We start from the raw sequence: 144,179 nt of genomic DNA, 5'->3' as shown, positions 1-144,179 counted from the left end.
CGCGGTCGGGATCTTCAGCCACGGGAGGCTTCAGCCACCACAGGCGTCACCCGCGCTCGCCTCAAAAGACGCCCGGCTTCTCTTCGCGCCTTCGAGGACGCCGGTCTCGGGGCCTCCTCATTGGTCCGGACCTAGCCAACCAGCGCGCGCCCTGTTGGCCCGCCCCTCGAGGCCCAACCAATGGGGTCGAGGGCCTCTGGTTTGCTGCCAGGCGGGTGCCGGGGGGGCTCTGTGCAGTTGGCCAGCTGGCTGTGGATGGGAGCAGGTGACCTCAAGGTGACAGTGCTGCTTTCAGGCCCCTCCTCCTACCTTCTCCTGTCCCGCCTCCCCTTTCCAATTAGAGTCTCAGCCCCGAGTCTGAGCGAGCCACCGTTTCCCATCTATAAAGGGGGTGGGCCGAGGGGCGTTTGGTTTCCTGGGTGGTGAGAATGAAACTTCAGGATGGTGGGCCTGGGCTTGGGGAACAGGCTGGGCTTGGTTCTGCTCTCTCAGCCCCCAGCCCTGAACTCGGAGGTAATTCAAAGAAGAAGGAATAGCAGTGGCCAGTAGACACTCCAGAAGATGCTCACCATCACCGATCCTGGAGATACGAACTAAAACCACGAAGTGGTTTTCACACACAGCTTTGCAACCTTCGAAGAGCTCAACTGCTCTGAGGGTGGGGGAGGTTAGGAGCAAAGCCCTGTGGCGGTGGTGCAAAGGAGCCACTGGGGAGGCTAATTTGGCAGAATCCATGAAAAGCAACTTATACAGCACGGAGTATGGGGCTGGCACTCTTCTAAGAGTGCCTAACTAGTGATGCGCCCTCACGACCTTCCTAGGACCATGTTGCCAGCAATTGCGGGCCTCTTAGAGCTGAGGAAACAGGTGCTGAGAGGTTCAGCCACTGGCCCAAGGTCCCTGGGCTCGTCGGGATCGGTGGCAGGATTGAAACTGGGCAGTCTGGCTCCAGAGTCTTGGCTTGGAGCCGAAGATCTTAAACCGAACGAGACGCTTATTCTCTCTGTCTGGTCCATCTTCTGGAGAGGCACGATGGTCCCCGTGTGTACAAGGACACACGCACAAGGATTTTGCTGATGGAGAAAACTGGGAACACTCCAGGTTCCCCTCAGTAAGGAGTCGGATGAATGCCACGTGGTGTGAGCGCCCTGTGGAGTAAAGCCTGGCGGTGCAAAGGAATGCATCAGACCCTGTTCACAGATTTCAGAACCCTCCTCCTGACTGTATACTGCAAGTTGGAGAAGGCTAGAGTTGGATACACATTTGTGTATTAAAACACACACTCACATGCCCGTTGATCTTACCTAATATTGGAGAAATCATATGGGTGTATGCACATGTATGTGTTCATGGTCTGAAGGGCACACTACCAATGCACACCAGTGGTGGTGGCGGTGGGTGTGGACCACCAGGTGTCTCTCAATTTTTCCTCCTGCTGGTGTTTCCTAGCTTCCCTGAGCTGAGCAGTGCTCATATCTGGGGAGTGAGAAACATCCCTTGGTTTCTATAAGGTCCTTGGGTGTTAGAATTTCCCTTGTCTGCTAACCCAACCCCTACTCCAACAGCCCTCCATTCCCTCCATACCTTCCTGCCCTTCCCATTCACACTCCTCTGTCTTCAGTCACCTCTCCCTCCTGAGGTGATCTTGAATAGATTATTGCACTCCCATATTCATCACACCATTATTCACAATAGCCAAGAGGTGAAAACAACCTAAATATCTATCAACAGATGAATGGATAAAAGGTGATACATATAATATGCTTATATATGTATATAACACATGTATATATAAACAGAATATTGTATAGCCTTTAAAAAGAAGGAAATCTTGCTGTATGCTAGAGTAGATGAACTTTCAGGATATTATGCTAAGTGAAGTAAGCCAGTCACAACAGACAAATACTGCATGATTTCAATTATATGTGGTATAAAGTAGTCATACTCTTAGAAACAAGAAGTTGTATCTGGTTGTCAAGGGCTTGTGGGAGGAGGACATAGACAGTTGTTGTTCAATGAGTATAGAGTTTCTGTCATACAGGTTTATAAAATTCCAGAGATCTAATTTAGACAATGTTCTTATAGTTAACAAAACTGTACACTAAAAAAAAATGTTAATAAGCTGTGTTTCATGCTGTGTGTTTTTTGCCACAATCAAAATAAATTAAAAAAAAAATGCCCTGGGAGTTCCCCTCGTGGCGCAGTGGTTAACGAATCCGACTAGGAACCATGAGGTTGCGGGTTCGGTCCCTGCCCTTGCTCAGTGGGTTAACGATCCGGTGTTGCCGTGAGCTGTGGTGTAGGTCGCAGACGCGGCTCGGATCCCGCGTTGCTGTGGCTCTGGCGTAGGCCGGTGGCTACAGCTCCGATTCAACCCCTAGCCTGGGAACCTCCATATGCCGCGGGAGTGGCCCAAGAAATAGCAACAACAACAACAACAACAACAACAACAACAACAACAACAACAACAACAAAAAGACAAAAGACAAAAAAAAAAATGCCCTGATGGAGGGAATATGGTGAAGTAGTAGAACATGAGGTTCAACTACTCCTACAAATACACTGAAAAATGCATCTACATGTGGAAATATTCACACAGAAAATTTGCTAAAAACTGACAAAGGAGAGTTTCATAATCCTCTATAAGGATTATGATAGAGCAAGAAAAACTTCATGAAACCAGATAGGACGAAAGAAAGAAGAAAAAGATGCAAAAGGAAACGAGATTGGACCTGTTCCCCTAAGAGGGAGCTGGAAAGTAGAAAAGCTCCTGCACCCTGGGGAGATTCCCCCATCAGTGAGATCAGCCGGGTCAGAGGAGGAACTTTAGCGTAATGGAGACGAACACAGCAATCAGCGTAGAGCAGTTAAAACAGAAACTGTCCTCCACAAATGATCAGTGCTATGGGCAACCATATGCAAGTGCCAGCAGGTCTCGGGAACTAAAACTCATTCACTGATGAGCTCTAACAGTTTTCTGGTAATGGTTTTAGGATTTTCTAGGTATAGTATCATGTCATCTGCAAACAGTGATAGTTTTACTTCTCTTCCAATTTGGATTCCTTTCTTTTCTGATGCCATGGCTAGGACTTCCAAAACTATGTTGACTAACATTGGTGAAAGTGGACATCCCTGTCTTCTTCCTGGTCTTAGTGGAAATGCTTTCAGTTTTTCACTGTTGAGAATGATGTTAACTTGTGGGTTTGTCACAAACAGCTTTTATTATATTGAGGTAGTTCCCCTCTATACCCACTCTCTTGAGAGTTTTTATCAGGAATGAGTGTTGAATTTTTGTCAAAAGCTTTATCTGCATTTATTGAAATGATTGTATAGTTTTCATTTTTCAGTTTGATGATGTGGTGTATCACATTGATAGATTTGCAGATACTGAAGAGTCCTTGAATCCCTGGGATAAATCCTACTTTATCATGGTGTATAATCTTTTTAATATATACTTGTATGCATTTTGTTAATATTTTCTTGAGGATTTTTGCATCTATGTTTGTCAGTGGTATCTTTGGTTTTGGTATCAGAGTGATGGTGGCTTCATAGAACGAGCTTGAGAGTGTTCCTTCCTCTGCAATTTCTTGGAAAAGTTTCAGAAGAAAAGGTGTTAACTCTTCTCTGAATGTTTGATAGAATTCAGCTGTGAAGCCATCAGATCCTGGACTTCTGTTTTTTGGAAGTTTTTTTTTTTAAATCACATTTTCAATTTCAGTGCTTGTGATTCATCTATTCATATTTTTTATTTCTTCCTGTTTCAGTCTTGGTAGGTTGTACCTTTGTAAGGATCTGTCCATTTCTTCTAGGTTGTCCATTTTATTGGCATACAATTGCTCAGTTGCTCATTGTAGTCTCTCATGATCCTTTGTATTTCTGTGGTGTGAATTGTAACTTTTTCTTTATTTAGGGCTACACATGAAGCATATGGAAATTCCCAGGCTAGGGCTTGAATCAGAGCTGCAGCTACCGGCCTACACCACAGCCACAGCAACTCAGGATCCAAGCCATGTCTGCGACCTGCACCACAGTTCATGGCAACACCAGATACTTAACCCACTGAGTGAGGCCAGGGATCAAAACCGCAACCTCATGGATACTAATCAGGTTTGTTATCACTGAGCCACAATGGGAACTCCTCATTTTCATTTCTTTTTTATTTATTTATATTTTATTTTTATTTATTTATTTATTTTTGCTTTTTAGGGCCACACCCATGGCATATGGAGGTTCCCAAGCTAGGGGTCAAATCAGAGCTACAGCTGCTGGCCTACACCACAGCCACAGCAACACAGGATCTGAGCCACATCTGTGACCTACACCACAGCTCATGGCAATGCCAGATCCTTAACCCACTGAGGGAGGCCAGGGATTGAACCCACAACCTCATGGTTCCTAGTCAGATTCATTTCTGCTGTGCCATGACGGGAACTCCTTCATTTCTAATTTTATTGATTTGAACCTTTTCTCTTTTTTCCTTGATGAGTCTGGCTAAAGGTTTATCAGTTTTGTTGATCTTTTCAAATAACCAATTTTTGGTTTCATTGATCTTCTCTATTGTTTTCTTTTTCTCTATGTTATTAATTTCTGCTCTCATCTTTATGATTTCTTTCCTTCTACTAATTTTGAGGTTTGTCTGTTTGTCCTTCTTTAGATGTTTAAGGTGCAAGGTTAGGTTGTTTATTTGAGTTTTTTTTTCTTCTTTCCTGAGATAAGATTGTATTGCTATAAACTTCCCTCTCAGAACTGATTTTGCTGTGTGCCATAGGTTTTGGATTGTTGTACCTTCATTGTCATTTGTCTCTAAGTATCTTTTAATTTCCTCTTTGATTTCTTCAATGATCCATTGGTTGTTTAGTGGCATATTGTTTAGTTTCCAGGAGTTTGTGTTTTTTGCTGTTTTTTTTTTTTTTTCTTGTGGTTGATTTCTAGTCTCATAGCATTGTGTTCAGAGAAAATGCTTGAAATAATTTCAATTTTTAAAAACTTACCAAGGTTTGTTCTGTGACCCAAGATGTGATCCATCCTGGAGAATGTTCCATGTGAGAGGTATATTCTGCTGCTTTGGGGCAAAAAGTTCTATAGATGTCAGTTAAGTCTATTTGGTCTACTGTATCATTTAAGGCCTAGTGTTTTCTTGTTGATTTTCTATCTGGATGATCTGTCCATTGCTGTAAATGGGGTGTTAAAGTCCCTCACTATTATTGTGTTCCAATTAATTTCTCCTTTTATGGCTTTTAGTTGCATATATATTTACGATTGCTATATATTCACCTTGGATAGATCCTTTAATCATTATGTAATGTCCTTTGTCTCTTGTGACCTTCTTTATTTTAAAATTTACTTTCTCTGATATGAGTATCAGTACTCCTGCTTTTCTATAATTTCCATTTTCATGGAATATTTTCTTCCATCCCCTCACTTTAAGTCTGTATGTGTCCATAGATCTGAAGTGGGTCTCTTGTAAGTAGCATTCATATGGGTCTGGTTTTTTTTTTTATCTATGTCTTTTAATTGGAGCACTTAATCCATTTACATTCAATGTAATTATGGATAAGTATGTACTTATTGTCATTTTCTTAACCATCTTTATGTGTTCAAAATTGTTTCTGGTTTCTGGTTCCTGGTCTCTTAATTTCAAATGCATTTTCAATGTTCTACATTTGTCCTCTCTTTTTCTCATGCTTGCTTGTTTTGATATCGTATTTGTCAATGGGTGATTTCCTACTTTCATATTATCTTTGCCTTTACCAGTGAGCTTTTTCATTTGTAATATTCTTGTTTCTAATTGTGGCTTTTCCTTTTCTGCTTAGAGAAAGAAGTTCCTTAAGTAGTTGATGTAGAGCTGGTTTGGAGGTGCTGAATTCTCTTAGCTTTTGCTTGTCTGTAAAGCTTTCGATCTCTCCATCAAGTCTGAATGAAAGCTTTGCTGGGTAGAGTATTCTTGGTTCTAGGTTCCTTCTATTCATCATCTCAAATATACCTTGCCACTCTCTTCTGGCCTGTAGAGTTTCTGCTGAAAATCAGCTGTTATCCTTATGGGGGTTCGTTTATATGTAATTTGTTACTTTTCCCTTGTAGCTTTAAAATTTTTTTGTATTTAATTTTTGTCAGTTTGATTAGTATGTCTTGCTGTGTTTCTCCTTGGGTATTTTTTTTCTTTTTTATATAATTTAAAAAATTTTTTTCATTATACCTGGTTTACTGTGTTCTGTCAGTTTTCTGTTGTACAGCATAGTGACCCAGTCACACATACATGTATACATTCTTTTCTCTCACATTATCATGCTCCATCATAAGTGCCTAGATATAGTCCCCAGTGCTACACAGCAGGGCCTCATTGCTTATCCATTCCAAAGGCAATAGTCTGTATCTATTAACCATAAGCACCTCATCCATCCCACTCCCTCCCCCTCCCCCTTGGCAACCACAAATCTGTTCTCCAAGTCCATGTTTTCTTTTCTGTGGAAAGGTTCTTTTGTGCCATATATTACATTCCAGATATAAACGATATCATATGGTATTTGTCGTTCTCTTTCTGACTTACTTCACTCTAGTTCCATCCATGTTGCTGCCAATGGCATTATTTTGTTCCTTTTTATGGCCAAGTAGTATTCCATTATGTAAATATACCATGTCTTCTTAATCCATACATCTGTCAATGGACATTTAGGTTGTTTCCATGTCTTGGCTATTGTGAATAGTGCTGCAGTGAACATACAGGTGCATGTATCTTTTTCAAGGAAAGTTTTGTCTGGATATATGCCCAAGAGTGGGATTGCTGGGTCATATGGTAGTTCTATATATAGTTTTCTAAGGTACCTCCCTGCTGTTATCCATAGTGGTTGTACCAGCTTACTTTCCCATCAACAGTGGAGGAGGGTTCCCTTTTCTCCACACCCCCTCCAGCATTTGTTATTTGTGGACTTATTAATGATGGCCATTCTGACTGGTGTGAGGTGGTATCTCATGGTAGTTTTGATTTGCATGTCTCTAATAATCAGGGATGTTGAGCATTTTTTCATGTGCTTGTTGGCCATCTGTATGTCTTCCCATTCAGGTCTTTTGCCCATTTTTCAATTGGGTTGTTGACTTTTTTGCTATTGAGTTGTATAAGTTGCTTGTATATTTTAGAGATTAGGCCCTTGTCAGTTGCATCGTTTGAAACTATTTTCTCCCATTCTGTAAGTTGTCTTTTTGGTTTCCTTTGCCATGCCAAAGCTTGTCAGTTTGATTAGGTCCCATTGGTTTATTTTTGCTTTTATTTCTGTTGCTTTGGGAGACTGAGAAAATATTTGTAATGTTGATGTCAGGGAATGTTTTGCCTATGTTCTCTTCCAGGAGTTTGATGGTGTCTTGTCTTACATTTAAGTCTTTCAGCCATTTTGAGTTTATTTTGGTGCATGGTGTGAGGGTGTGTTCTAGTTTCATCGATTTGCATGTAGCTGTCCAGGTTTCCCAGCAATACTTGCTGAAAAGACTGTCTTTTTCCCATTTTACGTTCTTGTCTGCTTTGTCAAGGATTAATTGACCATAGGTGTCTGGGTTTATTTCTGGGTTCTCTATTCTATTCCACTGGTCTGTATGTCTCTTTTGGTGCCAGTACCATACTGTCTTGATGACTGTAGCTTTGTAATATTGCCTGAAGTCTGGGTGAGTTATGCCTCCTGCTTGGTTTTTGTTCCTTAGGTTTGCTTTGGTAATTCTGGGTCTTTTGTGGTTCCGTATAAATTTTTCGATTGTTTGTTCTAGTTCTGTGAAAAATGTCATGCGTAATTTGATAGGAATTGCATTGAATCTGTAGATTGCTTTAGGTAGTATGGCCTTTTTTACAATATTAATTTTTCCAATTCCTTGGGTTTATTTTGTATGGAATTCTCTGTGCTTCCTCAACTTGAATGAGTGTTTCCTTTCCCATATTAGGGAAATTTTTGGCTATAATTTCTTCAAATATTTTCTCTGGCCTTTCTCTCTTCTTCTGGAACCCCTATGATGCAAATGTTGGTACGTTTATGTTGTCCCAAAGGTCTCTTAGACTCTCCTCAGTTTTTTTCGTTCTTTTTTCTTTATTCTCTTCTGTGGCAGTGATTTCCACCACTCTGTCTTCCACTTCACTTCTTCATTCTTCTGCCTCCATTAACCTGCTTTTGGTTCCTTTTAGAGTATTGTGCTATTCATCTTAGCCTTTAAATGCTCTGGCTCTTTGTTGAAAATTTCCTTTAAGTTCTCAATCTGCATCTCCATTATTTTTCTTGGATCATCTTTACAATTATCACTCTGAATTTTTTTTTCTGCTTTTTAGGGCCACACCTGCAGCATATGGAAGTTCCAAGGCTAGGGGTGGAATCGGAGCTGTAGCCACTCTCTTTGCTTGGCCACTCTAGGGATCTCTTCCGAAAGCCCCAGTGGCAGGGGGCTTCTCACTAACTGTTGGTAACAGACTCTCTGTAGCTGCAGGAGGTGTGTTTCTGGTGGTCCCTTCCTCAACCTGGCTGCTGGTAGGGGTGCTCTCTGTAGCCACTGAGGGTCAGAATTTGGATTAATGGGCCTCCCACTTTTGCCTGGGTGTGGAACGAGTGCCACAGACATGGGTTTTTGCAGGGCTGCTGGTAGGGGCCCTGTAGCTTGTGCTTTTCTCCAACCAGGCATCCCACAGCTCCAGCAGGGAGCATGCACGGGAGGCCCTCTCTTGGCCTTTTTTGGTGCAGATTGGGTGCCACAAGTGCGAGCCCCTGCAGGAGCTTATGCTTTTCTTGGTCAGACTGTTTACAGCTCCCATGGGGAACAGGTGCTGACTGTCCTCTTGGCTCTTTTGGAACTGGCCCACCAGTGGGAGCCCCTGCAGAGCCACTGAGTGGAGCCATGGTGCTTGTGTTTTCCCTGGTCAGGCTCTCATGGGTAATGTGCATCGCTGCCAGCCACTCTTCTGGAGCAGGTCAGGTGCCGCTAGCACAGGAGCCACTGGCAGGGGTCAGAAGCTTGTGTTATTCCCCCAGGCAGTTATTCCACCTGCTCCAAGGACTCTGCAGACTTAAGGGTGGGGCTGCTTTCCAGCTGTGGTTCCCCATGCTGAAGCAGGTGGTGTCCTGCAGCTCGAGAAAGTGTGCATGTGCAGGGAACAAGGCTGTAGTGGTGGATCCCATCCCTTCCTTCCAGCACCCCCAAACAATGGTGTCTAGCCTCTAGGCCTGACTGGGTTGCCTCTGCTTACACGCCCTTAATTGTGGTTTCCCTATACTCTACTCTCTTGATTCTGTCTCTGCACAGCCAACCCTGCTTTTTTCCCATGTAGCCAGCCCAGCCCTCTCTTCGAGTCTGATCTCTAAGGCCAGAGTTTTAGTTCCCGAGACCTGCTGGCACCTGCATATGGTTGCCCATAGCACTGATCATTTGTGGAGGACAGTTTCTGTTTTAACTGCTCTACGCTGATTGCTGTGTTCGTCTCCATTACGCTAAAGTTCCTCCTCTGACCCGGCTGATCTCACTGATGGGGGAATCTCCCCAGGGTGCAGGAGCTTTTCTACTTTCCAGCTCCCTCTTAGGGGAACAGGTCCAATCTCGTTTCCTTTTGCATCTTTTTCTTCTTTCTTTCGTCCTATCTGGTTTCATGAAGTTTTTCTTGCTCTATCATAATCCTTATAGAGGATTATGAAACTCTCCTTTGTCAGTTTTTAGCAAATTTTCTGTGTGAATATTTCCACATGTAGATGCATTTTTCAGTGTATTTGTAGGAGTAGTTGAACCTCATGTTCTACTACTTCACCATATTCCCTCCATCAGGGCATTTTTTTTTTTGTCTTTTGTCTTTTTGTTGTTGTTGTTGTTGTTGTTGTTGTTGTTGTTGTTGTTGCTATTTCTTGGGCCACTCCCGCGGCATATGGAGGTTCCCAGGCTAGGGGTTGAATCGGAGCTGTAGCCACCGGCCTACGCCAGAGCCACAGCAACGCGGGATCCGAGCCGCGTCTGCGACCTACACCACAGCTCACGGCAACACCGGATCGTTAACCCACTGAGCAAGGGCAGGGACCGAACCCGCAACCTCATGGTTCCTAGTCGGATTCGTTAACCACTGCGCCACGAGGGGAACTCCCAGGGCATTTTTTTTTTAATTTATTTTGATTGTGGCAAAAAACACACAGCATGAAACACAGCTTATTAACATTTTTTTTTAGTGTACAGTTTTGTTAACTATAAGAACATTGTCTAAATTAGATCTCTGGAATTTTATAAACCTGTATGACAGAAACTCTATACTCATTGAACAACAACTGTCTATGTCCTCCTCCCACAAGCCCTTGACAACCAGATACAACTTCTTGTTTCTAAGAGTATGACTACTTTATACCACATATAATTGAAATCATGCAGTATTTGTCTGTTGTGACTGGCTTACTTCACTTAGCATAATATCCTGAAAGTTCATCTACTCTAGCATACAGCAAGATTTCCTTCTTTTTAAAGGCTATACAATATTCTGTTTATATATACATGTGTTATATACATATATAAGCATATTATATGTATCACCTTTTATCCATTCATCTGTTGATAGATATTTAGGTTGTTTTCACCTCTTGGCTATTGTGAATAATGGTGTGATGAATATGGGAGTGCAATAATCTATTCAAGATCACCTCAGGAGGGAGAGGTGACTGAAGACAGAGGAGTGTGAATGGGAAGGGCAGGAAGGTATGGAGGGAATGGAGGGCTGTTGGAGTAGGGGTTGGGTTAGCAGACAAGGGAAATTCTAACACCCAAGGACCTTATAGAAACCAAGGGATGTTTCTCACTCCCCAGATATGAGCACTGCTCAGCTCAGGGAAGCTAGGAAACACCAGCAGGAGGAAAAATTGAGAGACACCTGGTGGTCCACACCCACCGCCACCACCACTGGTGTGCATTGGTAGTGTGCCCTTCAGACCATGAACACATACATGTGCATACACCCATATGATTTCTCCAATATTAGGTAAGATCAACGGGCATGTGAGTGTGTGTTTTAATACACAAATGTGTATCCAACTCTAGCCTTCTCCAACTTGCAGTATACAGTCAGGAGGAGGGTTCTGAAATCTGTGAACAGGGTCTGATGCATTCCTTTGCACCGCCAGGCTTTACTCCACAGGGCGCTCACACCACGTGGCATTCATCCGACTCCTTACTGAGGGGAACCTGGAGTGTTCCCAGTTTTCTCCATCAGCAAAATCCTTGTGCGTGTGTCCTTGTACACACGGGGACCATCGTGCCTCTCCAGAAGATGGACCAGACAGAGAGAATAAGCGTCTCGTTCGGTTTAAGATCTTCGGCTCCAAGCCAAGACTCTGGAGCCAGACTGCCCAGTTTCAATCCTGCCACCGATCCCGACGAGCCCAGGGACCTTGGGCCAGTGGCTGAACCTCTCAGCACCTGTTTCCTCAGCTCTAAGAGGCCCGCAATTGCTGGCAACATGGTCCTAGGAAGGTCGTGAGGGCGCATCACTAGTTAGGCACTCTTAGAAGAGTGCCAGCCCCATACTCCGTGCTGTATAAGTTGCTTTTCATGGATTCTGCCAAATTAGCCTCCCCAGTGGCTCCTTTGCACCACCGCCACAGGGCTTTGCTCCTAACCTCCCCCACCCTCAGAGCAGTTGAGCTCTTCGAAGGTTGCAAAGCTGTGTGTGAAAACCACTTCGTGGTTTTAGTTCGTATCTCCAGGATCGGTGATGGTGAGCATCTTCTGGAGTGTCTACTGGCCACTGCTATTCCTTCTTCTTTGAATTACCTCCGAGTTCAGGGCTGGGGGCTGAGAGAGCAGAACCAAGCCCAGCCTGTTCCCCAAGCCCAGGCCCACCATCCTGAAGTTTCATTCTCACCACCCAGGAAACCAAACGCCCCTCGGCCCACCCCCTTTATAGATGGGAAACGGTGGCTCGCTCAGACTCGGGGCTGAGACTCTAATTGGAAAGGGGAGGCGGGACAGGAGAAGGTAGGAGGAGGGGCCTGAAAGCAGCACTGTCACCTTGAGGTCACCTGCTCCCATCCACAGCCAGCTGGCCAACTGCACAGAGCCCCCCCGGCACCCGCCTGGCAGCAAACCAGAGGCCCTCGACCCCATTGGTTGGGCCTCGAGGGGCGGGCCAACAGGGCGCGCGCTGGTTGGCTAGGTCCGGACCAATGAGGAGGCCCCGAGACCGGCGTCCTCGAAGGCGCGAAGAGAAGCCGGGCGTCTTTTGAGGCGAGCGCGGGTGACGCCTGTGGTGGCTGAAGCCTCCCGTGGCTGAAGATCCCGACCGCGACCGTTACCCCGACCGCGACGCGACGCGGCGGTGACTGCTCCGGGGCGACCGATCATCGCCCCGAAACCGGGGCCGCCTAAGTCCGACATGAGCTCCCCGGATGAGGTGTCTGTTTGGGGAGCGGGTTTCGGCCCGGAGGGTGGGGAGCCGGCTGGCGTCCGCCCCGCGGGCCCCGGAGCCCAGCGGGGACCAGGCCCAGGCCCCGACGCGGGGCCACCACAGAGCGGCGAGGGCGAGGGCGGGGGCGGCTTCCGGGACCCCAAGGGCTTCGAGTCAGAGACGGAGGAGCTGGAGGCGGGAGGGCTGGTGCTCTGGGGCCGCGAAGGCCGACCTGGCTCCCCGGCCGACGACAAGGGCGTCGCCCTGGATCTGGCCAACGAGTCTGCGGCGGCCATCCTGCGGCAGCTGGCCGACCTGGACGTGCTGGGCGTCCGCAGATCCCCGTCCCCCGAGAGCTGCGCCCCCGCCGCCGCCGCCGAAGTGTCAGCGGTGTGGGCCGGCCTCGAGGCGGGTGCCGGCAGTGGAGGCGCGTCCGCCCAGGGCTGTGGAGAAGCGCAGCAGGCTCTGGCCCGCTGTCTCCACCTCGGTGGGCCCGAGGCGGGCTGGGCCTGGCCGAACCGGAAGAGAGGCACTAAGAGTAGGTTGCCCTTGGCTGCCAGTCGCCAGCGGCCCCCCGCGGAAGGCCCGGTCGGGCTGCCTTCCGACCCCGAGTCCTCCGACGAGTTCGGTGAGATACAGCTGATGAGGGTGAGCATTTACCCCAGGGGAGGAGGCCAGGCCCAGCCCTGCAGCCCCGAGGCTCCCGGGTTCACACTCCCGCACTTCCAAGTCAGGGAGAATTTCCTCCACGTGCCAGGCGCTTTCCTGGCCCCTGCTCTGCGAGGGTTCACTTCGGTTGTGGAAAGGCAGGGCGTTGGAGAGCCGGACATCTCTTCCCCTAAGAAAATGCAAAGCATCCTCTGGGGGAAGGAGGGAAGCAGGCCCAGCTACCCGGGGGCTGCTGTGGCTGCGGCTGCGGTGGCGGCGGCGGCTGCGGCGGCGGCGGCTGCTGCTGCGGGCGGCCTGCCCAGGGCCACTCCTAGGAAGAAGGGGGCCCAGGAGAAGAAATCCCTCGGGGGAGCCTCCGCCCTCGCCCTGGGGAGAACCTTCCCTCCCTGGGGGCAGCGAGTCTCGGCAGCTCCCCTGGAACCGGCCACCTTCCCCCCGATCGCTGGTGTTCCGCTGCTTGGGAGGTCCAGGAAGTATTCCTTGGTCCCTTCGGGAACCAAGCAGTCCAAGCACGCGGGCGCTGGGAAGAAACCCGCCGCCAGGAGGGCAAGGGAGTCCGAGCTGGTGGTGGCTGGAGAAGATAACGACCCAGACGGAGACCAGGTCCCAAGGGGCCAAGTGAGTAGGCCATGCTCCGACCCTGCCCCGACCCTCCCCGCCGCCCCCAGGCCGCTCTTCCTCTTTCCCTCTGCTCCCTCTGTCTATCCCTCGGGGGTCTTCAGCGGGCACCCCTGGGTCATTGGGTCATTAGGATGCCAGATGGGGGTCGTCCGACTAGGGACACACATGAAGGGAGCACTTTGAGTGAGCAGGGCACGGCTCTGCACCCTGGGCCCATGTCCCACCTCCTGCCCCAGGCAGGGGCTGGGATGGAAGAAGGAGGGGCTCGGAGCTGAACTGGATCTGGGGACACCTTCAGCATTTGGCCTGCAAAGCTTCAGTGTTTGGACTCAAGGGCCTCCTGATTCCTGCTTCCTAGCTGTTCCCCAAGCCTTCCTGGAGGGGGCGTGGGCCTTCTCAGTGCCCCACACTTGTCCCCAGCTCAGCCCTGCCTGCCGGCCTGGGGCTGACTGAGGGAGAAGGTGCGAATGGGATCAGCCTCTCTCCATTCCCTGCCTCAGCCCAGCCCCGAAACACACGTGCCCACACAGGCACACAGAGCCATGGACACGCAGGCCCCCTCAGTCCAAATGGGTGAGAGAGTTTTGTTTCAGCTTCCAACACACAGGCCAGGGCCATCTTGTCCGTACCTGCATCATGGGTATCCCAGCAGCGGCGACCTCAGCACCAGAGCCCCCCACGTTCCAGGAGACTCAGAGCCCTCGGCCCTGAACCAGGTAGCCGTCATGGCCAGAGGGCCTGCACCCTCAGGTGAGTCTGGTGGGTGTGAAACGCTGGGAAGGGAGAGGAGAGGAGGAGAGAGACCTCGGCTCTGTCTCCGCTGGGAGCTCAGCCTTGCCCCCAGTCCGCTTCTCCCACAGGAGACAGGGCTTCGACAGGGCTGGCCTTGAGCCACATCATCCTCTGGGTGGGGTTTGCACCGCAAGGGGGGCTGGTGGCAGTGCCCCAAACAGCTGCTTGCGGCAGAATGGTCTTTTCTGTTCAGTCCCTTTCGCCCACAGCGCTCTCCCAGGTGCTGGCGGTGGCCGCAGCTCCGGAAGGGTTGGACCCAGGGCCACTGTCTTTAGACACCACGGTCTGGTCGGGGCGGGGGTGGGGGTTGGGTGGGGGGAAGAAACAGCTGCCCCTGGGGAACAGGGGAGCGGGCAAGCCCAGGGGGAAGGTTGGAGCTGCCGGGCAGAGCAGGGGCAGCTTGTTGCCCCCAGAGGGTGGTGCTGCCTCACCTCCCCTTAGGCCCCGCTGGACCCTTCCCTCCCCCCGCCGCCCCCACTGGGAGCCTGGCAAGCTGGATTGTGTGTCCTTTCCCTCTCAGGTGACCTGGAACCCCTTGACCATCCCCCAAGACATGAAAGGCAGCAGCAGCCGCCAGGGGCACAGGGCTGTCCTCGGGTAATGCCAGAGGGCTCCTGGAAATGCAGGCCCCAACTAGATGGTGGGATCTGGGTCCGGGTTACACGGACATATGTGGGGACCCCTCCCCGCTCCCATCCACATCCCAGGGAGCGGCGTGCCCCCTTTCCACGGAGGAGCTCTTGCCGGTCCTAGCCGCCTGGCCTTGGGATGTAGGGTCCGAGGGGCAGGGGAAGGAGTGAGGAGGCCAGAGTGTACTAATCCTTTCTCTTCCTCTGGTGTCTGTGGGCCTAGTGCCTCCTGCTACAGAGAGAAATCGACGACCTGAAGGAGCAGCTTGGTATGAGGAACCAGGGACAGAGGGCGGTGTCCTAGTGCAGAACCTGGGTGGGGCGGTGGGGTGGGGGTGGGCCGCAGGTGCAGGAGGCCCTGCAGAGACCAACATTCCTGGGGGGAGGAGAACCTAGAGGCCTGGCCCTGGAGCCCGCTGTGCATGTACAACTAGGTATGTGTGCAAAGAGCAGGGGCGGGGGGGGGGGGGGAGAACTGCAAGGACACTTTGCAAACCAGAGTAAGTCCTGGAGAACAACTTCTGTTAGGATGTTGAGAGATGCCCCGTTGATTTTTCCCTGTGGCTGCTGCTCGGTATGGCCTCTAAGGTTCTTCCTTGACTGTTTGTGTGTGTGACAAGTTCTGAGTGGTTCTGGCATGCCCCAAAGGTTGAGAGCTGCTGGCACATTTTGTTTCCCTTTAGGAAACATTTCCACATGTCATTCGGGTGGTGGGGGAGTGCTCAGGCCCAGGGCTCTTTGCATCAGGACTAGAGGGGGTTTCAGATTGCAGGGCTAGGAAGTTGCCCACGGGGACCTGGGTGGGCTTCTCCATCCGTATGTCTGGAGCGCCTGCTTATGCCTCTCCCCATTGCAGCCGCCATGCGGTACCTGGCTGACATGTTCCAGACCCTTTGAAGTGAGTGTTACACACACCATACCCCTTCCCACAGCCCTGGCTGTGGAGCGGGACTGTGGAGCGGGACTGTGGGCCGGCCCTGGCTTGAGGCTCTTCCCTGACTCTGCTGTTTCACAGGTTGAGCCCTGCATCTTCATGCAAGAGGAGCGGCTGGTGCCTTTGGGGCCCGGGAGGTGCTGTGGCCAAGCTCGGTCCCTCTTGTTCTGCCTCAGCCAGAGCTTCCTCTCCCTCTTGTTTTGCCCCTCCCCTGCCTCAGTGTCATGGCAGTTTCAAATTAAAGTCGTTTCAGTTAAGGTACATCTCGTAGCCTGTCCTCTCTTGGGGCTGGGGTGGGTGGGGCGGGGAGAAGTCGTGGGTCGTGGAAGACCGGGGGCTGCTCCATGGCAGAGCCTTTTCCAGAACTGTCCCCTCTGGCATCCTGTGGTGCGCCTTCTCCCTGTGGGGAGTCCAGGGCAACCTTTGCCACCATCCCTGCAACCTGGCCCGCTGCGTGCCCCGGGTCTGAGTTCTGTGTGGGGCTCTGCCTGGCCACGTCGGCGCAGTCGTCCCTTTCCCTTGCAGGCCCTCTTCCGGTTCTCTCCAAACCCCTCCCCCTTTGGGGGTCTGTTGGTTCCCATTCATCGCTGCCATCCATCCTCCCCATCAGCAGGAATGCACGGCCCCCTTCCAGAGTGCCAATCGCCCCACCTTCCCTCCCTGGGATCACTGTCCTGCTGCCCCCATCCACCCTGCTTTGCTCTGAGCACCTTTGATCCCTCCCCTGGGTCGGCAGCCTTCCCTGAAGGTGTACTTCAACAGGCGCAGAGACTGTGGTCCAGACTCTGTAAGCCCGTCAATGAGCAAAAGCAAGGGTCCGATCTCCTTTGTTCAGGAGACCTTGTTAAATCCCCAGTGCATAGGAAGGGGTTGATGCAGAAGTCACCAAACCCCAGGACAGGGCTTGGGACTCTCCAAATGTTGCGGTCACTGGAGAAGACTCTGGATCCTACTCTGTGATCCTGTGATGTCTGACAGCTGATTTGGTCATGGATGGAATGAGAATGGGACACTGGCTCCTCAGAAGAGCTCATCTTGGAAGCAGGGGATCTCTGTAGGAGACCGCCCAACATGAGCTACCCAGGATGGGGCAAGATGGGCGCAGTGAGGATGGGAAGTAAGGTGTGACCGCATCTGGACACTAGGGTGCACTTGGGTCCACCCTTTCCCCATAATCTCAGGCTGGTGCCCTTCCAGGCTGAGTGGTGTGAGCTCAGGTGACCCTATCACCACGTGGGGGGTGGGACAGGTCACAGACTTCAGGGTCAGAAAGGAATATCCTTGGGGCTTAATCCTTCCACTCAACCCCCTCCCTGGAGAAGGCAGGCATGATTTTAGGGCATAGCTTTTATTCTGAATCTGAGCCAGTGGTTGTTGCTTGGCAGGGTGACACGTGACACTAAATTTTTTAGATACCTTCCAGCTGGGGGTTTTGCCCACCGAGACATGCAGGCACCTGGTACCCGGGGAGGAGTCTAGCACGAGCCCTGCCCCAAGGGGCAGGGGGCTGTGTTCAGCAGGGTGACCAAGTGGAGAAGCTCATTGAAGGGGACATGGGAGGGTGTGACCACGACCCTTGGTGACGCGTTTTACCAGCCTGCCTTCCGTCCTCTGTGCACACAGTCTCTCTGACCAACCACTTCATAAAAATGTTGCTGAAAACAGGTACATGATAGGCCATGGCTTGGTCCTGAGCCTTCCAGTTCCAGCGGCACTAAGTGGCAGGTCGGGCATGGGTTAAAGAAACACATCTTTACCTGGGGCCCCGGGGGTAGGAGGAGGTTGGAACTCCGCCCTTATTGGCTGCAAGCCCCTTCTCCAGGCCCGCAGGCAGTGGCAGTTGGCCGGCAGAGCCCTAGACCCCATCCTGCCTGGTTCTGCTACCTGTCCCACTCCTGAGCAGATGCCCCTCCCACCCCACCAGCACCAGCCCCGGGACCTGCCAATAGCTCTCCCTGGACTTGGGAGGGGAGACTGGCACAAACAAGGAAGGTAGGAGGAGATGAACCCTGGAGATGGAGCTGGCGGTGGTGGGCAGAGTAATCGTGCCCAAGGATGTCCATGTCCTAATCCCTGCAGTTGGCTAATATGTTACCTTGCATGGCAACAGGAGGCTTCGCTTGCACATGCAATAAAGGCTGCTTCTCAGCTGACTTAATGTGAGGAGGCTCTCACCTACATTGGTCAGGTCTGGCCAGGCACACTGACGCTGCCAGCGTTGCCATGTGCACTTATGAAGTGTGCTGGGTGCCCCTGTGCTTGTGCAGTGTTGAAGTCCTGATAAGTACCCCCTCATAAACAGGAGGACAGGCCGGTAGTTTTGGACTCTCCTTTTGTTCCAAGCCAATTCCGCCTCCCTAGGCTTTTGAGGTAACCACTGTCCTGACTTTTCCAATAATCATTCATTTTTTTTTAGAGGCTTACCTTGCTCTTTAATAAAATAACTCTTCCAGGGAGTTCCCATCGTGGCTCAGCAGAAATTAATCTGACTAGCATCCATGAGGACACGGGTTTGTTCCCTGGCCTTGCTCAGTGGGTTAATGATCCGGCGTTGCCTTGAGCTGTGGTGTAGGTCGCAGACGTGACTCGGATCCTGCATTGCTATGGCTGTGGTGTAGGCCAGCTGCTTCAGCTTTGATTCGGCCCCTAGCCTGGAACCTCCATATGCCGCGGATGCAGCCCTAAAAAATTAAAATAAAATAAATAAAATAACTCTTCCAAAGTTATAAAAGATAAATTGCATTGAATTAAATATAAACACACTATACGTATACACATTATATAGAGCACAGGCCTTCAATACAACAAATAAATACGAACAGATCACTCCACGTAACTATATCCACGTGATGGAAAGTACACTGCACATCCAGAAGTTCTCGTGTCCCTTTCTTTGAAGGAACCCAAATGGATAAGTCTCCATACTGTCTAAATTCATTTGTTTCACATTCTTGAGAAGGCCAGTATACAGGGAGATAAAACAGATTGGCGGTTGCCAAGGTCTGGGGATTGAGAAGAGTGGCTAAACTGCCGAAGAGCAGGAAGCAATTTTGGTGGTGATGAAAATGTTTTTTATTTTGATCATGATAGAGGTTCCTTAACAGAATGTGTTTATAAGGACTTATGGACCATGTGTGTTAATTACATCTCAATAATCCCATGTTATTAAAAAATTGAAAAAAGTACACTTGGAATGGATATTGATACTTAATATTTATTTTTTTCTAAACATGAGGATCATAATTTTCTCCTATAATCTGTTAATATGGAATATTATATTACCTTATTTTCTTAAATCAAGTGTGTATTCCTGTGATGAATCCAGCCTGGCATATTACGTATTTTCCTTTTTATATCTTGTAGGATTTTTTTTTTTGTCTTTTTTGCCATTTCTTGGGCCGCTCCCGCGGCATATGGAGGGTCCCAGGCTAGGGGTCCAATCGGAGCTGTAGCCACCGGCCTACGCCAGAGCCACAGCAACGCGGGATCCGAGCCGCGTCTGCGACCTACACCACAGCTCACGGCAACGCCGGATCGTTAACCCACTGAGCAAGGGCAGGGACCGAACCCGCAACCTCATGGTTCCTAGTCGGATTCGTTAACCACTGCGCCACAACGGGAACTCCTGGTTTTTTTTTTTTGAGGATTTTGATTGCTAATATTCTTTCTCTGATTCTTGCTTCTATGCCATGAACATGTGGATTGACCTATGATTCTCCTTCCTCAAACTGTCCTTGATAGGATTTTGTATCAAGGTTATTCCATCCTCAGAAAATGAGTAGGGGAGTATCCCACCTTTTCTATTTTTTCTAAGATTTTGTGTCAAATTGAAATTATTTATGCCTAAGATGTTTGTCAGGATTCAGTTGGGAAGCCTGGAGGTTTTTGTTAAAAGTGTTTTGACTACTGGAACACTTCTTTATGGTTATCGAACAATTCAGGTTGGCTATTCCTTCTTGAATCGGTTTTGGCAAGTTATTTTTTTTTCCATTTTAATGATTTTTATTTTTTTCCATTATAGCTAGTTTACAGTGTCCTGTCGATTTTCTACTGTACAGCATGGTGACCCAGTCACACATACACATATACATTCCTTTTTCTCACATTATCATGCTCCATCATAAGTGACTAGATATAGTTCCCAATGCTATACAGCAGGATCTCATTGCTTATCCATTCCAAAGGCAAAAGTTTGCATCTATTAGCCCCACATTCCCAGTCCATCCTGCTCCCTCCCCCTCCCCCTCCCCCTTGGCAACCACAGGTCTGTTCTCCATGTCCATGATTTTCTTTTCTGTGGAAAGGTTCATTTGTGCCATATATTAGATTCCAGATATAAGCGACATCATATGGTATTTGTCGTTCTCTTTCTGACTTACTTCACTCAGGATGAGAGCCTCTAGTTCCATCTATGTTGCTGCCAATGGCATTATTTTGTTCTTTTTTATGGCCAAGTAGTATTTCATTGCATATATATACCACATCTTCTTAATCCATGCATCTGTCGATGGACATTTAGGTTGTTTCCATGTCTTGGCTATTGTGAATAGTGCTGCAATGAACATACAGGTGCATGTATCTTTTTCAAGGAAAGTTTTGTCTGGATATATGCCCAAGAGTGGGATTGCTGGGTCATATGGTAGTTCTATGCATAGTTTTCTAAGGTACCTCCCTGCTGTTCTCCATAGTGTACCAGCTTACTTTCCCACCAACAGTGGAGGAGGGTTCCCTTTTCTCCACACCCCCTCCAGTGTTTGTTATTTGTGGACTTACTAATGATGGCCATTCTGACTGGTGTGAGATAGTACCTCATAGTAGTTTTGATTTGCATTTCTCCAATAATTAGTGATGTTGAGCATTTTTTTCATGTGCTTGCTGGCCATCTGTATATCTTCCTTGGAGAAATGTCTATTCAGGTCTTCTGCCTATTTTTCAATTGGGTTGTTGACTTTTTTGCTATTGAGTTGTATAAGTTGTTTGTATATTTTAGAGATTAAGCCCTTGTCAGTTGCATCATTTGAAACTATGTTCTCCCATTTATTTTTTCTATAAAATTTTCTCCTTTCCCTCAGCTTTCAAATTGCTTGAAATAAAATGGACCATAATATCCTTTTTTTCCCCAAATTTTATTTTTGAAAACATCTCTCCTATAGATAGCAGTTGCAAGAAAATTGCACGATACACCCATAAATCCTTCACCTGGACTGAGTCATTAACATTTTGTCACATTTGCCATATTCTCTGTCTCTCTCTGTTTTGCTGAATCATTGAAGTTACTTTAAGACATTGCAGTGTATCTTCCCTAAATATTTCAGCATGTATCTCTTAAGAAAACAATTGGTCTGCTACAAAATCTTTTTTTTTTAACTTTACATTCGTACCATATGGAAGTTCCCAGGCCAGGGGTTGAATCCAAGCTGCAGCTATGGCAACTCTGGACCTTTAATCCACTGCACCAGGCCAGGGCCAGGGATCGAGCCCGTGCCTCAGCAGCAACCAGAGCTGCTACAATCAGATTCTTAATCCCCCTGCCACAACAGGAATTCCTACAAAATCTTAATGCAGTTATCACACTCAGAAAATTTAACTTTAAGACAATTATCTACCATGTGATCCTCACTCAAAATGCCTATATTGGTTGTTTTTTGTTTTTCTTTGCTTTCCATAGCCACACCTGTGGTGCATGGAAGTTCTCCAGCTAGGGGTCGAATTAGAATCTGCAACTGCCAGACTACAACACAACCACAACAATGCCAGATCCAAGATGCATCTGTGACCTACACCACAGCTTGCAGCAACACTGGATCCTTAACCCTCTGAGCGAGGCCAGGGATTGAACCAGCATCCTCACAGACACTATGTTGGGTTCTTAACCCACTGAGCCTCGACAGGAACTCCCCAATATTGTTTTTGTACCTGGTTTTTTAATTGGATCCTGCTGCTCACCACTTACAAAATCAAAACTCACAAGTGTTGGTAGAAAGGAAAGATGCCTTTAATCAGAATGCTGGCAATCTGGAGAGATGGTGGACTCAGGCTTCCCCAAAAAACCACATCTGAAGATTCTCCTCAGTCATGAAAGCTTTTAAAAGGAAACAGGGCCATAATCTCAGTTAATTGTTGAGATAAGGGGTCAGAGTCGTCACCATCCCCCACTGTGTGCAGGCTCATCGATTTCTTATGATCTTCCTCTTTTTTTTTTTTTTTTTTTTGCTTTTTAGGGCTGCACCCGCAGCATATGGAGGTTCCCAGGCTAGGGATCTAATGGGAGCTGTTGCTGCCGGCCTACACCACAGCCACAGCGATGCCAGATCCAAGCCTCGTCTTCGACCTATGCCAGATCCTTGACCCACTGAGCGAGGCCAGGGATCGAACCCGCAACCTCATGGTTCCTAGTCGTATTCGTTTCCACTGTGCCACTACAGGAACTCCCTGATCTTCCCCTTGACACTATTTTGTTTGGGAGATTACTGAAGGGGAAGCTAAGAAAGAGATCTAGTCACCTGTTAATTATTTGTTCTTCATTTCTATTTCTTTAATCTACGGAAAGAACCGACAAGTTAGGCAAGGTATTGTATGATTAAAAGATTTGAAAGATGTTCTTGGGCCAGAGATGAGTAGAGCATGGGGGTGCCTGGTTTAAAAGTTAGTTACAATATAGTTTTGCTAAAGTGACAAGAGAAGCTTCCTGCTGAGGGTGGTTTCCTGCCAAGAGCTACTTGCAATTTCTAAAATAAATCTTGTTTCCAAATAAAGGTCATGCAGTGCATTTGGTTGTCAAGTGTCTTTAGTGTTTTTAAACTGTAAGAATTTCCCAGACTTTTTTTGGTCTTGCACAACATTGACGTTATTTAAGATCCAATACAGAGGTTTTTCAGAAAGCTTCTCAAGTTAGATTTGTCTGATCACTGCTTCCTGATTTCATTCAGGTTAAACATTTGGGCAGGAATATCACATAGATGGTGTCCTGTCCTTCTCATTTCATGGCATCAGGATATTCTCCTATTTCTTCCAGTTTTATTGAGATATATTTGACATACGGCACTATATAAATTTAAGATGTACAGCATAATGATTTGACATACAAACATAAGGAAATGATTACCATAGTAAGTTTAGCAAACATCCATCATCTCACACAGTTACAAAATTAAAGAAACAAAACATTTTTATTGTGATGAGAACTCTTAGGATTTACTCTCTTAACCAGTTTCATGTATAATATAGAGCAGTGTTAATTATATTTATCATGTTGTGATATTTTTTCCTTTCATCATTTTCATGTTTTCTTGTCATGGTCTTTGCTTCTTTGCTTAGAGAAGTCCCTTTAACATTCCCCATAAAGCTAAACTCTTTCAGCTTTTACCTGTTTGTAAAACCTTTGACCTCTCCATCAAATTTGTTTTTGTTTTTGTTTTTTTGTCTTTTCGCCATTTCTTGGGCCGCTCCCCGAGGCATATGGAGGTTCCCAGGCTAGGGGTCGAATCGGAGCTGTAGCTGCTGGCCTACCCCAGAGCCACAGCAATGCGGGATCCAAGCCGTGTCTGCAGCCTACACCACAGCTCATGGCAACACCGGATCCTTAATCCACTGAGCAAGGCCAGGGATCGAACCCGCAACCTCATGGTTCCTAGTCGGATTCGTTAACCACTGAGCCACAACAGGAACTCTTCTCCATCAAATTTGAATGAGAGTCTTGCCAGCAGAGTATTCTTATTTGTAAGTTTTCCTCTTTCAACACTTTAAATGTATCAAGCCACTCCCTTCTGGACTGCAGAGTTTATGCTGAAAAGTGAGCTGATAGCCTGATATATTCCCTTGTATGTTATTTGTTGCTTTTCCTTGTTGCTTTTAATATTATATATTTATCTTTAATTTTGGCCATTTTAATTACAATATGTTTTGGTGTGGTCCTCTTTCTGTTTGGGACTCTGCACTTCCTAGACTTGGATGTCCATTTCCTTTTCCAGATTAGGGAAGTGTTCAGATATTATTTCTTCAAATATACTCTCTGTCCCTTTCTCCCCATCTTCTCTTTCTGGGAGCCCTAGAATGCAAATGTCAGTATGCTTGATGTTGTCTCAGAGTTCTCTTAAACTATTCTCATTTCCTTTTTTTTTTCTTTTTTCTGTTCAGCTTCAGTGATTTCCACTACCCTGTTTTCCAGCTTATTATATCCATTTCTCTGTATCATTTAACCTATCATTGAAGCGTATTTTTCATTTCATTTGTTGTATTCTTTATTTCTGTTTGATTGTTTTTTATGCCTTCTAAATTTCTGTTAAAAACTTCTAACTTCTCACTCTGTTCTCCAGTCTTCTCCTGAGTTCTTTGACCATCTTTATGAACATTACCTTGAACTCTCTATTGGGTAGATTGCCTACCTCTGCCTCAATTAGTTCGTATTCTGGGATTTTAATCTTGTTCCTTTGTTTTGAAAATGTACCTATGTCATTTTGAACATGTTCTTCTGTCTCCTCATTTTGCCTAATTTGCTGTTTTTATTCCTATGTATGTGGTAGGTTGGTTGTGTTTCCCGACCTTGGAGAAGTAGCCTTTTGTAGGAGACGTCCTGCATGTCCCAGCAATGCACTCCTCTCTGTTCACCAGATCTATATATTCTAGGAGTGCCCTCTATGTGAGTTGCATGGGTCCTTCTGTTGTGATGGGCTGACTGCAGTCTGGTAGGTGTGGCTGACCCAAGTCTGGTTGATTGCCGGGCCCTGCCTTGTGAGGAGGCTGCCAGCCACTGGTGGGCAAGGTTGGGTTACATAATTGCTGGCTGAGGGGCCCCAGGATTATTACTGCCCCACTGGTGGGTAGAGCCAGGTTCTTAAGTGCTGGGTCCAGGATGTCTCAAAGCTGATGTTCACCTACTGGTGAGTGGGGCTGGATCATGGGGCAGCAGGCTGAGGCATCCACCTTGTCTTGGAGCTAGTCTGGGCCTGCTGGTGCACAAAGCCAGGTTACAGGGTCTCTGGCTACCGGGGCTGTCCTGGGACTAGTGTTGGCAAAACGCTGTTGTTGGGGGCCAGGTCCTGGGCCCTCTGTTGGACAGGGCTGAGTCTCAGGGAGCTGTGGACTCAGGAAGACTTTAGTCACTGGGCCTGGTGGGTAGGGCTATGTTCCTGCCCAGCTAGCTACTTGGCCTGAGCCAAGTACTAGAGCCTAAAGGCTGGTGGGTGGATCTGGCTACTGGTGCTAATAGGCAAGAGGGAGGATTCCAAAATGGTGTTTTCCACCACCAGTGTTCTCATGGTGGAATGTGCTCCAAAAAAGGCTGCCTCCAGTGTCTATGTCCACAAAGTAAGTTTCGGTTGCCTTCTGCCTCTCTAGGAGTCTCTCCAAGATCAGCAAATGAGTCTGACCTAAGCTCCTTTCAAATGACTGCTTCTGCCCTGAGTCCTGAGGCATGTGAGATTTTATGTGTGACCTTTAAGAATGGAGTCTCTATTTCTCACAGCCCTCTGGATCTCCCAGAAGTAAGCCCCCCTGGCCTTCAGAGCAAAATATTCTGGGGATCATCTTCCTGAGGCAGGACCCTCAGACATGGGAGCCTAATGTGGGGCTCAGAACCCTCACTCCTTGGGGAAAACCTCTGCAACTGCAATTATCCTCCCACTTGTGGGTTGCCTACCTGGGGGATATAAGTTTTAACTATATTGCATCTCTGTTCCTCTTACTCATCTATTTCATTTGGTTTCATATACAGCATGTGGAAGTTCCCAGGCCAGGTATCAAACCTGTGCTACAGCAGTGACAACTCCGAATCTTTAACTGCTAGGCCACCAAAGACTCTCTAAAGTCTCTATAAAGTCAATTCTTCATATTTTCATTGTGGAAGATCTTTTCTGCTAGTCTTCCAGTCTTTCTCATCAATGGTTGCTCTGTAAATAGTTGTAATTTTGGTGTGCCCATGGGAAGAGGTGAGCTCAGGGTCTTCCTACTCCACCATATGGCCACTCCCCACTGACATCAGGATAGTCTTGACTTCAGTTTGTCTCACAACTGGTGATGTTCACTTTGATGGTTTGTTCAGGGCACTGCTCCAAATGACTCCATTATTGTATTAATATGTCCTCTTTGGATAGTAAACAATTTCCATGCCACTACTTTGACACTATGAATATATGGTTGCAACACTAATTCATATCATTTAAAGATGCATATATAGGGTATAGAACCTTGAGGAAAAAAAGGAGGGAGGGGGTTTACAAAAGTTAGAATGTGGATATTCTCTTCAGAGAAGAAATGAGGCTAAGACAGGGAAATTTCAGGAGCCTTGAGGAATACTGACAGTATCCTTTCCTGCAACTTGGTATGTACAGTTGATAATCATTTATGACACTCTGCATATATATTGTGACTTCTTCTCTATGTTATCTTTCACCCAAACAGAGAAAAAAATAACGCTAAGAGAAATAACATCCCAGTATATTCTAACCAGAAGTAGAACCAAAATTGTTTCCTTTATTTATAACATATCTCACTGAGATTAGTAATCTTATTTCATTTATGTTAATAGCCTTATTTTCAAGAAGCCTTATTTCTACCAAAAATACTAAGAATGATGCTTATGTAATTACAATATCAATCTCAATTTTAATAAATATTCCATATATGTGTAGTACCTTTTCATTCAGAATTGTGAATTTGTGCTGAAATCCACAGAAGCGTTGCCCTATGGTTACAGTTTCTCCCCTCCCCATCCACTTCCTCTCAGAGGTGGAGGACCAAGAACCTAAGAAAAAGAAGTCAAGGCAAAAAATCCAGAGCAATGTGCCTGCCTTGTAATACACTGATTTGACCAGCCGAGGGCAGTATCGTTTAAGGCTATTTGTTGGAAAGTAAGGGCCAGAAGCCATGCTTTTGGAGTTCCTCCTGTTCTTTGTGATTAGCCTATTCATTCCTGGGAATGGAGGAGTTATTTGTGCCAGTAAAGGTGGTGGTGGTGGTGGTGCTTTTGATGGGTTGCATCTCCCTTGCCTGCTTGACACTTCTTTCTTAACGTCAACCTTCACCCCTACTTCCCCAGCAGCAACTCTTTTCTTCCTCTTTCTCCTGACAGAAACTGATGTGCTAGACTGGGCGTGCTCCCCTCCCCCACCCCTCCACCCTCCCCTACACACCCCCACCCCACCCCCCTCCCACCAGGCAAAGAAGCAGCAAGCGGGTGTGAGCAGCCCTTCAAGCCCTTCCTTTGTTATTTGTGGGGAGCTAACCTAGAATTTTCCTGAAATGTTAGCCTCCACTCCACAATGAGTTCCCCCTGCTTTGGTTTCTAGTCTTGCGTTTCCCCCAGGGTGGCCCAAGTAAAGGCTCCACACTGGTTTGTGGCATTGACGGGGTCAGTAAGAAGCATGGCATGTTTTTTCATCTCACTGACTGATGAAACAAAAATGATCCTCTGGGACCACCTCCTCTGCCTAAAGATAAATAGCATTTTCCATTATAATATTGCTCCATCCACTAACCTCATTGTTTAGAAATTCTGCTATCATAACTCACCGCCCTTACCTACAGATGAGCCTGAAGCAGAAATTAAGGAAACATTGATGGTGAAACTTTACTTTAAATGACTAAGTATTTAAAGGGTCTTCTTGATTTCTTGTTATGGGTTTTTCTTCTCTTTACATTTGCTTTATTGCTAATTCTATTATATCATTCGAAGACATTTTGAAAAAAATTATTTTGCCCATAATTCCAGGACCCAAATGCCTAAACTGATTTTTCCCCCACAGTTCCTCCCCCAGAATCACAGAAGAACAATGTTAAAAGTTCTCATGGGGAAATCTAATAGGGCTATTCCTCAGCAGCATACAAGTGAGGAATCTGAGACTAGAGGGACAGTGCTGTGTCAAGGCCACCAGACAGTTCAAAGCTATACCTCTTCAGCTCCCACTTTGTCCTTTGTCAGGACAGAAGCCCCTCCATCTCCCCACACTCGGGCATCTTGTGGATGTACATCAAAGTTGGTGCAGTTCTTCCCAACCTTCTGACGAGTTTGAAGCACTGAAATCTCTCCCATGTTCTGTCAGTTACAGCTAGAGCCTTGTTAACCCAGATGTGCATCCCAGGTGAAGAAGTGACTGCCCCCTTCACTGTGTCCACAGGATCTGTGGTGTGTTGGGGTCATCCTGGATTGTTGACCTCCCAGGCCAAACAGAAGGCACAGTAAGGTAGGACAAGCACTAAATGAGGAATCAGGAGACCTGGCTCTCTCCTAACCTGCTGAAAATCACTTCCCCTTTCTGAACCTCCATTTCTCCATCTGTGAAAAGAGGAAGGTGGCCTAGAACAGTGGTTCTCAAACCTGGAGTCCAAGAACGTCCTGAAATTGTGTGCAAAGTCGTGGGAGGCAATGTGTCCAATGTCTCCTCGGGCGGGTATACAGAGCTTTCATCAAATTCTCAAAGGAGTCCTGTTATAGACTGAATTGTGTTGCCCCGAAATTCCCATCTTAAAGCCCTGACCCTCCATGTGTCTGAATTTGGAGATGGGGCCTTTAAGAAGGTAATTAAGGTTAAAGGAGGTTATAAGTGTGGGGCCCTAATCCAATAGGAATGATATCCTCATAAGAGGAAGAGACACTAGCTCTCGCTCTCTCTCCACACACAGAGGAAATGCCATAGGGAGAAGGTGACCATCTGCAAGACAAGGAAGAGCTCTCACCAGAAACCGAATTTGCTGACACCTTGATCTTGGACTTCTAGTAGCCAGAACAATGAGAAAATAAAGGTCTGCTCTTTAAGCCTGTGGTATTTTGTTTTGACTGCTAAGACACACTAATGCAGGTCCCATAACCCAAAAAAAGATTCAAAGCTACTGGACCTACTTGTCCCCAGAAACCCATCCTGGACATTCATTTTTTACTGCAATATGTTTTTAGATATTTTGCAAATTTCTTGAGTTTTTAACTTTTAATATACATATTTTACATAGTTGTGATTATAACATATATACAAATTTGTTTTCTTTTTTCCTGCTCAGAACTGCTCAGCATATCTATAAATGCAACATATGTCATTTTATAAGAGTTGCATAACACAGGTTTGGATCTATACAAACCTGTAGACCAGAGTTTAAATCCTGATTCCACCACCTACTAGCTGTTTGACCTTGGACGAGTTATCATGTTTGTGCCTTGTATATAAAATAGGGATAAGATGAGTATCTACCTCATGCGGCTGTCATGAAAATCAAATGAGATAATGCATGTAGAGGGCCTGGCACATAGTAATGTTTCAACAGATATTAGTAGCTCTTGTGGTTGTCACTGTTGAATATTTAAGTTGCTATCAGGTTGTTTTGCCCTTATAAATAACACTACTGTGAACAAACTTCTTTGCACATAGAGAATTTTTTTCATTTAAATGATTTCCTGGGAGTTCCCTCATGGTACAGCAGGTTAAGGATCTAGTGTTGTCCCTTCTGTGGCTCCCATTGTTGCTGTGGCATGAGTTCGATCCTTGGCCCAGGAATTTCTTCATGCCACTGGCGTGGCTAAAATAAATTTTAAAAATTTTAAATGAATTAATGAATGAATGATTTTCTCAGGCTAAACTACTGAGAGTAGTGTAACTGGGTCGATAAGTTATTTTTCTCTAGTCATTAAGATTTTTTATTTTGTTCTTATTGAAAGATCTCATTTACATTTATCTAGGTATAAATCTTTTGGAAATACACAGAAAAGCAAAATAAATCAGTAATTAATTATAACATTTCTAGGAGTTCTTCATATTTAGTATAGAACTTTTATGAGTCCCTTTTCAACTCAGAGTTCTCTGTGTTGCTGGTTTTGTACTCTATGCAATTCTTTGGTGGGACAGCATTTATAAAGAATGCTTCATGGTTCGTTCCAGGATTTCCTTCCAAGCTACTGAGACCCCTTTCAATGGAGATGCTTTCAAAGGAGGTTCCATATATGTACGAGCAATGACAACTAAGTCATGAAACAGCCTGATGGCCAGCAGCCCTCACTGTAAAAAGTATGCTGACCTCAGAGACATGAAAATGTAAAAAAAAAAAAAATGCTTATCTTAGAATCAATAAAATATGTTTATTCACCATTACTGTGAGCTCCATCTTCCTCAGATAATTTCCTTAAACTACATTTCCCAACACCCTTTGCAAGCCTGGGATCTAGTTCTCACCAATAAGGTACATCCATGGACGCCTTTGATTTGGAAGTGACAGGAGCAAACAGCTTAGCAGAAGTCTTTGGTTTCCCCCCTGCGCCCCACCCCACCACACCCCCAGCTTGGATGGCAGCAGAGGCGGTGTTTCTGAGGTTAATCGCACTAATTAAGCAACAGTATTTCTGAAAGCTTTGCGTAGAGCTGCTTCTTCTTCAGCCCTTCTAACAATTCTGCAAGGCATAAATTCCTTTCTGCTCTAACTAGTTAAAGATCTTCGTGAGATCTTTTCTTTCCTTCCTTCGTATTAACAAACTATGATTTTGTTGGGGCAGCAATATGTGCCAGCTACAAAGCTATATTTCCCAGGCTTCCCCAAAGAGGTATAAGCACATAACTAAATTCTGGCAGGTGAGACATAAGTGGAAGTTGGTACATGGAGCTTTTGGGAAAATTCCTCAGGAAGCAAGGTGACCTCGGTATGGCCCACGAGATAATGTCCCACAGCGGGAGGGGTGTATGTCAGGTCCTCAAAGCTAGAGTTTTATTTTATTATTGTTGTTAAGTGTAACCATAGGGCATATACTCATTTTGCAAAATAAAAATCACACCCATAAATTCATTTGAATTATAATAAGGAAACAAAGATAATGAAACCTACATCTCCTATTGTATAAGGATAACTCTCCCAGGATAGAGAACTCTCTTTCAGCGCTGTACACATCATTTTACCCAAACTTCATTCAGCATGTGTAAGGAATCACTAGATAAAAATTGGCCAAATGTTTCTGCAGATAGTCTCAGTGCAGGAAATATTTGATAAGCAAGAACCAGAATCCAATGTTTTGTCTTTATTGGAGGTAAAATTTTTATTACATGACCACAGATTTGGCTTTTATTTTGTATTTGCAAGTTTTGTCATTGAAGAATTATTTCCATCTTATGGAAAGCTCATATTTATGATTCAATAAATGCTAATTTTCTTCTTGTTAGCCCTACATTACTTTGCTTACCCTCAGGAGTTGATTTTGTCTTTCATGATGGTCCTAGTTCTTAGTGTTTTAAATTGGAATGGTCCTAATTCATGAAGCTTTGAATTATTATTATAAATTTCTTTGCAGATTGAGTACTCTCTGTTTAACATTTGTTTCAGTGTACCACTGCCTATTCTACACCGATATATCATTCTTTGACATTATATCCCGCTGAACCTAGCAGTGAAATCTGTCTTATCTTTTCCACATAAAAGTGCCTAAATGCTTATACAAATATATTTTATGGCAATGAAACATGGGTGGGAGAGCTTAATCAGTTGACCAACCTTTTGTCCTTACTCTCTCTTCCTTGTCTGCTGCCTTGAAAGCAGAGGTGAAGGCTGAAGCTCAGGCAGCCACCTTGTGAAGTCTAAATGACAATTCTAACACTGTCTGGGCAGAAAAGGAGTCTGAATTTCTGAAAACATCATGAAGTACCTTAAATGGAAAAAAATTAACCTAATTTGTTTAAGCCTCTGATTTTGGAATCCCAGTTACTGGAGCTAAACTCAAATTCTAGTTTGAGGAGTTCCCGTCGTGGCGCAGTGGTTAACGAATCCGACTAGGAACCATGAGGTTGCGGGTTCGGTCCCTGCCCTTGCTCAGTGGGTTAACGATCCGGCGTTGCCGTGAGCTGTGGTGTAGGTCGCAGACGCAGCTCGGATCCCGCGTTGCTGTGGCTCTGGCGTAGGCCGGTGGCTACAGCTCCGATTCAACTCCTAGCCTGGGAACCTCCATATGCCGCGGGAGCAGCCCAAGAAATAGCAACAACAACAACAACAAAAAAAAGACAAAAGACAAAAAAAAATTCTAGTTTGACTTAGAGTTTGGTAACTCTAACATATACACACTACTATGTATAAAATAGATGATCAACAAGGACCTGAACTCTATTCAATATTCTGTAATAACCTATATGGCAAAAGAACTTTAAAAGAATGGATATATGTATATATAACTGAATCACTTTGTTGTACTCTGAAACTAACACAAATTGTAAATCAACTATACTCCAATATAAAATTAAAAAGAAAATAGTGCGGAATTCCCATCGTGGCGCAGCAGAAACGAATCCAACTAGGAACTATGAGGTTGAGGGTTCAATCCCTGGTCTCCCCTCGCTCAGTGGGTTAAGGATCCGGTGTTGCCGTGAGCTATAGTGTAGACCGCAGACGTAGCTCAGATCTGGTGTGGCTGTGGCTGTGGTGTAGGCTGGCAGCTGTAGCTCCAATTAGACCCCTAGCCTAGGAACCTCCATATGCCACAGGTGCAGCCCTTAAAAAAAGAAAAGAAAAAAGAAAGAAAATAGTGCAAGCTGCAAGTTACAGAATCAAGGTTTTAGACTTGGCTGAATAGAGAGGATTGGGCTTAGAGTCATAATAGTAAAGCTGAGTCAGGCTGAAAAGTTGTCATTCTTAAGTATGTAATGGCAAAACATCTGGTCAAATTGTTGTCTATGGTACTTTACAAAGTGGGTTCTGTGCTAACCAAAACTGTAGGTTGGGGCAGTTAGGTTATTTTTAAAGTTGTACGTGCTTTTTAATCTTTCTACATAAAAAGGTTTATCATCCAAGAGCATACAAGGAAGAGAGGCAGAGAGAGAGAGAGAAAGATGAAAGGAAGACACCTTCACCCCCACAGCTACCCACTATGGCCTTTGCACCGCCATCTCAGGTACTGGATCCCACTTCAACAAGGCTGGAAGAGTTTCCCAGACAAACAAAAGCCTAGGAAGTTCTTTATTGCTAGATCTGTTCCATGAGATATGCTAAAAGAAGTCTTCAAAGTGAAACAAGAAATGGTAAACGGCGATATGAAGCCATGTCAAAATATAAGGTTCTGGTGATCAGGCTGTATAGCACTGGGAACTATATCTAATCACTTACAACGGAGCATGGTAATGTGAGAGAAAAGAATGTATACATGTATGTGTAACTGGGTCAACTTGCTGTGCAGTAGAAAATTGACAGGACACTGTAAACCAGCTATAATGGAAAAAATAAAAATCATTATAAAATTTAAAAAGGAAACTATTAAAAAAGATTCTCTGGGAAAGGCAAATACATGGACAAACATAATAACCTGTACTATGGTAATTTTGGTGCATGGAATTAAATGACAAAAACATAAAAATAATTATAACTGTGTGTTAGTGAGTATACAATACATGAAGATGTGTTATTAATACCATAAAGAGGGGGTTGAAGTTGTTTTATCCAATTAAACTAGAATGTTATATATTTAAGATGTTTTATGCAATTGCAATGGGAACTACAAGGAAAATATCTATAGAATATATACAAAAGGAAATGGGAAGGGAACCAAAATATATCACTTGCCTTCCCTCCTGTTTTGTTGATTTTATTTTTTGTGGTGATATATTTTAAATATATAACATTCTAGTTTAATTGGATAAAACAACTTCAACCCCCTCTTTATGGTATTAATAACATAATCTTCATATATTGTATACTCACTAACACACAGTTATAAAATTTTTATGTTTTTGTCATTTAATTCCATGCACCAAAATTACCATAGTACAGGTTATTATGTTTGTCCATGTATTTGCCTTTACCAGAGAATCTTACATTTTGGCATGGCTTCATAGTGCCGTTTACCATCCCTTGTTTCATTTTGAAGAGTTCTTTTAGCATATCTCATGGAACAGATCTAGCAGTAAAGAACTTCCTAAGTTTTTGTTACAATGAAAATGATGGTTTCAATGCTAGGAGTTTATAATTATAAATGTGTACATCAAAAAAAAAGAAAGATCTCAAATCAACTATGTAATTTTATACTTCAAGGAACTAGAAAAAGAACAAACTAAATCCAAAGAAATCAGAGGAGGGAAATAATAAAGATTTAAATCAGAGATAAATATAGAATAGAAAAAAATAGAAAAATTTTTTTAAAACTAAGGTTTGATTTTTTTAAAGATCAACAAAATTGACAAATACTTATCTAGATTAACTAAGAAAAAAAGAGAAAAAGATTCAAATAGTTAAAATCAGAAATGAAAGAGGGGACATCATAAACAATGTCACAGGAACAAACAAGATTATAAGAGAATATTATGAACAATTGTATGGCAACAAATTGGACAACCAAGATGAAAAATATAAATTCTTAAAAATACACAATCTACCTAAACTGAATCAAGAAGAAATAGAAAGCCTGACAGACCAATAAAAAGTAATGAGATGGAATCAGTAATCATAAACCTCTCTGTTACAAAAAAAAAAAAAAAAAGGACCTAGAACAGACAGCTTCACAGGAGAATGCAACAAAACATTTAAACAACTAATGCAAATCTTTCTCAAACTCTTGCAAAAAAAATTGAAGAGGAGGGACCACTTCCAAACTGATCTTATGAGGTCAGCATTACCCTGATATCAAAGGCACAAAAAGAAAAGAAAACTACAGGTCAGTTTCCCAGGCGACTATACATGCAAAAAATCCTCAAAAAAATACTAGCAAAATGAATTCAACAACACATTAAAAGAACTAGGTAACATGGCAAAATGGGATTCATTCCTTGGATGCAAGGGTAGTTTAACATAGAAAAATCAGTGTTACAAAACACATTAACAAAATGAAAGATAAAAATCACACAATCATCTCAATAGATGCATAAAAAGCATTTGAAAGATTCAACACTCTTTCATAACAAGAACACTCAACAAACTAGGAGTAGAAAGAAATTACCTCAGCATAATAAAGACCATATGTGTTGGAGTTCCCGTCGTGGCGCAGTGGTTAACGAATCCGACTAGGAACCATGAGGTTGCGGGTTCGGTCCCTGCCCTTGCTCAGTGGGTTGACGATCCGGCGTTGCCGTGAGCTGTGGTGTAGGTTGCAGACGCGGCTCGGATCCCGTGTTGCTGTGGCTCTGGCGTAGGCTGGTGGCTACAGTTCCGATTCGACCCCTAGCCTGGAAACCTCCATATGTCGCAGGAGCGGCCCAAAGAAATAGCGAAAAAAGACAAAAAAAAAAAAAAAAAAAAAACCATATGTGAAAAGACGACAGCTAACATCATGGTCAGTGGTGAAAAACTGAAAACTTTTCTTCCAAGACAAGGATGCCTGCTCCCGTCACTTCTAGTCAACATAGCACTAGAAGTCATAAAGCAGTTAGGCAAGAAAAAGAAATCAGAAAGAATTCAGAAAGAAGTAAAATTACCTCTGTTTGCAGATAGCATTATCTTACACATAGAAAACCCTAAAGATTCTACACACCAAAAAAATTTTAGAGCTAATAAACGAAGTCAATAACGTTGTAGGACACAAAATCAACAAAAATCAGTTGTATTTCTGTAAATTAGCAATGAACTATCTGAAAAGGAAATTTAAAAAACAATTCCATTTACAATAACATCAAAAAGAATAAAGTACTGAGGAATAAACTTAAGCAAGGAGTTGAAAGACTTGTACACTGACTACAAAACATTGCTGAAACTAAAGATACAAATAAATGGAAAGGCATCTGTGTTCATGGATTAGAAAACTTAATAGTGTTAAGAGGTCCATACTACCTATGGTGGTTAATTTTATGTGTCAATTTGACTGGTCCACGGGGTGCCTAGATATTTAAATATTTAGTCTGGGTGTTTCTGTAGGGTGCTTTTTGATGAGATTAACCTTAAATCACAGAACAGTGTAAACCAACTATAATGGAAAAAATAAAAATCACTTAAAATTTTAAAAAATGAATGTATATATGTATGCGTGACTGGGTCACCTTGCTGTTCAGTAGAAAATTGACAGAACACTGTAAACCAGCTGTAACGGAAAAAATAAAAATCATTTTGAAAAACATTAAATCAGTCAACCGAGTAAAGCGGATTGCCCAATCCCCCTCTGCCTAATGTGGGTGGGCTATACCCAATCAGTTGAAGACCAAAATAGATCAAAAAGGCTGAACTTTCCTCGAGTAAGAGAGAATTCCTCCTGCATGAAAGACTTAGGACTGGGGCACTAGCTTCTTTTCATGCCTTTGGACTAAAACTAAAACATTGGCTCTCCTGGTCTGGTTCTTAAGCCTTCAAACTTGGACTAGAAATAAACCACTGGCTCTCCTGGACCTCCAGCTTGTCAACTCACCCTCCAGATCTTGGTACTTACCAGCATCCATCATGAGCCAATTACTTATCTCTCTCTCTCTCTCTCTCTCTCTCTCTCTCTCTCTCTCTCTCTCTCTCTCTCTCTCTCACACACACACACACACACACACAGAGAGAGAGAGAGAAACGCACACACAAAACACACATGCATTCCATTGGTTCTGCTCCTCTGACAAAAACACTACCCAAGTGATCTACAGATACAATGCAATCTCTATCAAAACTCCAATGGCATTTTTTGAAGAAATAGAAAAATTAATCCTAAAATTCACATAGAATCTCAAGAGATCCTGAACAGCCAAAACAATTTTGAAAAAGAACAAAGAGGAATCACACTTCCTGATTTCAAAACACATTACAAAACTACAGTAATAAAAACTGTGTGATTATGCCATATTGACAGAAAAATAGACTGATGGAAGAGAAAAGAAAGTTCAGAAACAAACTCTCATGTGTAGTCAAATGATCTTTGAAGGCTATTCAATAAGAAATGGATAGTATCTTCAGCAAACAGTGTTGGGAAAATTGGATAGCCACATGCAAAAGAATGAGGTTGGACTCTTACTTTATACCATATACAAAAATTAACTAAAAATGAATCAAAGACCTGAATGAAAGACTAAAAATATCAGAAACCCTTGAAGAAAATATAGGGGTAAATCTTCATGACATTGAACTTGGCAACAATTTCTTGGATATGACACCAAAAGCACAGGCAACAGAAGTAAACACAGACAAGTGGAAATACAACAAACTTAAAAATTCTGTCCATCAAAGGACTCTGTCAAGAATGAAAAGGCAACATACGGAATGGGAGAAAATATTTACAAGTCATATATCTGATAAGAGATTAAAATCCAGAATATTTTTTAAAAAAAAAACCTCCTACAACTCAACAACAAAAAAATCAAATAACTCAATTTTAAAATGGGTGAAGAAGTTGAATCAACATTTTTCCAAAGATGATACACAAATTACCATCAAGCATATGAAAAGAGGCTCAATGTCACTAATTATGAGGGAAATGCAAACCAAAACCACAGTGAGATATCACTTCATTAAGACGGCTACCATTTAAAAAAAGCAAAAATGACAACTCTTGGTGAGGATGTGAAGAGACTGGAACTCTTGTGCACTGCGTTAGGAATGCAAAATGCTACAACCACTATGGAAAACAGTACGAAGTTTTCTCAAAAAAATAAAAAATAGAACTAATGGGGGGGGAGGAATTGGGAGAATGGGAATAACATACACACACTACTGTGTAAAATAATTAACAAGAACCTACTGTATAGCACAGGGACATCTACTCAATAGTTTGTAATAACCTATATGGGAAAAAGAATGGGGAATATATATATGTATATATATATATACATGATTCACTTAGCTATACACCTTAAACTAATAACTAATACAACATTGTAAGTCAACTATACTCCAATAATTTTTTTTAAAAAAGAGAGAGAGAACTACCATATGATCTCCAGCAATCCCACTTCTGGGTATATATCCAAAATATTTGAAAGCAGTCTCAAGAAGATATTTGCACACCCATGCTCATGGCTATTCACAGTAGCCAAGAGTTGGAAGCACATGTGTCCATCAATGAATGAATGAATAAAGAAAATGTAGTATATACATACAGCGGGAAATTATTCAGCCTTTTAAAAGAAGGAAATCTTGTTATAATGCTACAACATGGATGAACTTTGGGGACATTATACTGAGTGAAATAAGCCAGTAAAAAAAAGACAAACATGGCATGATTCCACTTATACGAGGTATCTAAAGTAGTCAGATTCATAGAAAGAGAAAGTAGAATGGTGGCTACCAGAGGCTCTGGGAAAGGGAAAATGGGGGGTTGTTGTTTAAAGAGTATAGAGTTTCAGATTTGCAAGGTGAAAATTTCTGGAGATCAGTTTCACAACAATGTGAATATACTTTAACACTACTGAACTATATACTTAAAAATTGATGGTAAGTCTTATGTTTTATGTTATGTATATTTACCACAATAGAAAAATGCCCTAAAAAAGGAAATCTCTGATTGCAGTATAGAGCCTGGCTTGGATGGACACACAGAGTGGAGACAGGGAGTCCAGTGCAGGACTTGTGACATTTGTCCTCAGAAAAGATGCTAAGGGCTCGGACCAGCACAAATTGAATGGAGTGGAGAAGAGACAAAGTTTTCAAGAGATGGTTAGGAAATAACACTGCCAGGAGTTTAGTGAGAGAGGAAAAAGCCAAAGGTGGCTAAAATTTCAAATTGCATGCCTGGGAGAATTATGAGACCATTAACAAAAACTTGGAATTCAGGAAAAAGGAAGTGATTTGGGGGAGATGAGTTTTGTTCCTTTCCTTTTTTTTTTTTTTTTTTTCTTCTGGCTGCACCTACAGTACACAAAACTCCCTGGGTCATCAATCAGACCTGAGCCACAGCAGTGGCCTATGCTACAGCAGTGACAACACAAGATCCCTAACCTGCTGAACCACCGGGGAACTCCAGTCTTATTTCGAACACATTGAATTTGATGTGTGTGTGGGATAGCAAAGTACAGATGTGTGGCAGGCAATTGGAAGCACAATCTGGCACTCTGGAGCACTCCCCTCAGAGAGCTGGGAGCTGGAGGTATCCACTGAGGAGTTTTCTGCTTAGAGGTGGTGGCTGAAACCAAGGGTCAGCTACAGCCCTCTGACCAAATCAGACACACAACCTGTTTTCGTATGACTTGTCAACTAAAAATAATTTTTACATTTTAAATGTTTATGTAAGTACCCACACAATTGCTTTGATTTTGCCCTTTGGCTCACAAAGCCGAAAATATTTACTCTCTGACCTTTACTTCTGTCTGCCAACCCCTGGTTGAAACCATGAGAGTAGAGGTGCTTGCTGAGAGAGTGGTGTCAAGGGAAGAGTATCATGAGTAAAGAATAGACAAAGGGAAAGCATAATAAAGCAGGAATGAAGATCAAGGAAGGAGAAGGCTTCCAAAAAAAAAAAAAAAAAGACAGCTAGGCCAAAGTGCCAAGGGCTGTCCAGAGAATGACAACAGCCATCTGAGTTTGGCAGCTCGGAAACTATTAGTGGTCATCAGATTGGCAACTAAATAAAGTGGCAGAAGCAGAAGTCGGATTGTAAGGGGATAACAAACAAGTAGGTGATGAGCAGGTGGAGATCACATGTAGACTGTTCTTTGAAGATGGTTAATGTTGGGATGCATTGGCATAGGGCGGTATCTGGAATGGAGGGTAAGAAGGTGGTTTTAATATACTTATTTATTTATGTCTTTTTAGGGCCACTCCCGCAGCATATGGAAGTTCCCAGACTCGGGGTCAAATCAGAGCTGTAACCACTGGCCTGTACCACAGCCACAGCAACCTGAGATCCGAGCTGCATCTGCGGGTTACACTACAGCTCACAGCAACACCATATCCTTAGCCCACTAAGCGAGGCCAGGGATTGAATCCGAGTCCTCATGGATACTAGTCAGGTTCATTACTGCTGAGCCACAATGAGAACTCCGAGAAGGTGGTTTTAGAATGGAGGAGATCTGAGTTTGTTATATGCTGAAAGGGAGATATAGAAAGAACAAATGAAGAGGTAAATGAATGATACAGGGGATCATTGTTGGAGCAAGGCCTGGAGGAGATGGTATGGGGTGGGAGACACGGTGCCTATCAGAGGAGACTGTGGGCAAAGAAGGGGACGATTCTTCCCTAGTCAGGGCAAGAGGAGGTCAGGGAGATGCAGACAGACTTTCTGATGATGAGTCTTTCTTTTGGGGGGCTGCCCCTGAGGCATATGGAAGTCCCAGGCCAGGGAAGAAATCTGAGCCACAGCCGCAACTTACACCACAGCTGCAGCAACACCAGATCCTTGACCCACTGTGCCATAACACGAACCCCCCTGATGATGAGTCTTTTACTCAGAGCATAGGAATGAAAGACTTTTTCTCCTGCAAATTTGGACACTTGGAAGCTAAAACAGTAAGCAGGTGGTTATCCAGGCCTGGGGGGTCATCCAGAGAAAGAGAGTAAGGAAATGCAAGGTGGTGGTGAGGTGACTGAGGCCAGACCAAGGTGATCTGGGAGAATGAGGATGGCTAGAGGGGCTTGAAGCCAAGCTAAATATACAGTGACTTTAGTAGGAGGAAGAGAACTGAAAGAACCAGAGGTTATACGCCGAAAAGTGGATTTCCAAGTTTAAAATCTTGAAAATGAAACTGTGATTGAATGAAGAATGCATCCTAGGTGTGATTAAACGTGTAGGAGGCTGAAAAAGAGTAGAGAAGGAGATTACTGAAATCGAAAGGAACAGTTACATGGCCTCATTTATTCCTCATCATATACTTAGGAAATCGGAAGAAACTGAGGCACTGAGAGGTTAAGTAGCCAGTCCAAAGACATCCAGCTAGGAAATGGCAGAGTTGAGATTTGAGCCCAGATCTGTGACTCCGATATCCAGTTGACCAAATCATGGTGCTTTTCTATCCCTAAGGATAGAGTGGAAAAAGATGGCATGGCGAGAGGACAAAGTCCTACAGACAAAGGCAGAATTAAGCACATACTTAGTTTGAACACTGGAGACAGAGTAAGGAGGGTTTCATCTTGTATGAGCTAGTGCCTAAATTAGGAACTTAATATCTCTTTTTCTGGACCACTTTAATTCAAAGTGGTCCTCGGGAGGTTATTAGCGCATGATAATATGCAAAGCACTTTTACTTTGAGACAGTCTCTGAAGAGGGCTATTATTACACCCATTTTACTAAGAAGAAACGGGCTGAAAGACTGTGATTTGCCCATGATCACACGGAGAGTGACAGATACAAGTATGCTGTCCAGACACTGGGTTCTTTTGTTGAGCCATCTGGGTGAAAGTAGGATTCACTGACCCCCACCATCTCGCTGGTGGTGAAGAAATCTCTAGGTCCAGCCCCTCCAGCCTGAGGTGACTAAGACAAAAAGGAGAGGGTCTTGGAGAATGAGTCCTGAGCGCCCGAAACCCCATCCTCGGAGAGAACTACTGAGAATCTCACCCAATGGCAGAAATAAGAACTCACCGTGGAAGAGAAGGAATTGTTTCTAAAATGATGGGAGTTCCCTGGTGGATCGGCAGGTTAAGGATCTGGTATTGTCATAGCTGTGACTCGGGTCACTACTGTGGTGCTTGTTCCATCCCTGGCCTGAGAACTTCCACAGGCCACACATGGGGCCAAAAAAAAAAAAAAAAAAACAGTGCAATATGCTAATGTATGTTCCATCGTGGTATATACTATACCGTGGGAGCCCAAGGCAGAAACGACGACAGCTGCATTGGGCATTCAAGGCCAGCTTCTGAAAGGAAGAGCTTCCTAACGGGTAAGGAGGCTACTGAATTAGGGCAGAGCAGACAGGAACATCATGCACAGAGGCACCAAGAAGGGCCAGTCGACCCGTTTGGTGAATGAACTTTGCAGCATGCTTGGAAAGCGGGGTCGTTGTTAAGGAGCCGGGTCATGGGAACATGTGTGGCCAGATCAGAGCCTCGGCCTGTATACAGAGGGCAATGGAGAAAAGCAGTGTAGAGTTTTCAACAGGGAAGTGATGTGATTAGGTTTGTCTTTGGAGCTGTCTTTTCCATAGAGAGGCAAGACTGGGCACAAGAAGGTCAGATAGGAGGCTGTCACAGTGGCCAAATGAGAGCTGCCAGCTTGAGCCTCGGGAGGAAGGCTAGAGAGGAGGAAACCTATTTGGGAACATCCTCATACAGAGATTTTTGAGCATTTGTGCTGCTGGGGTGGCTGATTCACAGAAGACGCATGTGTTTTCTACATACTGCCCAACTGCTCTCCAAAAAAAGGCTGGAAAAATTTATGTAGGTGATGTTCTTTAGAGTACCCCAATATTTTCCATTCTCTCAGTCTTCCTACAAGCGCTATTTTGTGTAAAACGCTCCAATGGGGAGACTGTATTCTCTGATTGTGGATAAAGAAAACCAAATAATTCTAGGTATGCAAGAAATAGTGCCTCTCTCTATTGTTTTTCTAAATCAACTTAATTTCGATTCTTCACCCCCCTCTTCGGCAGAGGGTTGGGAAATTCTGCTTGAGTCATTCTTGCAGTTCCTGCTCCCTGAGACTAGGTCTTGGAACTTTCCACAGTGCCAAACATCTGAGGAAGCCCCATCTAATCATTGATTAGTATGTAAGTTGCCACCAAGCCACTCATTGTCCCCAGTCCATCGCTGCTTTTGTGAGAAGCTGAGGAAGTCTGCCAGACAGCTGAGTCCTGGTGTTTTTTAATCGGCTCGGGGGGGGGGGGGGGGGGGGGGGTGGGGTGGGGGGGAACTGCACTTTGGAGAATTACCGGCTCCTCAGAGCACTATTAGGAAGCAGGGTCCAGGGACCCATAGTCCTCTCGTTCCTCCCTCTACCAGGCTATATACCTCCCCTGGGCAGTGAAGTGCAGAGCTGGCTTCATTTTTGTGTGTGTGCAATGTGGGGAGAAAGTGGAAGACGCAAGAAGGGAAAATACAGCCTTTAGCCTTCAGCCTATGGCGCCTAAAAGGATGAGCTAATTAGCTGCTAAGCAGGTTAAAACTGACATAATATCAGAGTAATGCAATCTTAGAGCCTAAGATTAAATAATTTGAAAATGCCAACATCCAATCTAACTTTAAAACACATCATGTATTCACGGGGCATCTCCCAGGTGATGTTGACATTTTGCTTCCTAGGATGGAGACTCTTCTTCCTAGGCATATGTGGTGGGCAGGATAATCCCCGCCACCACCACCACCACCACCAAAGCTGTCCACTAGTCCTAATCCCAGAACTTGTGAATATGTTACATGCCAAAGGTAATTAGGGTTTGTAGATGGAATTACGGTTCCTGATCAGCTGGCTTTGAGATGGGGAGGTTCTTTTGGATTACCTGGGTGGGCCAATGTAATCTCAAGGGTCCTTATATGTGGAAGAGGAAGCCAGAGTGAAAGAACCAGAAAGGTGGCAGCCTGGGAAGGACTCAGTCTGACACTGCCAGCTTTGAAGATGGAGGAAGATATCATGAGCCAAAGAATGCAGGCAGTTGTCTAGAAGCTGGAAAAGGAAAGGAAATGGATGCTTCCCTAGAGCATCCAGAAAGAGTGCAATCCTGCCAATACCTTGATTTTAGTCCAGTGAGACCCATTTCAGACTTCTGACCTCCCAAACTGTAAAAGAATACATTTGTGTTGTTTTAACCCACTAAGTATATAATAATTTCTACAGCAGCAATAGGAAATGAATACAGCCTGACAGAGGTAAATAATGCTTTTTAATATCTTATCATTGTCTCCAGTGTAACCATTTCCATCCCAAGACTCCAAGGTAGCACTGGGCGTGACTGGTGTCATGTTTACTCCTTTGCCTGGATGGTAGAGAGTGGGTAAAACAGATGACCCACCTCTGGCCCTGGCCACGTGGGCTCTTAGAAATCAATATCTTCCCCTTACCCTCTAATCCATCTAAAAGTGAAGTCTTAGAGTTCCCCTTGTGGCTGGCTCAGCCGGTTAAGAACCCAACATAATGTCTGTGAGGATCTGTGTTTGATCCCTGGTCTTGCTCAGCGGATTAAGGATCTGGTGTTGCCACAAGCTGTGGTGTAGGTCACAGATGTGGCCTGGATTCGACCCCTAGCCTGGGAATTTCCATATGCTGCAGATGCAGCTGTAAAAAGAAAAAAATTCTAAAAGCCAAGTCTTGACTATAGATGAGTGCTGACAGCTGCTGGATCTACAAATGGGTCCTTCTTCCAGGCCCGTAGCTGGACTGCACTTCCCATCCGCATTGAAGTTAGGTGTGGCCGTGTGGCTTGCCTTGGTCCATGAAGCTTTGGGAGACTGTGTGCAATGCATCCCCTTCTCATCCCACGGCTGCAGTGACCATGACAGCATATGCTGAGATAGGGTCACCATTTGCATTCCTTGAGTGGCTACAGTGAGCCAAGCCTTCAGCCACCGTGTTGCCCATCTTATGTGAGTGGGAAATTAAGTTCTGTTTGCTGAACCCTCTGAGATTTGGACATTTTGTTGTTCTTGTTGTTATCACAGCATCGCATCATCAAGCCTGGGCTGATAAACCTGGGTTTTATCAGAAACTCTCTCTCGTAGTCAATCTCTTTACTCATGTGTCCATAAGAGCTGGACTCTGAGCTTTCCTCACTTCAGGCACAAGCTTGTGCCACATGGACTCTGGTCCCAGCCTTGTGCCCTTTGCCTCACTTGACACCGACTGACCTGCTTTCCCATGGTCTCCTCTCGGATACTATGCCAGCGAGGACACTTTGGGCTGCAAGCAAGACAAAAATAGGGTTGGTTCGTTTGTTTGCTTTTGAGGGCCACAGTCACAGCATATGGTAGTTCCTAGCCTAGGGGTCTAATCGGAGCTATAGCCATTGGCCTACACCACAGCAACAGCCACAGCAACGCAGGATCCAAGCCTTGTCTGTGACCTACACCACAGCTCACAGCAACGCCGGATCCTTAACCCACTGAGCGAGGCCAGGGATCGAACCTGCAACCTCACAGATCCTAGTCAGAATCATTTCTGCTGCTCCATGATGTGAACTCCCGGTTTTTTCTTTTTCAATCTCACTTCATAAATCCAGAGCAGAGTGGCCCCGGGGATTATTCAGGAGCACGAAGACTTTAATGAACCTGCCCAGAATTTTTCTCTCCTTCAGGTTTGCTAAATGTGTTGATGTTTGTCCTCAAGTTTGTCATACCACAGCTGTAGGATGGCTGCTTCATGCAGCCAAATCCAAAGATCTGGGGAGGAACGCTCCTCACCGATTTCTCTGTTTAAGACAGGGAAATGGTTACCCCTTGTGGCTCAGGGGGTTAAGGACCTGGTGTTTTCACTGCAGTGGCTCAGGTTGCTGCTTGGCGGGGGTTCGATCCCTGGCCTGGGAACTTTCACATGCCATGGGTGCAGCCAAAAAAAAAAAAAAAAAAAAGGACAGAGACCCTTTTTTCCTGAAGAGCTGATTTCCCCTTTCATACCATCATTGAGAACTCAATCATCATACTCCTACTTGTTAGAGAGACTGGAAAAAAGTGAGTACCTGGCATTTCCAACCTCTGTTGTGGGAGAAAGCCTCTTCCTGTGGGAAAGAAGGGGCGGGGCATGGCTGTCAGGCAGACAACCAACAGAGTCTGCCAGAACCAGTGTCTGTCCGAGCTTCAGCCTGCTTCTCTCCCACACCAGCCGGGACACTTGGATTCACTCTGAGTTGTGGGTTTTACTTCTTCCTCTCCTTCCCACACTCCTGGTGAGAAGACTGGGATGCCATTCCATGAAGGCATAGCTGCAACACAAAATGGATTGTGACTTGTGGCTGAAATACCCCCTCAAAGTGTCAGTGTCAGGCCTCCAGGAATTTTGATTCCTCTAACTTTCATGCTTATTGGAGGGACTAGCTTTCCTTAGAGGCAGACTAGAAAGACAGAGTTACCTTCAGGGGGTTTCCCACACGCTTAGATGCAAAGGCGTTTTCAAAAGTTTCATGCAAAGCTTTGAGGAGGTGTTTGCTTTCATTTAGATACCTGGGGGGAGATGGGTTGTGGATGGAAGAAGTGAAGGACATACAGCTTCTAAGAAACTTGCTTCTCAGACCTAGCCTGGGCAGAAAATTCCAGGCAGGAACTTGCCTCTTTCTCCCTCCAGCTTCTCCCGGGGGCTTAGCGGTGAGGCTTGTTCAAGAATAAGGAGTACTCGATGTGGCTCAGGGATTAAGAACCCAACATAATGTCCCTAAGGATGCAGTTTCTATCCGTGGCCCATCTCAGTAGGCTAAGGATCTGGCATTGACATGAGCTACGGCGTAGGTCACAGATGCAGGTCAGATCCAGTGGCTTGTAGCACAGGCCACCAGCTGCAGCTCCAATTTGACACCTAGCCTGGGAACTTCCATATGCTGCAGGTGCAGCCCTAAAAAGAAAAACAAACAAAAAGAATAAACATGCGCAGGAGTTCCCTGGTAGCTCAGCAAGTTAAGGGTAAGGCATTTTCACTGCTGCAGCTCAGGTCACTGCTGTAGAGTGGGTTCAATCCCTGGCCTAGGAACTTTGGCATGCCCTGGGCATAGCTAAATAAATAAATAAACGAATGCACCCTACTGGAGGTCAGGATGTCAGGAAGCCTTAGGAGGCAGAACACAGACTAGGAGAGGAGAGAACCACAACATCCTTCTGGTAAGAAGCAGGCATAGATGTCACCTGAGCAAAGGAGCCTAATCACCTGGCTCCTGGAGCTTGTGCAAGATAAAGAAAAGGTTTTCTCCACCAGAGTCTTTACTAGGTGGGCCTGTTCCAAACTTCCAGAGAGTGTGAATGGCTAGCTCATGGGGTAGCAAGGGCTGTTGGAAGTGGAAGAGTGAAGAGCAGAGCAATTGTTTTTTTAGAGGCTGCCTAGCCCAGCTAACGAGTAGGATTTGGGTTAAGCCAGCATTTGAATCCTGGCCCTGCCATTTATTTGCTGTATGATCTTTCATGAACCTCACTTTCCTCTGCTGCAAAATAACAATCCCTGTTCCTTTTAGCACTATTCACAATAGCCAAAAGGTAGAAACATCCCAAATGTCCACTGACAGATGAATGGAGAAATAAAATGTGGTATATCCATACAAGGAAATATTATTCGGCCTTAAAAAGGGAGGAAATCACAAAATAAAATAAAATAAAATAAAATAAAATAAAATAAAATAAAATAAAATAAAATAAAATAAAAAGGGAGGAAATCCTATCACATATTGTAACATGAATGAATGTTGAAGACATTACACTAAGTGAAATAAACCAGTCAAAACAAATATGAGTTCCCGCTGTGGCATAACAAAAACGAATCCAACTAGTATCCATGAGGATGCAAGTTCGATCCCTGGCCTCACTCAGTGGATCAGGGATCCAGCATTGCCATGAGCTATGGTGTAGGTCGCAGTAGTGGCTCGGATCCCATGTTGCTATGGCTGTGGCGTAGGCCAGCAGCTGTAGCTCTGATTTGACCCCTAGCCTGGGAACTTCCATATGTCGCAGGTACAGCCCTAAAAAGCAAAAAAAAAAAAAAAAAAAAAAAAAAAAAGACAAATACTCTATGATTTACATGAGGACCCAGAGTATTCAAATGCTCAGAAACAGGAAGCAGAGTGGTAGATGCCAGGGGCCTGGGGGAGAAGGGAATGGGATTTAGTGATTAATGGGTACAGAATTTCAGTTGAGAAAGGTGAAAAGAGTTCTAGAGATCGTTGGTGGTGATGGTCGCACCAAACTGAATATGCTTAGTGCCATAGAACTCTACACAAAAACAAGAAGGTAAACTTTGAGTGTATTTTGCCACAATTAAAAAAAATTACCTGCCAGCTGCCAAAGTAAAAACACTTACATTAAAATAAGTGTTATAAATTAAATGGATCAAAACAAAAGGGTCTGGTGCCACTCTGACATATAATTCCTTTTTTTCTCTTCTTTTTGGCAGCCCTGTGGCCTTTGGGGTTCCCAGGCCAGGGATCAGCTCCAAATTGCAGTTGCAATCTAAGCTGCAGCTGTGGCAACCCCTGACGCTTAATCCACTGTGCCTGGCTGGGGATCGAACCTGCGTCCCAGTGCGCCAAAGATGCCACAGATCCCATTTTGCCACAGGAGGAACCCCTGACATTTAGTTCTTACTCCATTCCATGACTGTGGGGGGAGAAGGCTGAGAGTCAGACATGAAATGTGGCAAATAGTGTATTCTTCCCGATATTTAGAATTATTCAAAATAAGTTAGACCTTTAAAGTCCACAAAAGGCAGCTTCAAAGCCACCATCCCATTTTATCCTTTTAGTATATTGAAATGTTTTGGGCTTTTGAGGTTAAATGTGATATTCTATATGTGGAGAATCTATCACTTATCATAAATATGTATCTATGGACGTTTCTGCTGTGGTACAGTGAGTTAAGAATCCGACTGCAGCAGCTCGGGTCTCTGAGGAGGCATGCGTTTGATCCCTGGCCCAGCGAAGTGGGTTAAGATCCAGCGTTGCTGCAGCTGTGGTGTAGTTTGCAGCTATGGCTCAGATTCAGTTCCTGGCCTGGGAACTTCCATGCGCCATGGGTTTGGCCATTAAACACACACACACACACACACACACACACACACACACACAAAATGTACCTTTGTTTCCAACAATGGCTAAAATAGTAAGTTTTATGTAATGTATATTTTACCATTATTTTATTTTTGGCTATGTCCACGGCATGTGGAAGTTCTCAGGCCAGGGATCAAATCCTCACTATAGCAGCGACCGGAGCTACTGTAGTGACAACACCAGATCCTGCTGTGCCACCAGGGGACTCCCCACATCTTTTTTTGTCTTTTTTTTTTAGGGCCTCACCCTCTGCATATGGAAGTTCCCAGGCCGGGGGTCAAATTGGAGCTGCAGCTGCCAGCCTACACCAGAGCCACAGCAACATGGGATCCGAGCCGCATCTGTGACCTACACCACAGCTCATGGCAATGCCGGATTCTTAACCTACTGAGCGAGGCCAGGGATCAAACCCAAATCCTCATGGATACAAGTCCGATTCTTAACTCACTGAGCCCACAACAAGAACTCCTTCCCCACAAGATTTTAAAAAAGAAAACTTTAGCAATAGTGCCTGCCTGGCTTACCTCCCCAAAGAGCTAGCGGGGTTAAGGAGATGGTGGACAGAAACGCCCTGGGTAAGGCCCCATGGAGAAAGGAGGGAGTATTACTTTCTGGAATCCCCAGCCTCAAAAAGGTTTAGTCTGTCATCGTGAGGCCTCATACCACTTTGCTTGAACGTCACACGTACATTTAATACTTTGGTACCAAAAGCATCGGCCCATCCTAAAGGCCAAGTTTTCTTTCAGAGAACCAGCAGGGTTGTTGAAGACACCCCCAACCTGGCCCCGTAGTCATGGCAGTGTTGCCCCCATCCAGCAGGGCCAGAAGAGAGTAGAGGCTGCTGACCCCTGGGCCCAGACCAAGGGTTTCGCTTTTTTTTTTTTTTTTATGAAATAAACCCCACCTTCTCTTTCTTCCTGGTAATGCTTGGCAGCTCTCCACTGGGTCCCTGTGTCCCCATGTCCTGCCAGCCCTGGCCTTATAGGCTGGGAGCCGAGGCTCTCAAACATCAAAGGCTCCAGTGCTTTGCTTTCTGTTCTCCCTCCGCCCTCCCCCCCCATCCCACAGAAGCAGCCAGTGTTCCCGGCACTTTCACATTCAGCACATTCACATTCATATAATAACAGATTCTTCTCCCGAGAAGGTCAAGAGGGTTAATTATGGATGTCAACATTATGAACCTTGGTACTACTCTTAAAGATAATGTTCATTAACAGCTGTATTTTGACATTCTCATTGCCTCAACACTCTCGTCCAAGTGGTTTTCCACTCTTCCTACGCATTACAATTACCTGAAGAGCTCTTGAAAACCACCCATATCCAGACACCCTCCCTGGCCTAATTAAATGAGAAGCACAGAGCGGTCATTACTCTCCATCAGGCATAATTACCTCTCCACGTCTTTGTACGCAGTGGGTCCTAGTCCTTGACACACAAAAAAGAATCAGCAGGAGAGCTTGGTCAATAGCAAGCCTGGTCCCTCCCATCCTAAGGAGGCCCTGACAATTGTCGTATCCTTTTACATTTTCATGTTGTTTCTTCCCGGACTCCACTCCCATCTCCATCTCCATCCTTTCCCAAAGCCCGTTTTTCTCAAGTTACCATTTCTCAAAATTATGCTCTGTAGGGATAGTAGGGCGGTTGTGGGAAATAGGGGGATAGTGACTGTGTGGCTGATAATGGCTCCCAGATATCTGTCCAGTCCTAAACCCCAGAACCTGCCCTTGTTATCTCATTTGGAAACAAGATCTTTACAGACATAATTAAGTCAAAGATCCAGAGATGCGGAGACTATCCTGGATTATCTGAGTGGGTCCTAAATGCCATCACAATTGGCCTTATAACAGAGACAGAGGGAGCTCAGACACACAGAAGAGGGAGAGGCCATATAAAGAGGCAGGTAGAGATTGGAGTGTTGGTCACGAACCAAGGCCTGCTGGCCAGCAGCAAAAAAGGCAAAGAACAGATTCTCCCCCAGAGCCTCCAGAGGGAGTGTGGCCCTGCCCGCACCTTGATTTTGGACTGCTAGCCTTCAGAACTGTGTGAGAGAATAAGTTTCTATTGTTTTAAACCACCCAGTTGGTGGTAATTTATTATGGTAGCCTTAAGAACCCAATACGGGGAGTTCCTGTTGTGGCGCAGCAGAAACGAATCCAACTAGGAACTGTGAGGTTGTGGATTCAATCCCTGGCCTCACTCAGTGGGTTAAGGATCCGGCATTGCCATGAGCTGTGGTGTAGGTCACAGATGCAGCTCGGATCCTGCGTAGGCCGGCAGCAACAGCTCCGATTAGACCCCTATCCTGGGTGCTTCCATATGCCAAGGGTGCGGCCCTAAAAAGGACAAAAAGACAAAAAAAGAAGAAGAAGAAGCTAATATGGTGAACCGTTTGGTTACTCTTGTCTTTATAGCAGCACTGGCAGAAACCTTTCCAATGTTAACAGGCATTTTTTCCCAAACACAGGCCCTGGGAAAGTGCTTCCCAAAACACACCTTGTTCTAGGTGACATGCTTGACAGCAACTATGACCCAAACTCACAGCTTTGCAGATCGTATCCATGAGAGAGTTACAGCCATACGGATATATGCACCATGTGGCTACCCTTTCAGCACCCACTAGCCATTCATTTGTAACTCACTCAATATCTGTGAGCAGCTACTATGAGTCAGAAGCTATGCAAGGCACTGGGGATATGGTAATTAAAAAAACAAAATTATAGGAGTTCCCACTATGGTGCAGCAGTTTAAGAATCTGATTGCAGCAGCTCAGGTCAATTTGGAGGTGAGGGTTTGAACCCCGGCCCAGCACAGTGGGGTCAAGGATCTGGTGTAGGTCACAGCTGCAGCTCAGATTCAGTCCTTCGCCTGGGAACTTCCATATACCATGGGTGCAGCCATAAAAAAAAAAAAAAAAGCATATCTCTTGTGAAAAGTATATTCTAATGGAGTGATCAGTCAATAAACAAATAAGCAAATAAATAGCAGATAATGATGACTATAAAATGAGCTAAAGAGATAGAAGGGGGGCTACTTTAGAGTGGTTGTCAAAGAAGGCCAGGTATTCCACCAACTGATTTTTGTAAATTTGTTTCATGTAATCCTTTGAATAAGCATTTCATCCTTCTCGTATGAGGCAGGTATTATCCCTCCTTTGCAGATGGGGAAGTTGAGGCTCAGAGAAGTGAAGTGATTTGCCCAAATCGTAGAGCTCTTCAGAGGCCAATACAAGACTGAAACGCAGGCCTATCGGACACCAAACAAAGTCCATTTACTACCACCATGTTGCACAGTTCCCTTGCTCAGCTGGACTCCCACTGAGATCCTCCAGAGCCTGCCTTGGCCTTTCTGGTCTTGCTTGGCCATTCCCAGTGGAACGAATGGTTCCAAGGGGAAGAAGGCTGGAGGCAAGAGATCAGATTCAAAGGATACTTCTAGTCAGAGACTTGCTCTGCAAATGACTTCAGCCCATTTCTATCTTTGGAAGGTATGCAGAGGGTACTGAAACTTCCTGCTTCCTCCCCTGGGTCTTCTCACCTCTTCTTTCTGTCCTGCCCCATCAGCTAGGGCTCTCAGGGCAGAGCCATAGAGTCCAGATCAAGGGTCTCTATAATGCCTTCATGGCTCTGAGCTGTACCTCTGAGTCCTGGATAGTGGACAGGACTCAGGTAGAGACCAGCCAAGCAGTGGAAACTTGGAGCATGACTGCCACAGGGTGTGGCCAAGTTTGGGTACCATATAGGATGCACAAAGCAGGACAGAGAATCAGGCTGGGCAAGAGGCTGGGGCCAGATCATGGAAGGCCTTCAAGGCCAGGCCTAAGAACAGCCTCTGTTCCCCAGGCTGGTGTTTGCCAAAATTTGTCCTGCAGAAAACTCGCATTTGAGGATAATAATAGCAGGAGGAGTTTCCTCGTGGTTCAGCATGTTAAGGATCCAGCATTGTCACTGCTGTGGCTCTGGTTTCTGCTGTGGTTCTATCCCTGCCTGGGAATTTCCACATGCCACAGGCACAGCCAAAAAATAAAATTGAATTAAAATTAAATTAAATTAAGCAAAACAAAATAAAATAAAATAATAGCAGAAACAGGAAGGTGTATTAGGTGGAGAAAGTAAAGTTTTCTTGTCATTAACTTGGAGTTCAAAGAGGCTAAACCAACCCCTTTTATGCCAAGACGTCCCAGACCTGACATGAGGGCAGGGGGCAAGCCTAGAGGCCACAATGGACACCATGCTCCTGGCAAAGATGGGTGGAAACCCCCAAGAGGCAGACTGGGCTGGAGGTAGCCAGTCAGTGCCGTGATTCAAGTTCTAGGTCACTTTCTCTCTCCCCTCCCTGCAGCCCCTGCTACCCCCATCTCAGTAATACTTTCCTTCCCTCTAACTTGTCTCCTCGCGCCGACCTGCCCCAAACCCTGTCCCCTCTTCCAACTCTTTCCCTCACCCCATCACCCCCACCCTCCTCAACCATCTCACCTTATATGTCTTCAGACGCAAGCCCTTCTCTAGGTATACGCTACACTATAGTAATTTATAAACCCTCTGGGTAGTTCCGTGAAAGACTGCTATTCACTAGCAAATATGCTAAAAATTCATCTGCGTTCCACAGAGGGTTGGTCCTAAGCCATTCTCAAAAAAAAAAAAAAAATCTGGAATTTTTTCTTAAATGTATCATGTTAGAGTTCCCTGGTGGTCTATGGTTAAGGATCTGGCATTCACTGCTGTGGCACGGGTTCGATTTCGTGGGTGTGGCAAAAAAAATTTTGCTTTTTTTTTAAGAGACTCAGACAAGGCTCTGCTTGGAGCTTTACCACACTGTCGGTTTCCATGGTAACTACCACGCATTCCTGACTCCCGTCCTTCACTTCCATCCTGGCACTGGCTGTGAAACATGCCTGAAGAGGCCCCCTCGTTGCAGAAACAGCCCTGCCTTGGTTGCCACCGCAGCCTCTGCACTGGCACAGCCGCTCTAACCCTGCGTTGGGGTTGGGGATTTACATGTTGAGTGGCAAATCCATCTCAGGCCAAGCCCGGACTCAGCTTCAGGCTCCTCTGCTCCTCTTAAAAATCACATAATAGCCTTTTCAAACTCAAGAGAGTAGAGCAGGGTGGTTAAGAGTGTGGCGTTTGAAGCCAGACTGCTTGGTTTGAAATCCAGTCTCTGTCACTTATCAGCTGCTTCACCATGCACGAGTTACTTGACCTACTTGAGACTGTTCCCTCATCTTTAAAACAGGAATAAGGAGTTCCTTTCATGCCACTAGTATCCATCAACCCCTGGCGTCGCTCATGGGTTAAGGATCCAGCATTGGCCTGAGCTGTGGTGTGGGTCATAGACACGGCTCAGATCCCTCATTGCTGTGGCTGTGGCGAGGGCCAGCAGCTGCAGCTCTGATTCGACCCCTATCCTGAGAACCTCCATATGTCACAGGTGTGGCCCTAAGAAAAATAAATAAATAAAATTAAAAATAATTTTTTTAAAAAAATAAGAGCTCCCATTGTGGCGCAACAGTATCGGCAGCGTCTTGGGAGCACTGGGACGAGGGTTCCATCCCTGGCCCAGCACATCGGGTTAAGGATCTGGCGTTGCCACAGCTGCGGCTTATTCGAGGCTTCGACTCAGATCTGATCCCTGGCCCAGGAGCTCCATATACCTCGGAGTAGCCAAAAAATAAAGTTAATTAATTAAATTAAATTTAAAAATAAACTAAGGAGTTCCTGTCGTGGCTCAGTGGCTAACGAATCGGACTAGGAGCCATGAGGTTGCATGTTTGATCCCTGGCCTCGCTCAGTGGGTTAACGATCCGGCGTTGCCGTGAGCTGTGGTGTGGATCGCAGACACAGCTCAGATCCCATGTTGCTATGGCTCCAGTGTAGGCCAGCAGCTACAGTTCTGATTAGGCCCCTAGCCTGGGAAACTCCATATGCCGCGGGAGCATCCCAAGAAATGGAAAAAAAAAAGATAAAAAATAGATAAATAAACTAGGAATAAAACTAAAACCTCTCAAAGGCTTGCTAGGAGGATATGTATGAGTAAAGGTGCTTCAAACAGCCCCTGGCACATAATAAGTGCTACATAAATATCACTGATTAATATTTTTGTCATTGCCTATCTATCCCATCATTGACAGATATTTTGGCTGAGCTAGCAATTAACATGATATTTTGTGTGTGAGGAACTTGTGGGTATCACAGGGGAAAGCATGTTTTCGATTTGGTGTTTCTGCAAGCTCCTTTTAAGCCCTGACCCCCCCCCCCAGGAGTTCCTGTCTTGGCGCATCTGAAACGAATCTGCCTAGGAACCATGAGGTTTCAGGTTCGATCCTGGCCTTGCTCAGCGGGTTGAGGATCGGTGTTGCTGTGAGCTGTGGTGTAGGTCACAGACGCGGCTCAGATCCTGTGGTGCTGTGGCTCTAGCATAGGCTGGCGGCTATAGCTCCGATTCGACCCCTAGCCTGGGAACCTCCATATGCCATGGGAGCGGCCCTAGAAAAGACAAAAAAAAAAAACCTTCAGCCGTTATTACCCTGTTTGCACTCTGTGGAGCAACCCAAAGGAGTGCAAGAAGCAAATGGTGAGCCTACCAATGACTTCATTCCTTGGGGTGCCCCAGGGGAGCAGTACAGGGGGACAGCCTCCACCTGTTCACTGTGGAAGTGATAGGGACTCCAGAATCCATCAAGGTCACAGGCACCCTATTGCAGCACAGTTTACAATAGCCAAGACATGGAAGCCACTAAATGTCCTTCGACAGAGGAATGGATAAGGATAATGTGGTACATATACAAAATAGAATATTAGCCGTAAAAAAGAATGAAATAATACCATTTGCAGCAATATAGATGGACCAAGAGATTCTCATATTAAGTGACAAAAACAAATATCATATGCTATCACTTATATGTGGAATATAAAATGTGACACAAATGAACTTATTTACAAAACAGACTCACAGACATAGAAAACAAGTTTATGGTTACCAAAGAGGAAAGGGGGTAGGAGGGATAAATTAGGAGTTTGGGATTAGCAGATAAAACTACTATACATAAAATAGATAAGCAACAAAGTCCTAATGTATAGCACAGGGAACTATATTCAATTTCCTGTGGCAAACCATAGTGGAAAAGGATATGAAAAAGAATGTATACATATATGTATCACTGAATCACTTTACTGTACAGCAGAAATTAACACAACGTTGTAATCAACCATGCTTCAATTTTAAAAAAAAAGAATCCATCAAGTTCAGGCTTCCATAATAAGATTTTTGTGCATTGCCCTGTTACCACCTGCACCGCTAGAGAGTCTGGACAGGTCCAAGAACTGAGATGCCGTCCCAAGGACAGGGCATGGGGGAAACAGATGCACACCCACCATAGGAGTGGGAAATTTTCCAAGCCAGGTCTTCCGGACCCGGCCTTTGGTGGGAAGGAAACTTCTGGGAGCAGCGCAGATCCCCCGGAGGGCTTCACAAAAGGGATCTGGCATTAGGCAGATTTTTTTTTCGGTCTCTTTTTTAGGGCTGCACTAGAGACATATGGAGGTTCCTAGGCTAGGGGTTGAATCAGAGCTGCAGCTGCCGCATCAGCAATGCAGGATCTGAGCCGCGTCTGCGACCTACACCACAGCTCACGGCAATTCCAGATCCTTAACCCACTGAGCGAGGCCAGGGATCGAACCCATGTCCTCATAGATACTAGTTGGGTTCGTTAACCACTCATCTACGACAGGAACTCTGGCATTTGGCATATTTTTGCTTGGTCCTCCAGGCCCCTCATCCTGGAGATTCTGATATTCCTTCTCCCTGCTAGGTGGAGAGGAGCAGGATACAAGAATGCAGACAGAGTGAGGTCTACCCAAGCTCCCTCCAGGGCACAAGCCCCCTGGATGAGCACTGGCCCTCACGCAAATGTCTGGTTGGGGCCTCCTGGTGAGTAAGGTGTGCCTCCTGAAAGATCCAGCCCTTGGGCAGCAGTATGATTTAAGGGGGTTAGGAGAACACATTAGAAAGTGACCTGAGTTCCCGCCATGGCTCAGCAGAAACGAACCTGACTAGTGTCCATGAGGACGCAGGTTCGATCCCTGGCTTTACTCAGTGGGTTAAGGATCCGGTGTTGCCGTGAGCTGTGGTGTAGTTTGCAGACGCGGCTCAGATCCTGCATTGCTGTGGCTGTGGTGTAGGCCGGCAGCTGTAGCTCTGATTCAGCCCCTAGCCTGGGAACCTCCATATGCTGTGATGTGGTCCTAAAAAGACAAAAAAAAAAAAAAAAAAAGCAACCTGAGTAAGAATATTGTCACAAACCCTCCTGGCTAACCAGCCTGGGTGGGACAGGCCACTTCACTTCTATAAACCTCCGCTCCATTCTGCAAAATGGGTACAGCGACCTCTGCTTCCCCAGGAAGCTAAAAGTTTTAAAGGAGATCACTGGTACGAAAGCTAAGGCTTGCCAAGTGGAAGTTAGTTTTATTTACCAGTTCCCAGGCACTGCAGACAGGATGACAGGAAAGTCACTGTGCTTGATGGCAGAGCTTAGATCCTGAACCACCCTCCAGCTCCCTCCAGCCCGCTGCTCCCACACAAACCCTCTTTTCCAATCAGACTGACTGCTCCTATGCTGACAAGCTGTTTCTCCATTCCTGGCCCTGGCACCTGCCATTCCCATGGCCTGAATTGCCTTATCTCTCTGCCACCTGACACACGGCAGCTGCATCCTCTCCCCTGGTCCCCAAAAGGATGAGCACCCCACAGCTTAGGAACTCAGTCTCATGGACCTGGACTGCCCCAGCCCACAGTCCCAGCACTTAGAAAGGACTTGCCTACCTAACTATATAGGATGGATAAACAACAAGGTCCTCTTGTATAGCCCTGGGAACTACATTCAATCTCCTATAATAAAAACCATAATGGAAAAGAACATGAAAAAGAATGCAGGAGTTCCTGTTGTGGCACAGAAGAAACAAATGCAACTAATATCCATGAGGATGCGGGTTCGATCCCTGGCCTCACTCAGTGGGTTAAGGATTCGGCATTGCTGTGAGCTATGGTGTAGTCGCAGACACAGCTCAGATCCTGCCTTGCTGTGGCAGCTACAGCTCTGATTCAACCCCTAGTTTGGGAACTTCCATATGCCGCAGGTACGGCCCTAAAAAAGAAAAAGAAAAGGAATATATACGTATGACTGAGTCACTTTGCTGTACAGCAGAAATTAACACATTGGAAATCAACTATACGTCAATAAAATTTTTCAAAACTGGAGGAAAAAAAAATAAAGACTTGCTTCCCTGTAGGGCTCAGAGCTGTAGAGAAAAGGACAGGGGAGGGGCTGGTCCCCGGTCCCTGGCCTTCATGTGACTTAAGCTCTACTTCTCTTATGAAATTCAGGGTAGGCAGAAAGACGTGCAGAGTCCCAGCACCACCTTGGGCTCCCCCACACCCCTCCGTAGAGCTAGAACTCATTCATTCCATGTAAGAAAGGCTCTGCCCTAGCCTAGGCCACCACATGAGGTCCATGGAAAAAGCTTGTGCCTCACTGAGCCTGTTCCCTCGACAGTGTGGGACTGGCGGCCAAGCCCAAGGGGTTTTGGGAGAAGCTACGAGAGAGAGGCTGTGAGGCAGCAGACACGAGAGGGAGGAGGAGGAGGAAGTGGCCCCTGTCCCTGGCTGGCCTGACAGACAGCTGTGGAGGCCTTCCTTCCTGTGAGGGACTGGGCCCGGGGCTCAGACCTCTGAATCTTCTATCTCCCAAACCACAGCCCAGAGGTGTGAAAGAAAGAAAAAAAAAACAGGGGGAGGGGTGGCAGAGAAGAGACAGGTGCATATTTCACACCTTGACCACAGGTGGGGCCCAGAGCAGCTTCACTCTGACTAACTTCCTTCGGAAGCTTCCCCACTGGCTGCCCTGGAGGCCAGAAGCAGAGGGGCACAGCACTCAGCGTGCAGGCTCCTGGCTCGGTGGGTCTTCCCCAGGCCTGGGCCTGCTTGGGACCTAGTCTGGGGGCTGCCTGGAACAGGGGAGGACCGAACTAGAGGGCCAGGCAAGGGCTTGGCTCGGCGCCACAACCCAGGCAACTTCTGAGGCATGGAAGCTGTGAAGACAGCAAAGGCCCACTGCAGACCTGACCTCTTGCGGCCTTGGGAGGGGCTGGTCTGGAAAGTTACTAGAAGGGGAGGAGACTGCCATTTGCTGGGTACTTTACCCTGTACCACCGGCATCGCTGACAGTTCACAGAGCAGCCCTGTCACATATATACTAGCTTTATCCCTCCTTTTCAAATGAGAGACCCAAGGCAAAGGGGTAAAATGATTTGCCTGAGGTCACACAGTGGAGCAGCCAGAGGATTAGTCCAGGACTGGCCAAACCCTCCCAGCTAAGGCAAGGGCCAGCCTTTCTGAAGGACCCACCCTCCGGCCATGTCCACAGGGCAGCACGCTCCATCCTGGGGCTCTGCTGACGTGGAAGGAGGGCTCCCAGTCACTCTAGGTTTGTGGCCAGATCCCTCTCCCTCAGCATCCTCAGCTGTGCTACTAAGGGCTGAGCCCTGCACAGGGACCTCAGAGCCTCGATCATCTCAGATCGCCCAGCTGAGACCAGCTCAAAACGGTTATGGCATTGGTCACACACCTCGAACAGGGTGGAGTCGGGGTTGGAGGCAGACAAATTCAGTGTTTCACCCCTTCCTGCCTCATCACAGCCACACCAGGAACAGCTCACCCCCAGCCCAAGCTGGCCTCTAGGACCCAGCTCGACTCGGAAAGTTGCCCTCTGCACCTTTCCAACACTCTTACCTGACCCTTTCTCATTTCTCCTTTCCAGCAACCTGGGAAGGTGGGTATCATGGTCCCCCACGTGACATCTGAGGAGACTGGGGCAGGTGAAAGACACCAGAGGTCCCCAGACTTTGAAATGTCACATGGGCCCACAATGCTCCGACGTGTGTCTGAAGGGCCCACATGGGCTTGTCCTCTTCTGCCAACACAAGGTATTTCCCAAACTGTCAGCTATTGCCACCATCATTTCATAAAGAAACGATCCTTTTAATACCCAACGGGAGGAAGGGCATAAAGCAGAATACAAGACAAGACCCTCCTTGATGTTGGACAACTAGAGCTTTTCGTTACTCTCCTTTCTCTCATGTGTAGAAACCCCATGAACAGAAACTCTTTGTGGACCAGTATTGGAGACCCCATTCTGGGCTCCCACCACTCTTACTCAGCCAGCAGGCAGTCGCCTGTCAAGTCCTGCCCACCCTGACTGCCATGGCGTCTGGAATCCTCCAGGCCCTTCCACTTGTGCTGCTCCTGATCTCCTTCAGGCCCCTTAGTTCCATGTGGCCTGGATCCTGCAGGTGACAAGCTGCTTAGAGCCAGGATAGTCACCTTTTCTGGCCACAGAAATCGGGGAAGGACCTCGCTACCTTGCAAGTGTGCATTTCGTCAAGACATTTGAGCTGAATTCCAGGCCCGAGCCCTAGAGTGACTCAGGTGACTGCTTCTGACTGAAAACTGGACCCCAAGGCCATGGCCTCTGTCTCAGTCTCTCTCTCTCTCCCTCCCTTTCATCTGTGGAGAAACTGGTTGACAGAAGCAAGAGGCCGCCTTTTCCCTCTGAGAACAGGGAGATGAGGGCAGAGGGAGGGGAGCCAGGCCAGGTGGGAGAGGAACTTTCAAAGCGCACAGTCATAAAGGGATCGGTTTGCTCTCTGAACAGTTTGTAGGTTTTCCTTAAAATCAGGAGGTCCCCTTGTTCTCTTCCCCAACTCCATTTCCCTTCTCCTCACCCCAGAAGCCACTGCTCTCATGGATTTGTGGTGTATCCTGTCCCTCCTTTAAACTTCTAGAACAAATAGCTGTATCCAAAACAATATGGTATTGTTTTGTGTGTGTGGTTTTTCACATTTACATAGGTGGTGTCAAACTATACATGCTATTCTGTAACGCCTCTTCCTCCATTGGTCAGTGGCTTTCCAAGGTGTATCCCTGGTAAAATATATGGCTTTTAGTTCATTTGTTTTTAACCGTATGAATGTATTGCTTTTTATCCATTAAAAAAAAAAAAAAAAACTGAAGGCTGTGCGGTGAGCGGTAAAAGCAGAGTAAGACAGCTGTGGGTTCAGTCCTCACACCCACCCTTACTTGCTGTGTCTGGCGAAGGCCTTTCCCCTCCCTGGATTAGCCACAGAGATACCCACCTCCCCCCCACCCAGGGGAGATGTGTGGTTGGAATGAGGCAGTGTCAGAGAAAACAACTAAAGCAATACCTAGCACATAGCAAATTCGTTACTAGCAGTTCCCTTTCCTTACCCCTGTTGATTGGCAGGGAGGGGCAATGGTAAAGAACTAGACTTAATGTGATGGAGTTTTTTCAAATATTTTCCCTTTTTAAAGAAGGTTAATCTCCTTTATAGACACATTAGCCATCCAGAACGCTAATGCAAGATCACTTGCGACCCAGGACGGATAAGCAAGCGGTTCTTAAGCCTGGCAGGAGGGCTGTCCCCTCAAGGGACCTGCCCCCATCCAGCCAGCCCTGTCCTTCCCGAGGCCCCAGGCTTTCTGGTCCCCGACGTGTGGCCAACTTCCAGAGAAGCTTCCCCTGGGCCAGGGGGATGGGGGAGTAGGAACCCGGTGGCCTTGGGTCTAGGGAGTTCTGGTGTAGATAACCCCATGGAAGAGGCTGTTACTGAGAACCGCGTGAAACCCTCACTTCCTCTATGTAGTGCAGTTTCCCGACCACAAGCACCAAAGCAGAGGGGCAGGCAGCACGCGGCCCAGCAGCCAGAGTACCAGCCCAGCCATGGTCCCTGAGGTAAGTGCTGCTGCCCACCCAGGCCAGACCACAGCTCTGAGTGGAAAGCCTAGGACAGTAGGGGAACGTCAGGGCTGGCCCACGAGCTGGGTTCACCAGAGGGTTGGGCAACTAGGTAGAGAAGGCAGGAGTTGTGTGGAAGAAGCAGTGGACGGGGACTTGGGAAACCACCTTGGCCACTGACTAGCGAATGACCACAGGCGAGTTCCCCTCCCCTTTCTGGCTTTTGCGCCTCATCTGCAAAATGCATGAAGTTGAGGCTCGCCCCTCGCGGGCCTCCAAGGCTCCCTTTAGCTCTGGCTGGGAGCTTTGATCTTCCACGCTGGACTGAACTGGTACCTTGGAGGCCCGCAGCGCTGAGGTGGTTTGCGGGGGAAGGGGGGAAGGAATATTTCTACTAGAGCTTGGAGGGAGAGACTCGCAGTATAGGGGAGGGGAAGGGCAGGAGCAGAAAGCATGTGTTGGGGGGGAGGCCGCAATAATTTGTAAAGGGCCCCCCTGTGACAGGGGCAGGAAGTTGGGGTCCCCAGACAGGGGCTGAGGAGGGAAGAGGAGGGCCAGTGACTGGGAGAGGGGACTGTGGGGAGGCGCATGGGGAGAAAGGAGGTAGAACTAGGCGTGGTCAGGACACTGAGGACCATGAGCCATGAAGGACGGGCAAAGAGAGAGGAGAGGGGCAGGGAGGGCTCCGGGCCCAGGAGGGAAGCTCTCCCTCCAGCCCACAATCCCTGGGACGATAGGGTGACCCAGAAGGGAGCCAGAGAAGCAGCCTTTAAGAAGGGAAGTTACCTGGCCCAGAGCCCAGGCTGGACAGATGGACTTCAGAGGGCATGGTTTTGGAAGAAGGCAGAACAGTTAAAGTATGGCCCAGCCACCCCCCACCCCCACCCCACCCCACCCCACCCCACCCCACCCGACCCCGTTCCCACAACATGCCTTAAAGAGGAGCTGCTTCAAGAAAGGCTACCCAGGAATTCCCGTGGCTCAAACCCAACTAATATCCTTAAGGAAGCGGGTTTGATCCTTGGCCTCACTCAGTAGGTTAAGGAATCTGGCATTGCCGTGAGCTGTGGTGTAGGTTGCAGATGCAGCTGGGATCTGCTGTGGCTGTGGCTGTGGTATAGCTCCAATTAGACCCCTAGCCTGGGAACTTCCACTTGCCACAGGTGTGGCCCTAAAAAAGCAAAAAAAAAAAAAAAAAAAACAACTCCCAAGACTAAATCTTTTTTTAAAATTATAGTTGATTTACAATATTTCAGGTGTACAGCAAAGTGATTCAGTTATACGTATACAAATATCCATTTTTTCTTCAGATTTTTTCCCCATATAGGTTATTATAGAACATTGAGTACAGTTCCCTGTGCTCTATAGTAGGTCCTTGTTGTTTATCTATTTTATGTACAGCGTGTATCTGTTCACCCCAAATCCCTAAATTACCCCCCTCATTTTCCCCTCTGGTAACCATAAATTTTTGTTGTTGATTTTTTTTTTTTTTACTTTTTTATTGAAGCGGAGTTGCTTTTCAAGGTTGTGTTAGTTTCAGGTGTACAGCAAAGTGATTCAGTTATGCATATACATTATACATATACCCATTCCTTTTCCCATAGAGGTGATCATAGTCTATGGAGTAGAGTTCCCTGTGGTAGACAGCAGGTGCTTGTTGGTTATTTTATATAGTATCTGTTTATCCCAAATTACTAATGGAAGGAGTGACTTTTAAGGCCTTCACACACTCCATGCCCTCCCTCCCTCCACAGATGAGCCAACGCCAAGAGTTCCAAGCCTCTGAGTTTGCCTTTTTCCTGGAAAACTCTTCCTATGACTATGAGAATGAGAGCGACTCCTGCTGTGCCTCCCCACCCTGTCCGCAGGACTTCAGCCTCAGCTTCGACCGGGCCTTCCTGCCGGCCCTCTACAGCCTCCTATTCGTGCTGGGGCTGTTGGGCAACGGTGCCGTGGTGGCCGTGCTGCTTAGCCAGCGGGTGGTCCTGAGCAGCACCGATACCTTCCTGCTGCACTTGGCCGTGGCCGACGTGCTGCTGGTGCTGACGCTCCCGCTCTGGGCGGTGGATGCGGCCATCCAGTGGGTGTTCGGCTCCGGCCTCTGCAAAGTGGCGGGTGCCCTCTTCAATATCAACTTCTATGCGGGGGCCCTCCTGCTGGCCTGTATCAGCTTTGATCGGTACCTGAGCATCGTGCACGCCACCCAGCTCTACCGCCGGGGCCCCCAGGCCCGTGTGACCCTCACGTGCGTGGCGGTCTGGGGGCTCTGTCTGCTCTTTGCGCTCCCAGACTTCATCTTCCTATCGGCCCACCCTGATGAGCGCCTCAACGCCACCCACTGCCAGTACAGCTTCCCCCAGGTGGGCCGCACAGCCCTGCGCATCCTGCAGCTGGTCGCAGGATTCCTGCTGCCCCTGCTGGTCATGGCCTATTGCTACGCCCGCATCCTGGCTGTGCTGCTGGTCTCCAGGGGCCAGAGGCGGCTCAGAGCCATGCGGCTGGTGGTGGTGGTCGTCGTGGCCTTCGCCCTCTGCTGGACCCCCTACCACCTGGTGGTGCTGGTGGACACCCTCATGTACTTGGGGGCCTTGGCCCGCAACTGTAGCCAAGAAAGCAGGGTGGACGTAGCCAAGTCGGTCACATCGGGCCTGGGCTACATGCACTGCTGCCTCAACCCACTGCTCTACGCCTTCGTGGGTGTCAAGTTCCGAGAGCGGATGTGGATGCTGCTCATGCGCTTGGGCTGCCACCAACGGCAGCCACCAGTTTCCCGCCGGGATTCCTCCTGGTCGGAGACCACAGAGGGCTCCTACTCAGGCTTGTGAGGCTGGGATGGGGGAATCCACCTTCACCACGCAGCCTGACCCCCCCCCCCCCCACCTTCCAGGCTCCTCCCTCCCAAGCCCCCGAGACACACACTCCTAGGAGTCTCCGGCGGCCCCAGGACCACGGGTCTCCCATGGAGCCTCCCTCCAGGCTCTGGGGGCTGAGCCATCGCTGCTCCTTAGCTGCCGCCACTTCAGAGGTGACTGCCTCCAGGCCCTTCCTACCTTGGCTGTGCAGAACCCCACCACCCTCCTGATTCAGTAACTAGGCCTCGGCCTTCCCCATATGCAGGGAGCACGAGACAAATAGTGTCAAGGCAGCTGCCTCTATGAGGCCTTGGCCCAGGCCTCCTGCTCAGTAGTGACAGTGGCTGTGGTCCCCGAGGCCTCTGTATTTGCTCAATTTGATTTTTGTGTCTAAAATTCTGCTTCAAACTTGTCAATAAACAAGCTGATCAGGACCAGGGTGTGTTTGTGGTGCGTCATTACAGCCAGCCCTGCCCACGCCCTGGGAACCTGCCTCCTGCAGCTCCTGGCCTGGCCCTGGTTCTGTGCCAACCAATGCTGCCCATGTGAATGTCTCCATCTCGCCCCCTCTCTGCCCTCCTGGGCACACCTCTCACTTACAGGGAAGCACCCAGGTATGTGGGTACAGGGCAAGCAGTTGGTCAACTGGCTGGCCAGACACTGTCCAGGCATAACTTGGGGAAGGGGCCCTCAGACATAAATTAAGACATACTCCCTGCCTTCCAGAAGCTTAGGCCAGCAAAGAAGATGTGGTAAGTGACACTACCAAGCAGCCTATGCCACGAGGCAAGCACATGGCACATGCTCAGAGCACTGTGGCTGGAGCCATCTGGGAAGTCTCGAAGACAGGGGAATGAGCAGATCTTAAAGGGCAAGTAGTATTTCCAAGGGCAAAGAGAAGGAAGGATGGTATTTCCAGGCAGATGGGAGGGCAGTAGCAAAGGTGGGAAGGCTGAAAACAGCAATGCTTATTGGAGGGATGATAAGAGGTCCCAACCAGCTAGAATTAAGGAATCGGGTAGGGGTAGTGTTGAAAACAGGACTGAAAGTGAGTTGGGATCAGGTGATGGATTCGTAGACACCAGTTAGAAGGCTGTAGTGGTTACTCATGTCAGAGGTGATGCAGGCTCTTACTAAGGAAAGAGCAGTGGGATTGGAAAACAAAAAAAACAAACAAAAAACAAGATTGGATGACTCACCAACAGCCATTAGCACATAGGCCACTTGGATGCACTTGTGGGCAGCTACGTGGCTATAGCTGTGGTGTAAGTGAGTGGAGGAAATGACCAGGGCTCCCCAGAAAGGCACCAACAGGGCTACTGAGTTAAGGCAGAGGGCTGGACCTTCCCTTTGCAAGGGTGGAATCACTGCACTGCCAGTTCTCCATAACAAAGTCATCAGTGTGCCATGATCCAGTTTCACAGGCCAGCTGAGCCTTTGCTGAGACTGCAGATATGGCTGGAGGCGGGACTGGAGAGGAGAGACCCAATGATTTAGCTGGGGAAGCTTGTATTACCCTGAGCACATACCCACTCCCATCTAGACTTGTGGTTAGGCTTCGGTTTGTGGCCACTGAAAGAACACCCTGAGCATCTGCAAAATGAAGGAAGGATGGAAGGACCAAAGATGACAGAATAACACATCCTGCCTACAAAAAGCATCAGCAATGCTAGACTCATAAAGATGTTTGTGGCAGGCTGAATAACAGGTCCCCAAAGGTCCACACTCTCATCCCTAGAACATGTGAATATGTCACTTTATATGGCAAAAGGGAATTATTGGTTGCTAATCAGCTGACCTTAAAATAAGAAGATTCTCCTGGATTATCTGGGTGAGCCCAATGTTATCACAAGGATCCTTAAAAGTGAAAGAGGGAGGCAGAAGAGGAGAGGGTCAGAGAAAGATGTTGCTGGTTTTGAAGATGGAGGAAGGGAGCCACAAACCAAGGAATGCAGGCAGCCCCTGGAAGCTGGAAAGACAAGGAAATGGAACCCCTCCCCCACCAGGGCCTCCAGAGAAGAATGCAGCCCTGCCTGCACCCATATTTTGGACCTATGAGGTCTGCGCCAGACTTCTGACCTCCTGAGCTGTAAAATAATACATTTCTTTTAAGTCTCTAAACTCATGGTAATCTGTTATGGTAGCAATAGGAAAGAAATACAATGTTGATTCCAGCCTGCAGCCCAGATAGCTCCCTAATGTGGGGAGGTTGTTGAAGTGCTTATGAACAGTCACGAAAAATCTGAGAGGAATCTCTGCTGTGATGCAGTGGGTTAAGAATCCAACTGCAGAGGCTCAAGTCGCTACAGAGACACAGGTTCGATCCCCTGTCCGGCACAGTGGGTTAAAGGACCTGGTGTTACCATAGCTGCAGTTCAGATTCAATCCCTGGCTGGGGAACTTCGGTACTCTGCAGGTGCAGCCATAAAAAAAAAAAAAAAATCCGAGAGAAACCCCAAATGGCAACTGCTCTTCCATACACACCCTGGAGAGCTTCAGATGTCCAGGGTCTTGGACCAAAGACCCAAAGGTTTGTTCTGCTCCAGATATGGGTTGTTAACGAACAGATCTGGCAAACAAGTGAATTGCAGAAAACATTTTATTTTTATTTGATGAAAATTACATTGCTCAGATGGTTTCTTTTTTAATTTTATGAACAATTAATAATATTGCCTCAGATGGCTTCATACAATGTCAACGGCAACTAAATTCACACAACATGTCTGTCTTTTATTTCTAGGTAGGTGCGACAGGTTACATGTGACAGCAGCCCTGGTTTTGAAGTACTGCCTTCACAGCTTATTCTCTTTTATGCACTCCTCTCATTCTCTCAAACTGCCACTCTCAGAAACTCATTTCTCTTTTGCATTTTGTTCTACATGTTGAAACTACAGCATTTAAGTAAGACCCAAGATAGATCCAAAGGGCTTCTGAGTACCATGCAGGGCACAAAATGGTTAGTAGTAGAACTCCTGGTTAAGAATAGTCATCGTTGGAGTTCCCGTCATGGCTCAGTGGAAACGAATCTGACTAGCATCCATGAGGATGCAGGTTCGATCCCTGGCCTCGCTCAGTGGGTTAAGGATCCAGCGTTGCCACGAGCTGTGGTGTAGACTGCAAATGCAGCTTGGATCCTGCATTACTATGGCTGTGGTGTAGGCCAGTGGCTACAGCTCTGATTCAAACCCTAGCCTGAGAACCTCCATATGCCACGGGTGCGGCCCTAAAAAGACAAAAAAAAAAGTCATCATTAATAACAGGAAGCTTTTTTAAAGGGATTTAGATTCTAATATTCGTAACTTCACAGCATTGAGATCTTTCTAAAACTCCTTACTAAGAGATGGCTCATCTCGAACAAATACATTCTCAGATAGCCTTAAAGCTCCTGCCTTTGTTTTTTGGCCAAAAAATCCCTGCTGAGCTTTTTCATCACATCCCCATGACCTATCCCTGCCATCTCCCTCTTGACTATACTGTAATTCTCCTGCACATACTTGGCAAATGGCCTCACGTGGGGCTTAATAGGGGTTCCATCTTTCCGAGTTAACGGCAGCATGACCAGAGAGCCCCTGCACCTGGCACAGATGAAGCGGTCAGTGTTCAATGATCGGGTGTAGCGGCCGACCCTAACGAGGAAAGAGAAACCACACAGCAAAGGGATCAGTCACTGTACTTCCACATCTTCTCTGAGCTACTGCCTTTGGGCCACAAACCAGACTTTCTCTGTGGGTTTTCAGAAAGCGGGGCACCAAGCAGCGGCCAGGGTCAGGCTGGCTCAAAGCAGAAGAGGATGGAGAAAGAGGATGTGGAAAGGAGTCGAGGTTTTTACACCTTAAGCCAGATAGCCACGTCCTTCCTGATAAATCACTGAGAAGCCACTTGGAGGCTGTAGTAAAAACGTAATTGGAAAAAATCAGAGGAGAGGGGTCTTACCTGGATTTGCACTGAGTGCACTCATAATGAATCCTGTAGTTAATCTCATAGTTATGGCAACGGGTGACCTTGGGCAGCTCTGGATGCACCATATTCGATTTTCGGGCATAATACTTCCACGCATCACCATGAGAATCACGGACACCATCAAGCAGCCAGGAGGCTGCATGGCATACTTCATGGATCAAAGTATCCCGGAGTCGGTCTTAGAAGAGGAATGAAGAGAAATCACAAGCGCTTTAACCGATTCGCTTCCGGTCTGTGACCCAACCACCCCTAGGCTCTCCACCCCACCAGATGCTAAGCCACCTTAGACAAGCATATGTGGGCAGGTATGAGTGTGAGTGTCCCCAGATCCCGAAATCACAATTTCCACCTAATTCAATCAGATTTTGTTAATGGCAGAGAGCCTCAGGTAAGCAGGTGTTTTTGGAAAAGCTCCAATGTGTCCATGTTGTGGCACGCTGCTAGAAGTACTCCAGCCATGGTCTGGTCACCGCCCTCCAGGAGCATAAGTGGACAGGGTGGGGAGCAATCCCCATAGGTGTGGGGTGTGCTCAGGAGAAGCTCCATGGAGAAGTTGAGATCTGAGCTGGGCCCTTGACAACTGACTGGATTCGCAAAATTAGCAAGACTTTTCTAGGTGTGGTGGAAAAGGTGAGCCAAAGTTGGTGTCAGGAAGGCACATGGTCCCATTTTGAAAGTCAGAGGGCAGAAAGCTTGCTCAGAGGACAGGTGGAATAGTGAGGGACAAGACCAGCCAAAGGGAGGCGGGGCAAAGTACAATGGCCTGAAAAGCCATGCTCTAGGCATTGGTAAGCCAAAGCTTTCCTAGCAGGAAACTGAATGGAGCAGAGAGAAAAGTGAGTTGATGAGGGTCTGTAGCTGGGTAGGGGTAAAGACAGAGAAGGAATGGTGATAACAGGGAGTCATTATGAACATCTGGTGATTGGCCAGATATAGGGGACCTTGAACCTCAGCTCCTGGAAGAATGGAGATGCTGCAGCTGGCAGTGGGAGCTGTAGAGAGAAAGTTAGGCCCTGTAGAAATAGGGACAAAAGTGGATTCTCAGTGGTGGTGAGACATCCAGCAATAATGTCCTCTAAGCAACACACAGTATGCCTGGCCACATGGGAGTGACAGGTCAAGCTGTGACACAGGCGGCCAGAGAACACCAGCACCCAACAGTAACTTCCCAGTAACTAAATGTGTTAGAAGCAGGCGCCAAAGAAGCTGCCATGCTCCTGCCATCACCTGCAGAGTCACAGACTTTCAGAGCAATCTCAATTTTAGCATAACGCTCCCGCTTTGGGTATCGAATCTCGCCAGTGGTACATAAGCCGGCAGTTCTCAGCATCTTCTTATTCCAGCCGATGTCAATTTTCTCTGGCATCTGAGAAGGAAAAGCAAAAAAGAGTGAATCAGAAAGCAGTTCTAAGTAGACCAGAAAATATTGACTCGAGTTTTGCAAATCTAATATGCTGAGGTGGATAAAACCTAAGCCAAACCCAGGTAGGGACTAGATTGTTGCATGCATGTGAGTGCAGGAGACAAAAAGTTGGGGGCAGTCAAGGAAAGAAGGACATGCCTGCTGGGCTAGGAGACAGAGCCCATGCATGAGAGCTGTGAGGAAAAATTGAAAATGCAACTCAGAACACTTAAGGTTCCACTCATCAGAGTCATCTGATGTAACACCACTGTCATCAGGAAAGGGCACCAAAGGTTGGGGAACCTTCAGAAAGACCTAAGAATTTTCCCCACAGAAAGTTTTGTCACCAGAGACACCAAAGTCGGAAAAACCTAATGGCCACATGTCTCTCTGCCTCCGGCTCCTCTCTGATCCAGTCCATACGCTTATACTACTGACAGAACCATTTCTTTCAGCAGCCACTCCATGTCACATCCCATCCCGGGGGAGTGATGCCTATTGATTTCAATTTAAGTTCCTCCAACCTGATTCCCAAGGCCCTCCGTTAACCAGCTCATGATGTCATGGGCCCTGTTCTAGGAACTTTAGGGGCTTTCACTTACCCAGGCCTGACAGTAATTCTGTGAAGCAGTAGGTACTAGTGCTGCCCCCAGATGAGCAAACAGGGGTTCGGTAACTTGCCCAAGGTCCCATATCATCCTTCCCAGTATCATTCAACAAGAACTCTCTCTTCAAGCCTCAACACTTGCCCTCTCCCCTACCACTGTTCTCTCCCCTTACCTTCCTTCAGGACCCAGAACAAGTCTCACTTCCTCAGGCAATCCTATTTCCTGAGCGCTCAGGCCCTCAGTGATTTCTCCCTCTGCTGATCACCTGTGGTAGTAACAGTCTGGACCATAAACTGTAACCCACAAAACACTCTCTGTTTCTTTCACGTAGGCATGTCTCACCTCCCCACCAAAACTGACACTTCTTATGGGCAGGAAATATAGATAGTACATCTACACACCTCCCAGTACCCAACAGTGCTGGGCATACATACAGCAGGTGCTCAATAAGTGCTTATTCCTTGAGTCTACCGTTTTCTTCTTGAGTTTTGTGATAGCTTTTTAAAATATGTTTTTAATTATAGTTGATTTACAAGAGCCTACCTTTTTATCAAAGACAGAGCTGTTAAGCAGAGTGTAGATTTTCTGAACCAGTTCGTCCTTATTTTGCTTAAAATTCTTCCCAGAGTACTGCTTTAAGTTTTCAAGGCCACGCAAGAAACACCCAGGTATTTTGCACTGAGAATTTCTGCAAAGGTAAATTCAACCGAGTTTTGTAGTGCAAAAGAATTCAATAGAAGAAATGCATACATACAGGTCACGTCAAGAGAGACTTCGAAGACTTGCTGGTTCCTCTTCCTTCCTGCTCCTGTGACGAGGGCATCTCCTATAAGGTCCTATTCATAGCTTTTTTCCTCTTTATCCCCCACCCACTATCACAGATGTGAAGCCCCTGGTTCCAACCTCAACAGGAGTGAGCCCACACCTAGATCTGAAGTCTCCCTCTGTCTCCTAAGATCCAGTTTTGAGTTTATAATTGCCCAATGCAAATTTCCAACTGACTAACCCAGGTATGTCTCCAGCTAAATGTGTTTAATTGCCCAACTTCAGCTGTAACAGGCTGAAAACCTCAGATTTTTTTGTTTGTTTGTTTATTTGTTTGTCCTTTGGGGCCGCACCTACAGCATATGGAAGTTTCCAGGCTAAGGGTCTAATCGGAGCTGTGGCCGCTGGCCTACACCACAGCCACAGCAATACCAAATCCGAGCCATGTCTGCGACTTACACCACAGCTCACAGCAACGCCAGATCCTTAACCCACTGAGCGAGGCCAGGGATCGAACCTGCAACCTCATGGTTCCTAATTGGATTTGTTTCCACTGTGCCACGATGGGAACTCCTAGATATTTTTTTTGAAAAAAATTTTTAGGGACTCACATGTGGCATATGGAAGTTCCCAGGCTAGGGGTCAAATTGGAGCTATAGCTGCAGGCCTACGCCACAGCCACAGCCACTTGGGATCTGAGCCGTGTCTGCAACCTGCGCTGCAGCTTGTGGCAACAGCCAGATCCTTAACCCACTGAGCGAGGCCAGGGTTCAAGCCCACATCCTCATGGATGCTAGTGGAGTTCGTAACGCACTGAGCCACAACAGGAACTCCTCAGAGACGTTTTAAAACTCACTTTATCTTGGCTGGAATAACCCACAAGTCAATGAGATGAGCCCACAGAGCTGAAAAGCTAAAGCAGTAGCAAACGCAGAGAACTCCGAAGACTGAGATTTTGCCAAGACACTCATTAATGCTTAAGCCACAAAATCAAACCCTAGTTGAGGTGGCTGGGGTGGAGACAGGGGGGAAAGTACCAGATGAGACAAAGGCAGCTTAAGTAAGGGTCTTCACCCCAAAGCCTGATACAGGTGACTAACATTTCTACCTCCAATGTCTAAGTTCAGAAAGTAGACTTGCGTCAGATAAGGTGACAGATAAAAACCTGAACCACCTGCAGACCTCAGTGAGAGAAGCGCGTGACCCCTATGTGTGTTTGTGCTCACGTCAAGCAGCTTGTGGCTTAGCAAGCCTTCACTTCAATGGCGATGTTGCTTTACTACAGGCTGAGCATCTCCACATCAGAAGAACCAACAAGACCCCAGGCAGGTATATCAGACACCATGACCAGCAAGCAGCCTGCACAGAAACAATGCTGAGCACAACAGGAAGCCTACAGACTGAAACAGGAAGCAGCAAGGCAACAGTGAGGAGTCCAAATAGGCCAGCCTCCCTCAGGCAGAGGACAATGTCACAAAGGGGCAGCTTCTTCCTTCACAGGTCGCGCTCTCTAGCAAAGCCACCAGGAAGACACATGTCTGTACAAGCAAAGTAACTTAAATGTGGATCTAGGGATCCAGAGAAGAAGCTTTGCTGAAAAGGGGGCTCATCTAAGACAGGACGCGCCAAAGTGAAGAGAAAGGCCGAGACAGCCGCTCTGCACAAGCCCAAGTTTTTCTGTTGCCCCCATGCCTGACACGTCATTCTACTTCTCCCCTTTAAGAGGCATTTACTACCCCATAGCACAAGTTAAAAAGAAAGAAACATACAGTCCTTCAAATATATCCCTTCTTTTGTAAGATAACTCAGATGTAAGTATAAATTACTCCTGAATGCACGTAAAAACAGAGAATTATGCTCACTCTATCATATTTTTGAGAGAAAAAGTGAGAAGTTCCTGGAATCTAAATGAGAATATGTGTTGTTGTTGTTGTTGTTTTTGTTGTTGTTGTTTGGCTTCCTTGAGCATTACCATGTCTTTAGTCTAAATGATCTGCTGTTTTCAGTATTAATATATAACACAGAATATCAGTATCTGTATAATATATAATGTACAGCTTAATAAAAATGAAGGGACTAAAGCAATTTATTTCACCCTAATGCTGTAGCTTTTTTAAAAAAAACCTCAAGAATATATACAGGTAGTAAGGGTAAGGGCTCATCCAAAACTCTAGAAAAACCCAGAAGCCAATCTTGACTGCCTGTCCCCAATTTCTGTGGATAGGAATACCTCCATCCTGCCTTCTCACCATTCCTGCTGCGTTTGCTTTAGTTCAGAGCAAACTGGTGGCCATGAGGCTGTGTCTAGCCTGAAAAAAGGATTTTGTTTAGCTACACATCATTGTTTAATCAGAGTTTTAAGGACAAAGGAAACCTCAGAGGCTAGAGCTGCTGTGGATCTGGGTGGAGCTCCCACGCTGCTGGCTCTGCGATGGCGGGTGGGGGTAGGTTGAGGGGGGGGAGGCCGAGCCTCCTCCCTCCTATAGCCTCCCCTCTCCTACCCATCCTCCTCCTGCTGCTTCTGCCCTCTCAAGTCTGGGATGAAAAACTTGCCCCATCCCCCCAACAGACCCCTTCATCCCCTTAAGACCCCCCACCACGTGCTCCGTGGACAGCTTCACACGTGACAATTGTGCGGCCAAGTTCTATGCTGTTGACCATGAGCAGTACATACCCAGGCTCGCATTTTTCAAATTTCACGGCTCTGGGTTTCTTTGAAGGCCCACGCTTCTTTGGTCCTTTAACAACTGAAAAGATAATAGTTCATTTGTACCACGAAAATTATTACCAACCAGCAACTGGCAGAAAGGTAAACCCAGGAGGAGCCCCTACGGTAAAGCCCAGAGCAAGGCATATGAGCTAAAAATTTCTCCCTAAAGAGTGCATCCTGCTCTATCAGTTGGCATGAAAGGTTTGACCTGTGTGAGGCACAGAGCTGCTGCAGAGGAAGTGGGCTAGGACTCTGTCCTAGGTACAGAGGACTATCATGAGGCTACATGAATATGCCCATTGGAGGTTAGATTGTGGGGGCAACTAAGGCGTGTACAGTATAAGGGATCCGGTGGCGTAGCTCATGCACTTGCTCTGAGGAAAGTGACTCCCATCCTAGGTGGCACCCTCATCCAATATGCAAGCCAAATCTTCCCACCCACCTTTGACTAGCACCCCTACTGCCCCCTGCACTAGCCAGAAATTCACGTAGTTAGTGCCATTCATTCATTCATCTAAAAAAATGTATTAAACATTTATTTTGAGGCCAGTACTAGGCTAGACTCTGGGAGATACTAAAAAATGAGTGAGAGCCCTCCCACCAAGAGGCTCACCATCAGAAGTTCCCTTGTGCCACAGTGAGTTAAGGCAACTGCGGGTACAGGTTTGATCCCTATCTGGCAACCTCCACATGCTGCAGGTGCAGCCAAAAAAAAGAGGTTCACAGTCTACTAAGGGAAGAGATTCAGAAACATTTAACACAGCTGTGGGGAGCAGGGGTTGGCCCCACGGCATGCAGAAGTTCCCAGGCCAGGGATCAAACCCACACCACAGCAGCCACTCAAGCCACAGCGGTGATAACACAGGATCCTTTTTTGTGTGTGTGTCTTTTTAGGGCCATACCCACAGCATATGGAGGCTCCCAGGCTAGGGGTCGAATGGGAGCTGTAGCTGCCAGCCTACGCCACAGCCTCAGCCATAGCAACTCAGGATCCAAGCCGTGTCTGCGACCTACACCACAGCTCCTTATTAACCCACTGATCAAGGCCAGGGATCAAACCCACATCCTCATGGATACCAGTCAGGTTCATTAACCACTGAGCCACAACAGGAACTCTTAACACAGGATCCTTAACCCACTGAGCCACCAGGGAACTCCTACACAGTTGTGTTTTAATAGCGACAGGGCCTAGGAACCTTGGGAACCCCAGAAGGAGGAGCAACTCAGACTCATGGCTTCCTGCAGCAAGTGGCAATTGGGCTGGGTCCTAAGAAAAATGGGATATCATCAGGACAAAAAAAAGTGCAGGGACAAAGCACTGCCAGTGGATGGAATGGCAAATACTAAGACCTGGGAGCACAAGGCAGACATGGGCATCCCTCTCCCACCCCCAGAAAGAGCCTTTTCACTGGGATGGCTGCCTCGCTTGGCCACTAGGAAACTACTGAAACATGGTGGCGGAGGGTTAGTAGACACGATAAGCAGACTCGACAAGACAGACATATCTTGGGAAGGGCACAGCAAGCCTAGCTGGCACACTTGATTCGATTGGCTTACCAGGTGTCACAGATATATTTTTGGTCTTATTTTTCCTTTTCCTTGGTTGTTCCACCACAGGTACAGGCTCTTCATCAGTTGACAGCTTTCTATCTGAAATCTCTAGTTTAGCCTGAGGATGGTCATTTGGTGGTTGGCAGAGATTTTCCCCAAGATCCTGCTTACCAACATCATTAGATGATTTGCTTTGGAAGACAGCAAATCCATCCCTCTTTTTCTCACTTGAGGGAACATTCCCCTGATCACATGAATTGTCTTCTCTTAGCCACTCCAAATCACTATCATCATCATCACTGATAATGATTGGAAGCTTCTGGGGCAGCAGCTCATCAGTATCAGACACTTCCAGAATCTCATCTGAAATTCAAGAGGCACAATGACGTATAAACATACTCCCTCCAGCCCCCCTACCCCCCACACACACACTCAACTTCAGATTATTGAGCACAAATTAAACAAGCCAGGAACTGTGATAGAATGAATCAGAGCTCAGAATCAGTTATTTTAATCATATGAGATCACTAATATGTGGAATCTATTTTTAAAAAAGAATACAAAAGAACTTACTAAACAGAAACAGACTCAAAGATTGTAAAAGCAAACTTGGGGTTACCAAAGGGGAAACTGTAGGGAAGGGATAATTTGGGAGGTTGGGATTGGCGTAAACACATGACTATATATAAAATCGATAAGTAACAAGAACCTATTGTATAACACAGGGAAATCTACTCAATACTCTGTGATGGCCTATATGCAGAAATAATCTGAAAAAGAATGGATATATATGTATAACTGATTCACTCTGCTGTATGCCTGAAGCTAACCCAACACTGTAAGTCAACTATACGCCAATAAAATTTTTTTAAAAAAATCAGTACAGTAGAAAATTGACAGAACACTGTAAACCAGTTATAATGGCAAAAAAATAAAAATCATTATTAAAAAAAGAGTCAGCTATTTTAGGCTGTTTTCCCTATACTACTTTTTTATTTTGCTGAGAGCAGTGACAGACAAAATAGCAACCCAAACCCACAGACAATTTTTCAAATCACATTCTCTGAGTAGCACAATGTAGGCACCCGGGGGTTCCCACAGATCTGAAACTTGAATATATTCACTGGGCCAGAGCAAAATAAGAGAAATTAGAAGAATAAAGTGGGGGGGTTTCCCCTATAGAGCCCAGTTTCTCTAATTTAAAGGACTGTCCTTTATTTTTGAGATATGTCCTCACTAAACTTTTGGTGCGCTTTACTTTTTGAAATTATGGTGCTAGATGGTAGTTTGAATTCATTTCCATCATTAGACATATTTAAAATTGGCAACTCTATGTCAGCCACCAGAATTTCTTCTTTTAACTAGTCTGTAAGCACAAATCTCTCTGAACCACTGATGTGAGGGTGAGGAGTTAAGTTCTCATGCTAGCACTGAGAGGTCCTGAGAACACTAGGACTGTCCCCACCCTCAGTGAGGATCCATCCCTTCACCTGAAAACAAGGGGCAGTGTGTCCAAGACACGCTCTCTGGAGTCTGCTCAGAGCTCAACCTCTAGGTTTCTATGATTCTGGATGTAAAAAATATAAACTGGAGCCCCTGCTGTACCACAACGGGATCTGTGGCGTCTCTGCAGTGCCAGTACACAGGTTTGATCCCGGGCTCGGCACAGTGGGTTAGGGACCCAGTGTTGCCACAGCTGTGGCGTAGGTTGCAACTGTGGCTCGGATCTGATCCCTGGCCTGGGAACTCCATATGCCATGAGGTGGCCAAAAAAGAAAAAAAAAAATGTAAACCATAGCATGGGCAAGTTGTGAAAATATACTTATGGTGCGAAAACTCTTTATCCTAAAATTGCAGATTTGGGATAATACATTTTGAGTCTCATCTATTATTTTAATGAAATATCAAAGAACTTCAGCTATGCAAAAAGGGAAGAGGAAGGAGTGGGGTTTCCTAAGGTAAAAAGTCATCCATCCTAGAAGATTTAGATTTCCCACTTCAGCTGAAATTCTAAAAATTAGGGACACAAATGAGCTTACTTACAAAACAGAAATAGATTCAAAGACATAGAAAACAGGAGTTCCCATTGTGGCACAGTGGAAACGAATCCGACTAGGAACCATGAGGTTTCGGGTTCAATCCCTGGCCTCACTCAGTGGGTTAAGGATCCGGCGTTGCCATGAGCTGTGGTGTAGGTCACAGACGCGGCTCAGATCCTGTGCTGCTGTGGCTGTGGCGTAGGCCAGCAGCTGTGGCTCGGATTAGACCCCTAGCCTGGGAACCTCCATATGCTGAAGGTGCGGCCATAAAAAGCAAAAAAAAAAAAAAAAAAGACATAGGAAACAAACTTATGGCTACCAAAGGGGAGGGATAAATTGAGAGTATGAGATCAATGGATGCAAACTATCATATATAAAATGGATATCCAACAAGGATTTACTGTATAGCATGGGGAACTACATTCAATATCTTGTAATAAACTATAATGGAAAGAAATAGAAAAAAAGAATATATACACATACATATACACCAAATCCCTTTGCTGTACACTTGAAACTAACAATATTGTAATCGACTCTACTTCAATAAAACATAAATATATAAAAAGTAGGGACATCTGCTTACGATCTATTAAAAAATGACTATACATTGACAAAAGTTAAATGTGAGGTTGGAAGTATGTGTTAAAGCTCCTTGGGCCTTTTTCTTCTGTAAAATTACCTAAATTCATTACCATAACAAAAGAAGTGGCACATGGAGAACAATAAAGAAACCTACAAAGGCAATCCTGTTGCAGCTTCAGCCCATTACTGGGATGGATGCCACCGGTCAGAGAGGTAAGAGCAGCCTTAGTTGAAAGTTCATCCTCAAAAGACTATGGATCTTCTGATTCAGGGAGTCAGCAACTGGTTGCCTATGGGGATCAACTGGCTTCTGACTCTGTCACTCAGCCACCTCCCTTGGAGCCGCCTCTGCTTGTCATGTCACACCCCCTCCTCTGTACCTGGCCCTATGTCCTGCTCAGGCAATCCACTCGGAAGAAGGAAAAAAGAAATTAGAGGGGACAGGGGGTAAAACAGTAGGAAATTAGGGTTCCCAGCCACCTCTCTTTTCTCTGCTCTGATAGCCCAGGTTAACTAGGAGAGTCTGGCCAATGGTAGCTCTGGGGTAGTTATCAAAGAGGTAGCCAGTATTTTTAAGGGAGTAGTTTTACCTGTGCATCACGCCCTACACCGAGTACTAAGCAAACAAGGATCGATAAAAATATTATCCCTGAGGCTTAAGGAGCTCCTAGTCTTCCTACATCTCACACTCACTGAGCAGGTTCTGAACTGCGAGTAAAATTGCACGCCTCCTGAAAGGGGAAGACAGCCTCTGAATCCAAAGAGTCAAGGACCTGCTACAGGAAACAGGCTCTAAGAAATACAGGACTCTCTAGAAAATACAAAGGGGGTAGCAAAAGGCAAAGATAAACAGCAAGATGGAGAAAGCAAGGATTCCTTTGAGAAGTCACTGCCAGCTGGCCCGCAAGCATCACATCTCCATCAGGCTGGAAAGAATGAGCCCCTGCCTCTTACTCCACCTTCCTCATCTTTGTCATCCCCGCACTCAGAGGAGGAGGACTAGAGCTGACGGTGGAGGAACAGAGCAACCTTCATGGTGCTCAGGCTGAGTTCTTGACTTCCCTCCCTCTGCTCCCGTGATGCAATGCTGGCTAGGTAAGAACTCTACTGAGGGGATGCCCAGGATCTAAGGCAGCAAGAACAGTTACTGCTGTGTTAGGAAACTGGCCAGGAGGTGTTGGAAAACCAGCCGTGTCCACATCCAGCACATGGGAGGAGAAAACGGTGGCACTCACTATGAAATGATTCAGAATAGAATGCTTGCTGACTGTGCATGGTGAGGCTGCACTGCTCAGCCACTTATCTAAGTTAGTAGTATACTTGCCTTCACTACTTATTTCAGATATCTTAGCTCTTTTTTTCTCAGGGAAGTATTCATCATCATCAGAGTCTGAGTCGATCACAATGTAGCTGAGTGACGAGACAGGGAGAAATGAAAGAGAAGCATGAAGGCAACATTCTTTTCATGCCATTTTCTACCTCCTTTTTTTCCATTGAGCATTGATCACCTTGGGAGGTTTTTTTTTTTAATTTTATTTTTATTTTTTGGCCAGGGGTGCTGCACCCACAGCATGTAAAATTCCCTGGGGCAGGGACCCGTACCACAGCTGCAACCTGAGCTCCATCAGTAACAATACCAAATCCTTAACCCTCTGTGCAACTAGGGAACTCTGCATTGATCACCTTAAGATGATTTATTGGTTTGTTTCCCTGAAGTGACTCTGTTCCCCTTCTCTGGAACTACTCAATCATTATTCCTGATTTTCCATCTTTCCCCTAAATCTTTCCATCTGTCTCAATCTTTTCAGAAGGAGGAATCTGTCAAGCACTGAGAGTAAAATGGGCTGAGGGTATGTGTTCAAATAGTTTGGAGGCGGAGGGATTGATTAGGGAGAAGTCTAGTTAATTTCCATTTCTCTTTAGCCACGTTGAGATCCCACTGCCTGAGAAGGGTAGAGGGCCACAGATGCAAAGAGGCAGCCTTGGCAGGGAGGTTTCTTCTGGGCACCGCTCTTTGCAGCCCAAAGCCAATACCACCCTCTCTAATTGACAGACTGCTCTGGCAGGAGTCTGATTTGGCAGTACCCCTATGCCATCCAGGATGCCAGGGGGTGATCACACATCTGGGGTCCTGGTTCTCAGCTGACATAGGTATTTGGGTCAGAGGTTCCAAAAGGTTGACATTCGCCACCTTTCTCTATTTCCCAAGTGGTGTATGATAACACTGATATACCTTTATGATGAGAGAGAAAACGACTTAAAACATTGCTAGAAGGCTTGTCTGCACCTGTCACAGACACAAATCCATTCATCCATTTCCACCATATCCATCACTGTTGAAGCTGCCAAGTTGATGGGCCTTTGCTCTCCTGTTGACCATTCACTCCATCCTTAAAATTCTGTTTTATTTTCTGGCCATGCCCATAGCATGTGGAAGTTCCTGGGCCAGGGACTGAACTCACGCCACAGCACCAACCCAAGGTGCTGCAGTGACAATACCAGACATTTAACCCACTGAGCCACAAGGGAACTCCAAATTCTCTCTTTTCATGATTTCTGGGTCACTAGTTGGTTTTGGTTCTCCTCACCCTTTTACCCACTCCTTCTCACTTACTTCTCTTCCCACTGCTTCCTGGGCTTTGTCCACAGCCCTTTCATGCCAATCCAGGCAATTACTAAGGACTGGGTAAACATTATCCATCCACCAGCCCAACTTTGCTTCCGACTTCTACATCCACAGTGTCAACTGCCTCCCTGGATAGCCTGCACAGCCACAGCCTCACCAAATATTTATTGATGGTGTCTGTTCCAACCTATCAGGCACCCATCCTGACTAATCTGTCTGTGTCTGTATCTATTGGTTGTTAAATGTTTTGAGTATCAGCCCTGCCGGTAGGCCCCTCAGTTTCAGCATACCCAAAGCTGAACACACCACCCTCCTCCCCAAATCCACCCTTCCTATAACATCTCACATATAGAAGCCCTGTGGGAATGGACCAAGATCTGTGGGCACTCCTGGCAGACCCCTTGAAATGGATTTTCTTTACATATTTGTTCAACATTTATCTAATGGAGGCAGGAAGAAACCAACTTTTCTTCTTAAAAAGTGGATACTTTTTTTTTTTTGTCTTTTTAGAGCCACACCCACAGCATATGAAAGTTCCCAGGCTAGGGGTCAAATCAGAGCTGTAGTTGCCATCCCATGCAACAGCCACAGCAATGCCAGATCTGAGCCGTGTCTGTGACCTACCTACACCACAGCTCATAGCAACACTGGATGTTTAACCCACTAAGCGAGGCCAGGGATCGAAACTGCGTCCTCATGAATACTAGTCAGATTCGTTTCCGCTGAGCCACGATAGGAACTCCAAAAGTGGATACTTTTAAATTTATTATCAAACAAGAACTCTATATAACACAGGGAATTATTCTCAATATTTTATAATAAGCTATAAGGGAAAACAATCTGAAAAACAATATATATACATAAATGTGTATGTGTGTATAACGGAATCATTGTGCTGTACACCTGAAACTAACACAACATTGTAAATCAACTATACTTCAATAAAAAATAAAATTTAAAAATAAAAAAATTAAGGAGTTACTGCTGTGGCACAGTGGGTTAAGAATCCAACTGAAGCAGCTCTGGTCGCTGTGGAGTCACAGGTTCAATCCCTGGCCCAGCACAGTGGGTTAAAGGATCTGGCATTGCCACAACTGCAGCATAGGTTGCAGCTGCAGCTGGGATTTCAGTCCCTGGCCTGGGAACTGCCATATATCATGGGTGTGGTCTCAAAAAAATTAAAATAAAATACAAGGAATCTAGAAGGTATAACATTATAAACCAGAATATTCTACGGATCCATGATATGCTATTTAAAATGTAAATGAGGAATTCCCATCGTGGTTCAGTGGTCAATAAACCCGACTAGTATATATGAGTACTTGGGTTTGATCCCTGGCCTTGCTCAGTGGGTTAAGGATCCAGGGTTGCCAGGAGCTGCGGTGTAGGTTGCAGACGTGGCTCAGATCCCACATTGCTATGGCTGTGGCATAGGCCAGCAGCTACAACTCCGATTCGACCCCTAGCCTGGGAACCTTCATATGCTGTGGGTGCAGCCCTAAAAATACAAAAGACCAAAAAAAAAGTAAATGATAATGACAGAAATATTCTGCATCTTTGATTGTGGTAATGATTACACTACCATGTATGTTTGTCAAAATTCATCACACTATATATCTAAAAAGCGTGAATTTTTCTGTATATAAATTGTACCTCAATAAGCCTAACTTTAGGAGTTCCCGTCGTGGCGCAGTGGTTAACAAATCCGACTAGGAACCATGAGGTTGTGGGTTCGGTCCCTGCGCTTGCTCAGTGGGTTAATGATCCGGCGTTGCCGTGAGCTGTGGTGTAGGTTGCAGACGCGGCTCGGATCCTGCGTTGCTGTGGCTCTGGCGCAGGCCAGTGGCCACAGCTCCAATTCGACCCCTAGCCTGGGAACCTCCATATGCCGTGGGAGCAGCCCAAGAAACAGCAAAAAGACAAAAAAAAAAAAAAGCCTAACTTTAAAAGTATAAATAACAGAGTTCCCATTTTGGCACAGCAGAAACAAATCTGACTAGGAACCATGAGGTTGTGGGTTCAATCCCTAGCCTTGCTCAGTGGGTTAAGGATCCAGGGTTGCCATGAGTTGTGGTGTAGGTTGCAGACGAGGCTCGGATCCTGCATTGCTGTGGCTGTGGCGTAGGCTGGCAGCTGTAGCTCCAATTAGACACCTAGCCTGGGAACCTCCATATGCCACGGTGCGGCCCTAAAAAGCAAAACATACAAACAAAAAGCATAAAGAACAAAACTGATTATCTTCAATAAATAGCTTTATATAATACATTATTCAGTTCTAGAATTTTAGCTGACTGCAATGCTGACTTTAAATCATTTTCACACATGGGTGTCAGGCTTGGTGGCTTGCATGTTGCAAAAATCAACAGAGATAAATCAGAGCTAGCTAGAAAAACATTTTCCCCACTTGACAGCACGATTTTGCCTTAGTGGGGGGAACAGGAATGACCAAATCACATTTCTACAGTAATTCAAGGAGTTGATGTGGAAGCCAATTATTTCAGATTTATAACAGTAATTTTTTTTAGCACCTCCTATAGTTTGGCACCTGGACAACACCCCTTTGTCTCACTCTGGCTAGAGCAAAGGACTCCTAAGTAGGAAAAGTAATAAATAATGCTGATGGATAGGTTAGGGCCAGATCACAGAGGACTTTAACTACTGGGCTTAACAGTTTGATTTTTGTATGATAAACAAGTTGAAGAGAGAATCAATATAGTCAAAGCAGTGCCTCGGGAGATTAATTTGGAAGTGGGATACAGATTGGATCAGAGGAGGAAGAAATCAAGGTGAGGAGCCCACTGAAAAAAAGCTCTTGCTGGAGTTCCCTGGTGACCCAGTGAGTTAAGGAGCTGGCACTGTCACTGCTGTGGCTCAGGTTGCTACTGTGGCATGGGTTCAGTCCCGGCTAAGGTTTGGTTCAGAGAAACATTCTGAAGAAGAAACTGACCAATTAGATAATGGACCAGGGATAAGGAGTCTAATATTTTGAACTTGGTTTGTGAAATCAAACATCCACTATGACCTTGAACATAGTATTCACACAGAAATGTGATGTTTATTCTTAAATCTTCTTACCCAGAACATCATTCATTCAAAAAAGTCAAATTTGGGAGTTCCTGCTGTGGTGCAGCAGAAACGAATCCAACTAGTATCCATGAGGATTTGGGTTTGATCCCTGGTCTCGCTCGGTGGGTTAAGGATCTGGTGTTGCCACGAGCTGTGGTGTAGGTTGCAGACGCAGCTCAGATCCCACATTGCTAGGCTGTGGCAGTCACATCTCCAATTCAACCCCTAGCCTGGGAACTTCCATATGCCACAGGTGCAGCCCTAAAAAGAAAAAAAAAAAAAGTCAAATTTCACTAATTCTCCTACTCACCTGATGTTTCCTGTCTGCACGTTCATGCCAGACACAACTAAATCAGAGAAAGAAAAGAAGGCATCAGAAAGCATCTGGAGAATAATAAAACCTGGTTACCCATGTCTTTAACTCCCCAAAACCGAAGTCCATATATCAGAGCTGGTTAAAATTTAAGGTGGACTGTTACATCTCCCACGAGAGACAGAGGAAATAAAAATAAGGAGACTTAGAATGAACAAAGAAAAGGAAGCAAATTGGAAAGGAAGCACACAAAGAACTTCCTCTGCTCCTCACAGGAGGGGAATAAACTTCATTTCACCAATCTAGAGAGAGCCCTAGAGGAGACAAACCTAGGACAGCTTATACCCAATGTCCCAAATCACATTTCAGTCATCTCTACAAAGACACAGCTAAGTTATACTCTAAATTACTGCTTTGAGTGGACTCTACTTACAGCAGTCAAGTTCTTCATCACTGCTTGAGTCCACAGTGAGAATGTAACTGCAAAACAAAATACATTCTGTTTTAAAGGAAGGCTACTAACATTATAAGTAATCAAACGTCAAAAATCTCAAATGAGGAGTTCCCATTGTGGCTCAGTGAGTATAGTGTCCGTGAGAATGCAGGTTCGATCCTTTGCCTGGGTTAAGGATCTGGTATTGGCCATAAACCAAAGCATAGGTCTCAGATGTGCTTCGGACCTGGTGTTGCTGTGGCTGTGGTGTAGGCCAGCAGCTGCAGCTCTGATTCGACACCCCCTAGCCTGGGAACTTCCACATGCTGCAAGTGCAGCTCTAAAAAGAAAAAAAAAATCTCAAATGAAGAGAACCGCCAATCAGAGTTTCTGACATGCAAAAAAGTTTTAAGGGCTTCTGAAATAAAGATCACAATAGGGGAGGGGAAGAAAAATTAGAAGCCACAAGCTGCTTATCCTCTACTACACAAAGACAAGAGAAGAATGTCAGTTGAGTATCATTAGCTATCGGTTTTCTGCCAAGTGATAGATTTCAATTTAAAGACAGGAAAGTGAATTCTGAGAATGGGACCACAGGGAAAACGACCTGAGGATGCAGAGATTACACTTAAAAATCAGAAGGATGGGAATGCCTGTCATGGCTCAGTGGTTAACAAACCCAACTAGTAACCATGAGGATGCAGGTTCAATCCCTGGCCTCACTCAGTGGTTTAAGCATCCGGCGTGGCAGTAAGCTGTGGTGTAGGTCGCAGACACGGCTCCGATCCCGAGTTACTGTGGCTGTGTTGGAGGCCGGCAGCTACAGCTCTGATTTGACCTGTAGCCTTGGAACTTCTATATGCTGCAGGTGCAACCCTAAAAAGAAAAAAGACCCCCCCAAAAAATTGGGACAAAAGAGCAAGGGGGGCATCTTTTGGGGTTTTACAGCTTGAAGAGGGTCTACTTATGGATTGCTCTTTAGGTAAACAGACAAATGCTGAAGTATGTTTCTTGGGGAGCGAACAAAGCGTGATTTCAAAACTGCAAGTGTTTTCTGTACTGAACCACGGTGTTGGGCCCCTTGCTTCTCTGCCTCACAATTTGCCAGAGGCCCTTGCACTCATCTGCCTGCTTGGCCTGTTGTTTAGAACTTCACAGTACAGTTGGCCCTCTGTATCCACGAGTTCAGCATCTGCTGATTCAACCAACCTCAGATTGAAAATATTTGAGGGGAAAAAAAAAAAAATACCAGCCAGTTCCAAAAAGCAAAAGCTGAATTTGCAACGCAATGTCACCCGTTTACATAGTGTTTACAATGTACTAGGTATCATATGTCGTCTAGAGATGATATAAGGTATACAGGAGGATGTGCGTAGGTTATACGCAAATACTACACCACCTTGTATATGAGGCTTGAGCATCTGAGGATTTTGGTACCCTAGGTGGGTCCTGAAAGCAATTCCCCATGGATACTGAGGGACAGCTTTACTATCTGAGGTGACCCCAAAGCACATTCCAGCTGGGGATCCTTCAGCTCACTGGACAGCAGCTGACTGGACATCCCATTATTAGCCATTCATGATGATTTAGAGGGATCCAAAATCCAGCTCAGCAAAGTCATACTGCAATAAGCATCACTTCAGCGCTGAAGCCAGGCTCCATTCTAGGACCCATTCATAGGTAATCTTATCCTGAATGATTGTGACATACAGCTAACAGAGGAAACAAAAGTGCTGAAGAAAGTGGGCCTAATAGCTATAAGCTGGGCATATATTTATATGGTTTTACACATTGACAAGGTTTTCCATAATATTTATATGGTTTTACCTACAAAAAGTTAACATTAACCACTTCTTGTGGACTTTTATTTTGTTTTGTTGTCTCTCTAGGGCCACAGGCATGGCATATGAAGGCTCCCAGGCTACAGGTTGAATTGGAGCTGTAGCTGCCAGCCTACACCACAGCCACAGCAACGCCAGATCCTTAACCCACTAAGCGAGGCCAGGGATTGAACCCTCATCCTCATAGATACTAGTTGGGTTCTTTTCTACTGAGCCATGACGGGAACTCCTGGACTTTTATTTTAGCCTTGAGGTTGATTACTGGACTGATTATATACAGTCTTTTTTTTTTTTTTTTTTTGCCTTTTCTAGGGCCGCACCCGAGGTATATGGAGGTTCCCAGGCTACTGGTTGAATTGGAGCTACAGCTGCCGGCCTATACCACAACCACAGCAATGCCAGATCCAAGCCGCGTCTGCGACCTACACTATAGCTCACGGCAAGGCCAGATCCTTAACCCACTGAGCGAGGTCAGGAATCAAACCCGCAACCTCATGGTTCCTAGTTGGATTCGTTAACCACTGAGCCACGACCGGAACCCCTATACAGTCTTTTATATACAGTCTTTCAAGACACATGTCAGCTCACCCCCTTGATTAAATTTCCTATTCATTTACTGATCACTGGATACTGGATTTATTCAGTAGTAGGCTCCAAGGTTTTTCTTTTAATCAAAAAAGAAATCTCTTGGTTTCCTAAGTATGGGTCAAAATATGATCTTGGTTATCTTGAAACCTATTTTCAATATATAGCACTATATGCAAACTAAAATGTAGCTTATACTTCATCTTTTTACATACTTTTGTGTTGCACACACACACACAATTTTTAAAGAGGTCAGGCAAAAGAAATTAGGGATCAGAAACATGACACAACAGAGAATCCCACTCTAATCCCTAAAGAGAAAATATCAAACCCCAGGTTGGCTAGTAACACACAGGAAAGTGAAAAAGTCCAAGGACAGCAATAAGTAAGAATTAGGTGGTCAAAATAGAGGCAGATTTTAGATACCTTTTCCAAGTAAAATTTACAACCAGGAGTACAAGTCTCTAGAAAGTGTTTCAAGCCTCATGTCAGTGTTAGTAGAAAATATATGCACCTAGGAAAAGTCAGTTGGCTTAACCAGAACTCTTATCATCAAAGGCCTAAGAAAGCTTGGAAGATATAGCAAACAAAAACCCTCAAAAACTTTAAAGTACCCAAAGATCTCCCCTTTAAAACTGAAGCCATAAGCCATTAAGATTTTGGACACTTTTTATATGACTACAAAAAAAGATATAGAAGAATACCAATTTATTAATTATTCTCTCAAGAAAGAATGGGAAAGAGTGTATGTGTGAGAGTAGGCTGGCTGACTTTCACACTTTTAACTGCTTCTGTGTTGCTTATTTTTACCTGGGCCTGTATTCTTCTGGTTAATTTTTTTTCTTTTTTTTTTTTTTTTTTGGTTGCCCCACTCCAATATGGAGCTCCCAGGCCAGGGATCAGACCTGAGCCATAGCCACAAGATCTTAGAGCGAACTAAGCCACAGCTGTGGCAACACAGGATCCTTAAGCCACTGTGCCAGGCCGGGGATTGAACCCACATTCCAGAACTCCCAAGAGGCTGTGGATCCCATTGCACCACAGCAGGAGCTCCTCTTCTGGTAATATTTGAAACTTAATAAACATGTGCTAACTAAATATTATGGGTACATCCAGGGTTCATTCATTCACTGATTCACCATTTATAGAGCATCCACAATAGCCAGTCCGCTAATTGACCCATTTGCTTTTTGGACCTGATTATTTTAAACTAAGTCTAATAGGGTAATTTTTTTTTTCTTGTTAGGGCCACGCCCACGGTATATTGAGGTTCCCAGGCTAGGTGTCTAATCGGAACTGTAGCTGCTCTCCTACACCACAGCCACAGCAACACAGGATCCGAGCCGCGTCTGGAACCTACTCCATGGCTCATGGCAATGCTGGATCCTTAACCCATTGAGCAAGGCCAGGGATCAAACCTGTGTCCTCATGGATGCTAGTCAGATTCATTAATCACTGAGCCACAACAGGAACTCCTAACAGGGTAATTTTTAAAATACAGGATTTCGGCATGCCACATTTGTGGTAGTAATAACAAAAAAACAAAGAATATTGGGCTAAAAAAGACTAGTCTGTGGGCATCAGAAGGTACTAATTAGATTTCACTTGCTCAGGGAAAACCAGTGCCCCACCCCTTGCATTATGTATTTCAGTAGCACTTCTGCCTTCAAAATGCCAAAGCCTCCTTCGCTCTCTTACTGACCTTGTCTCATAAATCACTGGGAAAATAGAGGCAATCAGAACAGAACTCCCTCACCCTCCCACCAACAAATCTACAGACCTATCTGTAAGTACATCCAGCTCTCTGCCTTAACATGGAACACAAAGTCCCCACCACTATCTCGGGCCACACCCTCCCTTACACTTTGGATCTTATCCCCCACTAGCCTTCTCAAGGAACTTATTCACACCAGCTTCCATGGTGTGCTGCATTACTGTCCCCTCTCTCCTGGGTCATTCATTCTACTATCCCTAGACCCCATGTCCCCCAATTTTATATTTCTAGCCTTGAACTCTCCACTGAACTCCAACTATCTATGTGACATTTTGGACATTAACTAGGTACTTAAAACATAACATGGTTAACATAGATCTTTCTCATGTGTATATGTGTGCTGTGTGTGTTTAGGGCCGCACCTGAGGCATATGGAGGTTCCCAGGCTAGGAGTCGAAGCAGAGATACAGCCGCCGGCCTACGCCATAGCCACAGTAATGCAGGATCCAGGTCGCATCTGCGACCTAGTAACACTGGATCCCTAACCCACTGAGCAAGGCCAGGGATCGAACCCGTGTCCTGACGGATACTAGTTGGGTTTGTAACCTGCTGAGCCACAAGGGGAACTCCCACCAATATAATCTCTTGATTTTCCCCCTCCATCCTACCCTTTTACAGTCTTAGTCAGTGGCACCACCATCCAACCAGTAACACAAACCACAAATTTAGGAGTTACCCTTGATTTTGCTCTTTCTCTCACCTCTCACACCCAATCCATCAGCAAGACCTGTTGGCTCTAATTCTAGAGTGTTTTTCTTCTAATCTAAGACCTTATCATATGTACCTCTAAGAAAAGGAAAAACACTACCAAATGCTGACATGCTATCAAACATATGATTCATCTCAATCTCAGAAATGTTAAAACATGAGGGGAAAGTCTCTGAATTGAACCTATGAATATATTCTATATTCATCTGAATATCTCCAACTTCACTATCACTACCCTACTCTAAACCTCCATCACTTCTCACCTAGATTTCTGTAAATCAAACTCTTGGGCCTCAGTTGTAAAAGACCCATTTATTTCATAGGGTTATTGTGAAAATAAAATCCTATAGGATCATGTACTTCTCCCCCAACAGAGCATTTATTACATTATACTGTTACCGCCTATTTATATGCTTCTATCTCCCATCCCAAGCAGTAAGTTAGGCAAGGATTTGGAAGTGTATCTGCTTCATATTGTTCAGTAGAAAGTAAGTACTCAACAAATATTCGTTGGACTTCCTGTCATGGCTCAGTGGTTAACGAATCTGACTAGGAACCATGAGGTTGTGGGTTCGATCCCTGGCCTTGCTCAGTGGGTTAAGGATATGGCGTTGCCATGAGCTGTGGTGTAGGTTGCAGACGTGGCTAGGATCCCGAGTTGCTGTGGCTCTGGCGTGGGCCAGCGGCTACAGTTCCGATTAGACCCCTGGCCTGGGAGCCTCCATGTGCCACGGGAGCAGCCCTAGAAAAGGCAAAAAGACAAAAAAAAATTGTTGAATAAAGGAATGAATCTCAAAAAGTGGTTCCCAGGACCCCTCTTATTATTTTCCACCCTCCCACTCATACATATCCCCATAGAATCTTGTTTTTAAAGGATTTTTTTGCCTTTAAAAACTAGTAATATTTTTCTCCACCTGAAAAATTAATTATGTATACGTGCCCATCTATGTGAAGGTTTGAGGTACAGGGTCAGCCCAAAGTAAAAACAAACAACTAACAATATCATCTGCATTAATGAATATATAAGGCCCAGATCTTAGAACATAATGGTCCTGACTTGCAGCAAGGGTGGGTAGAGAGACTGAAAGGTCATTGCCCACCCTCAAGGGCAGTCTCCAACCAGAAATCCAGCATCTGGTCTTTGCATCTGTAGCTTCAGGAATTCAGGTTTCTCAGTTCTTCATCAAATGCTAGAGAAGTAACTCCTGTTAGCCAACTTTGCAAGGGGCTAATAAGCCAGAATATGTCTGCTTACTTCTTGAGAGAACTAATGCCAACCCTGTGCCCTGGGCACTCCCTATTTGGGGCAAGTAACTGAGGGCCATGGAGAGAGCTCAGACTTTACCTTGTGCATTTTTGGTCACACACACATTACTTTGATTCTTTAGGTGAATGCCACAACTAGTATCTTTGGGCATTTACTTTCATAAATTGGATTTTTCTAGGACTGATTGACTCCCAGAAGCCGAATTATTCAATCGAAAGTATGACCAATTTTATAGCTCTTGGTACATCTGATTAATTGTTTCCAAAGGTCTGTTTACAATGTCAGGAAAATTACTATAATAGGATTAAATATTTAATATTTGCTAATTTAAGAGGTAAATTATTTTTTAATTAGCATTTCTTATTACTTAAGATGTACATTTTCCAAATATTTGCTACATTCTTTTGCTAATCCCCCCATTTTAATGACTATCATGAAATAATGTTTACCAGATAGTTTTGTGACTGATAAAAACACACTGAAAATAGGAGTAAAGAACACTTTGTCCCTGTTCTTCCAACAGTCCCAATCTCGAGATAGATGATGTTTCTTATTTATTCTTCTAGAAAATTCTTAAGCATAAGCACATATCAGCACAAGTCAGGTACACAAAGCTTTTTTTCTTATAAATATTTGGGTTGTTCTGCAGTTTGCAGTTTTGGTTTTTTTGTTTGTTTTAGTTCCGCACCTGCGGCATATGGAGGTTCCCAGGCCAGGGGTAGAATCAGAGCTATAGCTGCCAGCCTACACCACAGCTACAGCAGCAACGCCAGATCCAAGCCGAGTCTGCGACCTACACCACAGCTCACGGCAATGCCGGATTCTTAACCCACGGAGTGAGGCCAGGGATCGAACCTGCGTCCTCATGGATGCTAGACAGATTCATTTCCGCTGAGTCATGATGGGAACTCACAGCTTGCAGTTTTTGACTTTATACATCTTAGTATTTCCATTATCAGTACATATAGCTCTTATCACATTTTTTGGAAGAATCATAATTTATTCAATTATACCCTTGGGTATATTTAAATTCCTTCTGAACATCTGCTATTACAAACAATACTACAATGTACATCCTTGTGATATGTCCTTCACCCACAGAACTGAACAAAGACCAAAAAACAGCCTGCATATGACTGTATATGATCCAATGAGCATGAGTTACAGGAAGAAGGGACATGGGAGAAGGGGGAAAGGAGTCAAGAGAAAATAAGAGTGACCTACAAAAACAGCAGGTGTGATACAACCACATTTATGCACTTACATATATGTGAGTATATGCAAACAGAAATTAAAACAGTTCTAAAAGTGAAAGAAAAAGTCCTGGTAGTGAAATTCCTGGGCCAAAGGATGTGGGCATTTAAAATTTTGATATTGCCAGATTGCCCTCTAGAAACATTGCAACAATTCATAGTACCCCCCATGACTGCATGAAATTTACCTACAAATTTGCCAACTCTGGGTATCACCAAAAAATTTTTTTAGGAAGTTCCCTCGTGGTACAGTGAGTTAAGGGTCCAGCATGCCATGAGCTGTGGTGTAGGCCGGCAGCCAATTCGACCCCTAGCCTGGGAACTCCCAAATGCAGCCCTAAAAAAAAAAAAAAATTCTAAAATTACACATATTCAACAATGCATTCTGTTGTTGTACACTCCTGGCCATGAAAAGAGCTGGATTCATGTGTTGGATAGGAGACTGGACTCCTACGATTCCAAGATCCCTTTTCACAATTCTCATTTTATGACTAACCAAGTAGACTCTAAATGAAATAAACATAATTTTGAGAAAATCCTTTTGCCAACAGAGTAGGACTAAGCTAAAAGAAAACAGAATTTTTCAAATCTCACCAATCATCATCCTGGATCTTCGAATGGCCAGCCTCTGCTTCGGATATGTCCATGTCTGTAGTCAGGACAAGGCTAAACTTTTTAAAGAACACTGGAACCAATTAGACATTTCTACATTGTGCATTTACCTTTGAGCAGATTCTTCACCGTAATTTAAAGCCAAAACTCTGCTCTATGAAATGAGAAGTATTTAAATTTGTTTGTTGCCAATCTTTCCTCGATGGAGAAAACTAGAGACAACGGTGGTACCCCTCTCCTACCTTGCCCCACCAAGGTTCTTTGCAGCCACCTCAAGCACTACCTGTTATAAGAGATGTGCAAGGAGGACATTCATTCATTCATTCATTAGCCCCCAGATAAACTTTCTCCCCATTGCAAGGCTTCAGCAGGCATTACTCAGTCTTTTGCCCACAACACTCCTCACATCACACCCTGCCCTCCCCTCTTCCCACATCTTCATTCCTCCTACTTCCACCTCACGCCCCAAGGAAGTCTTCCATCTATCAGGCTTCCACCCCTCTACCCTCCTCCACTTCCCTACTCCTGCTTATAGCCACTTACACAGACCAGACCACACCACCCCACACTATCCCTCACATCCTCCCATTCCCACTGGGGATCAGGTCACTCTCCCCCAACACCTCCATCGTCCTATTCTCACCTTCTGCCCCAGCCAGCCTTAACCTATCAGGCCTGGAACCCTCCACTCAACATCATATGCCTTCTCCCCCCCTCCCTCCCCTTCCCCCTCTCCCTCCCCTTCCCCCTCTCCCTCCCCTTCCCCCTCTCCCTCCCCTTCCCCTTCCACCCCTAGTTTTGCACCAATCAAGCCTAGACCCCTCCTCCCTCCAGCCAGTCTTGCACCAATCAGGCCTCAACACCCCCACTTACCCCACCCCAAGCCTCCGCCCCCTTGCTCCCGCCTCCTCTCCTCGGGAGATTTTACCTCAGATCTTACCTCGACAGGCCTAGACTCCTGCCTGGAGCTAGTCTTGCACTATCAGGCCTAGGCTCCTCACTATCTCACCTGTCACCACCTCTAGTCAGTCTTGGACGGGATCAGACCTCAACTCCCCCATTTCCCCCTACCAACTATCCCCCCTTTCCCCCCTCCTCTCCTCAGGACATCTTTCACCAACAGGCCTAGACCCCTCCCCCATCTCACCTCCGGCCACCCCCTATCAGTCTGGCGCCAATCAGGCCTCGACTCCTCCACCCCCAACCCCCTCCTCTCCCCAGAAGGTCTCACACCAACAGGCCTAGACCTCTCCCCGACACCTCACCTCCCAGCATCCCCAGCCAGCCTTGAACCAATCAGGCCTTGACTCCTCCACTCACCCTTCTCACACCCACCTCTCTCCCCTAGCTGTTCAGGCGTCGACCCCCCACCCACCCACCCTCCATCTGCCCCTATTTCCATACCCTACTCCAACCTCTATCAGCCAGTCAGCCTTCCACCACTCAGGCCTAGACAACCGCCCCCTCAAAAGTGCACACCACTTCCTAGGCCTCTACTCCCTCAGGCCCCAGTCCCCATTTTTGCTTTAGTGGAGTTAATATCACTAATATAATATACACGCAGAGACACACACACACAAATTCCTTCCTCTAAAAGCTTGAAGTGGAAACAGGCAAGATATTTTGTCAAAATCTCAGTCTCAAGGTTCATATAGCAAGTCAGTGTCCAAGGCTTATGGTGGTCCTGACTTTAATTAAATCTGCTCGAATAGGATGAGCTTCAAGACTGCTCCTGCTTCAGTACCCTCCCTTCACCTACCTAATTCTGCCGCCTCTGGCCCTGCCGATCACCGATCGCCTCCTACTGGGAGTGTAAGGTGTGCAAGGTCCGGAGCAATTGTGAGGGATGCCAAGCGTGAGCCCTTTTATAGCGCCCAGCCCAGCTAGGCGGGAGGTGGGAACTGACGTATTCCCGCCCTCTCTGTACCCACCTATCACAGTGTGATCCAAACTGCATGGCTCTGAACTCAAACTTAGCGCCTCACAGCGCTTCCGGAATGAAGTCGATTACTTCCACGGGGTGTCGCTTATTTGTCCCGAAAACGCCATTTCACGCAGAGGGCTGGGCCCCAAGCCTGTCTCTAGAGTTTGGAGAGCCCTAAATTAATGTTTGGGTGACAGGAAAAAACCGAGCCAAATCCTCAACAAAGTTTCATCCTTGTGAGGACTTGGATAAGCGAGCCCCATTCTTTGCTTGAATTACCCAAACGTCTAAATCCGTTTGCCTCCTTCCAAACACCAAACTCCGTGACACGGGGCTGCGGGGGAGGGTCAGACCCCTAGATAAGAGGCAACTACCCAAAAGTGCCTGGCAACACTGAACTATGATGTTTGCTACCAGAACCCTCCGAACCCTGGAGATAAAGAGGAGTTACTTGAAGCTTTTGGCAGCAGCTCCTGATACACCAAGAAAAACAAATGGGGGGGAAGCGAATGCTTTCTAGATTGTGCCCGTTTCTCTGGCAAAAAACCATACACCTCATAATTTAAGCATGTGGCCAACGGAATACAAATTAAACGTCCCTGCATTTTAAAACGTTAATAACACTGAGTTTACTTCGTGCTAGGCACTTTTCCAAGAGTTTTACACGGATTTAATCCTGACACTTTAAAAAGTTTTAGGCAATATTAGCACTCTCACTTTACAGGGGTCACACAGCTAGAAAGTGACAGAATACTGAAATTCAAATTCCAGCAGCACTAGTTAGCCTTAAGCACCAAATTGCCCACATATATGAAGGTACTTTCTGAGTTGATAGGGAATTGGATAAAAAGGGCTTATCATACCCTTTATCCCTTACAACAAACTTGCCAGTTTACCTCGACAAGCCTCTTTCGTAAGAATGGAGGTCACATAACTGTGTGCCTCAGAGGTTTGAGCAAAGAAACTGAACATTAGCTATAGTTAATATTAAGAGGCATGTGCTTCAAGTAAAGAGTGGGTTTAGCATTGGAATCGAATAAGCAACTTCTTTAGACTGAGGGCAAGAAAAGCTGAAGTAGACTGGAAATAAACAATGCAGATTCCTAACAAATAGAGGAGGGTGAGGGAAAGAACTTATTTGTGCCTAGTATACTGGACACCTTTCTTGCTCCATCTTCCAAAAAAACCCCCACTAATCCACATTAGGGCTTCGAGGGTCACAATCCACAGAACTTGGGGTTTAAATTACCTGAAATTTTATGGGAAAATATTCATTTATATCTCTGAGAAAACAGGCAGCTCAACAGCCTGCTATGGTCCCTGATGCTCTGGTCCTCCCTTATACCTGTGGCTGAGTTCAATCCTCATACAGAGTGGGAAGAAATGGTCCACATAAAGAATGAGTCGACATGGGTAGATGAAGAAGCCAGAAAGAGCACAAGCAAAGCAGGAACAAGCTCCAATGGCTGTACTGGGAGTCTCAGGCACTGTCAAGTCTTAATGGATCATATACCAACCTGACCACACTTGGCTGAGAAAAGAAAATAATTCTTAGTATCACAGCTGCACTAGGGAAATCTGGTCCTTTTGTTGTTTCGAGCTGTTCAAATGTAGGTTTCATCATTGGAAGACTTTATTATTCTGTCCAACGTTCAATTTAACAGAACAAAAAATACATCAGCCATATTAAGGGCAAATCATTCATTTATTGTTTAAAGATCGCAAGACAACATCTGAATTTCTGTAGCACAATTTAAATGTTTTACTTTTTTGATAAAGCAGAGTATAATAGAAAAAACAGTTTCCAGTAATATCTATATCTCTATTCAGAATTAAGTCTTCCACAGACATGTTACCTGGAAACAAAAGCCTGTTACAATAAGCAAAGCTTCAACCAGAGCGGCTACTTTTCGTGCCAGGAAAAGGTTCATCCCTATAGGAGGAATGATGTGCTATGTAAAATGGCTGTTAAGATCACAGCCTTGAGGGCGTTGGAAGTATATTATCCTATTCCACATTAAGTAGTTTTGTGAATTTCAAACGTTGGTTTATCTGCAACCAAGCCGGCAACCTTTAACTGATATTTTAATCAGGTAAAAAATAAATTAAAAAAATCCCTAAACTGATGTTTCTTGATTTACATTGTTAAAAGGTACACAGTTCATTAACATGTAATTCTGGCTAAGAATTACATTTAAGACTCCTTGCTCAGATTTTGGTTAATAGTAAGAATCCTTCAGAAATTCAAGTTCTTATTAATCAATAATTTGTCAGCTAGGATACATTCAGGCATCAGCTGCAACTACAGAATAGGTGCACTGCCTCAGCGCTTTGGAAAGACATAATCTAGACTACTACTAGCAGACAAAAAATTATCTGTTACTGGATAGCATTATGTGCAGTACAGCAAGACAAAACATATATTCTTATGTTGGCTTGTTTAGGCCTCAAGCCCTCGATCCTTTGTTGAAATTCAGTAATTTTATTCCTATGGTTTTTCATACCAAGAACTCATGCTCCAGGAGGGCTAAAGTCTAATTTGTACTCCAAACCAAGTAGCAGTGCAGTTCGATACTACTGAGGCTGAATCCGTACAGACTTCAAGACCAAGTCCAGAAGACAGTTATTATATATAATACCCTAGAAGATCTGAAAAATAATTAGTCATATACATAGCTGGTCCTTCAGAGCTTTTAACCTATGACATGTTTTTTGAAGAAAGTTATTTAATGTATTGGAGATAACTGTGACTTACTGATCAAATATTGAATACTTATACTTACCTGGGATTTCATTTCTGCTGAAAGAAATAGGAAGAACAGGACTCACTTAAAAAAAAACAAACTTTAGAAATGAAGGTAAAAATCTTATCACACACTATCATTTTTGGAAGCAGCATAGAGGGGCAGTCAAAGGTAAAACACTGGTGAAATAGGTCAAAAACTAGGCCAGAAAATCTATATTATTAACATCAACAACAGTACCACAACTGTGCCCTTCATAATTAATAATCACTCCTCTAAGAATTTTCATTTGGCACCAGATGATGTGTTTAAAAGAAACACTCTGGGAGATTTTCAATCAAACTTGGTTTTTTAGCCAAGTTACAGGAGAAATTTTAAAGTGGGGGGAGGGGGGGAAAGAATGGACCAGAAAAAAGATAATCACCTAACCAACAAAGCACTGATACCTCCAAATATTATGTCAGACACTAAAACGACTGATATAGGCTCAAGTGGTTTATAAAACCTATAAAAAGACTACACCAGCAAAGTCCCCAATGATCTGTAGAGTTCAGAAACTAAAACAAGAAACATTTTAGCTTAAAACCTTATCTCAAGAGAATCATATACACTTCACATGAATAAAAATACCTGAAACCAAACATTTTTAAAAGCTCCAATACCCAAAATATAAAGAAAAAAATTAATTCAGAAGACTCGATCAATCCATGGAATCACAAAACGGCTGGACAATCTCTATCTCCCCTCCACACTAACCATCCCATGGAAGACCCAGGGAGATCAGACCTTCCAGACCTATGCACCACCTGGTTGCTGCAAAATTCTATGGAGACTCCTTGTGGAACAGCAGTTTCCCATCTCTTGTGTCTCTCCCTATCATGCAGGAAGCAAGTCTGGCTGTGCTATTCTATTATCATTATTTGTCACCCATCTGCAACATGATACTGTACAGATAAGTAAAAAGTACATTATCTAGGTTCCCTTTCCCCCAGAAGGTTGAGGCTCAGGTATAGGGGTAATTTTCCTGTGCACAGTCTTTATTTAGGCCGACTCAGTGACTTCAACAGGCTTAATCATGTGATCAGGTTTGTTCCCAGCTGCATAATGCTCCCACATCTGTAGATAGAGCCGCTCTAGTTCCATTGTATATTGTTTGGTGTTGAACAGAGGGCTAGATATTCTCTGCTTCCAGACTTTGCCACGAATTTTCTTCAGGCTGGGTAAGAAAAAAAGAGCCAAGTTTACAAATCAGAGTAGAAACTCAGAACTAGCCCCAAAAAGACCTATACAGCTTTGTGGTAAAGTATATGACCAAATGTACACCATTTTCTCTTCTGATTGTCCCCCCCACCTTACCTCAATGCTGAAAAAGGGAAAGGTCACAGCTAACATAATGTTAAACACTTATAATCAAGTTCACGTCCACATCCTCGGATAAAATTTAGTTCTTTCCAAAAGAAGTATATCTAAGAGATGCCACACTTTCTCTATTTCATCTTATTTCTACCTTTAAAAAAATAAAACTTGGCAATGACACGTCTATTCTTATGTACTTCTCGTTAGAATGTAAACTGTTCACCCTTTTAATAAGCAATTCAACAATGTGTCTATGAAGAGCCATAAATGTCCATAACCCAACGACCTATCAATGACACTTTAAAATCTATTCAAAACAAACCATCAGGAGTTCCTGTCATGGCTCAGTGGTTAACGAATCCGACTAGGAACCATGAGGTTGCAGGTTCGGTCCCTGCCCTTGCTCAGTGGGTTAACGATCTGGCGTTGCTGTGAGCTGTGGTGTAGGTCGCAGACGTGGCTTGGATCCTGCGTTGCTGTGGCTCTGGTATAGGCTGGCGGCTACAGCTCCAATTAGACCCCTAGCCTGGGAACCTCCATATGCCGCGGGAGCAGCCCAAGAAATGGCAAAAAGACAAAAAAAAAAAAAACCATCAGAGATGCAGACACACCTGGTCATGCAAAGATGTTCATGGAGGCATCACTTAGAATAGCTAAGGCACAAACATAAGACAAAGTATTCATTTTATGAATATTTTAATGAAATAGGAAAAACACTCAAGGGGAAAAAAAATGCAGTATGTCTACCGCCATAATTATCCACTTATACATGAACTGAGTTGTTTATTTTTAGATATTTTTAAAAAGTGTTCCTAATGTCACCAAGACTATGATTCTGTTCGCAAACAGGAAAAGCAGCAATCAATTCTTCTGGGAACAAGGGGAAAAAATTCTCTCTCCATTCCCACTCTGAATATATATCTCATTTGTCACAACGCTCTTCTTACATGGAGAAAATTACTACTTTAGAACCACAAGCTGGAATATTCCTGTACATTTTTAAAAACAATTAAGCTGTTGGCCTCAATGCAAACATGACCATATTAATGTTATCTACCAAATAAAAATACTTTTACATTCTTTTTTAAGTTCTGTATATGTCAGTAAAAGAATGGTTAAACTATGGTGCATCCATAAAATGAAATACTACTTAGCAAGAAAAAGGAATGAACTACTAATACGAGCCAACAACATGGATGAATCTCGAAAAAACAAAACAAAAACAAAAACATCATCCTGAGTGAAAGAAGCCTTCAGAGTATATACTATATGATTCCCTTTGTATAAGGTTCTAAAAAGGCAAAACTAAATAGTTGCCAAAAAAAAATTCACAACAGTGGTTGTCTCTGAGGGTTGGTGAAGACCAACTGAGAAGGGGAGTGAAGGAGCTTTCTATAGTGATTGTAATGTTCTTTATCTTGTCTAGGTTATACAGATATTTCTCAAATCTCAATTAATATTACACTGTACATAAATTCTGCCTCAAAAGAAAAAAATATTAAACTCTAGCAAATAATGTCCATTCTGAAGTATCTAGGGAAAATAATACTGATGTCTTCAAACGAAATGAATTACTAAGTGGATACAGAAATAATTAATGGAATAAATGTGATAAAGTATACTAAAATATTAGTGATGGAATCTAGGCAGTAGGTATATAAGTATTTATTGCAAAACTGAAAAGTTTTCCTAACAAAAAATGTTGGGGGAAAGTATTGTATAAAATCAACAAAGTTCCAAAAAAGAAAAAAACCCCACTAAATTATTTTTTAGTTATCTCCAGGATAGACATGTATCTTAATTTTTTTAATGCCTGGGATCAAATTTTTCACTCGTTTTTCTTAGCTGTATATGATGTTCAATGGAGAAAATTTTGAAAATAAATGCTTAACATACATCCGTTGAAGGCTTCCTATGTACCAAGAACTGTTACAAGTACTTCACATGGAACACCGTTTTTTAATCCTCACAACATCTCTGCAAGGCAAGTGCTATCATTTATCTCCATTTTGCAGATGGAAAAACCAAGGCACATAGAAACTAACTTGTCTAAAGTCACAAAGCTTGTTAAGTGGGAATGCCTGTATTCAAACCCAAGCAGTCTTACTCAAAGAGGGTGCTTCTTTCAACTTCTACATAATATGCTACTTCTCAGATAAAAAGAAAAACAGGAGTTCCCATTGTGGCTCAGCGGTAACAAACCCAGACTAGTATCCATGAAGACTCGGGTTTGATCCCTGGCCTCACTCAGTGGGTTAAGGATCCAGCGTGAGCTGTGGTGTAGGTCGCAAACATGGCTTGGATCCCACATTGCTGTGGCTGTGGTGTAGGCCAACAGCTATAGCTCCAATTTGACTCCTAGCCTGGGAACTTCCACATGCCACAGGTGCAGCCCTAAAAAGACAAAAAAAAAAAAAAACCCGCAAGGAAAAAGAAAATCACCCATAATATTCAAAGTATAAACCTCACTTAATAGATAAATACTACTTTTACTGTATGGATAAAGTATCATTTATCTAAGCATCATTTCTCTAATCCCCACCCATTTAGGGGCATTTACGTTATGCCCAAATGTTATTGCTAGGGTCGAGGGTCTGGCTTTTTTTTTTTTTTTTAAGGCTCTTAAAACTTCAAGGAAAAGATTCTACCAATTTACTCACTAATGTATGGAAAAGCCAGAACCTCAATGCTCCCTCATCATTGGTATCATACTAAAAATCTTTTATTTTACAGCCAAATAATGGTTATACTTCAGTGTTATTTTAATTTCTACTACAGAGGTTAAAACTTTTCCTTGTTAATTATTTGTATTTCTACTTCAGTCAGTTGTCATTTCCTTGTTTACTTTCCTACTAAGGGATTTAAAATGTAAATATTCTTCAGTCTTTACATAGCCAGGCTACTAACATTTGACATAAGAAAAAAAGATTTTTTTTCCCTCGTTTTTTCTATTTTTTTATTGAAGTATAGTTGATTTACATGCCTTTTAATCTTCCTGACTTACTTTTATTCAGCCATTTACTCTTTATATAGTAAAACCCATTGATCACTTCATCATGAAAGTTTAGGAGTTCCCGCTGTGGCGCAGTGGTTAACGAATCCGACTGGGAACCATGAGGTTGCGGTTTTGATCCCTGGCCTCACTCAGTGGGTTAAGGATCTGGCATTGCCGTGAGCTGTGGTGTAGGTCGCAGATGCGGCTTGGATCTGGCATTGCTGTGGCTGTGGCATAGGCCGGCAGCTGTAGCTCTGATTAGACCCCCAGCCTGGGAACCTCCATATGCCGTGGGTGCGGCCCTAAAAAGCAAAAAAAAAAAAAGTTTCAAAAGCTCTTCTCCCATCCAGAGAGCATAAAACTAATTCACTTATTTTGCGTTACTCTTAATTTATGATTTCATTTTATATAATTCTCCCTAAATTTACCTTATTTCTTTCACTTCGACACATAATTTGTTCATGGAAAAGTTTACTTACTATTCTAGATCAGTTCCCAGTTTCACAGCTATGTCTTCATATTCTTGTCTATTTTTAGCAATAAGCTCAAGACAACCTAAACAAGTGAGCTGGGAAGCCGCAACTCGAGAAGCAAGAGTCTCTCCTGCAATAAGAAAGATAGTAATTCCACATCTGAGAATGCAAATAGCACAGTTTAACATTATTTATGTTAAATATCCACACAATGTAGATGAGGAGTGCTCAAACTTAAACAAGTCTTGTTTTCTATCATCTTACCCTACATGTTGCTTCTAGCATACATGATTTCACCTGGAAGTGCCGACCCCCAAGGAGATTTTAAAAAGAACAAGCAAGATTCCAATGATTTATCAGCAACTCACCTGGCATAGTCACCATAGGTGTCCCTGCCCAGAGGACATCCATCCCTGTGGTGTGCCCATTACAGAGTGGAGTGTCCAGGCAGACATCAGCTAGCTGGCCTCTCCGGACATGTTCCTCTTTAGGAGCAACGGGTGAAAAAATGATGCGGTTCTGGGGAAGGCCCATATTTTGTGCGTACTGTTGAATATTAGGTTCTCCTACTGCTGGAAAACGCAATAGCCATAGTACACTATTGGGAACACGCTTCAGAATCTAAAACAGGGAAAACAAGAACAGGTATGAATATCATTTCTGCCCTTCTCAAGAAAGGTTCTCTTTAATTTCTAATAATTCTACCATACTCTATTCTTTTCATCCAGATAGCAGCCTACTGTGAACTTAAGTCTTTCCTTCACACAGATGAATTAGATCAACTGAATTATACGTTCCTGTTCTGCTTAGCTGTCCCCAAAGATAGTTCAAAGAAAGGAGAGACTGATGCAAGCAGACACAAAACAATTTGCTAACTGGCAAAATCTGAAGCAGCTATGGCCTATGGGAATTGATACTAGCAGTGGTTTTGGTCCATGAGATAGGAATTTTCCATTTCAAATTGTAAATCCCCCACCATGGCACAACAAATAAGTTAGCTCACACCTGCCAAACTTTATTTGCTTAATCTAGGTCAGGGGTCAACAGACTTTTTCTGTAAAGGATCAGAAAGCAAATTATTTTTGGCTCTGGTGCCAACATGGACCCTTTCATAACTATTCAATTCTGCCCTTGTCACTGGAAAGCAGCCATAGGCAATATTTAAATAAGTAGGTGAGGCTGTGTATCAATAAAATTTTATTTACAAAAACAGGCAGTGGACTAGATTTGGCCCAGAGGCCGTAGTTTGCCAACCCCTAATTTAGATCTACATCTACTCAATGTATCATAAAAGTTCACCATCCCTTCTCTCAAAGCCACGGGAACAATGGACTTCAGAACATGGACTTCAGAATTTAGAATATTTTGGGAGTTCCCGTCGTGGCCCAGCAGAAACGTATCCAACTGAGAACCATGAGGTTGCGGGTTCGATACCTGGCCCTCGCTCAATGGGTTAAGGATCCGGTGTTGCCACAGAAGCGGCTCAGATCTGGTGTTGCTGTGGCTGTGATGTAGGCTGGCAGCTGTAGTGCCAATTAGACCCCTAGCCTGGGAACCTCCATATGCCACAGGTGTGGCCCTAAAAAAAAGCCAAAAAAAAAGAGAGAAATTTAGAATATTTTAGATTTTAAAAACAAACTAGTACAGTGAATATAAATTACATAACACTCTCAGCAAGAGCTCCCTGTAAACAAACATATTATTTTTGCATCAAGATGTAGGAATATTCATACTAAATGGAATAAATAAAGAACCATAAATAACCTAACTTCAGTTCAGGCAGTTCTGCTGCCAAATAAATTTATCACGAACTTATGAACATGCTTTTTTATGGTTTTATGGTTTTTTTTTAATGAGGAGGTGAAGATTAAGAGACAATAAATCTGTACTCCTCTGCTGCTGCTTCTCAACTCTCCTCTCTCCTTTAAAAATACAAAACAGATAAAAAACTAGATAGTAATCAGGAAAAAAAACCAAGAATTATCTCCATTTTAAAAAGCTCTATGGAATAAGAGCCAGATACAGATAGCAAAGTTTAGAACCTTCAGATGTCCTGCTTATACAAACTGGTCTGATGAACTAACTGAAAGGTAATGGCATAAACCAGTTCCTTCCTGGTTATAACTCTACAATATTGGAAGAATGATGTTAAACATGGGTCGGATGTACCTAACAGCTCTGCTATCAGATTAGACCATGGGTTGGCAAACTACAGCCTGTGAGCCAAATCTGGCACATTGCCTGTCTTCATAGATAAAAATTTCTTGGAAGACACCTACACTCATTCATTCACATAATGAATATGGTGTTTTCCTGGTACAATGGCAGAAGTGAACAGATGTGACAGAGTATAGATGGCAAAACCAAAAGTATTTATGCCATCTGGCCTTTTAAGAAAAAGCCTGCTGATCCCTGCTTTTCGACACATAAATTCTAAAAGTTCATAATGTGACATTTAGCCACTAGGAGAAATCAAAAATCACTGAAAATCTACAACCCTTGAAGATTAGACATGAGCACAATAATGAGCACAACAGCTCCTGAATGGAGATGTGGGGCGGGGTGGGCGGGGCAGCCTCAGCAAGATGGCCTATATACAGAATCTTTTAGAGTCTCTAGACAATAATGAATCCACATATACTCACATTTGCCCACATCTGCAAAGTAGAAGGGTCAATTTTATATAACTGATTAAAGTTACAGTACACAATAGCATCTTCTGGTAACCCATACTGAGAACGTGTGGTGACAATAATAGTACGGGGAACCTCCTCTCCAGTGGCAGCCTTATTGTTGATCTAGAACAAGAAAAAGAAAATGATGATTATATTTAAAGTCAACATAGTCCGATAGTTTTCAATCAATAAAGAATCCCTATGATGCAAAGTGGTATAACCATTTTTTTAAATTGAACTATAGGAGTTCCCATCATGGCTCGGCAGTTAACGAACCCAACTGGCATCCATGAGGATGAGGGTTCGATCCTTGGCCTTTCTCAGTAGGTTAAGGATCTGGCATTGCCATGAGCTGTGATATAGGTTGCAGACGCAGCTCAGATCCCGCACTGCTGTGGCTCTGGTGTAGGCCTGCAGGCTACAGCTCCTATTGGACCCCTAGCCTGGGAACCTCCATATGCTGCAAGTGCAGCCATAAAAAGACAAAAAACAAACAAAAAAATTGAAATACAGTTGATTTACAGTGTGTTCGTTTCTTCTATAAAGCAAAGTGAGTCAGCTATACATATATATTTTTTATATTCTTTTCCATTATGGTTTACTATAAAATATTGAATTATCATTCCCTATGCTATACAGTAGGAGTGGTATAACCATTAAAAGTCATGTCTCTGGAGTTCCCGTCGTGGCGCAGTGGTTAACGAATCCGACTAGGAACCATGAGGTTGCGGGTTCGGTCCCTGCCCTTGCTCAGTGGGTTGACGATCCGGCGTTGCCGTGAGCTGTGGTGTAGGTTGCAGACGCGGCTCGGATCCCGTGTTGCTGTGGCTCTGGCGTAGGCCGGCGACTACGGCTCCGATTAGACCCCTAGCCTGGGAACCTCCATATGCCGCGGGAGTGGCCCAAGAAATAGCAACAACAACAACAACAAAAAAAGACAAAAAGACAAAAATAAAATAAAATAAAATAAAAAGCCTCTTCCTATTTTAAAAAAAAAAAAAGTCATGTCTCTGAACTATAATGAGAATATATTCATGATACCTTAAAGGAAAAAAGCTACAGTGTTATCTTAATTTGGAGAAGACTGTACTATGTAAAGTCTTACCCTAGCCAGAGTTCTCTTCAAATCTCAATTAATCCAACAGCAAGCTTTTGCTCACTCTTTTCTCTGTGAATGAAATGTCTTTTTCTAAATCACACCCACTTTTCAAGGATTAATTTAAATTACCCTTCTGAACAATCTCTACTAAGACTGCCTCTCCTCACACTGATCATCACTATTTCTATGTACACAATTACAGTTTTATCTCACAATTCCCATACATCTGGTTACTGCCTTACACTATTATGTAACTATTCCAAGTGTGATGGACATTTCATACATATAGGTATTGTGTTCTACACTCAAAATGCTTTGTCCCTGTACACATACACTTCAAGAATTGTATCTTTTCCCCTTAAGTCAAGCATGCCTACCCTATTGTTTCAAAGGCCAGTTAATCGAAGGAGTAAAAAAACATATAACTGTCTTTTTTAGCCCAATACACATTATGGGTGACTAATTCCTTTACCTGAATTCACATCAAGCATCCTTTATATAAACTGTTATGCCACTAAAAGCGTTCATTCTAAGAAGTCAGAGATCCTGGCCTTATTTTCTCTTGACAGAGCTTACATATTCACTTATTCAAGTATACAATATATATTTACTGAGCACATACCACATTACTGTGGCTAAAACACAGGCCCTAAAGTCATTCAATTCAGTAATTCAATTCAAACTCAGAGAATTAAAACATGTTGAGCTGGATGTAAAGATATAACCCAAATATTACAGAAGCAGAGAAAATAGGTATCAATGGGGCAGGGAAGGAGAGCTGAGGAATACGGAGAAAAACAGACTCCTAGAGGAGCTGTCTGAACTCAGTGTCTTAAAGATGAGTAAGTTTTAACTGAGGAAAGGATGAGTTACAGGAGCAAGAAACTGTATGATGCCTACAGACAATTCACCATTGATAAGAGTAAAACCATAGGCAGGGAATAACAAGATATTAACACAGAAAACTCTTATTAAGTAACCTGCTGGCTGAATTCAAGAGACATTTTAAAAATCAAACAAACTGGAGTTCCCGTCGTGGCTCAGCAGTTACTGAACCCAACTAGCATCCATGAGGATGCAGGTTCAATCCCTGGCCTTGCTCAGTGGGTTAAATATCCAGCGTTGCCGAGAGCTGTGGTGTAGGTCTCAGATGCAGCTCGGATCCTGCATTGCTGTGGCGTAGGCCAGCGGCTTCAGCTCCAATTCGACCTCTAGCCCGGGAACCTCCATGTGCCACGGGTACAGCCCTAAAAAGACAAAAAATAAATAAATAAAAATAAAACAAACCTAGAAGATGTCAATTTCTACTGAATTCATTTCCTAATCTATAAAACAGGAGTAGTGATGCTCACCTCTTAGCATTATGAAATTTAGAAATAAATGCATATTTGGTGGTACACAACATGCTCTATTATTCTCTTCTCACCTGGGTAGTTGCCAGTCCATTGCTAATACTGAATCCATTAATTGTTATTTGAATTTGTCCTCTGTTAATCATTTCAATAACTGCTTCTGCAATAGTATTCATAGGAATGACAGGCATATTAAGAGCTGTATTACTGCTGTCCGCATTGTCTCCTCCATCAGGACATTTCATCTTAAAATAATTACACAAAATACATCATTAGGGAAAAGATCCCAAATGTAGGTAACTTTATTTCAATGACAATATTGACCAGGTTCTGACCTTGACAATTTTCACATCTGGGAGACTATCAAGAAATGCTTTGAGGTCGATGCCATTCAGCACAATCCGATTGTCATAAATGTGCCCATTGGACTTAAAATCGATGACTGCTTTTTTCTAATTGAAAAAAAGTTTCAGACACGTCTTTTAGGATGGATAGGAACAGTAGCAAGGAAATAAGTGACTACAGTTCTTTGCAATTCCCCCACAGCACTGTTTTTCTACCTACCTTCAGGTGAGGGAACATATTGGCATGATCACCAATAAAGAAAGTATGGGGCATATAAGCCAGTTTCTCAGAATACTGCTCAGCAACTTCAGCAGGTGAAGTTTCCTGATCAGTGATGATATAATCCATGAAAAGCGCGCCACTAGTCCCAGGGTACCCCAGCCACATTGCCTAGAAGAAAAAAGAAATCAGACCTTCATCAAAAGAGTCTAAAATTAGGGAGTTCCCGTCGTGGCGCAGTGGTTAACAAATCCGACTAGGAATCATGAGGTTGCGGGTTCAGTCCCTGCCCTTGCTCAGTGGGTTAATGATCCGGTGTTGCCGTGAGCTGTGGTGTAAGTTGCAGACTCGGCTCGGATCCCGCATTGCTGTGGCTCTGGCGTAGGCCAGTGGCTACAGCTCCAATTAGACCCCTGGCCTGGGAACCTCCATGTGCCACAGGAACGGCCCAAAGAAATAGCAAAAAGACAAAAAAAAAAGAGAGAGAGAGTCTAAAATTAAATAAGTAAACAAACAAAACAAAGAGGGTGGACTTCTTTAGCCAAGAGCAATCAAGCAATATTTTAGATTAACCTTCTAGCACTAAAACATTTTTCCAATTTAAAAGAAAGAACAACTGTTTTTTACCCAACTACAAACTGCATGTTTCCATATACATGTACCTATGGGCACTGTGTTCTACACTCAAAATTCTTTGTACCTGTGCATTTTCAAGAACTATACTTTTTTTATTAAGTCAAGCTCTATTGTTTCAAATGCCAGGTAACCAGGGGTGTAGGGGGCAGCACATCACTGCTCTATTGTTTCAAATGCCAGGTAACCAGGGGTGTTGGGGGCAGCACATCACTGTCTTCTTAGCCCAATAAACAATGGGAGTGATTATTATTATTTCCTTTACCTGAATAGGAGCTGGCCTGAGAGCAAAGAGTTCATTGCGAGCACCCTTGGTATAACCATTCATATTTACAAGGATGTGTATACCATCTTGATGGATGCGATCGGCTGCTTTTCCGTTACATGGAATCTATGGAATAAAAAAATAAGAACTCACTATGTATAAATCCCAGACTAATTCAACTGGTCTTAATGACATTAAACAGAATTCAAATTCCCAGATGCAAAAGTGGAAAGAACACGAATTACATTAATGCAGGGTAAAATATGATTAAGTGCCATTAAAATGGGCCCAAAGCATTACAAAAACAATACAGCGGAAGGAGAGCTTACTTCTAGAATGAATGTATGAACAATTAACTAGCCTTTGTAGGGGGGTTGGTATCTGAAATGGCTCTTCAAAGATAGGAATTTGAGGGAGCTGGAGAGAATACAACCTTAGCAGAGAACTGTATGAATGAAGAACGAAAGTAAAGCACATGGTAGCTTTAAAAAATGGTAGCATTGCTGTGACTGTGGCGTAGGCCGGCAGCTGTAGCTCCAATTCGACCCCTAGCCTGGAAACCTCCATATGCCGCGGGTGCGGCCCTGAAAAGACAAACGATAAAAAAAAAATAATAATGGTGAGTAGAGTTCCCATCGTGGCTCAGTGGAAACGAATCTGACTGGTAACCATGAGGACACAGGTACAATCCCTGGCCTTCCTCAGTGGATTAATGATCCAGCATTGCCATGAGCTGTAGTGTAGGTTATAAACGCAGCTTGGATCCAGCATTGCTGTGGCTGTGGTGTGGACTGGCAGCTACAGCTCTGATTCGACCCCTAGCCTGGGACTCCATAGGCCATGGGTGCAGCCCTAAAAATAAAAATAAAAATAAATAAAAAACAAATTAAAAAATGGTGAGTGGATCACTTCTATTTGGTACAGGGTAAACCTGAGGGCGAATGGTGGGTGAAAAACATTGGTAAACAAGTTTGTAGTCAAACCTTGAAAGGTTGTGAAGGCCATGCTGAAGAGTTTAGACTTCATATATGCACACCAATGTTCACTGCAGCATTATTTACAATTGCCAAGATATGGAAGTGACCTAAGTGTCCAGTGATGAATAAATGGATAAAGATGTGAGATACACACACACAAAATGGAATATTCCTCAGCTGTTTAAAAAAAAAAAAGAAATCTTGCCATTTGCAACATGAATGGATCTACAGGGTATTATGCTAAGTGAAATAAATCAGAGAAAGACAAGTACCATATGATATCACTTACAGATAGAGCTAAAAAACAACAAATAAACAAAACAAAACAAAAACAGACTAGATACAGAGAACAAATGGGTGGTTGCCAGAGGGGAGAAGGAGTGAGGGGACAAAATAGGTAAACAGGATTAAGAAGTACAAACCTCCAGTTATAAAAATAAGCAAGCCGCAGGGATATAACATAAGGAATATGGTCAACGATACTGTAATAACTTTGTATGGGATGACAGATGGTTACTAGACTTATCACGGCAACTTCATAATGTGTATAAATGTCAATTAACTATGTTGTATACCTGAAACTGATATAATATTGTATATCAACTATATTTCTATATATATATATATATATTAAAAATTAATCATTTTTGAGTTCCCATTGTGGCTCAGTGGTAACAAACCCGACTAGTAGCCATGAGAATGCGGGTTTGATCCCTGGCTTCACTCAGTGAGTAGAGGATTCAGCACTGCCATGAGCTGTGTGTAGGTTGCAGATGCAGCTCGGATCCTGTGCTGCTGTGGTATAGGTCACCAGCTGCAGCTCTGATTCAACCCCTAGCCTGGGAATTTCCATATGCCATATGTGCAGCCCTAAAAAGGGAAAAAAAATTAATTTTTCTTTTTTTAAGAGTTTAGCCTTCAGTCAATAAGCAGTGAGTCCCTGAAGGCCTCGAAGGCAGAGGGCAGTATGCCTCGTGGTCACAAAGAGTCCAACCCTACAACAAAAATGGTCAGGCATACTTCTAAAGCAACAGCTATAACATAAAAGACGTTGGTACAAATTATTTATGAAATGACAAGAGTCTCACAACCCTTCTGCTAGGACTTCAATGATTCATATATAAATTACTAGTTATACAATGCATGCCTATATTAGTCACCAAAGGGGCCAACAGAGTCTATACGAAAAAACTTTAGGGAGTTCCCATTGTGGCTCAGTAAATTACGAACCCGACTAGTATCCACGAGGATGCAGGTTCGATCCCTGGCCTCACTCAGTGGATTAAGTATCCAGCCTTGCCGCCAGCTGTGGTGTAGGTCTGTAGGCCACAGGCACAGTTCAGACCCCACATTGCTGTTGCTGTGGCATAGGCCAGCAGCTGCAGCTCCAAATCAGCCCCTGGCCTGGGAACTTCCATGTGCTGCAAGTGCAGCCCTAAAAAAAAGGGAAAGAGAAAACTCTAGTCCACACCTTCAGCAAATTAGTCCACAACTTCAGCAAACAAGTTTCAATCTTAATTTATCATAAAACTTTTGCTCCTAGAAGAAACAGCAATGGAGCAAGTATAGAAATAAAGATAACCAAAGGTAAAAGGCCCTTTAAATGAGCTATCTGCTGTTCTTCCAAGCCACCATTTTGCTCAATTTATTTAGTTAATGTTAGGCATTTACTGTTACTAGTGCTAGCCCAATCCCCAGAAATACACCAAGCACAAATACACCACATTTCTATTTCATTTGCAACCTCTCAGCAAAATCCATGCTGATTATAAATTTAATGTAATAAATGTAAACAATCAAGGAAATAAGATCAAAGCAATTGCCCATATGTATGGAGTAGCTAATATTTAATACATGTCATGAAAAATACAAGCTATAATACACCTACAGTTTCATTCATTATTTGTTCAAAATAAAAAGTTGGAAGTGTAAGGGTTTCACCTACCTGAGAAAGATCAATGAAATGATTGGCTTCTGCCATCACCTTCACTCGGAAGTTTGTGCCATCATCTGGGCTCAGGGCATAACAGAATACCTGAAAGGCGACACATACGATATTTAATAACCTTGACGCAAACCTTTCCAAAAGGTTTTGAGCGCAACACTTAACGGTGCCAATAAAGCCACCACTGAGGGTTTGTTTGGTTTTATAAATAAATAGTGACTCTGGGGGAACACTAGTCTTACCTCAAATTTATCAGGATTGTGCATGCCTGGAATAGACTGCATAAGGTGAGAAGTAGGATGATTCCCAAAGTCAGAACTCACGTATCCTACACGTAGTCGACCATCACTGAGCTTCAAGTCTTTTGGATGTTCATATGGTGGTTTATGAAGGACATTAATCTACCAATAGAATTCAATGCTTGTCAGTAAAGTTGAGTCAAATCAGTAAACATGTAAATATTCAAGGGAAAACCAACTAAAAATATAACACCAAACCTGAACCTCACACCTACTGTGAATGGTTTGCCCAGAATACGTGAATACTTAATTCATATAGCCAGTTCAATACAGCCTTAACAATTTATATAACATGCTTTATACTCTGACCTGTTTCTGAGGCCTATGAAACAGCCCAAGCAAATCTAAAACTTGTAGGAGGAAGGAAGGCAGTGTGGACAAAGCATTTCTAAAACCCTGAATTCTAGAAAATTCTGTAGGGAAACTTTTTTTTTTTTTTTTAAATTACACCAAGGAGTTCCCGTCGTGGCTCAGTGGTTACCAAATCCGACTAGGGGAGTTCCCATCGTGGCGCAGTGGTTAACGAATCCGACTAGGAACCATGAGGTTTCGGGTTCGGTCCCTGCCCTTGCTCAGTGGGTTAACGATCCGGCGTTGCCGTGAGCTGTGGTGTAGGTCGCAGACGCGGCTCGGATCCCGCGTTGCTGTGGCTCTGGCGTAGGCTGGTGGCTACAGCTGCGATTCGACCCCTAGCCTGGGAACCTCCATATGCCGCGGGAGTGGCCCAAGAAATAGCAACAACAACAACAACAAAAAAAAAACAAATCCGACTAGGAACCATGAGGTTGCGGGTGTGATCCCTGGCCTTGCTCAGTGGGTTAGGGATCCGGTGTTGCCATGAGCTGTGGTGTAGGTTGCAGACGCGGCTCGGATCCCCACATTGCTGTGGCTGTGGCGTAGGCCGGTGGCTACAGCTACAATTGGACCCCTAGCCTGGGAACCTCCATATGCTGCGGGAGCAGCCTAAGAAATGGCAAAAAGACAAAAAAAAAAAATTACACCAAGCACTCCACTCTATTCTGCTGAGCAAATTCCCACCTTTGATCAAGCAGTCCTCTAATTCTCAAAGATGAGTATAAATTCCACTTTATTAAAAATTATGATTTTAAAATTAAAGGAAAATACCATCAGCTTACTTTTAGTATTTCAGCTAAGGATTCTATCTTATAGAGCAAAAAGGGTTATAAAAGGGTTATGATCAGGACAGCACACAATGAGAGGGGCTTCTGGGCTGGCTCACATAGTTTTATTTCTCAACTTGGGTGGTGTTCACCTTATAACTCATTAAGCCATACACTTGATTCAAGTAGTTTTCTCTGTGTTTTACAACAAAAAGATTAAAACAAACAAACAAACAAACAAAATCGCACCTTATCCAAGCAGAGGTTCCCATGCCGCTCAGCAATAGCCTTCCTGAAGCCATGAGAAAGAGGATATAGCATACTATGATGAGGATGCACAGAAGGCAACCTATTCTTCTCTAACTGGTCAGCCACAATGCTGACCAACTTCTTCATTCGCTCATCATAGTCTGTCCAATCACAGACAATCTAAAGGAGACAAAAGAAGTTATTAGCCAGAAAACCTTATTCCAGGACTTAACATTTTCTGTTCTTTCACCTAAAGTAAAGTCAGATAACCTATTAAAGATACACTGTCTCCAGCCAGGCTTGGATTAATATGGTACATAACAATTAAACCCTAAAAGCCAATTACTGGCCCATTATTCTTTACCTGTAGGCAATGAGCCAAATTGCAATAAGCATCAGGAAAATCAGGTTTAAGCTTCAGAGCAGTGCGATAAGAAGCAATTGCTTCTGGAATATTCCCTGAATCCTGGAAATAAATAAAGTGAGATGGTTAAAATTTTCCCTAAAATTAAACATTAAGTGCTAAGACGCACATATTATGAAGAACTATATATAAGTAACAGCACCTTGTGAATGGAAGCCAGATTGCTGTGGGCATCTGCAAACGCAGGGTTAATCTGAATGGCACGAGTATAACACTGCAAGGCTCCCTGAACATCCTGCATCTCCTTTAGAGTGTTTCCCATATTAGAGTAAGCATCAGCAAAGGTAGGACTGATTCTAAAGGAGAGGACAAAGATTTTATTTACCTAGTACAAAAACCTTTAACCCCTGTAATGTTAATTTAGCCTGCTGGTATTAAAAGCCCCACATACCAAATGCGCCAAATGCCAAAAAAATAAGGCTGTGAGTCACTTACCGAATAGCCTCCTTATAATGCATCAAAGCTTCCTGAAGTTTTCCCTGCTGCTGCAATACACTTGCTAAATTTGAATGGGCAGCAGCAAACTCTGGGAAGACCTATAAAGAGTCAAGATGATAACTAAGGCTTTAAAAAAAATTGCCAAAACAGCAGTAATAACTTACAATAAGAACTTTGCTCAAGTACCTTTATATCGCTATACTTCTCTACCTTCTCTAAGTCTACTCATTCTTCAAAGCCAAATAGTTCAAATTCCCTTTATTTTATACCTCTCCAAGTTTCAAAACTTAATGAGGTAGCCCTCTCCTCATCTTAGTTTATGCTGGTAAGCCCAGCATCTCTCTCTTCAAAACTCCTACCACAACTACCAACCAACATTACAGCCATCAGGCACTGAAATTATATACTTACTGGAGATTCCTCCTGAACTATAGCCTACTGCTTAAATTTTTTATGCAGATCTTATCTACTCATAAAAATAACAAACTCAATGTTAAGGATTTTCTTGAATGTTACACAGGACCTCACGCATGTCTTAGGTACTCAATTACTCGTTCAACAAATGATTCAGCCACTATCTATTTTTACAAAAAAGGTGGATGACACGGCAAACTTAACTGCTTTCCCTCTACTATCACACAGACAAAATACCCAGCTACACCACCCTCAACATACCTCTAATGCTTTACGATACAAGCGAACTGCCTCTTCAATGTTCCCCTGTTCTCGTTTGATGTTGGCTAGGTTATTCAGAGAGTCTGCATGGGTGGGACACAGTCGAAGAGCTGTATTATAACAATCTTCTGCCTCGGCAACCTAAAAAACAAAACAAACTATTCAAAACCTATACAGAGGAATCACAGAGGTACTGCTGATGTTATTCTTTTTTTTTAGGGCTGCATGCATGGCACATGGAAGTTCCCAGACCAGGGGTCGAATAGGAGGTACACACCAGATCCCCCACCTACTGAGAGAGGCCAGGGATAGAACCTGAGTCCTCATGGATACTAGTCAGATTCACTTCCGCTGCCCCACAACTGGAACTCCCTGATGTTATTCTAACAAGTGCTTAGTTAAGCCAAATGGCTGGTAATACTCCAGAAAATGGGTATTTTTGCTATTCTTCCTCTCAACCAAAACTCCAAGGTAAAAGAATTTACCACCTCGATATTTAATGACAATATGTCCAAAAATGACTTTTTTTTAATCCTACCAGGTAACAAAGAAATAGACCGAAAAAAGTCCTTACACTGCCCTTCTCTTTGAGAGCGTTGGCTAGGTTGCAGTAAGCATCAGGGAAATGTGGTTGCAGTTCAATAGCTCGCCTGTAGGTGTCTATTGCCAGATCTATCAGGCCTTGCTCATAGTATACACAAGCCAGGTTGCCGTGTACCACTGCATGATTTGGGCTCAAACTTAGTGCACGAAGGTAAGCTGCCACAGCTCTGTAAATAAAAACACACACACACACACAATGCAACTAACTTTCAATGGATGTTTTGTTCCAATTATTTCATGCTATACTCTATCAAAGTATATCAATTAGTTTCAACTAGTTACAGTTAATTCATGCCATACTATATTTAATCTCAAATCAAAATTGCACCTTTATAAAATGTATCTTTACACTGAAAAAATTTTCTATATCCACATAAGAAATAGACTTTCCTTTGACAATAACAAAAAGTTAAAAGTCAGGATTTACTTAGCTTTCTGAACCAGATCAAAGAAATAATTTAGTCTAAAAGATAACCATTTCAACAGTTCTACAATAAAGGATATCACAACTAAACTCCTAGTGAGAAGGACAGTGCCTTTGTGAAAAGCCAACAATGAAAAGTTGTGCAACAATAAAACTATAATAAAAGGTAACACAGAACACCCAATCAGGGAAAAGAAACATAGTAGAAAAAGAAAGTATTTCAGTGAACTACTGTCATAATTTCAGGCCAAACTCTCAAAGTGTTGATACAATAAAGACTCCAAATAGAACATTCTCTCACCTGTCAAAAATCCGTGCCTCTTTCAAGACATTTCCTAAATTGATATAAGCATCCAGAAAATTGGGGTCAAGGGTGACAGCCTAAAAATTGCAAGATAGTTACTTAGAGCAAGTTAGGATTTCAGATTAACTTCCCAATCACAATTTTTTATTCTGTGATGATTTGAGACCTCCAATTACATTTTCTAGGATAATTAAATCTTATTTCTTTCTTTTTTAAAACCCAATTTAGTACCTACTCATTATCCACAAATTTCAATGTTATCAAAATAATTTCCCATGTAATATAAGAGCAAAATGTGTCGTAAAGGGAAAAACTTTAAATTGCATCTGCTCCAATTTTATTGAGCTGAATACATCTAATGGTTGGTCATATTTTATTCTCGATTAATCAGCCTAGCTTGGAGTTCTCGCTGTGGCACAGTGGGTTCAGAATCCGACTGCACTGGCACGCATCGTTGTGGAGATACAGGTTCGATCCCCAGTTTAGCGCCATGGGTAGGTTGCAGTTGTGGCTTGGATTTAAATCCCTGGCCCAGGAACTTCCATATGATCATAGGTGCGGCCATAAAAATTAAAAAAAAAAAAATCAATCTAGCTCTTCTAAAAAATGGCAGGAAGAAGCAGCAAGCTCTAACTGGAAAAGGAAATATATACCTCAGTAACTACAACTGTATACTCAGACCTTAGTAAGATATGTAATTAAAGCTATATACTCAGTAAGACATTACTACTTCAAGGGGATACTAATGACTAAGTATTTTCATCCAAGTAGTTCTGATGATCTCTTAAAATATGACCATATATATCTACATCAGTAATTCTCAACCCTGGCAGTATATTAGAATTCACCTCCTAAATGGTGCCTGGGCTCCATCACAGACCAGTTAAATCAGACTCTCTGAAAATGGGGACAGGACATTCATATCTTTTACAAGTTTCTCATATGCAACCAAGGAGAACCACTGAGCAACAGAGTAGGTAGGTACTCTTTTAGTGTAATAGATGGAAACCTGAACTGAAATATTGAAAAGGTAAAGGTAATGAGAAACTGAATATATTTAAGACTTATTAAAAACACTTCCTCTTAGATGGCAACTCTGTAATAAAGACAGCATGATGCACTTAACTTACATTGTCTTCAGTGATAGATGTCCACCCCCAAAACTTAACTTTTTATTATGGAAAATTTCAAATATATACAAAAGCAAAGATATATAACAAACCCCCAGGTATCTATTATCCAATTTCAACAACTAAAAAAAATCATGTTCAATCCTATTTAACCTATATTCCAACCTAACCTGCCCTCTTTCCAGATCGTTTTGAAGCTAATCCCAGGCATATCACTTCAAAATACTTCAAAATACATTTCAGGGACAATACAAGAATACTTTTCCCTCCCAACATAACCACAATACCAATATTACACCTAAAACAAATGATGGCAACTCAATATCAAATATACATTTAGTGGTCTAATTTCTGATTAACTTTGATTCAGGACCCAAATAAAACCCATACAATTAACATGCCTTTGTGAGGTTTTTTTAATCTTTTAAATTAAAATTTAAATTCAAATCTCCATTTTTATTCCTATAATTTGTTGAAGAAATCACTACCATTGTCCCATATAGCTTCCCACAGTTTGAAATTACAGATCGCACCCCTATAGTGTCCTTCAACATGTTTAGGTTTAGGAAATAATCTGTCCCATGTATTTCCTATAAATTGGTAGTCAGAACTACAGGCTTAATCAGGCTACTTCACTGGTGAAAATATCTACTTCCATCACAAAGTATAAAATGTCTGATTGTGGCTTTTTTTGCCACTGATAAATGCCTAAACTTATTATTGGTGATTACTCTATCATTCCTTCTTCATTTATTAGCTGGAACACTTACAAAAAGAGAAACTTCCCCCTATAAACTATTGGGTTACCCTGATATCCAGCTCATACAGGCAAGAGAGGAAAACTTTTTAACCAGTTTTCAAAATGAGTTGCTCCTTATCTTCCAAAGATGGCACATGAAGGAGTTCCCATTGTGGCTCAACAGGTTACGAACCCAACTAGTATCCATGAGGATGCAGGTTTGATCCCTGGCCTCGCTCAGTGGATTAAGGATCTGGCACTGCTGTGGGCTGTGGTATAGGTCACAGACGTGACTCAGATCACACATTGCTGTGGCTGTGATCTAGGCCAGCAGCTGCAGCTCTGATTCAATCCCTAGCCTGGGAAATTCCATATGCTGCATGCGTGGCCTTAAAAAGCAAAATAAATAGGAGTTCCCATTGTGGCTCAGCAGAAACAAATCTGACTAGCATCCATGAGGACGCTGGTTCAATCCCTGGCCTTGCTCAGTGGGTCAGGGATCCAGCGTTGTGGTAAGCTGTGGTGTAGGTCACAGACACAGCTCAGATCTGGTGTTGCTATGGCTGTAGTGTAGGCCAGCAGCTGCAGCTCCGATTCAACCCCAGCCTGGGATCTTCCATATGCCGTCAGTTCAACCCTAAAAAGACCAAAAAAAAAAAAAAAAAAAAAACCCAAAACAAAAAAAAAAGACCCACGAGTTTCTTTTTAGCATAATTATGCACTCATGAATTGAAATATATTTTCTCAGTTTCAATATATTTCAGTTACTTTTCCTACTGATGCTCAACTCCCATCTTTAGCCAGTGGGAGCCTCTCCCAGTTGCCTTCCAAGTCTTTTTAACATAAATATATCAAAATTTCCTTGCTTTCTAGTATCACACAGCACTCCAGATTAATTCTGTACATTTCCTGTCCCATATCAAATATGACCAGTGTCCATGAAGACTTAGGTTTGATCCCTGGCCTCACTCAGTGGGTTAAGGATCCAGCATTGCTGCGAGATGTGGTGTAGGTCGCAGAGGTGGCTCAGGCCAGCAGCTACAGCTCCAATTTGACCCCTCACCTGGGAACTTCCATATGCCGTGGGTGTGGCCCTAAAAAGACAAATAAATAAATAAACAAATCAATTAAATTAAAAAAGAATTTTTTATTACTAAGATACATTTTCAATGCAAATGCTACAATGCTGTCAGAGAAACAAATATATTATGTGACTGGTTAAGTAAAGGCCTATTATTTAGTTCTAGTAGAAACTCCTTGCATACATAAGCACTTCATAAATACTAATTATTAATTTAACGACTAACCTTTTCAAAGTGATGAATTGCAAGCCAAATCTCCCCTTGTGCATTGAAAACACAGCCAAGATTACTCCAAGCTACTGCAAAGTTCGGTTGCGTCTCAATTGCTTTCAAATAACATGCCTTAGGAGGGGTTAATGAAAGAAGATGGGAGGGAAAGGAGGTAAAGGGAAAGGGGAAAATTTGTAAAGGGGAAAAAAAAAAAAAGATTGGGGGAGGGGGGAAGAAGGTGATATCATTATTTCTTCTCTGACCAGCCAAAAGTGACCCTGCAGCATAGGCTCGCTTGCGCCAAAACTAATGCGCTGCCACAGCTGGCTGCTCCTGCGCTTGCGCCACCAGAACCCAGGTGCAAACCACCATGTTCAGTTCTGCCAACCAATGACCAACCCTTACACTAGGACTTAACCAGGAAGTCAGCTGCCTTAAGACTCTATGCTAAACTTCTCCTATCCGAACACCTAAGGTTTCCTGCTGTTTTCAAATAGTATCTAGAAGGCGCCACTTAAGGCTAAATCCTTCCCCACTCCCGCAAGTTTCCCAAAGTGTGTTCTACAACATGTTAATAGGTATCACTGGAAAAAAGGATTTCATGATCAAACACAGTAGGAAAACAAAAAACAGGTTTCTTGACTACAGGACTTCCCTAAGCCTTTAATAGTATACACAGGGTTCCCTGAACTTAGTTGACCATGGAACTCTTCTTTCATTAGACATGTTATGAGAATAGTATAAAACACATCTTGGGAAATGCTGCTCTAAATAAATAATAATGTTCCTCGCTAACATCAAAACTATGCTACTGAGGAGGAAAATGCTTCTCTGTCCGGATATCATAAGGCCAAGCTCTAAGTCACATCCTCACAATGCCCATGTCTCCCAAGGGGGACTGAAGCTGAAACCTCACATGACAGGATTGCACCTAGGTTGAGGTCCCTGTAATGCGAGCGCAAACATCGCTTGCGCAACCTAACAGCATCGCGCTGCGCAATCGCTGCGAACTGCTGCGCTACATAGAACACCCCTAGACGCAGCAAACGGCCAACCAGATCCATTAATCTACTAGACAGGCCCATAGAGAATAATTGTTTAATGAGATTAGTTGAACTTGAGGTATGTTAAAACCCAATTTTATCCAAAAAGGCTACAGGATAGGACTGAGGGAGCCAGTCAATCAGATTACTCATCTAGTCAACCGTTCACAGGGGCTCATTCGCACGCATTGCGCATTAACGCTGCGCAGCCTTTGCGCTACTGCAGGGTCACAGCGCATCATCAGAAGAGCAGAATGCTGCAATCCAAACAAAGAAGAAAAAAGGAAAAAAATGAACAACAAGAAGAGTTAGAAGCTTTTACTAGTAAATTATCTCTAATAATTTTTAATATCAATTAACTTTTACTTATCTTTGACAGAATTGTGGCTATAGTATAAAACATTCTCTTACATAACTTGCTTGTAAATAAAATTATTTTAAGCTGTTTCTGAAGCCACAAGACAGAAGATTCAGGCATGGAGGCAAATTGTTTTGCTGTGGCAGTTACAAACCCGTTACCATATTTCTCATCATGTGACTTTTCGGTGCGTTCCTTGCTGGAAGAGGAGGAGGTGTGTGTCTGCCCTAGATCCAGGCCTCGAGCTCCCTTCAGCGAGGCACCTTACGCATGGAATAGGAGGTTTCACCCACCTGAAACCTTCTAAATACAATATCAATGGTGAAAAACCAAAAACAAGAGAGAAAATAAAAACAAGATCATTAGTAAAAGTTCAACAAAGCAATTGAAATTCTTTGGATGTCTATTACATATGGGAATGAGGACAGTCTCAAGTCTGTAATATGGGAAACATGCAGAAGGGAGAGGGTTAATCAGGGCTATTTGCATACAGCAGGGATTTTTGCTGGAAGAAAGGCTCTTCGTTTTCTACAAAGACAACTTAATTTTGCTTCCATCTACTAGGAATATGCTGGCTTGAATTTTCAAATGCACTGATTACAAAAGAAATACATTGCATTTCACTCAAGAGTATTTTCTTGATCACTAAGTTCTCACAAAAACAGAATAACATTTTTCAAACTAGGTGTCTCCAGAGCTCTGAAATAAAGAAGTCAGCAACCTAAGGCAGGCGCAATGTCTCAGCCTAAACCGATCTCTAAAGCTGCAGTGAAGTGCAATTCATGTTAGCTGTCCGCTTGGTGGGGTGATAATTAATAGAAGCTTATCAAATATTTGTTCTATAAATTACCAATTAGATTTATCAGCTAAGATTGAAATCAATTACAATTCATTAGCTGGAAACCTACATAAGGTTAATCCAAAGTGTCAGCAGAATTTACGAGCTATGCACTTAAAACTAGTGCCTTTTAACATTAGATGGTGCTGAAAAGCCTTCGCCCTCCCTGGATGAAGCAGTCAAACAGACAGCTACGCTGCGCATACACTCCACGCATTAGCATGCGCGTGGGGCTCAGAGCAACAGGTGGGAGTTTCAGAAGCATTCTGGTTTCTCCCCACTCCTCACCCCTGCAGCGCGGTTGCGTAAGGTGGCTTGTAACAAGACAATTTCATTTATAAATTTAATTTAAAATTATACCAAAAGCTTTAATAACCCAACCTGGTATTCAAATTCATTATTTGGAAACACAGAATGCTAAAAGCCACCTTTCCACTTTGGCAAGTTTTCTTTCGATCAGTCCATTTCCCAAACAAACCAGCTTTGGCCTCTTTTTTTTTTTTTTTTTTTTTAAGGAGGTGGGGCGGGGAGGAATAAAAGAAGGAAGTAAGGAAGAAAAGAAGGTAGACAACTAGGATTGGAAAAGAGGAAAAGGAACTTGGGGAAGGGAGTGGGGACAAGAAGGGGCAGGATGTTCCAATTATTAATTTGCGATCATTTAATAGCCTTTCTTCCATTGTAAAAAGGGTGAGGAAGATGAAGGGAGGAAGGTTAAATAAGAATTTTAAATGCCAGTATTACAGGGTAACATTTGGATGAAATTCTTCTCCACTTACAAGCCACAAAGGACTTAGAAGAGCAGCATTTTCAATGGCACCTGCATCATATAGGAGTCTTGAGCCAAATCACAGGCGCTCTGCTTGTCACCAGCAGGCAAGCCTCAGATTTGAAGGAATGTTATTTATTCCCACATAAGATCATGACAGAGCCCAGTGTTATAAAGATGATCTAGCTCAGCAGAAAGGCTCCAAAATGTTCAGGTTCTTGCTTTACCCCCAGATTTAGAACAGATATGCCAAAGCCTGGCCCTGCTCTAGTCTGAGGCGATTCATGCCGTCAGTTTTCCTCAGTTTCATAGGACTGTTTTGTGAAGATAGCTCAACGAAGAGTTGAAGACTTGGCAAAAAGTACAAGTTTCCATAACACTGCTGTTTAAATGCGTTCTATCAAACACCTACCTTGGCTTCTTCCAAGCGACCCAGGGCTTTGAGCAGGTTCCCCAGGTCACTGCGAACACAGTACAAATCCTAGAAATCCGGAGATACTCCGTCATTAATTATATTCTGCTTTGTCACCCAAAGACATTTTGAAATTACTTTCATGCATCTAGCTCCATCATTTTATTGTCAACTAGAGACACTGCTTGACAAATTTAAGTACAGAATCACGATCCCTCATCCTCAATTTTGAATTCAAAAAAAATTTCAAAAACTCAATTGATAATTAAATCTGACTTGAACTAGCATGAAGTTATTTACAGAATTTATTGATGCCACTTTGTGTGATTATTTATACCTTTTGCTGCAGAAATATAAATGTTTTACTAGAAGGTGCTGCTCCAGACCTACCTGAGAGTTATATGTGGTATTATCATCTTTCTAGAATCCTAAAAATTCTGAATTTTAAGATGCATTTGATCCCATCTGTTTCAGATAAAAGACTATAGGCCTTGTTATCTATAGCTTCTCCTCTCCCCAAATGTCATGTTTTAAAAAAAAAAAAAAAAAGGCACCAAATATTTGTTCAACTCTTTTGTTCGAGGTTATGATGAACCACTCCTATATCAAAGGTCGAAAATTTTCCATAGTGGAAAAAAGTATTTAGCTGTGATTAGTTATCAGCAAACCTACCCTCAGGCTGCCAGGCATATTTAGAAACCTTGACTTCATTTTCACTCTTAGACAGAAGGATTACCATCCAACCAAAGCTTTAATTCTGACACCTGGCATTAGATTACTCATTAGTATTAAGTGCCATTAGAGTTGAGTGGGCAAATAATGAAAAGCAGTTGACTCTGCTTTTTATTAGCAGCACAATTGTGCTGCTAGTCATCTGACTCACCAGTCCATCCATCAGTATGAAAGACACGTCAGAACAGTGAGCTTCAATTTTTATTTGTCCTTGTTTGCCTTGTCAGTCAACAAGCAAAGACAATGGCAATAGGGAGTAAGCTTATCATTCCAAACTGTTCCACAAGTGGAAGAGCCTTAAACTAAGTCCTAGAAAGTGAAATGTTGTCAAGTGTGCCAAAGTATCATCTGTATTATTCCATGTGCAACCATATTATGGTTTCCAGAATCAGGTGATTGATTTTACCAATAAACAGCTTTTGTAATTGTATATTATCATCCATCAGGTGAACCAAAAGTCAGTGAGTCACTGAGCAAAGACAGGCTGCCACAGAACAACCCTATAGTTGGCCATACTAGGTCAGTTCCATGAGCTACCTGATCTGCCTGTCCATGGAGCAATGATTGGTATTTTGGGAAAGAATGGTTGTCTCCCAGTGACCTCAAGCACAAAAGGCTAATACTAATCCTCATAGGTATCATTAATCTTGTTATACACTTCTCCTCTAATGAGTGTAAGTACTTTTTAACCCCACTTATACTCTGAGAAGTAATGAATTCTATAATCTTGCTATCTACTTTGTATGATTTTTTTCCCCTAAATTTTAAAGGTTACCCTTCTGTTTTGGCAGACCACGACTGAACAATCCAATCTGTTCATACAAACTCCTACTATATCTGATTATTGTGGTTATACATCTTTGGACTTTTACCAACCCCTATGCCTTTTCCTGGGCCATAATAATCACAAGTCTTGCAATAATTCTCCAACAATGACCCTAATGGGCTATACCTCTTAGCCAACTGTTGCATAATTTTACCCTCTAGTTTTTATAAACTCTTAGATGGATGGCATCCAAGTCCTGACAGTGTATCTACCTATATTTAGTTGTATCATCTAGATCCATGACAGCATACAAAAATCAAGTTAACACAATGCCCATAGCTAAAAACAGATTATCTCTAAGATTCCCCCATTGCTGTGGCTCTGGCGTGGGCCGGTGGCTACAGCTCCGATTAGACCCCTAGCCTGGGAACCTCCATATGCCACGGGAGTGGCCCTAGAAAAGGAAAAAAAAAATTATCTCCAAGATTACTATAATCAATAAGCAGTTTTAGAAAAAGGTAAAACATATTAAATATGGTAGTGAGGAATTCCTTGGTGACACAGTGGGTTAAGGTTCTGGCATTGTCCCTGCTGCAGCCTGGGTCCCAGGAAATTCTGCAGACCACAGGTGCAGCCAAAAAATAATGAATAAATACACAAATAAATAAATATGTGAAATCCAATTCTCCCACTGGGGATCCAAACCTTTATACACCAACAGCTAATTTCTAGAAAATTCAGGGATACCACTGTTCTCCCCAAAGTTCAAAACATAAGACTAATCCTGCTTCATTTGTCAAATCGAAACAATGCCTGCTAAGAGAATCGCATTTCTCAAACCCGGTCCATTCTATCCATTCCCAGGTTAGTATCTTTTATGCAAATCTTCATTCAATTCAATAATGTGCCTAGAACTGTAGGGAACTAAATTAATACAATCCTCATCCTCAAAGGGCTTAAAATCTATGTGGAAAACAAAGTACATACATATTAAATAGCCACATAGTGGTAAAGAGTTTTAGGGAAGTAAATGAACTCAAAGGAGACATTTAAGCTGGGCCTTAAAGGATGAGTAGGACTTTGACAAAGGAGGAGGGCGTTGTAGACAAGAGAAAATAGTATGAACAGAGGTAAGGAGATGGAAATGAGTAAGAATTTCCTGTGTAACAACCCCTCTTAAGATACCGCCTATTTCCCACCTTTCCTCCTAGAGCCCCCACTCCCACCCACATCTATACACACGCGAAATAAAATCAAGTTGATAAAAGCCTACAGTAGTCTCAATTGCCTCTCAAATTAAATTCAAACTCCTCAGCCTCTCTATTCTTTCTAAATCTTCCAATTGACTCTCCTCTACTACACTCACTTCTTGTTACTACTTGACTCACCACTTCAGCCAAGAAAGTCTACTTGCTATTTACCTTCCTACAGAATGCTTAGGTTATAAGCATCCACTCAAGAAAATCTTCTGATTAATACTCTCTAACAATAATCATCTGAGGAGCTTACACCTTTTTTCCTTTGTCAGATTTTGTCTCATATTATAATCCACAACTTCCCCCCAATACATCTCCCCAATTCCTAACAAAGCATTGTACACATAATAAGTACTCAAATTATTTAAATGTGACATTTGCCCAGCAAACTTAAAAAGCAGAGGACAGAGGAACAGAGATACAGTCACCCCTCTGCAGATGCAGAAACCATAGACACAGAGGGTCAACTGTACCATAGCACTTTATATAAGGGGCCTAGCTCAATTTAACTATATGGGTGAGGCTCGCACGCAACAGTAACAAATTTGACAGTAACACTTGATGGTAGATGTCAGTAGCTCTCAGTGCTATACATCCACAATCAAAACAGAAGCAATGTTTCAATAACCTACAAACTCAGAAACTGAGTTCCTTTGAGGAATTCAGGATTATAGTCATTTTACAAAGAACATTTTATACATAATTTCATAAAAGGGATTGCCAGGTATGGGCAACTCTAATGAGTCATCATGTGAAAGATTATCATCTGCAATAGCACCTTCAAATACGATGGACTAAAATTTTAGTGAAATTACTAAATCATCCAATATTACAGAAGACAATTCAGAATGTAAAAACATGACACGGCTCTACATCTTAAAAGTAATTTTTTTTTTAAAAAATGAAATTTCTATAATCAAGTCACAAAATAACTTCTAAACTGACATACCATTACCTTAAAAAGACAAAACTAGTCTACCAAGACTACTACCTTAACATCTTACTTTTTCACTACCGCAAAACCAAAATAATCTGAGTTTAACTATTTTTCACGGAATGCCAACTACATCTATGATTCAGGCCAGCAATGCACTGCCAACAAACAAGAGCACAATTTAGGAATACTCAAGATTTTCTGTCAGTACTGAACCAACAAAAGCATTTGACAGTTAAGCTTATTAAATCAAGTGAAGACGAGGTATCTTGAAATGAATTAAAACATGGTCACTATGGTATATATTTAGGTGAAATCAAAGCAGTATGCACAATCCCTTTTTCATTCTTACTGGTAAAAATTTACAATTAGGTGCACAAGCGAGCCCTGAGCCTTGGCAAGAACAGGGTCCAAGCCCCTGTGGCAGCATACACAATTTTCTGTAACGAGCACTGCAATAAAAATTACAAAAAGTCACTCAAATTTACATACATATATATATATATATACACACACACACACACACACACACTGAGTATCTCTGAAAGGATACATAAGAAATTAGTTTCATCAGCTACTTCTAAGGATAGCTAGCAGACTTTTCACTGTGTCCATTCAAAAAGCAATAAATAAAATTAAAATTTTTAAACTCTCATAGGAACTGAAACAAAATTTTATTGTTTATAGATATCATGACAAAAAGTGATTTCCAATCTTTGCACAGACTACTAAATTAAGCTTCCGTTTCCTACCTGTAAAATAAGGATTAAGGGACAGCAGAATAGTTTTCAAACTGTGCTTAAGGACTGCCTTGAGGGGTGGGTGCCCTCTGGGCACATCTTCCCCTTTTTATCTTTTACTTCTCCAATGTTTGCTTTCAAGACATTCAGACTCAGGTTTTATCATCCACTTCACCATTACTAGCTCTTTGATCCCACAAGTTATATAACCCATATAAATCCTTTTTTGTTTTTAAGTGGTAAAATCAGAATGAATACTATCTACTTTGAGGGATCATTGTGCCCATTAAGAAAGACCACCATCTGACTGGCACAGTGTCTGAGCACACAGCAAGACTTTCAATAAATGGTACCTATTAGTAGTTAATTATTAACCACTTTCACAGTTGTTGCAAAGCTAAATGCTGGTGTTGAGTAGTTTGGAAACATAATATTAAATCTTTTCTGGATTCCTATAATCCCTCTCTTTATCACTTTCCTCCTAAATTTATGTCTATCTTCTTTCCTTAACTACATCAAAAGTTCTTAGGGCAAGTCTTACTTTTTTTGTGTACCTTTCAGAGACCCTAACACACTGTGAACTTAACATCTGCCAGCTGGGCATCACTTGCTCCCAAGAAAACATCTGCAATTTAGACAAAAAAAAAAAAAAATTAAGGACTAACCAAAAGCCTGGTGTAGATACTATCACCTCTATTCTACCACTTCCAATTATGTTGAAAGAAAAAAAAATGATATTGAACAAATTTGCAGCCTATTTTTCAAGTCACAGATCCACATACTGGCATCTTGTTTTAACTACTGTCTATTACAGATTAAGGCCCTTCATCCACTATTCCTTGAAAACCAATTAACTGTTTGCAAACATGTATCAGAAGTTAGCCAAATTTAATCAGAAAAGCCCAAAGAAACAATGTCACGTGTTCTGCATTTTTACAGGCACTATAAAAATAGTTTCTTGCAATAAAGATAATTTTTATGCTAATAACTTGCTAGATAAAATGAATTTCTTAAAACATGACGCAGACCTGAGTCAAAGCAATTTCACCCTTTTACGTAGACAAAACATCTCCAAACTCCTTATTCCATGCAAAAACCTATAAACCTATCTTACTGTCCTAAGTATCAAACTACGTTTCTTTCTAAGGCTTTTGTGAAGAGAAAACAGTAACCCTTAAAATTATACTCACAGGATTGTACTGAAGAGCAGAGACGTAAGCTTGTACTGCCCCTTCCATGTCGCCTGCTGCTACCAATGCAGCTGCCAGGTTAATATAACCATCGATGAAATCTGGTTTGAGACGCAATGCATGCCGGTAATGCTCAATTGCTTCCTGCAACTGCCCTCTTTCCTTGTACACATTCCCCAAATTTGAATAGGCTTCTGCCAGGAGGGGGTTCTGTTTAATTGCCAGGGTGCTAAAATGGGCAGATCTGGAAAAGGGGAAAGGTGTTGATGCATGGGTATGCATGTTATGGAAAGAAGGTATGGCCCATATGCAACTCAAACAGTTTCTGAAGATCCTGTGCATTGCTCATTATATAGTAATACTTTATCTTTAATTAGCATTAATTAGTAGGACAAATTTTGAAAATCAAAGTTTTTCAGAAGTGGAGGCATTACAGATTTCAAATTGGAATTTTTTTTTTCCTACTAGAGCCTCATTATCAAGCTGCCTCATTATAAACCATGATCATTATTAAGATCAAGAATGAAAATGCTATGTGCATGAGTCCTATTTTCCATTTGCTGATAAGATTCAATGACGCACATCTTTAAATACCTAAGCCAGAATGACAATTTATTAAACGGACAAGTACACAGATTCTTCCCTTTTGATTAATTCAACTGATTAGCGAAAAGTAGCACATCATGACTTAATGATGGCATTTGCAACCTGAACTACATATGCACCTCCAACCACAGCATATACACTATCATCTCTGAGCATTTCTGTCCCTCAAGCTGACACATCTTACAAAGGTGAGACTGGATGCTCAGATGAATACTAAGAATAGTTTATTCCCTGAACAGTTTTTAAAAGCAGCAAACCAATGTAGATGGAAAAATCTAGAAAAGGTCCCTAGTTATACTGATAATATAACCACTACCACAAACGAAGGGAGAAAAACTGGCAGCTGGGCATGTCACAAGTGGGCAAGAGAGCAGATGTGCGTTGGTGGCTCCAGTTGAAACCCAGTACTGGAAAAATTTCAAGTTCAAATATTTAAATATCATCTTTCAAGCTCAGCACCCAGAGGCAGCAATCACCGGCAGGTACCCCCACATCTCCTACCTGTCCAGCCTTCGACACTGGAAGTGTATAGATGAAAGTAATAAAAGCACACCAGTATTGTCTGGCTCTTGTCTCCAGAGCTGCATGCAGTGTCTCTCAGCTGCCTCAAAATCTCCTGCCTGATATTCTCGATGTGCCAACTCAGCTAACCCTTGGAAGGAAAGCATACGTTTCGTTGGTTCTGGAGAATCATCAAAACATTTGAGGGAAGGAGGGGGGAAAACAAAAAGTTAGAAATGCAAACAAAAAAATGTAAAAATATGGTATATTAAACTTAAAGATGAAAACGCTTGAAACTATGTAAAGCACTAGAGTGTTCTGCACGTTACTGATACCCACAAGTTAATATTAGGTGCAGAATTGGCATTTTTTTATCCATTAACTTTCTTTCCAGACTAGATAGAAATATTTACTTCCAAATGAGATTACATTTTATGATCAAAAAAATACTTTGTGCTTTTAAATTATAAATCAGAAGTAGCATCTAAAGATTCACTAAACATTTCTTATACCATAGTTAACATACAGAAACAAAGTATAAAACATGTGATTTGCAAGGTCACATAGAGTTAATGTCAGAATAACCTACTGGGAAACTTAACACTTTGTCCCTTGTTTTAGGTTGGATTTGTGGGGGATGGGGTACTGGTAACTATCTTTTAACCTGGGTGGGGACAGCAAATGGGCGTTTTACTCTTAAAATTATACTGTTTTTTGTTACTTCACAACTTAATTTTTTAATTATTTTAAGGGCTACACTAGAAACAAACATAAGGGGAAAAAAACTAAAAGTCAAGGTGCTATTTTTAAAACAGCTGATAAACAAGATGGATTCATCTGTCAAGAGCCAAAATATTAAAGGGGTCATCAAACATTTTAAATAAAGACCCAAGGTTATATTGTTCCTCTACCATCCCCAACTCACACTGAGACCAATTTAGCTAAATCCCACCCACACTGGTTTAACACCAGCATTTTCCAAAAAGCTCTGAGGCTGACTAAAGGATTAAGACATTGCAAACAACCTTGTATAAACCAACCAGTTACTTAGAACTGCAATGATTTTTTTTTTAAAAGAATGGGAAAACGATAAAATATAAAACCATTTGATAAAGTGCGACAGGATGAATAATAAATGAAAGCACTTTGCTGTAAGTGACTTGGTTTAGATACAAAAAGATAAGGGGTGTACAGCTAAAGCCCAGAGAGGGGAAACAACAACAAGCTGCCTAAGACTCAATTGTAAATACTTAAACAATGATACATTACTGGGAATCTGACCACAGCACTTTCCCTAGATAGAGTGGGAAACCATGTACAAATTATATAAAATTCTACCAAGGTCTGTGTAACAACCTCAAATTTGAGCCTAGACCCCCCAATCGTTAGAGCTGAGGAGTGAACTGTATTCTCAGGAAAGCTAAGTAAATTCCCTAAGAGGATGCACAGCCAGCTGACCACTAACATAAGAGAGACCTGCATCCAAATCTAGGGGACGTTATATCTCTAATAGAAACTAGAAAATCACTAGACAAGCCTCTAGAACTTCCGAGCTCCTTATTTTAACACATTACTTTATCAACTTTTCAAAGCCGCTTATCTGCTATTTTAACACTGGAAATGACAACTTCCTCAAATAAAGTAACACGTAGAAAAGGGCAAGCTAGTACAGAAGAATCTAGGACAGAATCTTAAATCTTTAAAAATCCCTGAGAGGGAGGGGAACACTAATTATTAATCCCACTACCTACAATCATGGATGAGACACAATTGAAGATTCATTTCTTACTGCACAATGTCCAAAAACAATTTAAAAAAAAAAAAACCCTGACACATCTCAACTGAGGGAACCAACCAAAAAATAATAATAATAATAACCTCGTGGGAAACCTTAGAACCGCAGCCCGATTCCCCCCCCCCACCTCCCGCCCCAAATAGCCTCAATATGGAAAGGCAGCCGAAGGACACTCCTGTAATTTGGTTGTTTTCTTATTTTTAGTACCAAATGCTCTCGACTAATTGTCTGAAAGGGCAACCGCCTTGCTCTTGTGCAGCTACACTCCAGTTGCTTTACAAACTCTTCAAGCGGGGATGAAAACTTAAAAAAAATACACCCCCTATGAATAAAGAAATACCGGGCTAAAGAATGGGGATGAAAGACCCAGAGGCGGCGGCGGAGGAATACAGGGAGAAAGTAACACAAAGCGAGAATCGAGCGGGCAGGGTGGTCAACGCCAAAGCCCCGGCACCAGGGTGGTTTCTCCCCAAGGGTAGGAAGTGGACCGCAAGGCTGGCAACCTCGCGAAGGAAAGGGTGTGGTTCCCCGCGGGAGGGGAGGGAGGTGGACAGGGTGGGAAATCCAGGCTGGGGGCAGCGGGAGGAATCGGGCGATGGCAAAAGGAACCCCTGGAAATTTCCAATCGAAACCGGGGCCGCTCGCTCAACCGAAGGCCCGGCAGAAAGGCGCTGCCCGGCGGGGCACTGCTCAAAAGCCCCTGGGCTCGATATTACTCGGAGCACACCCAGGAGCCTGGGCTCGTCCTTGGGTGATGCAAAGTGAGGATACGATTACATCGGACCAGCACTCCCGCCCTCGATTGACAGAGGAGCACCAAATTGGGCTAAGGGGAGCAGGGTGGAGGAGGAAGAGGAGGGGGCGGTGAACTGAATTAAGGGAGAAAACGACTGCCAAGGAGAGTGAAAGGCAGCGAGAAGGACAGGGATTCCAATGCAGTCCATTCCGAGACATTCTAAGCGCGCACGTGTGAAAGAAGCGTCCCGAGAGAGTAGAAGGCTAGCAAATGTATAGGATTACAAAGCAAGAAAGGAAGCGAAAAGCCAGCAAGCAAGAGGAAATGTTTGAAGAACGGACGACAGCGGAAACCCCGATCAGATGCCGGCAGACGACGAAAAGCTCAGCGATGCCACTGATGTAATGGGGATGGCTAGAGGGAAGGAAGGGAGTGATGAGAGGCAGAGGACGGCGCGAGACCCCAAGGGGGCGTCTGCCAAGGTAGAAGGGACACCGGTACCTGTGCTGTCGGCCACGTTGCCCACGGAAGACGCCATCTGGAGCTTCTTTAGGAAAAGCGAGAAAAGGGTAATTGAGTCCCGCTGCCGCCACTACTGGCAAGAATGTTTCTAGAGGTAGTAGTAAGAGGGCAGCAGCCGTACCAGTGCTTTGGCAGGCTTAAGAGGCGGCAACAGTTACAGGCTTCTAACCTTAAGAACTCTGGTTGGCCATCTACCTCTCACGGTCTTGAAATGGCGGCGACGGCTCCTCGGCCGAAACAACACGGGCCGGAACTACTTTCTGTTACAATCAAGTACCAGCGCGGAAGTAGCGCGGTAACCAGCGCAACCAACAAAATGACTATAATCAAAGTCACTTGCTCCTATGTAACCTTCCGCGCAGGGCCCATTGCGACAAACACGATTGTGTCGAGAGCGCATGCGAGCAACCCTGTCAACCCGACCCGGTTAGGGCACTGTCTGGGGCGGGAGCGTCCAAGTTTTCTACTAGCGGAGCGGAAGGGTAAAAAGAAACGTATACACAGGACGGATACATTTTTGCCAAAGTGGGGAAGTCTAGTCTATTACCGAGCCAGGAATGTAGATTTTTAAGAGATGCCAAAGGCGTCTAGAAAAGTTTCATCAACTTTAGTCGTACGAAAAGGAAGAGTTACAAGGCTGTTGAATCAATTCTAAGTAAATTTAAATGGCTAGATTTCCAAGGCTGACGTTTAAAACGGTGGCAGAGAGGGTTTCAATTTGAATACGTCTTAGTTCTGATTCCAGCCATTGATTTAAGCACTTTGATGAAAAAGACAGTTTCACAGGGCCAAATGAACCCAAGAATCTCACGTTTTGGCCATATAGCCCGAAATTTCCAAAACCTTTTGGTATTCAGGATAGTTCTACCCAGAGAATTCCGTAGGGCAAATGCTTCATAACTCAGGGACTCGCTGAGAGTTTGCACTCCAAAGCAGCAGCCATAAAAATGTTAAAGATGATTCATATTCGTCAAAATCCATGACTCTCTTCTAAATTGTGACTTCATTTCCACCACATAGCTTTGCAAATCGTTACAAACGGTGATAGCATTTAGCTCAAGGCAGCTCAACAATGATAAATGGATGCATTTGCCATCTACCTAAACCACACATGCAGATTGAAACTAAATTGCCTCTACTTCCTTGAACAAATCAGTTCTATATGATCCTCCTGCAGTTTCAAGTCCACTGTTTAGACATTTTGTCACATTGGTATTAATTTATATCTCTTGTTCCAGAAAGGATTTAAGGTAGCTTGCCACATTCACAAGAAATTATTATAAACCAATGGAGGCAACAAGTTGCATCTCTCAGAGCCTCTTTTATTAATTAAAAAAAAAAGTCCTTGATCTAAGAAAAAAAGTCAGTGAATTTCTTCAAAACATTTCTACTACCTAGCCATCTGACCACACTAAAAAAAAAAAAAAAAAAAATCCTCAAATTTTGCTTCAATTCCTTCAAGACAGTTAACAAACTGTTAATTATAGATATGAGCACCGAGGAAATTTGTAGTATTGATCATTTCTTCCATCACATCCATAATTGAAAGTCAGATGCTGTGAAAAAAGCAAAGTTCACTACACAAACTCTCCTAGAAAATGTGCACCAACCTCTTCTCTTAATTTGATTTAACTGGTAAAACCTTTTTCTCCACCGCCCCCACCGCACCCCTCTACCCCCGCCACTGTAAGTGCTCCATCTGTGGTGAATAAAATCAGCTTTTCAACTTTTAGAACAGACTTCTCAGATTCCACTGGCAGATGTTTAGGCCTTACTGATTAGTGGGTGCTAACTAATTAAGTAAAACTCTTCTTCTTGTTAAATGCCAGGTCAGGTTCCCAACCAGGCAGGCTATACTGTAGTCTAAGTTTCTTTATCCTGAGAAAAGAGTCAAAGGATACTGCTGTGGAAAGCTGGGAGGTGAGGGTCACAGTGATTCAATAAGGAAAAACCCCTGTTGGAGTCTCAAGAACCCCCTCCAGTTACCTTCCAGCAATAGCACCTGGAGAGTTTAGTTTGAAGGACTTACTCATCAGACAAATGCATCTTCTTCAGCCAATCAAGTAACACTTACTAGTCTCTATGTGGCAAGAAACTGTGGGAGACACAAAAATCAGCAAGACAAGATCTTTGCCCTCAAGGAAATCGAAGCTCAGTTAGGTAGATGCTAAAAGCCACTAGAGCATTAAACAGAAGAGTATTATTAAGGTGATGAAATACATGAGTGTCTATAAATATCTGAGGAGAGAACCGTCACTTCAGGCTGGAGGGGGATGACCAAGAAGGCCTGACCTGGGCACGGAAAGGGGTGCTTTTGTGTGTTCTCTTTCGCATTGATTTCTGGAGGGGTTTTTTTCTCCCTTTTTGTGCAGCAATTCTAAATTCAGAACTATCTAAAATAAACCAGGTGCTTTTTCCATCCTACTCCCAAACTTTGTCACCCTAATAACACTGCTAACGGTGTATTCGTTTCCTGTTACTGTCTCGCAAATTGCCACAAATTGAGCGGCTTGAAACAGCACATACTTCGCAGCAGTCGCGCCAGCGCGGGACGAGGGAGCCAGAGACACGCTCTGGCCGCCGCCGCCGCCGCCGCCGCCGCCGCCGCCGTTGCCGCTGGAAAATGGCTCCAAAGGTTCAATGAAGCTGGCAAAATACATAGATGTAGCACCTCAGGCTCTCCAGATGTTTGAGAATAATATTCCAGAGAGAGCTAGACACCCCCGCCGCCCGGATAAGCTAACCAGTCACAACGAAGAAAATTCGTTGTAAAGCCTTCCGGAAATCTTTGAACCCGAATAAAAGTAAAGAAGAAACTGATTTCATGGTAGCACAGCAACCATCCCTAGCCAGTGAGTTTGGAAAACATGATTCCTTATTTGGTAGCTTCTGTGGTAAAGCTATGGCCAGCTGTGATATCAACAGGGAAGATGAAAAAGGTGGGAAAAAAAATAGATCAAAGAGTGAAAGCCTAATGGGTACATTAAAAAGGCGGCTTTCGGCAGAACAAAAGCAGAAAGGCAAGAGGAGCACACCCTCTGGGAGCTCTGCCAGATGAGGATACGTTTTCCTCTCCTCAGCACCAATAGTCTTTAAAGAAGTGAGCGCTCAAAGACCAATAAGGTCCACTTCCCTCGGCAATCACCGCTATAGTCCTACCCCCTAGCCTCTCGACCCACAAACTCTGAGGAGGCGTGTATCAAAATGGAGGAAGTAAGATTCAAAACCTTGATTCATTCTTCCAATCCAAGTCCAGCATGGAAGGATGCCTGAAAAGATTTTCACAGTCTTCAGACTGTAACTGTGTACTGAGAACAAAATAACTTATTAAAGATTTCAGACTCTAGGAATGCAGATTTGCATCCTCACCTCGATGAACATGTGCCTGCAGTTATTGGACTTAACACCTCAAGACTGCTTTTGATGTTCTGTGCCTATAGAGGAGGGGATGTATCCTTTGGAAGGATCGCCCAGCTATTGTCTGGACAGTTTTCCCATGGAAGTTTCTGCAGTTCCTTCTCCAGAAATCTTTCTCCATAAATGAAAATCAGGTAGACCGGGACCTAGCTGTTGCCCCCAGAGATCTTTGTGGATCAGTCTTTGTATGGCTTTTTCATCAGCACCATGGGTGTCACACTGCAAAACTCAAGAATGAGTTGTGATGATGTCTCTCCATGCTCACCATTGCTACCTCCAATGCAGAATAATCAAATCCAAAGGAACATTGGTGGACTTCCCGGCACAGGTGTCCATGTGTCTGAAAGTATATGTGCTATCCTTTGAATTTTGATCCTGACTCTGCTCCTGTGGTTGCAAGAGTTTAATGACTCAATGGAAAGTAGTGGTCTTATGATTTCGACAGGCTTTACCGAGGAGCTGAAAAAACTTTCGAAATAAGGCTGGTGCTGGGGGCCAATCACAGGCTGGGAGGCAGAAGGAAATCTAGCAAATGCGCCAGATGGTTCTTTTCTTGTTTCAGCTAGTTCCAATGACCGTTATCTTTTAAGCTCCAGCTTTCACTCCCATGGTAAAACACTTCACACTCGAGCACTCAAATGTTAGGTTTTGCTTTTATGAACAACCAGATGTGGACGGACAATTTGCTGATCTAATTAAACATTCAACCAGGGACTCTGAAAATGGGGCTTTGTGTTACTCAAGGTCTTGGTTGCCTGGATATGCGATTTACCCTGTCAGACTGACGAATCAAGTATCACGATTCATGCAATACCTGGGCTGTTCCATGTCAGTATATCAAAATAGACTTATTCAAAAACTGCCTTTGCCAAACAAAATGAAGGGTTATTGACAGGAATACTGAAAGATTAGGAAAACCCTACATCTTGCACTTTGGGTTCTAGAAAAAGAGGTTGAAATATAGTTTACAAACTTTCATTGCCGTCAAAATCTTTTGCTGCCACAATTGATTACACAAAGAGTAATCAATTCGTCTAGGGTTGGGGAAGTATTGCCAACTGTCTTGAGTTTGTTTTTGGTTCTTTAAAAAGCAAAGTCTTGAGGTTTTAAAAGTGTGGATTATCTTCCATTGTATGCAGAATAATCACAATGTAAATGATCAGATTCTCCTTAATCTGCACCCCCTCCCAAATTCTCTGCTGCTGGCCATTGCGATTTTTATGCTTTGAGAACACATTTCGTATGTGTACAACCTGAAGTAAAGTTGAATGAAACTTTGAGAATAAAAATTGTCGTCTATTTGTGAGTTCCCTTGGTGACTCAGCAGGTTAATGACCCAGCATTTTCACTGCTGTGGCTCAGGTCAATGCTATAGCGCAGGTTCGATTCCTGGCATGGGAACTTCTGCATGCCATGAGTGCGGCCCTCCCCCCCCAAAAATTGTGGTCCCTTTAAATGGCCTATTTTCAAAAGATAGCATCAAAGAAATATACCCATGTGATAAAATGCAGAATTTACATATACACTAAAAATGATTTTTAATCTCATACTTTAGAAAGATTTAGAATATGAATCGACATATCTTGGGTAATAAAAGACATTTCTGCAATATGCCTTTTACAACACCCTTTTCTAACTTATTTTTAAGATTGTGCTATTTTTTTGGCTGTGAAAGTAGAATTTTTCTGTTGCCTTCATTTTCACCTAGTGATTTGTATATATTTTTTAAATGGCCCTACATTAAAAAATCTTCAAGAAATGTAGCCTACCAATTTAGAAATTGTTAAACTTTTCTGTCTTTAAACTGATACAAATTAGCAGAACACATAAAGACCTCTGAATTAGAACTAATATTAAAGAAATACTGCATGATCCTAGATTCCTATGATAGCAATTTTTTGTATCTATACTTTCCTCTGGCAGGCGTTTTATCTCAATTTCTTCAGCTTAGTCAACATTTTCATGGGTAGAACTTGATTGTACCACTAATTTTCATAAGTAGATTGGAGAATTCTCTTGCAACATTAAAGTTTATATTATGTTTTGAATTGGATTAGATGAAAGGAAAACATTGTTTTGCAGTTGGATTTATACATAAATATATAGATAGATAGATAGATAGATAGATGATAGATAGATAGATAGATAGATAGATAGATACACATATATGTATATCTATGTATATGGGGGGGGGGGCTTGCCTGAGGCTTGCAGAAGTTCTGGGACCAGGGATTGAACCCAAGCTACAGCAGTGGCAACGCCAAATCCTCAACCCACTAAGCCACCAGGGAACTCCGAAATGTGCTAGATTTGACCCCTGCCCCCACCAAAGACTCTAGTTGGAAAAAAGGTGGAAATTGTGAAGAATTAGGTAAGAAAAATATTAAACCATATCAGATATATGGAAGTCTTGTTGCCTACCATATAAACTGCAGTTTTTAAAAGTTTTTTGTTTGTTTCTTTTCCTTTTTTTTTTTCTTGCCAATCCAGAGGCATGTGGAAGTTCCCCAGACCAAGAACCGAACTTGTGCCTCAGTTGGGACCTGCACCACAGCTGTGGCAATGCCAAATCCATAACCCGCTGCACCACAAGCAAACTCCCTTTCTGTTTCTTTTTAATTCAGCTGTCTTAATTCGGAATCATTGGTTAATCATTTTCCCTCTGATTCAGTATTCATGGGGGTGGTTATCCCTAATATTTTTTAGTTATTTTGAAATGCAGAGTGTTTATTCATTGCACAATGCTGTAATGTACTATTTTGAGATTGTCCTGTTCAGAAAATGTTTCCAGTTACACAAAGAAAATGTTTCCATCTAAGATGAAACATGTAATTCGAGATGTTTCTTCCTTGTCTCTGTTTCCCTACCCTCAATGAACACAAGGGTAAAAAGTTTTAAAGTTTTAATGGCTCTGTCATTCAGACATATCTGTATCCCCACTTTTTTCTCTTTTTTTAAGGTCAGAATTGAGATATTACCAAGAAATGGCACAAAGACATAATATCATGGCACTATTTCTTTTGACTTAAAGTGGAAAAAGTAGGAGTTCCCGTCTTGGCGCAGCAGAAACAAATCCTACTAGGAACCATGAAGTTGTGGTTTCCATCCCTGGCCTCATTCAGTGGGTTAAGGATCCCGAGCTGCCGTGAGCTGTGATGTAGGTCGAAGACACAGCTGGCATCTGGCGTTGCTGTGGCTGTGGCTGTGGCTGGCAGCACCAGCTCCGATTAGACCCTACCTAGCCTGGGAACTGCCATATGCCACGGGATGCGGCCCTAAAAGACCGAAAGACCAAAAGACCAAAAAAAAAGTGGAAAAAGTAGTGAATTTTGGCAGATGTTGATTGTACCTTGTAATGAAGACTTCTTTCATTTTCTGATATGTTGTCACTTAAGATGGAGAATATAGAGATTATTGTAATAATATTATTTGTGCTCACTGCAAGCTTCTTGGATTAAGAATTATTACAGTTATAGGAGTTCCCTGGTGGCATAGCAGGTTAAGGATCCCAAGTTGTCTCTGCTGTGGCTCAGGTTCAATCCCTGGCCCAGGAGCTTCTGCATGCCTCAGGTGAGACCAAAAAAAAAAAAAAAATTATTACAGAGTTGTAAACTTGTTATCAAATTAATGTGAGACATTTAAACTATTCTTTTACAAAGCTATTTATTTTTAAACAATTTAAAATATAGGGTGAGAAGTTCCCATTGTGAATCAGTGGAAACAAACCCCACTAGTATCCATGAGGTTGCGGGTCCGATTCCTGGCCTCACTCAGTGGGTTAAGGATCTGCCATTGCTGTGGTATAGGTCACAGATGCGGCTTGGATCCTGCGTTGTGGTGGCTGTGGCGTAGGCTGGCAACTGCTGCTCCGATTCAGCCCCAGCCTGAGAACTTTTACATGCCCATATGCCTCGTGTGGCCCTAAAAAGCAAAAAAATAAAATGTAGGGTGAGTTAAAAGTCTTGTGCATCTAAATTAGATGGCAGGTATTGTCAGAGAGCCACTTTATATTTTGTTTGTTTGTTGCTTTTTAGGGCTGCACCCACGGCAAATTGAGGTTCCCAGGCCAGGGGTCAAATCGGAGCTACAGCTGCCAGCCTGCATCACAGCCACAACAACGCAGGATCCAAGGCTCATCTGCAACATACCTCAGCTCACGGCAACACTGGATCCCCGACCCACTGAGCTAGGCCAGGGATTGAACCCACAACTCATGGTTCCTAGTCGGATTCATTTCCGCTGTGCCACAACAGGAACTCCAGGTATATTAATAACTGTTGAAATGACCGTTCCATGTTTCTAGAAGCGTTTACATGTGCTTTGTGTGAAATCATGGTGCAAGAGGTCTTTGGACTGCCCTGAACCTTATATTATAAGGTGTGCATAGTTTGTTCCCCATGTTTTCCTCACATGATACCATGTGCATAAGATCTAACTATTCAGTGTCAAATTCAGATTATTCTTTCATCTAAATTTTTTTTTTTTTTTTTTGCCCATGCCCACAGCATACAGGAAGCTTCCAGGCCAGAGATCAAACTCTAGCCACAGTAATGACAACACGCAATCCTTAACCCAGAGCCACCAGGGAACTCCCACATCTAAAAGTTTTTTAACGTTTTTAATGGCCTCACCCGCGGCATATGGCAGTTCCTGGGACAAGGATTGAATCTGAGCCACAGTTGCAACCTATGCCACAGCTGTGGCAATGCCAGATCCTTTAATCCACTGCACCAGGCAGGGAATTGAACCCAAGCCTCTGAACAAACTCCAGCTGCTTCAGTCAGACTCTTAACCCACTGTGCCAGCAGGAACTGCTAAAACCTTTTCAAATTTTTCACATGGTGAGTTTTTATTTTTATTTTATTATCTTTATTAAAGTATAGTTGATATACAATAATCATAGTTTTCAAGTGTACAATATAGCAATTCACAATTTTTAAAGGTTGTATTCCATTGTTATTATAAAATATTGGCTATCTTCCCTGTGCTGTACAGTATATCCTTGTAGCTTATTTATTTTATACATAGCAGTTTGTTCCTCTTAATCTCCTACCCTTATCTTGCCCTTTCTCCTTCTCTCTCCCTGCTAGTAACCACTAGTTTGTTCTCTATATCTGAGTCTGTTTCTGTTTTGTTATATTCATTTGTTTATTTTATTTTTAAGATGCCACATATAAATGATAATATGCAGTATTTGTCTTTCTATCTTTGACTTATTTCACTTAGCATAATAGCCTCAGGTCCATCCATGTTGTTGATAACACCAAAACTTCATTTCTATTATGGTTGAGTAGTATTCCTCTGTGTGTGTGTGTGTGTGTGTGTGTGTGTGATATCTTCTTTATCCATTCATCTGTTGATGGACACGGGTTTTTTCCATATCTTGACTATTTTAAGTAATGCTGCTATGAACATTGGGGTATATGTATCTTTTCAAATTAGAGTTTTCCTTTTTTTTTTTTTTTGGATATATAACCCAGGAGTGGAGTTGCTGGGTCATATGCTAATTCTATCTTTAGTTTTTTGAGAAACCCCCATACTGTTTTCCATAGTAGCTTCACCACTTTGCATTCCAACCAACAGTGCAGGAGGGTCCCCTTTTCTCCACATCTTTGCCAACATTTGTGCTCTTTCTGATGACAGCCATTCTGACAGGTGTGAGATGATATTTCATTATGGTTTTAACTTGCATTTCACTGATGGTTAACGATGTTGAGCATATTTTCGTGTGCCTGTTAGCCATCAGTACGTTTTCTTTGGAAAAATGTCTCTTCAGGTCTTCTGCCCAGGATTTTTGCTTGTTTCTTTGGCCACACATGTAACATGTGGAAGTTCCTGGGCCAGAGATTAAATCTGAGTGGCAGTTGTAACCTGTGTCAAAGCTCTGGCAATGCCAGATCCTTAACCTGCCACATGGGGACTTACTTCTTTCCATTTTTTAAATGGTTTGTTTCTTTAAATGTTTTACACATTTTATTTTGTGTTATTTCGGAGAGTAAGTGTTAATACTGTTCTGTTCGGACAGACAACTTTTAATGTGCCTTTATATAGCCATATTATAAAACACTTTAAGGAAATATGCCCTGTTGTAATGCAATCTGAAATTGTTAGGTTCTGATAGTATATCAATAAAAATAATAGTATTTGCCAAGAAATAAATTAAATGTATAAACAGAATGTTTTCTACTTTTGTATATAGAGAGCCATTAGATGTAGGTAGCACAACATAATTTGAAAGTTAATTTTATATAATACTCAAACAGTCTGGTTAAAAATGGAAGAGGAGGAGTTCCCTGGTGCTCAGTAGGTTAAGGATCCAGCATTGTCACTGCTGGAGCTTGAGTTCCTACTGTGGTGCAGGTTCCATCCCTGGTCTGGGAACTTCATGCTGTGGATGTGGCCAAAAAAAAAAAAAAAAAAAAAATGGAAGGGGAAAAGGAGAGATAAAATTTGTCCTCTAGTTTGGCCTAAGTAATTTTGATTATATTTTTTTATTCTATCCAATGGTAACTTAAATGACATTTGGAAAAATTTTCATTTGGTTTTTAAAATATGTGCTTCTAAAAATCTGAGTCAGGCATTCCTGTCGTGGCGCAGCAGAAACGAATCCAACTAGGAACCATGAGGTTGCAGGTTCAATCCCTGGCCTCGCTCAGTGGGTTAAGGATCCTGGGTTGCTGTGAGCTGTGGTATAGGTCGCAGACACGGCTCAGATCTGGCATTGCTGTGGCTGTGCTGTAGGCCGGCAGCTGTAGCTCTGATTAGACCCCTAGCCTGGGAACCTCCATATGCTGCAGGTGTGGCCCTAATAAGACAAAAGACTAAATAAATAAATAAATAAATAAATATCTGAGTCAAGGCAAAAAAAAAAAAAAGGAAATAGGAAAGCTATGTCCATTGCCATACTAAATGGATCCAATTGGTTTCTGTTAAATATCTCATTACAAAACATGACGAAGGTCAGAGCTATTTTCAGGCCTATTAGGACTCTACTATGCATTTTTACAAATAATACAAAAGCTATAGAAAGAATTTGGAATGTTTTTGTCTCTGTCTCACTCTGTTCCCTTTCTGCTTGGTGCCAATCTGAAAATTTGAAAGGTCAAAATATTTATTGCAGGAAATGATCATAGAATTAAATATAGTTTTTAAGGAAACCAGCTGCACAGGGCAGCAATCTTGCTCTTAAAGAAAATAATGTGCCCAAAGGCTAATCATTGACATATATGAAATTAACTAACTATAAAGTATACATTATAATTTCTGAGCCAGTATTATTGAAACTGGATAAAAGGATAAAAGTTACTAAAATCTTTTTTTTTTTCTTTTCCTGTCTTTTTACTATTTCTTTGGGCCGCTCCCTCGGCATATGGAGGTTCCCAGGCTAGGAGTCAAATCGGAGCTGTAGCCACCGGCCCACGCCAGAGCCACAGCAACGCAGGATCCGAGCTGTGTCTGCAACCTACACCACAGCTCACGGCAACGCCGGATCGCCAACCCACTGAGCAAGGGCAGGGACCGAACCCGCAACCCCATGGTTCCTAGTCGGACCCGTCAACCACTGCGCCACGACGGGAACTCCTACTAAAATCTTAAATAGGTTATGTGCGACATCTCTGCTAAAGCTACAAGTCTAAACATTTTCTTTAAAATGCCTTTATGGGGAGTTCCCATTGTGGCTCAGAGGGTTAAGAACCCAACACAGTCTCCGTGAGGATGAAGGTTCAATCCCTGGCCTTGTTCAGTGTGTTAAGGTTAAGGATCCGTTATTGCTGCAAGCCGCGGCATAGGTTACAGATGCAGCTTAGATCTGGCATTGCTATGGCTGTGGCATAGGCCGATAGCTGAAGCTATGATTTGACTCCTAGCCTGGGAACTTCCATATGCAGCAGGTGCTGCTGTAAAAAGTACAAAAATTAAAATAATAAAAAAATAAAATGCCTTCAGAGGAGCTCCCTTGTGGCTCAGCAGGTTAAGGATCAGGCGTTGTCATGCTGTAGCTTGGGTTCGATCCCTGGCCCAAGAACCTCTGCATGCCATGGGCACAGTCAAAAATTAATTTAAAAAATTAAAACTCATACCAAACACGCACACACATTTATTTTCTCACAGTTTCCATGGATCAGAAATCCAGGCAACAGTTTAACAGGATCCCCTGCTCAGGGTCTCACTAGCTGAAATGAAGGTGCCAGTCAAGCTGCAGACTCATCTGAGGCTTAGGATACTCTTCCAAGGTCACGTGGTTGTGGGAGAATTTAGTTCCCTGTGGTCCTAAGACTGGGGTTCCCACATCTTTGATGTAACTGAAGAGCCCAATCCTTTTTAAGAGCCCAGCTGGTTAAGTCAGCTCACTTAAGATAATCTCTACTTACTTCTTTTTCTTTGTTTTTTCTTTCTTTTTCTTTTTGGCTGTGTGCTTCATGCAAAAGTTCCTGGGCCATGGATCAAACCTGTGCCACAGCAGTGACTTGAACCATAGTAGTGACAGCACCAGATCCTTAATCCACTGAACCATCAGGGAACACCTATTTTTTTTTTAATTTCCTTTTTTTTTTTTTTTTTTTTTTGGTGGCAGTATACAATGGCTTGATGTGGGACCTCAGTTCCCAGACCAGGGACTGAATCTGGGCTGCAGCAGTGAAAGTGCTGAATCTTAAC

General features: G+C 43.7%; 5 protein-coding genes and 1 pseudogene across 9 annotated transcripts in view; 3 read left to right on the top strand and 3 right to left on the bottom strand.

Annotated features, from left to right (window-relative positions):
• The window catches only part of LOC125118598 (uncharacterized protein CXorf49 homolog), a 3,998-nt gene extending 3,966 nt beyond the window's left edge, over positions 1-32 (bottom strand). For both annotated transcript variants that reach the window (XR_007132861.1, XM_047765271.1), the window contains exon 1: positions 1-32. This exon is cut by the window's left edge and continues 1,387 nt beyond it. The gene's annotated coding sequence lies outside the window, so the exon portion shown is untranslated.
• A 12,209-nt stretch (positions 33-12,241) lies between these two features.
• Positions 12,242-16,253, top strand: LOC125118592 (uncharacterized protein CXorf49 homolog). The gene is made up of 6 exons (XM_047765255.1): positions 12,242-13,660; positions 14,257-14,413; positions 14,976-15,052; positions 15,308-15,353; positions 15,941-15,982; positions 16,100-16,253. Exons 1-5 carry the CDS (start codon positions 12,362-12,364, stop codon positions 15,979-15,981), a joined length of 1,620 nt encoding a protein of 539 aa, XP_047621211.1. The 5' UTR covers positions 12,242-12,361; the 3' UTR covers position 15,982; positions 16,100-16,253.
• A 44,876-nt stretch (positions 16,254-61,129) lies between these two features.
• On the top strand, positions 61,130-64,545 carry CXCR3 (C-X-C motif chemokine receptor 3). Its single transcript, XM_047764619.1, has 2 exons — positions 61,130-61,256; positions 63,014-64,545. The coding sequence occupies exons 1-2, from the start codon at positions 61,245-61,247 to the stop codon at positions 64,082-64,084; spliced, it is 1,083 nt and encodes a 360-aa protein (XP_047620575.1). The 5' UTR covers positions 61,130-61,244; the 3' UTR covers positions 64,085-64,545.
• Positions 64,546-67,411: 2,866 nt separating this feature from the next.
• GCNA (germ cell nuclear acidic peptidase) lies at positions 67,412-92,244 on the bottom strand. Its single transcript, XM_047764211.1, has 10 exons — positions 92,192-92,244; positions 84,170-84,216; positions 83,734-83,770; positions 79,056-79,141; positions 75,114-75,470; positions 71,703-71,751; positions 70,625-70,769; positions 69,299-69,437; positions 68,045-68,249; positions 67,412-67,737 (listed from the first exon to the last, which is right to left on the bottom strand). The coding sequence occupies exons 1-10, from the start codon at positions 92,242-92,244 to the stop codon at positions 67,488-67,490; spliced, it is 1,368 nt and encodes a 455-aa protein (XP_047620167.1). The 3' UTR covers positions 67,412-67,487.
• A 3,575-nt stretch (positions 92,245-95,819) lies between these two features.
• On the bottom strand, positions 95,820-132,343 carry OGT (O-linked N-acetylglucosamine (GlcNAc) transferase). Of its 4 annotated transcripts, none has more exons than XM_047765912.1 (23): positions 132,274-132,343; positions 132,084-132,129; positions 129,052-129,232; positions 127,945-128,188; positions 122,327-122,395; positions 118,925-119,041; positions 115,746-115,825; positions 114,992-115,187; positions 114,418-114,558; positions 113,740-113,840; positions 113,447-113,600; positions 113,245-113,346; positions 112,881-113,060; positions 111,454-111,612; positions 111,212-111,301; positions 108,290-108,415; positions 107,392-107,562; positions 107,163-107,279; positions 106,902-107,072; positions 104,347-104,499; positions 102,070-102,322; positions 101,708-101,831; positions 95,820-98,093 (listed from the first exon to the last, which is right to left on the bottom strand). In XM_047765912.1, exons 2-23 carry the CDS (start codon positions 132,118-132,120, stop codon positions 97,919-97,921), a joined length of 3,141 nt encoding a protein of 1,046 aa, XP_047621868.1. In that variant the 5' UTR covers positions 132,121-132,129; positions 132,274-132,343; the 3' UTR covers positions 95,820-97,918. The 4 variants fall into 4 exon arrangements, with proteins under 4 accessions (XP_047621868.1, XP_047621870.1, XP_047621867.1 ...); XM_047765914.1 differs by having other exon boundaries at positions 129,052-129,202; XM_047765911.1 differs by having other exon boundaries at positions 132,226-132,336.
• LOC125118044 (suppressor of cytokine signaling 6-like) lies at positions 132,187-136,425 on the top strand (annotated as a pseudogene).
• Positions 136,426-144,179: the final 7,754 nt, after the last annotated feature.

This window comes from Phacochoerus africanus, chromosome X (assembly GCF_016906955.1).
Source record: "Phacochoerus africanus isolate WHEZ1 chromosome X, ROS_Pafr_v1, whole genome shotgun sequence".
NCBI classification, from domain to species: Eukaryota; Metazoa; Chordata; class Mammalia; order Artiodactyla; family Suidae; genus Phacochoerus; species Phacochoerus africanus.
This window is presented reverse-complemented; position numbering and strand designations above follow the sequence as displayed.

Excerpts from the sequence above, each read along its gene's own strand:
- LOC125118592 (XM_047765255.1), top strand. The coding sequence starts at position 12,362 with ATGAGCTCCCCGGATGAGGTGTCTGTTTGGGGAGCGGGTTTCGGCCCG. Across the intron at positions 13,661-14,256 it reads ACCAGGTCCCAAGGGGCCAA|CTTCCAACACACAGGCCAGG; the intron begins GTGAGTAGGCCA and ends GTTTTGTTTCAG. Across the intron at positions 15,354-15,940 it reads CGACCTGAAGGAGCAGCTTG|CCGCCATGCGGTACCTGGCT; the intron begins GTATGAGGAACC and ends TCCCCATTGCAG.
- GCNA (XM_047764211.1), bottom strand. The coding sequence starts at position 92,244 with ATGGACATATCCGAAGCAGAGGCTGGCCATTCGAAGATCCAGGATGAT. Across the intron at positions 71,752-75,113 it reads AAATATATCTGTGACACCTG|CTCTGTGGGCTCATCTCATT; the intron begins GTAAGCCAATCG and ends TTAGCTTTTCAG. Across the intron at positions 70,770-71,702 it reads GTTATTCCAGCCAAGATAAA|AAATTCTCAGTGCAAAATAC; the intron begins GTGAGTTTTAAA and ends TTACCTTTGCAG.
- OGT (XM_047765912.1), bottom strand. The coding sequence starts at position 132,120 with ATGGCGTCTTCCGTGGGCAACGTGGCCGACAGCACAG. Across the intron at positions 113,841-114,417 it reads TGTATCGTAAAGCATTAGAG|GTCTTCCCAGAGTTTGCTGC; the intron begins GTATGTTGAGGG and ends GACTCTTTATAG. Across the intron at positions 107,073-107,162 it reads CAGATGTGAAAATTGTCAAG|ATGAAATGTCCTGATGGAGG; the intron begins GTCAGAACCTGG and ends AATTATTTTAAG.